The sequence below is a fragment of the Pipistrellus kuhlii genome, unplaced genomic scaffold (genome assembly GCF_014108245.1).
Source record: "Pipistrellus kuhlii isolate mPipKuh1 unplaced genomic scaffold, mPipKuh1.p scaffold_m20_p_33, whole genome shotgun sequence".
Lineage (NCBI taxonomy): Eukaryota > Metazoa > Chordata > Mammalia > Chiroptera > Vespertilionidae > Pipistrellus > Pipistrellus kuhlii.
The window spans coordinates 4,090,425-4,234,603 of NW_023425533.1; positions in this window are offsets into that span (position 1 = coordinate 4,090,425).

Below are 144,179 nucleotides of genomic sequence, written 5' to 3' on the forward strand. Positions count from 1 at the left end.
TGCATTTCTAAGTCTCCTCTACTCCCCCCGCAGAACATCGGTGAAAATTGTCCAAGCAGTCACGGGGGGTTAAATCATATAAATAATTGTTTTCACACAATTCTAAATAAATTATAAACCTTTGTGATGAAGTCTACTTAAATCTATAAAGTAGATACACATGACTAAAAACAAAAATGATTCCCAAAGTTTAAACAAAATACAAGATGCAGGTACAAGCCCAAATTCAACAACAATGGCATATGAGAAAAGCAAAACAAAACAAATCAAATATAAAAGTTTCATATGTTACATTAAACATTACTTTAGAAAAACTGACTTAAAAAAATACTGCATCACTGACTTAAAATAATTTTTTAAGTGTAAGCATTACATACTTTTTCATCTGACAAATGAGAATAAATCAATCCTTGAGATCTTTGATCATTACTGCTTATTCTTAACATATATAATACAGTTTAGCCTGCCATATTCTAGGCATCTAGTTACTGCAATTAACTTTTCCTAATTCAACTTATACTTTGAACTTTTAAAGCTGGCAAGTCAAATAAATTTGGCATTTCTTAGATTAATAACATTACATTTTTAATATATCCTACTTAGGGTAAAGTTTCAGCAACAGATCTAATCATACAGTTTTTTCAGATCTCAAAAATTTTTTTCTGAAGTTCAAACAACGCACTGAATAATCTCTTTGTAGGAAAGCTAATAGTCTTGCGCTCTCCGGCCTCCCCTAGACCTCTTCACACCAGAGGCAGTTTACTAGGATTTAAGACAATGTCAGAAAATCATAGGTCAATCACAATTCATACTTAAGTAGCTATATGACTCTGCTTAGCTGATACCAATGACAAGGAAGACTAACCATTGTGGGCTGCTTCACCACCAATCACCTGCCACTCCTGAAGCTGGAGCAGCATTCAAATGCAAATGAACACATTCTTTACCTAAAGACTCCTGGCCATTCACGGCCATTCACCACCATTACCATCTAGTTTCCGCCTCATGGCGGGGAATTTCAAAAGCTGCTTACAATGACTTGGGAAACCAGTTTTAATTTATCTCCACCACTTTTAAAACTTATTCTGTACCCAGAAAAGTGTTTTTAAGCACAGCCCAAAACTATGCGCACTCGTTTTGAACCGGCCTTTTCTCTTTACTGAGCACAGAGATTTGCCCTTGAGCTCTTCTCCGGTACCTGATGTCTCCAGGGACCAATGTCTCTACGCTGGCCCAGGCCCCTAGGGCCCAGGCCCCTGGGGCGAGGCTGCTTTGGCCACCCTAGCCACACTACTCAGGCAGCCCCCAAGGAGAAAGCGCGGGTCGCCCCAGCGGCTTCCCGGCTCCACTTCCGCTTCTCCAGGCAGCCAGCAAATTAACCCAGGTGCCTGCTCCCCGAGCGAGGCCACCACTGCCCAGCCGCGCTCCAACGCGCAGACTGAGCCCCGCGGGAGCCTCCCCTCCGATCCAACGCCGCCAGGGGGCCCCGAACCACCATGCCGGCCACACTTCTCCGGCTCCATCCTGGGGCACCATGTCGCCCACAGCTACCAAACTCAGACCTGGGAAAGGCTCACTTTCCGCAGGTGAGGCAACGGCTCACGCCATTCCTCTCCCCATACGAGGGTCCCTCTCGGGCCCTCCCGGGAGGTCAGAACGTCTTCTGATCCTCCTGCCCGTGGCCTTCATGGTGCGTCCACCAGGCGTTTTCGGGCACCAATTCCACAAGGGGTTTTACTTCCCTCCAGAACGCCCACACAAAAACACAGACACACACACACCTACCGCGGCCAGTCAGACTCTCCGGACCGGGTTTTCCCTAATGGTCCGGGGGATCCCGGACGAGCCCCCATCTGTTATGCCCAGACTTCGTGATCCCCAAGGACCACCAGGGAGCCGAGTCCGATGCAATAAACAAAAGAGCCTGTACCATGCTAGCAATGGGCTCCTCCCACTCATGCCGGCAGCATGGCGGAAGAGAGCGAATTTCTCCCAGTGCAGGGGTTTTGAGGGCTAGGGATAACTCCGCCCTACGGGGCAGAGTTGGGAGCTCATCCTCGCCCCGCCCTGCCCTTTCACTTTAAGCATACAAACCAGAATTCTATAATAAAATTTACTTTATATTTATAACCTAATTCTTCCCCATTAGCCTGACTGAAAAAGACCTACCCTACTTACAGTTCGCGACTCTGCAGCTGGCCGTGGGCTTTGAGTGCGGTGAATTTCCCTCACCTTTTTTCCGGTGATTTTCCCACACCTTTTTTAGGTGTAATTTTTTCCTTCCTTCGCTCTTAGGCGAAAACTACCTTCTCCTCCAAAAGTACGGTGTTGAAGGCGCCAGATATAGGACTCTCTTTCACGGCCCACGTAGAAAGAGTTCCATTTCAGGGTTCAGTTTCTGGGGAAGCACCACACACAAATGAAAAGAGACTTGAAGAAATTCAATTTGGCGATATGGAGGGCCAGGCGGTATTCCAACTTTAGTGGGAGAACTACTCCTGCTCTGGCCCTGCCATCCCCTTTTATTGAGGCTTTGGGGAAAACATCTTAGGCAACATAAACAGAAATTTACATGGGACAAACAAGGTAGATTCTGCTTCAGCTAACAATATCTCAACTAAAGGTTAGAACAATTAAGGTTGTTGACCAGCCTTCCTGGCTTCCTGTCAACATCTCTCTTTTAGTGAAACCGATATGTTTTCTAGCAGCAGGAAATACCTCTGGATTAATAGAGAGAAGTAGAACTTGAAGATAGAAGGGTTCTCCTTAAAAGAGTATTTCTTAGGTTTGAGTAAAGAATTGTACTCCATTTTAAGTATTATTTATACATGACCCTTGCCTCTGTTAAAGCATATTAAGCTTGTAGATGAGCTCAAATAACTAGTCCTCACTCAAATGATTTGCCTTAACATGAAGATGCTGAAAGAATTTAATCTATTTTTTGAGATATTTTTATAATGCTATAAATATTTCAAAAAATGTTTATTGGATACTTACTGTGTGCCTAACACTGTATTGAGTGATATAACAAATAGAAATAAATACATGTTAAAATACAGTTTCAAGATTATAGTACAATAAGGGAGGGGCAGTAGAGGAGGAACTGACTTGGCATCCATGAAAAGTTAACATTGCAATGTTACAAAAGCAATTTATGATTTAATGCCAAAATAGTGATACAGACAAAAATTAGTTTAAAAATGGAGAAATATTTGTGAATTGGACTAGTCAGGAAATTTTTGGAGGAAAGGTGAGAAATTAAATGAGGTCTTAATAAGCAAAGGATCTTTTGTTTTTGCTTATTTTGTGTGTTTGAGAAGTTTTTTTTTTTTTTTCTTTTTTAGGGAGAAATCAACCTTTAATTATGAATTGGATTACTCTGTAGGACTAAGTTATAAGTGGTGGTCACTGGATTAATATAGGACAAAATTATAAAGTAAAATATTGTCTTTCCTGCCTTGTCATTCTACCCTATCCTTAGGCAGTATTCTAATGCTTCTGAAGTTACCTAGGACATAAGGAGTAGCATCCAAGTTGCTGTCTTCTACTTAGTCCAACTTACCTGTCCTATGTCACATTTCTCTCAAGATCCACCTTCTCCTTGGAAACCAATTAAAACTAACATAGTAATTACTCATAATGGTTTAGTAGGATACTCTTTCCAAATAGTATTTTAAAGAACAAATATTGCTAAGTTTCTCTACTAGCTTGTACTTTAATTTTCATAACAACCTAGTATAGTAAGTTGTATTTGTTCTATTTATCAGATGAGAAAACTGAGGCCAGATAGACGTTTCACATAACAGATAAAACAACTTGGATATGAGTACAGTGTGAGCAGCATAAAGTAAAAACAAAGAAAATAAACAGTGCCTCAAAAACCTGTGGAACACTATCAAGAGTGCCATTTTTTTCTTTTTCCTTTTTAAAAAAATATATTTTATTGATTTTCCACAGAAAGGAAGGAAGAGGGATAGAGAGCTAGAAACGTCGATGAGAAACATCAACCAGCTGCCTCTTGCACACCCCCTACCGGCAATGTGCCTGCAACCAATGTACACGCCATTGACCAGAATCTAACCTGGGACCTTTTAGTCCGCAGACCGACGCTCTATCCACTGAGCCAAACTGGTTTTGGCTCTTTTTCCTTTTTATTGGTTTTTAGAGAGAGGAGAGAGAGAAAAAAATGTGATAGGGAAATACCAGGCTGCCTCCTGAACACTGGCCCCTGACCGAGGATACAGCCCACAACTGGGCACATGCCCTGACCAGAAATGAAATGGGCAACCTTTCAATGCACAGGACAATACCCAACAACTGTGCCACATAGGCTAGGGCTTAAGTGTAACCATTATACATACAGTGTTCCTGAAGGAGATGGGGGAGGGTGCACAGAAAGAATATTTGAAGAATGATAGCCAAAATATCCCCAATACAATGAAATATATGAATCTATATGTCTAATAAGCTTAAGAACTCCCAGAAAGATAAATTCAGAGATAGAAACAAAGATATGTTATAATACAACTATCAAAAGACAAAGATAATTTAGAAAGAAGCAAAAGAAAAGCAACTCACATACAAGGATCTAGTATCTAGAATACACAGAACTCATAACTGAACTAAAAAAAAATACAAATAACTAAGTTCAAAAGAACTAGGTGCACATTTCTTCAAAGAAAATATACTATAATAATAGCCAATAAACACATGACATCATTAGTTATTAATATTAGGGAAATGAAAATCAAAAGCAAAACCACAATGCAATACCATTTCACACCCATTAGGGTGGCTATAATTTACAAAACAGATAACAAATGCTGGTGAAGATGTGGAGAAATTGGAAGACTCATACATTGCTCGTGGGAATTCAAAATGGGTCAGCCATTGTGGAAGCCACATATCAAAAAGTTAAACAGAATTACCACATGACCCAGCAATTCTTCTGTTAAAGTATATACCTAAGGGAAACAAAAACATATGTCCACACAGAAACTTGTACGTACGTGTTCATATCAGCATGATTTTAATATCCAAAAGTGTAAACACTCAAATATCCATCAATTATAGCTAAAAATGTTCATACAGTGGAATATTACTTAGACATGTAAAGAAATGAAATACTGTTACATGCTACAATATTGATGAACCTCAAAACCATTATGCTAAATGAAAGAAACCAGACACAAAAAAATCATGTATGATTTTATTTATATGCAATTTCTAAGATGGGCAAATTCATAGAGACTGAAAGCAGATTGTTGGGTGCCAGGGGCTGGGGGGAGGGGAAAAAAGCGACTGCTTTATGGTAAGGGATTCTTTACAAGGTGCTCAGAATGTTCTGTAATTATATAGTGGTGATGGTCACACAACATTGTAAATGTATTAAAAGCCACTGAAATGTACACTTTAGTATGGTTAAAATGGAGAATTTTATGTTATGTGAATTTTACCTCAATAAAAATGGAAAGGTTCAGATAATACTTATTGTCTTACAGTCATGATAGTAGATTTATTGCCCTGGCCAGATGGTTCAGTTGGTTGGAGCATCTTTCCATACACCAAAAGACTGTGGGTCAATTCTCAGTCAGGGCAAACCTTCGGTTGTGGGTTTGATCCCTGGTTAAGGCACACATGGGAAGCTATCAATAGATATTTCTTTCTCACATCAATGTTTCTCTTTCTCTCTCTCTAAAAATCAGTAAATGTCTTCGGGCAAGGATAACAAAAAATATTTTAAAAAGATATTAGACTTCTGGGAAACCTTACAAAATACAGAAAAGGTGGATCATCAGCCCAATGGTATGTTGATAATCTGGGACTGAAGTTGGCAATCTATAATACACAGGTCAAATCTGGGCAGTAGCCTATTTTGTAAGGCCTGTGAACTCAGAATTTTTTAAGGGTGATTAAAAGCAACAATAACAATATGCAACAGCCTTTTGTGGGCACAAAACCTAAAATATTAACTACCTGCTTCTTTATTTTAAAAAATTATTGACCCTGATCTATGGTGATGATAAATGAAAATTTCTTATATTTATAAAGTGCATTTCAGTTTACAAGGCACATCCATTTTCTCTCAGCAGAGTTTCAAAACAACTTTGTGAGGTAGATGAGGTGTTTACTCCTTTTGATAGAGTGGTGAAACTGAGATTTGGAGAGGTTAAGCTACCCATTTCCTTGCTCTCTCTTGATAGAACTCAGGTGGTCGGAATATAATTCAGGGTTCTATCCCTATAACCCACTGTCTCTCTGAACACATTTGAAGAATAACTAAAGGCTTTGTGAAAATACAATCAATTCAGACTTGACAGATCAACCCAAGGTTGAGAAAAAGGCCAACAGAGCTCTGTTTGTAAGCTCTCTTTCTCTCTCAGCTTTATCACTCTTCTGGCAAGGGTCATATATTTTTCTAAATGAAATGCCACCCATATTAAAGGGATCAGGAACTGTCAGGCCAAAATCTTTTAAGTGTCATAGTGTTGGACAGTTTGCCATATTTCAAGCACATTAGGTCAAACAATATAATAAAAATTGACTCCTTTGTGATATGTCCTTTAATAGGAGCTGTGACATTCAGTCCTTTCCCTTATGTTCTACATCCAACTTGCAGCTTCAGCTGTCTACTGGACCACAAATCATTCAGTTCCCATTCTCTATTTCCACAAACATCAGATGTCATATTTCATAGTCTAAAGGAGCTCTGCAATATCTTGGGAAGAAGGGGCAGGCTGCAATTAATATAAATACATCTTAACAGGCCCTTGGCACATGAGTGGCCAATAAGCGGTTTCAAAGATGGGTTCCCCACCTTGAGGTCACTGTTTTCTCCCTTTAACTTTCATCTCATACATTTCTGGCTTAGTACAATTTCATGCACTTCTAATGTATGATCTGTAGTCTCCAGTCAATTTTGGATGATAGTCTCATATGGAACAGGAAGGAGCACTGCATGCACTGTTGATTCAGGTGCTCAAGGGTTATGAAGTAAATGGCTGCCCCTACTGGAATCACTGTAATAGAATTGTGGGGGGTTTATAATTATATGACTCCATACAAGTCAGTTAATTAATCAGCCCTTCCCACACACTTCCATTAGGTTCCTCTCAGTAGGTAGGCCATTTTACTCACAGCATGTAGCTCCTTTATACAATTCTCTTTCTGCCCTCTTGTTGGGACTCTTTTGCATAGAGATACCAGCATAGCCTCTCACCAGGTACTAATTTTAAAAATTTTAGGTCCTTCCCTTCTTTGGTACCCCTAGATAGATGTTAGATTTCTGGTTAAGGTTTTTGTGTTTTGAACTTAATCTATATAGTCAAACTCCCCTGATGTTTTAGAAGCAATTTCAATTCTGTCATTGCATCCATGGCCTGGATGCTACCTTAATTTTTGTATACCCATTAGGGGAAACCATTTTAAACACTTTCCTCACTTTCACTGCAGGTAACAGATCCCATTGCCTATAACACCCTGGATATAAATATCCTTTAGAGACCAAAAATATCAGTAGCCTCATTCTTCTACCTGGGAAGTCCTAATGCCTTGGACTTTTTGTTTTCTTCTTTCTCATGCAAAGACCTTGTCTTATCAGCATCACTAGTACATCTGGCTATACATTGCCTTAAATTCTTGCCAATTTTCAGCATCCATCTGAAGAAAGAAGTTGAAAATAGGACCAAGCTGCTTTGTGGTTTCTCTACAGTGATTTATCAAGAAGGGAAAGTAGCTGTTCTGTTACTTCCGGCTTAGGCCTTTTCTCTTCTAATACCTAAACTTTAGTTAGGGAGTTGAGTTGAGGTTTTCAGCATAGGTTATTAACCACTAGAAGTGGGTGAAAGCTATTTATACCGTAATGATGAATTAGGCCAGTGGACCAAAGAATCTTCTCTCCAGCCTATTCTGCCCTATTTTGTTGATTAAGTATCCAGCTAGAAGGGATTCTGCATTCTTTAGTTTCAAAGTATTTTTATCAACAGAGTACTGGAAGTCCTAGCCATAGTATACAGACAATAAGAAGAAATAGAAGTCATTATAATTGGAAAAGAAGAAGTAAAACTGTCATTATTTGTAGATGACATGATTCAATATATAGAGAACCCTTAATATTCCACTAAAAACCTATTGGAACCAATAAATAAATTCAGTAAAGTAATAGTATAAAAATAAATATCCAGAAACCAATTGCATTTTTATATATCAATAATGAACTATCAAAAAGGGAAACTAATATAATAATCCATTTACTATTGCAACAAAAAATAAGGTACCTAGGAAAAATTTAACCAAGGAGGTAAAAGACCTGTGCTTGAAAATTATGAGACTGAAGAAAAAAATTAAAAAGAATACAAATAGGTGGAAGTATATACCATGTTCATAGATAAGGAGAATCACAGCATTAAAAGGTCCATACTGCCGGGACCAGTTTGGCTCAGTGGTAGAGCATTGGTCTGCGGACTGAAAGGTCCCAGGTTCGATTCTGGTCAAGGGCATGTACCTTGGCTGCAGGTGCATCCCCAGTAGGGGGTGTGCAAGAGGCAGCTGATCGATGGTTCTCTCTCATCAATGTTTCTAACTCTCTATCCCTCTCTCTTCCTCTCTGTGAAAAATCAATAAAATACATTTAAAAGGTCCATACTAACCCAAAGCAATTTATAGATCCAACACAATTCCTATCAAGATGGCAATGGTGTATTTCACAGAACTAGAAAAAATATTTTAAAAATTTATAAGAAACCATAAAAGACTCTGAATAACAATAGCAATCTTGAGAAAGAAGAGCAAAGTTAAACAAATCATACTACCTGATATAAAAATATACCACAAGACCATTATAATAAAAACAGCATTAGTACTGGCATAAAAACCAACATATAATCAATGAACAGAATAGAGAACCCAGAAATGAACCCACACCTCTATGGTCAATTAATATAAAAAATAAAAATTAAAAAAAAATCTCTGGGACAGTTACATGATGGAATACTATACAGCTGTAAAAAAGGGTGATCTCTTACCCTTTGGGACAGCATGGATGAACCTGGAAAATATTATGCTAAGTGAAATAAGCTAATCTGAGAAAGACAAATATAACATGATATTACTTATTTGTGGAATCTAATGAACAGAATGAATTGGCCAACAAAATGAGACCCAAAGCAGGGAGGCATGGAACAGATTGACGTCCTTCGATGTGGAGTTGAAGGGACAAGAAGAGATAAACCAAATAACTTACATACTTACAGGCATAGCCCATTGACACAGGCAATAGAATAATGAAGACATGGAAAGAGAGAAGAGGATGGGAGTAAAAGGGGGAGATGGGAAATACTATCAACGATAAAAAAATTTGCTTTAAAAAAAGCAAGATAGATATTCCCATTCACTGACAATTTTTAATTTTGTACTAAAGTAGAATTTAATATATAAAGTCAAAGCATTGAAAGAAAGAAAGAAAGAAAGAAAGAAAGAAAGAAAGAAAGAAAGAAAGAAAGAAAGAAAGAGTTTTAGGAAAATTGGACAGATAGGTGCAAAAAAAAATCTAGACCACCTTTTTACACCATATTCAAGAATAAACTCAAAATGAATTAAATTAAACACTTAAACGTTATATTCAAAACCATAAAAATACTAGAAGAAATCATGGGCAGTAAAATCTCAGATATTTCTCATAACAGTATTTTTTCTGATATATCCCTTGGGTAATGGAAACAAAAGAAAATAAATGGGACTATATCAAACTAAAAAGTTTTGCACTGCAAAAAAAATCATCAACAAAATGAAAAGACAACCTACTGCTTGGTGAAACATATTCACCAATGATACATCTGATAAAAGGTTAATATCCAAAATGTATAAAGAACTTATAAAACTCAACACCAAAAAAGCAATCTGATTGAAAGTGGATAAAGAACCTCAATGGACACTTCTCTCAAAGAGGACAAACAAATGGCCAATAGACATATGAAAAGATGCTCAACTAATCATTAGGGAAATGTAAATTAAAACCACAATGAGATGCTACCTCAATGTCAGTATGGCTACATCAATAAATCAAAAAACAGTAAGTGTTGGCAAAGATGTGGGAAAAGAGAACCCTCTTGCACTGTTGATGGGCATATAGACTGGTCCGACCATTGTGGAAACCAGTATGAAATTACCTCAAAGAATTAGAAATGTCAGAGCTGCCCCTCAGAACACCGAACTGGGAGGAGCTGGTGTCATGACTTTCAAGCCAATATTTTCCTCAGAAAGTTCCAGGTCTTCGAAACAGAAATGCCCAGGTGAAGCCTGCAGCGTGTTACCTGAGGCTGCGGAGCCAGGAGGCCACACCGACTCACAGCCGCCACCTCCAGAGCAGGAGCCCAGCGCCCGCAGCCTGCCAGAGTGAAAGTTTTTGGAGTGGAAGTCCTAGATTAACCCCTCAAGATCTGCAGGAGAAGGAACACCACATAACCAGACATCCTGAAAAGAGAGGCCATGGGGAGACAAAAACATAGTCCGCACGTGAAAGAAAAGCAGGCATCACCAGAAAAGGAAGTAAACGAGTCAGAGGCAAGCAGCCTACCAGAGCAAGAATTCAGAGTAATGATCATAGGATGGCTAAAAAGAATGGAAGAGAAATTTGACAATAGCCAAGAAGAAATGAGGAAGAACCATGAGGAACTGAAGAAAAGCCATGAGGAACTGAAGAAGAACCAAGAAGAAATGAAAAATGACATCGCTACCATGAAGAACTCAATAGAAAGCATCAAGAGTAGACTAGATGAAGCAGAGGACCGCATCAGTGAGCTAGAAGATAAGATGGAAAAAAATATCCAAGTAGAGCAACTTCTAGAAAAAAAGATTAAAAAGCAGGAGGAGAGCCTACGGGAGCTTTGGGACAATACAAAACAAAATAATATTCGAATAATAGGGTTTCCAGAAGGAAAGGAAACTGAGGTAGACATGGAAAAAGTATTTCAAGAAATAATGACAGAAAACTTTCCTGAAATAGAGAAGAAAAAAACCACACAAATCCAAGATGCTTACAGAGTCCCAAGCAAAATGAATCCCAGAAGACAGACTCCAAAGCACATTATAATTAAATTGGAAAACAACATCGAAAAAGTAAGAATCTTAAAAGCAGCCAGAGAGAGACAAAAAGTTACATACAAAGGAACCCCCATCAGACTAGCAACTGATTTCTCAACAGAAACTTATCAGGCCAGAAGAGAATGGGATGAAATATACAAAGTCATGCAAAGGAAGGGTCTGAATCCAAGAATACTGTACCCAGCAAGGCTATCAATCAAAATTAAAGGGGAAATCAGGAGCTTCACAGACAAAAAAAGACTGAAGGAATTTATCTCCACCAAACCAGCAATGCAAGAAATGCTAAAGGGTCTACTGTAAAAATAAAGAAATAAGAAGTGAAGAAGGAACACGGGTATAGAATAAAAATGGCGTCAAATGAGTACCTATCAATAATAACCTTAAATGTAAATGGATTAAATGCTCCAACCAAAAGACATAGGGTAACAGATTGGATAAGAAAACAAGACCCATACATCTGTTATCTACAAGAAACCCACCTCAGAAAAAGAGATGCACACAGACTGAGGGTGAAGGGATGGAAAAAGGTTTTCCAGGCAAATGGAAATGAAAAAAAAGCTGGGATAGCAATACTTATATCTGAGAAATTAGATCTCAGAATGAAGGACATAATAAGAGATAATGAAGGCCACTTCATAATACTAAAGGGAACAATCCAACAAGAAGAAATAACCCTGGTAAATATATATGCACCCAACACAGGAGCAACCAAATACATTAAAAAACTGCTGGAGGACATTAAGAGAGAGATTAATAGCATAACAATCATAGTAGGAGATTTTAATACCCCACTGTCACCCTTCGACAAATCATCTAAACAAAAAATCAGCAAAGAAATATCAATCCTAAATGACTCACTAGACCAGATGGAATTAATTGACATCTTCAGAACACTGCACCCCAAAGCCACAGAATATACATTCTTCTCAAGTGCACATGGGACATTCTCAAAGATAGACCACATTTTGGGACATAGGCAAAGTCTCTTCAAATTCAAGAAGATAGAAATCATATCAAGTATCTTCTCAGACCATAATGGCATAAAACTGGAAATTAACTACAATAAAAATAATCCAAAGAAATCAAACACATGGATACTAAACAGCATGCTATTAAACAAGGACTGGGTTACCAGAGAAATCAAGGAAGAAATTAAAAACATCCTAGAAACAAATGACAATGAAAACACAACAATCCAAAATCTATAGGACACAGCAAAAGCAGTTTTGAGAGGGAAGTTCATATCCTTATAAGCCTATTGCAAAAAACTAGAAAAAAGGGTAACAGATGATCTAACTCTACAACTCAAGGAGTTAGAAAAAGAGCAACAAGAACAGCCCAGTGTAAGCAGAAGGAAGGAAATAACAAAAATCAGAGCACAGATAAACGACATAGAGACCAAAAAAAAACAATACATAAGATCAACAAAACCAAGAGCTGGTTCTTTGAAAGAATAAACAAGATAGATGGACCTCTAGCCAGTCTAACCAAGAAACAAAGAGAGAGGACCCAAATAAACAAAATCAGAAATGAAAGAGGTGAAATATTGTAACAACAGACCCCACCGAAATACAACAGATTGTTACAAAATACCAAGAACAACTCTATGCCAACAAACTGAACAACCTGGAGGAAATGGATATATTCCTAGAAAAATACAAACTTCCAAAACTCAATCAGGAAGAATCTAAAAATCTCAATAGACCAGTGTCTTAGGAAGAAATTGAAACAGTCATCAAAAAGCTTCCAGCAAACAAAAGCCCAGGCCCAGATGGCTTCACAGGAGAGTTTTACCAAACATTCAAGGAAGAACTAAAACCTATCCTCCTCAGACTATTCCAAAAAATCCAAGAGGAAGGAACACTTCCAAACTCCTTCTATGAAGCCAGCATCACCCTAATACCAAAACCAGATAAAGACAACTCAATGAAAGAGAATTACAGGCCAATATCCCTCATGAACATAGATGCCAAAATCCTCAACAAAATTCTAGCAAATCGACTCCAGAAGAACATCAGAAAGATCATACACCATGACCAAGTAGGATTTATTCCGGGAATGCAAGGATGGTACAATATCTGCAAATCAATAAATGTGATACATCACATAAACAAATTGGAAGATAAAAATCATATAGTCATATCAATTGATGCAGAAAAAGCATTTGATAAAATCCAACGCCCTTTCATGATTAAAACTCTCAACAAGGTGGGAGTACAAGGATCATACCTCAACATAATAAAAGCCATATATGATAATCCCACAGCCAACATTATACTCAATGGGCAAAAACTAAAACCATTCCCTCTAAGAACAGGAACAAGACAGGGATGCCCACTCTCGCCACTCCTGTTTGACATAGTACTGTAAGTACTAGCCATTGCAATTAGACAAGAGGAGGAAATAAAAGGCATCCAAATTGGAAAAGAAGAAATAAAGTTATCCTTATTTGCAGATGACATGATATTGTACATAAAAAAACCAAAAGACTCCATTAAAAAACTAATTGACTTAATAAATGAACTTGGCAATGTAGCAGGATACAAAATTAATGCTAAGAAATCCATGGCATTTCTATACACCAACAGTGAAACTACAGAAACAGAGACTAAAAAAGCAATTACATTTACCATTGCACCAAAAAAATTAAGATACCTAGGAATAAATTTAACTAAGGAAGTAAAGGACCTATTTGTGGAAAACTACACGACACTGAAAAAAGAGATAGAGGAAGATGTAAGGAGATGGAAGAACATACCATGTTCATGGATTTGTAGAATCAATATCATCAAAATGTCTATACTTTCTAAAGCAATCTATAGGTTCAATGCACTCCCCATTAAAATACCAACGGCATATTTCACTGACCTAGAAAGAACTCTCCAAAAGTTCATTTGGAACAATAAAAGACCCCGAATAGCCACAGCAATCCTGAGAAAGAAGGGCAAAGTAGGAGGGATCTCAATACCAGACTTCAAACTGTATTACAAAGCCACTGTTCTCAAAACAGCCTGGTACTGGCACAAGAACAGACATATAGATCAATGGAATAGAATTGAGAACCCAGATATCAACCCAAATCACTATGCTCAATTAATATTTGACAAAGGAGGCACAAATATAGAATGGAGTCAAGACAGTTTCTTCAATAAATGGTGTTGGGAAAATTGGGCAGACACATGCAAAAGAATGAAACTAGATCACCAACTTACACCGTACACAAAAATAAACTCAAAATGGATGCAGGACTTAAACATCAGACGGGAAACCATAAAAATACTAGAAGCATCCACAGGCTGCAAAATCTCAGACATATGCCAAAAGAACTTCTTCACTGATACTGCCCCTAGGGCAATGGAAGCTAAAGAGAAAATAAACAAATGGGACTACATCAAAATAAAAAGCTTTTTTACAGCAAAAGGAACCATCAACAAAACAACAAGAAAGCCCACGGTGTGGGAGAACATATTTGCAAATAACATCACTGATAAATGTTTAATCTCCAACATCTACAGACAGCTGATACAACTAAATAAAAGGAAGGTGAATGATCCAATTAAAAAATGGGCAATGGACCTAAATAGAATATTTTCAAAAGAAGACAGAAGGAAGGCCAAAAGGCACATGAAAACATGCTCAAAGTCACTAATTATCCAAGAGATGCAAATCCAAACAACAATGTGGTACCATCTCACACCTGTCAGAATGGCCAACATCAACAAATCAACAAACGACAAGTGTTGGCGAGGTTGTGGAGAAAAAGGAACCCTCGTGCACTGCTGGTGGGAATGCAGACTGGTGCAACCACTGTGGAGAACAGTGTGGAATTTCCTCAAAAAACTGAAAATGGAACTCCCATTTGATCCAGTAATCCCACTCCTAGGAATATATCCCAAGAAACTAGAAACACCAATCAGAAAGGATATATGCACCCCTATGTTCATAGCAGCACAATCTACAATAGCTGGAATCTGGAAAGAGCCTAGGTGCCCGTCAGCAGATGATTGGATCCAAAAACAATGGTACATCTACACAATGGAATACTATGCTGCCATAAAAAAGAAGGAATTCTCATCATTTGCAGCAACCTGGATGGAATTGGAGAACATCATGCTGAGTGAAATAAGCCAATCAATGAAAGAGAAACACCACATGACCTCACTCATTTGTGGATAATAAAGATCATTATAAACTGATGAACCAAAAGATAGATACAGAGACAGTAAAGCAACAAGCAGATTTTCAAATTTCAGCGGGCTGGGGAGGAGGATCAGGGGGAGATAATAGATCAACTGAAGGACTTGTATCCATGCATATAAGTACAAACAATGGACATAAAACTCTGGGGAGGGAGGGGATGTGTGGGAGGGAGGGAGGGAGGGGGGGAAAATCAATAAAATATGTAAAAATAAATAAATAAATAAATGTTTTTTTAAAAAAGAATTAGAAATGTATCTACCCAGTGGTTCCATTTCTAGGAATTTATCCAAAGAAACCTGAAACTCTAATTTCAAAGAATATATGCACCACTATATTTATTGTAGTGTTTTTTATAGTAACCAAGATTTGGAAGCAGCCTGTTGTAGAGTGAACACGAGTGAATGAGCAGTGGAGTCCAGACCAAAATAAAATTTAGGGAGCCTTTATTAGCTGGCTGGCCGAACAACCAGCCAGCCAGCTGGCAACTGCTCTGCCTTTCTCCATGCAGGGAGTCCAGAGAGCAGCAGTGACCCTTTGTGTAGGACTACTTTTAAGCACACTAATTACATCCTGTTTTTGCAGAACAAGTAACCCAAGATAGTTTTTCCCAAGCAACTTCAGAGTCATGCCATTGATGACCATGTTATTCACAGGATCATCCTGTTCTTCAAAAAGATAATAGTGTTGTATGAAAGAAGGTCTATATGCTGGAAAGGGGTCATGAGACCCTATCTCAAGGCCTGTCCTGGTGTCAGCACTAACAACTCTATCTGGGACATAGTCCACAGCCTCTCTGGAAGCATGCTCAAAAATTTCCACTCTCCAACACAGCCCAAGTGCCCATCAGCAGATGAGTGGATAGAAAAGTGGTGGTACATTTACAAAATGAAATAGTACTCAGCCATAAAAAGGAAGAAAATATTACCCTTATGACAGCATGGATGGACCTGGAGATTATTATGCTAAGTTAAATAAGCCAATCAGAGAAAGACAAGTACCATATGATTTTACTCATATGTGGAATCTAAAAAGCCAACAAACAGAAATAAAAACAGACTCATAGGTAGAGAACAGACTGATAGCACTCAGAGGGGAAAGGGAATATGAAGCTGGATGAAGGGATTAAGAAAAGAAAAGAAAAAAAAAGCCAAATTCATAGAAACAGACAACAGCATGGTGATTACCAGAGGGTCAGGGGGTGGGTTGGTAGAAGAGAGTATGGGGGGTGGGGTAATAAATGGGACTGTGACACAATGAAATATACAGATAATGTATTATAGAAATATATACCTGAAACCTATATAACTAGAGGCCCAGTGCACAAAATTCATGCATGGCGGGGGGGCATATCCCTCAGCCTGGCCTGCACCCTCTCACAATCTGGGACTGCTGGTTCCTAACTGCTCACCTGCCTGCCTGCCTGATCGCCCCCTAACCGCTCCCCTGCCAGCCTGATTGATGCCTAACTGCTCCCCTGCCAGCTTGATTTGCCCCCAATTGCCCACCTCTGCTGGCCCGACTGATTCCAACTGCCCTCTTCTGTTGGCCTAATCTCACCCCCAACTGCCCTCCCCTGCCAGCCTGGTCTCCATTAACAGCCCTCCCCTGCAGGCCTGGTCCTCTCCCAACTGCCCTCCCCTGCTGGCCTGTTCACCCCGAACTGCCCTCCCCTGCTGGTCATCTTGTGGTGACCATCTTGTGGTGGCCATATTGTGATGATGTGAGGGTGGCCATCTTGTGGTGGCCATCTTGTGACAGCATCATGGCAGCCATCTTGTGAAGATGTTGTGCGATTCCACCTAGGCTTTTATTAAATAGGATGTCACCCCAATATACTTAATAAAAACACACTAATCAACAATTAAATTTTTAAAAAATACAATTAATTTTCATGTATTGATCTTATATCCTGCAACTTTACTGAATTAATTTATTAGCTTTAATAGTGTGTGTGTGCATGTATGTGTGCATGTGTATGTGTGTGTGTTTAGGGCTTCCTATATGTGAGATCATGCAATCAGCAAATAGAGGTACTTTTTACCTCTTCCTTTCTTATCTAAATACCTTTTATTTTTGTTTCTTGTTTAATTGCCCTAAGCATAACCTCCAGGAAAATGTTGAATAGAAGTGATGAGAGGTAGACATCCTTGCCTTGTTCCTCATCTTAGGGGAAAAGCATTAGTCTTTCACCAGTAAGTATTATATTAAACCAACCTTACATTTCTGAAGTAAATCACATGGTATCTAGTTATTTTTAACATTTTACTAGATTTGGTTTGCTGGTACTTTCTTGAATAATTCTTGCATCCATATTAGGAATACATATTGACCTCAATAGTTTTCTTGTATTGTTTTTGTCTGGTTTTGATATTACGTATTGCTGGCCTCATAGATGGAGTTGGGTAATGCTCCCTCCTCTTCTGTTTTTGGCAGAGTGTTAATTCTTATGTAAATGTTTGAAAGAATTCACCAGTGAAATTATCTTATATTGGGCATTCCTTTGTGGATAGTTTTGAATTACTAATTCAATCTTTCAAATCACTTCAGTTGTTAAAGTCTAGTCAGACTCTTCTTGAGTCACTTGCAATTGTTTGTGTTTGATGAAAAAAATTGTCTATTTCTTTAAAATTATCTAATTTATTGGCATACAATTGTTAATAGCATTCCTCATAATACTTTCTAGTTCTTTAAAGTCAGTAGTATGGGGGAATCACACTTGAAAACATGGCTTTACAAGCTGTGCTGAATAGACTTGAAGACCTCTGGTCCTGGGAAGACTTTCCCAAAGGCAGGCACTAAACCTAGAGGAGATTCTAGCTCAGTGATACTGGGCCTTCGGCAGAGTCCAACAACCACTCCTGGGGTGCCTACTCTGGATGAAGAGACTGGTTATACCTGGGACTTCCTGTCAAAGGCCCACTCTCAAAAGAACAAAGTCATCAAACATCTGCTGTCATACCTCCCTCTTTCTGGATGAATGAAAGAACCAATAAACCACTGGGCACGTGGCCCAAATGTTATAACCCTGTGCTATAGAGCAGAGGTAGTTTATCAAACTGAGCTTTCTTCTGGGGCAGGGATATTTAGTAAATCCAGATTGCTTGGCCCACCCCCAAAGCTTCTGGTCAGTAGGTCTGGGATGGTGGAGGCTGACGCTGTATGTTTCCAACAAGTTCCCAGGTGATGCTGACTGATGCTTCTTGGTCAAGGGAATAAAAATGCTTCTGTGTTCTTAAGTTCTTAGGACTGAGGCAGAAATGCCTTGGCTGCTGAGAGAGACACAGACCAGGGAGCAGCCTGAACAAAGACTGGGAATTTATTTGGCACTAGTCTAACATTTCTGAGTGACTTGATATATTTTTAGTTAAATATTAGTAAGAAAATACCAAATTATGTACAGCACTTATTTATTCTAAATATTTACCAAAAATATTTATTATAAATATGTACCATTGGATGGTATTTAGGTTCAGTTATTTCAACAAAGGGAAGAGGGAAGAGAACCAACTTTTACTGAGCTCTGTTAAGCTTCACACTAGACCTTTGACATATGTTTCCTTATTTGCTTCCCACAACAACAATATACAAATTTCTTAAACGACATCCCCATCCTTAGAGAACTTAAGTGACCTGCTTAATGTAACAAAGCTCATAAGAGGTGAACATGGGCTTTCATCCCAAGTCTGGTTCTGAAGTCCTTTTCATTATGCACTGCTCATGAATGCCTAAAGAACACACACACACACACACACACACACACACACACACACACACACACATATTATAAAACTCTAATATGCAAATAGACTGAATGGCTCAGCAACCAAACAACCAGCTGCTATTACATGTGTTGACTACCAGGGGAAACACGCAGAACATGGCAGGCATTGGCAGCAGACAGCAAGCACAGAACATTGTGGTGAACATCAGCTGTGGTGGGATGGTGGAGCAGGTGAGTGAGGGCGCCAGACCAAGGCAGGGTGCTGGTTGCTATCATGCAGATGAGCCTCTGGTGGTTACTGAATATTCTTTACCCCCACCAGGGTCCCACTGGGTGCTCACACCTGCTGCTGGCATCAGCTCCACTCAAACCTGCTGCTGATGTCAAGCTCCAGCCCTAATCGCTCGTCGCTGTCAGAGGGTGCGAGTGGCAGCTGCCAGCCCCAATCACCCCTGAGGGCTTCTCCATCTCCCCCTGCTCCTGAGGAGTGATCAGGGCCAGCAGCCACCACTCACACCCATTGCTGGTGCCAGCCCTAATCACTCCATGCCATCAGCAGGTGCAAGTGGAGCCGGCACCAGCAGCATGTGGCATCAGCAGTGGCAGGAGCACGGTTGCCAGCAGACAGGGGACCAGAGGATATGGTGGGAGGGGTCAGGCAGGGGCACAGAAGGTGGGCCAAGGCCTGCCACTGTGCCTACAGCAGCCTCGTGGCCTACAGTTCCTTTCAAGGTGCATGAATTTGTGCATTGAGCCCCTCATCCTTATTGACAGAACAGAGGAAAGGAGGGAGAGTATTTTTAGGGAAAACATGCTGAAAACAAATGTTGGCCATGGAGAGTAAGTAATGAGGAATGAAACTGCAAGGATAGGACAGAACTCCATTGTGCAGGGCTCTATAAGTCACTTAAGGAATTTGTACTTTATCATAGTCAATGAGAAGTCACTACAAAACATTAAAAGTGGTGGAAGGTTAAATTAAGTGTAGCCTAAGAAAAAGGGAGGTGATAGTAAAAGCAGAGGGGTGGGCTGGTGGAAGCTAGAAGGGATCCTAGAGCTCATCCTCACCACACATTTGAAAGATGAGAAAACTGGGGCCAGGAGAGGGCAAAAAGCTTGCTGAGAGGATGCTGTGGAGCACTGCCCAGATCCTCCTCCCCTTTAGTGCTAAAGCCCTGGTATCCCCATCTGTAGGGAGTATTGGTGATGAACAGTGTACTGAGTCCGTCACCAGGAATGGCCTTTGGCTGAAGAAAGCCACCATGCCCAAGGTTGTGCACCCATCCCAGAGGACTGGACAGTGCAGGAGCACAAAGTCCTGGTCCCTTCACCACAATTTAAGACAACTCTGAGGAGCCACACTGGCTCCAGAGCTCCCTGTGGGGGAGCCTTTGTTGTGGCTGCATCACAGTTCAACTTCCTTCTCTGACAAATCCAGCTTTCTTCACCACTCCTCCCCCACAGCAGGTGTTGATCCTAAGTGTGCTCCTCAAGAATCCTCCTGTTCACTTAGCTCTGTCTCACACTGTTTCCCCGGGAACATGGCTTGTGACACTTCCCTGAGGTCACAGGCCAATTCAATTGAGACAGGTGCCCATTTCTTATGACCCTCAACCTCTGTCACATCCATCTGAGAACTTGGAACAAGTGGCCTTTGAGACTGAACCACAAGGTGCTAGGAGAAACCCCTCTCCTCCCACGGGGAGCACCCTGCATGGTAATGAATATATGTGTGTTGAAAATTCCAACAGGAGGAGATGTCAGGTGCCTCTGTGGCTGTTCCCAGCTCCTCCATTTGCCTGGGACAGTGGCTAGAGGGGCTCAGCCTGAGCCAGCTGAAATGAAAAAGATCATACAGATGGCTCAAGGCTTGGGACCCAAGGACATGCTCCAAGACAGAGAGTGGATTATTAGGGAATCTAAGAGACACCCCTGCCCCACCACACACACACACACACACACACACACACACACACACACACACACACACACTGAAGCACCTCCCTACTCCTCTTGAAGTAAGACCCAGGGTTTCACAACTGGCATCCATGCTGTGCTCACTGACAGACTCTGTTCCCTGGAGTCCTCCCTCACAACATGCCAGCTGCTGCTGCCCTGTTTGGTGGTGAAGTACAGGGAACCTTGTGTTGCCTTTTTACAGCCCTGTGGAGCCACTGTGATGGGATTTGTATGCAGTCATTTGCTGCTTTTGTTTACTGGTGCACAGCTGCTGCAAGGCCTGAAGGAGGCCAAACCTTAGACTTCAAGCAGCTCCCTCGGGATTGCCTCTCTGTCTTGGGAAGCTGGAGAGGTGCTGAGAGGAGGCCTCTGACCCTAGATTCCAATCAGGAGGCCAAATTCTTGGGATGAAAGAAAGCTTTTGTTTATACACCAAGACCCTCAAGTAGCAAACACACCAATACTGAGAAAAGTTTCCCAGTTCGCCAAAGCACATGAGACAGATAAACCAGACACCTTAAAAGAAGGCAGTAAATGGGAAGTTTTAGAACTTCCAAGTTTTGAGGCAAATAAGAACAAAGCCAAACACTCTCAAAATATACTTTGTCTAGACTAGAGCAATGGTTCTCAACCTTTTTAATGCTGCAACCCTTCAATACAGTTCTTCATGTTGTGGTGACCCCTAACCATAAAATTATTTTCGTTGCTACTTCGTAACTGTAATTTTGCTACTGTTATGAATCATTATGTAAATATCTGTGTTTTCAATTGGTCTTAGGCGATGTTGCTAGCAGTTTTCAATCTGTGGGTCTTGACCCACAGGTTGAAAACCGCTGCTGTAGAGCTTAAGACAATCAGAAAACACTGATATTTACCTTATGATTCATTAACGGTAGCAAAATTACAGTTATGAAGTAGCCACGAAAATAATTTTATGGTTGGGGGTCACCACAACATGAGGAACTGTATTAAAAGGTCGAGGCATTAAAAAGTTGAGAACCACTTGTCTAGAGGAACACATGGCTATGAGTCACTCTGCTAGAAAATTTATGAATGCTTAACCCAAACATAAGGCTTCTGGTTAAACATCACCAGAACGGACATTTATTTTTCCATACTTCTATGTCCTGATTAATGCATTTTCTTCAGCTGGAAAAACCACTCTATCTCTTATTAAAATATTTATCATAAACTATCCAGATATACAAAATATATACTATAGTATAATGAACACACAGTTATTCACCACTGTGTTTAAAAATAAAAATAAAACCTTTTAAATTATAATTTGCAACTCCTATTTGCCCCATTACCATTCACTTCCCCTTTTAAGAAATAGCATCCTGCCCTAACCGGTTTGGCTCAGTGGATAGAGTGTAGGTCTGCAGACTGAAGGGTCCCAGTTTCAATTCCAGTCAAGGGCACGTACCTTGGTTGTGGGCACATCCCCAGTAGGGGGTGTTCAGAGGCAGCTGATCGATGTTTCTCTCTCATTGATGTTTCTAACTCTCTATCCCTCTCCCTTCCTCTCTGTAAAAAGTCAATAAACTATATTTTTTAAAAAAAGAAATAGCACCCTGATTTTGGAGTTTATCATTCCCATGTATGTGAAAGCCCTTTCTTTGATCTCGATTAATCTGTATTCATTCGTAATTTTAAACCCTAGCACAAAACTCACCTCCTCTGCAAATCATCCCTAATTTATCTCACTTTGTTTAAATCTCTTTAATATTTCCTCTCAGCCTACATCTTCCACTTTTTACTCTATTCCCTTTCACTTCTGGATTCACTTTTTTATGATAGTACCCTACCTTCATGTGCTCCTTGATCTGTCCAGCTTGCCCTGCTTTCTGTTTTGAAGAGAAATATAGTTGGTTTTTAAACAAAAACATAATTTAAATGGTGATTCTTTCACTTACTAGCTCTTGACCTTAAGCAATTATCTTCTTTCTCTGGGCATCTAGTTCCTCATGTATGAGGCAGGGGTCATACAAAGTTTTCTGTAAAGATCAAGTGAGATAGTATAATTGGGGTTTATCATCCCCATACATGCGAATGTCTTCATCATATTGAAATCCACAGTCCTCATCAATTTCAAACTTGTGAGAATCAATTTGGGTGGTCTCAATCATTTTATTCATCTATTGGTTACACATAGTCTTCTGAAAAGCTATAATTGTTCTATGTACATAAATAAGGCTTGTCTACCCAGAAAAGCTGTATGCTCGTGCAAAGCAGGGATGGAGTCACACAGAATGATAATGTAATTTATTATCCAAACCAGGGCACTTTTGAGAGCGGTGGTGGTAGGCCTATTAATAATTGTACTGGGTCCCAGTATAAATCTGGACTGTCCCAGGAGAACCATGACATATGGCCATCCTAGTCATAGATCTCTTTAGAATCTCCCTCAACCTTGAGCCCAGTGCTAGGTTGGGGACAGGTGCTTGCTCATTCAATACTGGACAGTGGAATTGAAGGACTTGCAGCCTTGGAAGTTAGCAAACATGGCTAGTCATGTATAGCTCATCCCTTACTCCCTCTGTCTCTTGCACACCCTTCTCCTTATTCAGCACTAATGTCACCCCCAAATGGCACATGCATCATCCCAAATTAGCCATTATTAAAGCCATCCATTTGCAGGGCATCAGCTAAAATAAATTGTGTTATTCCAGTTATAGCAATGAATGTCTGACCATCAAAAGCTATTTTGATTTTTGTAGCAAGAAAGCAATCAATTATTGTGTCCCACTGGCTTGTCCAAAGCAGTCTCCTGATTTTTGTTGGTGAGTACAAGCCTCTGTCCTTACCCAGTCTTATACCCACACTGCCTTAGGCCTCCCCTCATGATGCTTGAGAGCTCAGGAAAAAAAAAGAACATATTTCTTCTATGTTACAGAATTTACCAGGCGACCGAAAAATACACAGGAGTACCAGAGGCATGGGAAAACCCCACTTATTTTCAGATGTTTCATCTGTACTAGTGCAGGACTCAGGGGAGACTGTTTCTCTCTGAATCCTGAGCAAACCAATATGGAGGAAGCTTTCCCTTTATACCCTTTGGTTTCTTTGTCCCCAAAATATGGATTATACTTCCAGATCTTTTGCAGGCTTGCAAAAAGCCCCATGCGTTGGGGTGAGGGCTATGAGACCACCTAAAGGCCTGGCCTGGTACAAGAGCTAATAACTCCATCTGGGAGTTGTGTATTGTTCATGGCCTCTGTAAAATAGGAGTAGTACTTAGTTAAACAAGTCTTGCAAGATCAGATAATTAAAAAAGGGGCAGTGACTAGACTATAGGATAATAAGAATGTGTATGAGGTTATTGGCACAGATTCAGATTGCTAGTCCCCCCAAAATGTCTCATTTTCCCTATCACTACCAGTCTGAATCAACTTGCCCTATCAAAACTTGTGATGTTCTTGGTTTTGAGGCTGAGGTATGAGTCTCGTCCTGGCTTCTGTGGCTTTCCTCTCTCCCCTATCCTGATCCATACAGATGTGGGTAGGAAGCCAGCCTTCGGTGAGGTCATGGTTCAATCCCATCCACTGCCCTGCTTACTTAGACTATGGTGGCTGGACCTGTCAAGGTTGCCTCTGACAAGACAGAGGTAGTAACCTTTCCGGCCCTTTCTTCTTCTTAATCCTAACATGAGGATTTTTTTTTTCATTGGTTTTTAAAGAGAGTGAAAGGGAGGTGGAGAGACAGAGAAAGAGAAATATCACTGTGAGAGAGACAAATCGATTGGTTGCCTCCCACACTTGCCCTGACCAGGGTCAGGAATTGTGCCTGCAACCGAGGTATGTGCCCTTGCCTGGAATTGAACCTGGGACCCTTCAGTCCATGGGCTGATGCTCTGTCTGCTAAGCCAAACCAGCTAGGACTGGTTCTTTCTTCTTCAGTTTCTGGACCACCACCCCAGCTATCCATTGATTAATGATAAAGGCTTGAGAAAGATCATGGTCCAGAAAACATCTGCATCTTAATAGTGTCTTCACTGCTCTACCTCAAGGGAATAAGCTAAGCTCTCATGGTAGGACAGTGAAAGTTGGCATGTGGTGAGAGTGGAAACCTTGCCTGGATAGAGTATTGACCACAGGCCCTTTCTATGGTTGGAATAGTGACAATGGTGATGAGAGAATAAGAGCAGGTACTGGGTTTTGAGAGTATACTGTGCAAGACATGAACTAAGCAGTCCAGGTTCATCCTAACCCTACTGCCCACAACCTTGAGCTGTTGAAAAGATTAAATGAACTAAGTTATTACAACCCTTCAGTGCATATATCCTGAGGACTACACTGAGTGAGGTGCTGTGAGCTCTTCTATTTTTCATCACATCATAGTACATATCTGATATCTGCAGCCAGAGATCCTCATTGACAGCCCTGTCTCCCTGTCACCCCACTTTGCTTTACAAATCAGGCCCGGGAGTAAGACTTAGCAGGAATGTGTAAGGTGAAGCAAATTTCCCAGGACCTACTCCCCATCAGCAGGTAGTGAGGAGCTGGGGCCACATTAATTTGTCTAAATTATAGAATTCATCTGACTGTGCCCAGTAACAGAAATTACACAGTCCTGGAATTTCCCCTAAGTCTAAGAAACAACTTTGTTCGCATACACAACTCTCTCTCTCTCTCTCTCTCTCTCTCTCTCTCTCTCTCTCTCTCTCTCTCAACTTTCTGGTGAGATCCTCCTAAGAAATTGCCTGCGAGGATAGAAACAGACCTCAGGCATCAGTCCCAAAATAGTAACCAGCATATATATGGACTATTGATCTATATTTGCATTATGAATTGGAACACAAGCAAGACTGTGAAATATATGACCAATGTTTTGTTTATGTTTTTAACCACATTTCTGCCATTACTATGAAGAGAAAGGGAAGAGGTATTTTCTCCATTTACAGGCAAGAAAAAAAAATTGTGTGACAAATCAAAAACTGGACTGAAATGACAAATGTAGCCTCAAAGTTTCTGATTTGTTGCCTCACCTTTAAGTTGTCTCTAAATTGAGGATACTTGTTTATATTTGTTCTGTTGGGCCAGGAAGATCCAAAGATTATTAAGGTCTGCCAAGTATCCATCTGATTCAGACTCAAATTTGTCCTTCTCTGGTCCAACCTTTTATCTCCCAATAGGGAGTAACAACCTTCAACATACAAAGAGTTTTAAACACCTATGATTTTTCACAATTTAGCAGTAAAACAGGCTTATTTCAGACATTTAGGAAATGAAAATAAGCAAAATTATACACAATCTGCAGTTCCGCTACCCAGATTTAACTGCTGTAAGCATTTTGGTCTGTTTCTTTTTTATTTATTTATTTTTTTATTTTCTGTGTGTGTGTGTGTGTGTGTGTGTGTGTGTGTGTGTGTGTGTATAATATATACATATTTCATGTCATATTTTCTGCATTCTAAGACAAACATTTTTCATTTCTGAAACCAGGATCCATGTTATAATGGATGCCAAAAATGACTTGCAAGTGGCTAGGCAGAGAAATCCACTGGATATTGTTGTCATTGTTTATGTATGTGCAGACTTAGCTGACCATAGAGGATATTTGTTCATCTGATTGTTACTTCAATTGAGTTATTTGCAATTGTAGCACCACTCATGGTTAAATTTGTCACTTAATTTTGGCTTTCTCCCTAATTGTCACTTAAAATGTCTTCTAAAAATTACACTATGATGCATCACTGGAATGAAAAATTATTGTGTCTGCAGAAGATTGCCTGTCACATGCCAGACAATGCAATTAAAGGCAGTAGAAACTGCCAAATCTCTTGGAATAGATCATGCAATTTTCAAAGCTAGGAAAGGTTGGTGTGACCATTTCATGCATTGTGAGGGACTATTACTCAGGCATTGAACATCTATCTGTAAAAAGCTTCTGAGTGGCTTTCAAGAGAAACTGATTAATCTCTAGCTAATGTAATTGAATTGAAAAAAAAAGAAATAAAGAAGCTATGAGTTTAACCAAGTAGAAAAGACAGAAAAACTGGGATTCTTCTACATGCTCTGATATAATCTTGTTACAGCACCACAAGCCAGAGTTATAAAAAGCAGCCCCATGACACCAAAATATGTGCATCACTGCCAATGGCCAAACATAACTCAGAAGTATCTTTAAAGTCTGAAATGTAAAGAAAGTTTAGACTCTACTTTTGATGGTATACCTGAAGAAAAAAGTGGTATATAATTATATGGCTATATATACATTACTTACTGTCAACATAACAGAATGTGGGTATATTATTGTTCCTTTCTCCCAAAACAATTTATAAACCAATGTCTTACCATAGATAACTCTGAATTAGAAAAATAATTGGGATCATGATGCATGTAGTTTTGGATTATGCTTTTTAACTTGATATTATATCATGAGCATTTTCTTTTTTTTAATTCTTTTTCCCCCCCAAGTATTACATAGGTCCCCTTTCCCCCCCATTAACCTCTCTCTGGCCACACCTATGCCCCACCACATTTTCCAACTTCCTCAGTTTCTGTGTCCATTGGTTATGCTTATATGCATACATACAAATCCTTTGGTTGATCTCTTCACCCCATCCCATCCCAACCCGCCCCTGCCTTCCCTCCATAATTTGATGTTTTCTTTGATGCTTCTGTCTCTGAATCTGTTTTTGTTCATAAGATTATGTTGCTCCTTATATTCCACAAATGAGTGAGATCGTGTGATATTTATCTTTCTCTGACTGGCTTATTTCGCTTAGCACAATGTTCTCCAGGTCCATCCATGCTGTTGCAAATGGTAAGAATTCCTTCCTTTTTATAGCAGTGTAGTATTTCATTGTGTAGATGTACCACTGTTTTTAAATCCACTAAACTGTTGATGGGCACTTAGGCTGTTTCCAAATCTTAGCAATTGTAAATTGTGCTGCTATGAACATAGGGGTGCATATATCCTTTCTGATTGGGGTTTCTGATATCTTGGGATATATATATATTCCTAGAAGTGGGATTACTGCTTCAAATGGGAGTTCAATTTTTAATTCTTAAGGAACCTCCCCATACTATCTTCCACAGTGGCTGCACCAGTCTGCATTCCCACAAGCTTTGAAAGAGGGTTCCTTTTTCTCCACATCCTTGCCAGCACTTGTCATTTGTTGATTTGTTGATGATAGCCATTCTGACAGGTATGAGATGATATCTCATTGTTGTTTTTATTTGTATCTCTCAAATGATTAGTGACTCTGAGCATGTTTTCATATGTCTCTTGGCCTTTCTTATGTCCTCTTTCAAAAAGTGTCTAAGTCTTTTGCCCATTTTTTTGGATTGTTTATCTTTCTTTTGTTAAGTTGTGTGAGTTCCCTGTAAATTTTGGAGATTAAACATTATTGGATGTAACATGTGCAATCATGTTCTCCCATGTAGTGGATTCTCTTGTTGTTTTGTTGATGGTTTCCTTTGCTGTGCAGAAGCTTTTTATTTTGATGTAGTTCCATTTGTTTATTTACTCATTAGTTTCCATTTGCTAGGAGACGTGCTGGTAAAGATATTGCTATGAGTATGTCTGATATTTTGCTGCCTATGTATTCTTCTAAGATTTTTATGATTTCCCACCTTACATTTAAGTCTTTTATTGAAGAGACTATCTTGACTCCGTTGTATGCTCTTGGCTCCTTTGTCAAATATTAATTGAGCATACTGGATTGTGTTGATCTCTGGGTTCTCTGTTCCATTCCACTGATCTATATGTCCGTTCTTGTGCCAGTACTATGCAGTTTTGAGAACAGTGGCTTTGTAATATAGCTTGATATCTGGTATTGTGATCCCTCCAACTTTGTTCTTCTTTCTCAGGATTTCTGTGACTAGTCAGGGTCTTTTATTATTCCATGTGAATTTTTGAAGAGTTTGTTCTATGTCTGTGAAATATGCTGTTGCTATTTTATTGTGGATTGTATTGAATATATACATTGTTTTGACATTTTAATGATGTTGATTCTACCAATCCATGGATGTGGTATATTCTTCCATTTCTTTATGTCTTCCTTACTCTTTTTTCAACATCCTATAGTTTTCTGAATACAGATCTTTTACCTCCTTAGTTAAGTTTAAGCTTAGGCATCTTAATTTTTTTGTTGCAATGGTAAATGCGTGTGTGTGTTGTTGTTTTTTTAAGTTTGTCTTTCTGTGAGCTCATTATCCTATCTATTGTAATAAAAGAGTAATATGCAAAATAACCATTACTCTACAACAAAAATGGTGGCACCCATAGACACAAGATGGCAGTGCCCAGTCCTCTCAGGCCCACCAGAGTCCCCCAGACCCAGGGAGGGCTGCCGCTGAGAGAAGGCAGCATGCACCCTAGGCCGTTGGCCTTGGAGATGCCTGTTTACCCCTGGCACGATTTGCTCCCAGCTGCGACCTGGACAGTGGACTGGGTGGCAGCGCGCACCCCCTTCCACACACACACACACACACACACACACACACACCTATAGCCTTGGAATTTCCCTTGCCCCCAGCCGAGTGATTGGATATGGGGTTGATATCTGGGTGATGCTGCCCAGCAAACCTCTCCCATTGGGTAGAAAATTCTGACCAGGTTAGGGAGGTAGATTTTGTTTAAAATCTTTAGAAATCGCCGAAACCAGTTTGGCTCAGTGGTAGAGCGTCGGTCTGCAGACTGAAAGGTCCCAGGTTCAATTCCGGTCAAGCGCATGTACATTGGTTGAGGGCACATCCTTGGTGGGGGTGTGCAGGAGGCAGCTGGTCGATGTTTCTCTCTCATCGATGTTTCTATCTCTCTATCTCTCTCCCTTCCTCTCTGTAAAAAATCAATAAAATATATTAAAATAAATAAATAAAATCTTTAGAAACCGCAAAGGAAATGTCTGAGGTAGGGTTTCACGTCGAAAGTAACTTACAACTAATTTCTGAAGGCAAACTGGGGCACTGGAGTTACATTACTGGAGAGTATCCCGAGGTCCAGAGGTTGTCTCTGCAAGGGCAGTGGCGGGTGCTCCCAGCACCTCGGCAGGGCTTGTGGCCATCCAGGAAGGCCTTTTCCCCTATAGTTTTCACCAAGGCAGGGAGGTTTTATAGACATGAATAAGAAGTGCCCACATACAAGTCCTGAAGATGCCAGGGCTGGCAGAAATGACAAACAAAACCAGGAAAAGAACAAAACCAGAAACACCACTGATCCCAACATAGATCATCTTTTTCTTCAGATGGCTATGTGTTTCCCTCTTCTTCGTCTTCTGGAAGCGAAACAGATTCAAGTACTGATGATTCTACCAACAGAAAAGTTAAGAGAAAGAGAGGACAGAAAAGGAATAAAAGGAGGGGGGGAAAAAGGACAAAAGATGAAACATCAAAAAAGAAATAGAAGGAAAAAAGAAAGAGACAATCATATGATATCATTTTTCCAAGGTCTCATGAAATTCCTGTTTAAGAAGTTTATTTTATGACACTTTTAGTTTGGGTTTACATTTTTACTGGTTTGTCAAGACCACACGGCAGATACACTATCCAATATGTTAAAGAAAACCCCTATCTAATAAAGAGAGAATATGCAGGGGAGGGCAGTTGAGGATGACCGGGCTGGCAGGGGAACAATTAGATGTCAATCAGACTGGCAGGGGAGTGCTTACGGGGTGATCAGACTGGCAGGCAGAAGTGGTTGGGGCAATAGGGCAGGCAGGCAAGCAGTTGGCAGCCAGCAGTCCCAAATAGTGAAAGGGATGTTGGACATCTCCTGAGGGTTCCCAAATTGGAGAAGGTGCTGGTTGGGCTAAGGGACAACCCCTTCCAGTGCACAAATTTTGTGCACCTGGCCTCTAGTTGGTGTATAAAAAAAGCTGTAGATTTCTGGGTGTTAATTTTTTATTCTGCCACATTACTAAATTCAGTTATTAAGTCTAGTAGTTTTTTTATGGAGTCTTTCTATGTACAATATCCTGTCATCTGTGAATAATAACAGTTTTACTTCATTTCCAAATTGGATGCTTTTTATTTCTTCTTCTTATCTGATCACTATGGCCAGAACTTCCAGTACTATTTCGAACAGGAGTGGTGAAAGTGTCTTATTCCTGTTCTTGGGTGAAATGGTTTTAGTTTTTGCCCATTGAGTATGGTGTTGGCTGTAGGTTTGTCATATAAGGCTTTTATTATGTTGTGGTATGCTCCCTTTATTCCCATTTTGCTGATAGTTTTTCTCAAAGCATTTTGTCAAATGCTTTGTCTGTATCAATTGGTATAATTATGTGATGTTTGTCTCTCAATTTGTTTATGTGATGTATCACATTTATTGGTCTGCGGATACTATACCATCCTTGCATTCCCTAAATAAATCCCACTTGGTCATGGTGTATGATCTTTCTAATGTAATGCTTAATCAGATTTGCTAGAATTTTGTTGAGGAATTTAGCATCTATCTTATTCAGGATATTGGCCTGTAATTTTCTTTGTGGTGTCTTTATCTGATTATGGGATTAAAGTGATGCTGGCTTCACAGAATGAGCTTGGAAGTGTTCCTTCCTCTTGAATTTTTTGGAATAGTCTGAGGAGGATAGGTTTTAGTTCTTATTTGAATTTTTGATAAAACTCCCCTGAGAAGCCAAGGCGTTTGTTTGCTGGAAGTTTTTGGTTACTGCTTCAATTTCCTCTATAGTTATCTGCCTATTCAGGTTTTCTGATTCTTCCTTATTGTGTTTTGGAAGATTGTATTTGTCCATTTCTTCTAAGTTGTTCAATTTGTTGGAATAGAGTTGTTTATGGGTTTTTGTGTTTTTTTCAATCCTTTGTTTTTCTGTGAGGTCAGTTGTTACTTCACATACCATGTTTCCCCGAAAATAAGACATCCCCTGAAAATAAGACCTAGCGCAACTTTGGGGAAAAAAATTAATATAAGACATTGTCTTATTTTCGGGGTTATGGCTTTCCTGATCTCTTATCATGGCCTTTACATTGAGTTCTGGTTTTTCAGATATAATTATTGCTACTCCATATTTTTTTCATTTCCATTTTCTTGAAAATTTTTTTCCATCCCTTCTCTTTCAGTATGTGTGAGTCCCTTGTTCTGAGGTGGGTCCCTTGTAGAACACATATATATGGGTCATACTTTCTTATCCATTTAGCCACCTGTGGTCCTTCTTACCTTTATATTTCTTCTTTTTTTTTTTTTTTTTTTTTTTTTTTTTTTTTTTTTTTTTTTTTACAACAACCCCTTTAGTGTTTCTTGCACTGCTGGCTTGGTAGTAATAAACTCCCTTAGCCTTTTTTTTTTTTTTTTTTTTTGTCAGCAAAGCTCCTGATTCCCCTTCAATTTTGAATGATAGTCTTGCTGGATTGAATATTCTTGGATTCAATTCCTAGCCTTGCATTACTTTGTATACTTCATTCTATTCCTCTCTGGCCTGATGTGTTTCTGTTGAGAAATCATTTTGTATTCTAATGGGAGATCCCTTGTAGGTGGCTCTTTGTTTCTCTTTTGAAGCCCTTAGGATTTTCTCTTTGTCATTTAACATTTGCCATTGTAATTATGGCATGTCTCGGTGTGGATTTTTTTGGTTCATCTTGTTTGTGACTCTATATGCCTATGTGACATTTTTCTTTCCCAAGTCATGAAAGTTTTCTGTCATTATTTCTTCAATTAGGTTTTCTAATCCTGATGCTCTTCTTCTTCTTTTTTTTTGGGGGGGGGGGCACTGCTATACAGATGTTGCTTCATTACATATCCCAAAGCTCCCTTAAGCTCTCCTCCATATTTCTATTTTTTTTCTCTCTAATTGCTTTCCTGACTGGGTGCTTTTCCTACCCTATCTTCTAGCTCACTTGATTTGGTCCTATGCTTCTGCTAGTCTAGTGTTGAAACCTTCCATTGTGTTCTTTATTGTAGCTATATAATTCTTCATTTCCTCTTGATTCTTACATATGCTGGTAATTTTATCATCCAACTGATTTAGGAACTATAGGACTCTTACTCTGAATTCTTTCTCTGACATATTGCTTGCCTTGATTTCATTTAGTTCCCTTTCTAGCGATTCCTCCTTTTCTTTCCTTGGGGAGTTGTTTCTTTGTCTCCCCATTTTAGTTTTCTCTTTCTGGCCTTGGGCTCCCTGCTTGGGGTCTGAGGGGTTGAAGCCCCTAGTAGTTCAATGATCTAGATCACTAGACCAGATTCTGAATCTGCCTTGAGTTTCACAACTTTGTTGTCTCTGCTCTGAGCTGTACCTCCTTCTCCCATGATTCTGCTCCCTCAGTTGTCCACTTCAGATTCTTCGGGTCAGAGGGTTCATATGCATGGTTCCTCTAGTATGTGACTCCCTGGGAGGGCCCAGAGCCCTCTGGCATGCAATTCACTGTGCATCTTTGGTACCCAAGACACGATGGTGCCATTGGACCCTCTGGGTTGGGCACACCAGGTGGCCCCAGCACCTCTGACCTGGGCTAGGGGAATGGAGCATCCACCAGCCAGAAGGTTCTGTCTGAGCAGGGGGACAAAGCCCACACCAGTCCTAAAGCTTTGTACTGGGATGGGGGCTGAGCACGCACTAGTCTGTGGCTCTGTATTGGGATGGTGCAGGGACTTGTAGCATGGGATCCTGGGATGCTGGGTTTGAGCGCCAGCTCAAGAGGTCTCTATGGCTTGCACTCACTGCAGAAGTATGGGACCCACAGTATGGTACTGTGCTGCTTACTGCCATAGTGTGGTGGTGGTTCAACATGGGTCATGGCTGCAAGCAGTTCCTGGCACAGGTCCTGGTGTGGTGTCCAAGGTTGGTCTGGGTATTGGTGTGGCTGCACTTCTGGCCTCTGTTGCTCCCCTCTACAAGATGGTGTGTGTTCCACACTAAAATCACACTGGCCTGTGTGTACCCACAGTGGTAGCAGGAGCTTCCTGTCCAAAAGAGCCCAATCTGCAATCCCCAGAACTTCTGCAATGTCTGTCTCTCACTCCCCCCTCCCCCATACATCACACACATACACACACACCCTGCTCACTCCTTTACTCACTAACACTTTTTCCCTCCCTGCCATCCTGTCAGCCACTATGTTCAAATCTCCATGAGCATTTCCAATAGCACTGAATACTTTAAAACATGTTTTGTTGCTTGCTATTTTAAAATTATTTGCCTATATCATAATTTTCTTAACCATTCCCCTATTATTGAACATTTCATGTGACAAATAACAGATCAATAGCCTTATCTTTTATCATTAATTAGTTAAAAAACAAAAATTATTAAGGCTGATGCATATTGCAAAAATGCTTCTCAAAAAAGTGCACAAATTTATAATCCCACATGCAGTAAATGAGAATGTACCTTCATCAATAGATATGTTTTAAAAAACTGAAGGGAAAAAAAGCCTGGCTGGCATTGCTCTGTGGTTGAGCATCAATCTATAAACCAGGAGTTCATAGTTTGATTCCTGGTCAGGGCATATAACTGGGTTGTGGGCTTGATCCCCACTGTGGAGCATGCAGGAGGCAGCCAATCAATGATTCTCTCTCATCATTTAAGTTTCTATCTCTCTCTTTTTTTTTTTTTGTCACAAGGAAATTCAAATTTATTTTTTTTGTTTTTATTTTATTTTATTTATTTTATTTTATTTTTATATATTTTATTGATTTTTTTTATTTTTTTTGCCCCGCTCCCTCCCTCACATACATACCCTTCCTCCCCATAGTTTTATGTCCATTGGTTGTACTTATATGCATGTATACAAGTCCTTCGGTTGATCTATTATCTCCCCCAGATCTACCTCCCCTCCCCACTGTAATTTGACAGTCTGCTTGTTGCTTTACTGTCTCTAAATCTATCTTTTGGTTCATCAGTTTATAATGTTCTTTATTATCCATAAATGAGTGAGGTCATGTGGTGTTTCTCTTTCATTGATTGGCTTATGTTCTCCAATTCCATCCAGGTTGCTGCAAATGAAGAGAATTCCTTCTTTTTTATGGCAGCATAGTATTCCATTGTGTAGATGTACCATGGTTTTTTGATCTAATCATCTGCTGATGGGCACCTAGGCTGTTTCCAAATTCTGGCTATTGTAGATTGTGCTGCTATGAACATAGGGGTGCATATATCCTTTCTGATTGGTGTTTCTAGTTTCTTGGGATATATTCCTAGAAGTGGGATTACTGGATCAAATGGGAGTTCCATTTTCAGTTTTTTGAGGAAACTCCACACTGTTCTCCACAGTGGTTGCACCAGTCTGCATTCCCACCAGCAGTGCACGAGGGTTCCTTTTTCTCCGCAACCTCGCCAACACTTGTCTTTTGTTGATTTGTTGATGTTGGCCATTCTGACAGGTGTGTGATGGTACTGCATTGTTGTTTTGATTTGCATCTCTCGAACAATTAGTGACTTTGAGCATGTTTTCATGTGCCTTTTGGCCTTCCTTCTGTCTTCTTTTGAAAATATTCTATTTAGGTCCATTGCCCATTTTTTAATTGGATCATTCATCTTCCTTTTATTTAGTTGTATAAGCTGTCTGTAAATGTTGGAGATTAAAACTTTATCAGTGGTATTATTTGCAAATATGTTCTCCTACACAGTGGGCTTACTGGTTGTTTTGTTGATGGTTTCCTTTGCTGTAAAAAAGCTTTTTATTTTGATGTAGTCCCATTTGTTTATTTTCTCTTTAGCTTCCATTGCCCTAGGGGCAGTATCAGTGAAGACGTTCTATTGGCATAGGTCTCAGATTTTGCTGCCCATAGATGCTTCTAGTATTTTTAGGGTTTCCTGTCTGATGTTTAAGTCCTGTATCCATTTTGAGTTTATTTTTGTGTATGGTGTAAGTTGGTGATCTAGTTTCATTCTTTTGCATGTGTCTGTCCAATTTTCCCAACACCATTTATTGAAGAGACTATCTTGACTCCATTGTATACTCGTGCCTCCTTTGTCAAATATTAATTGAACATAGTGATTTGGGTTGATATCTGGGTTCTTGATTCTATTCCATTGATCTATATGTCTGTTCTTGTGCCAGTACCAGGCTGTTTTGAGAACAGTGGCTTGAAGTTTGGTATTGAGATCCCTCCTACTTTACTCTTCTTTCTCAGGATTGCTGTGGCTATTCGGGGTCTTTTATTGTTCCAAATGAACTTTTGAAGAGTTCTTTCTAAGTCAGTGAAATATGTCATTGGTATTTTAATAGGGAGTGCATTGAACCTATAGATTGCTTTTGGAAGTATGGACATTTTGATGATATTGATTCTACCAATCCATGAACATGGTATGTTCTTCCATCTCTTTACATCTTCCTTTATCTCTTTTTTCAGTGTCGTGTAGTTTTCCGCATATAGGTCCTTTACTTCCTTAGTTAAATTTATTCCTAGGTATATTAATTTTTTTGGTGCGATTGTAAATTGAATTGCTTTTTTAGTCTCTGTTTCTGTAGTTTCACTGTTGGTGTATAGAAATGCCATAGATTTCTTCGCATTAATTTTGTATCCTGCTACATTACCAAATTCATTTATTAAGTCAATTAGTTTTTTAATGGAGTCTTTTGGGTTTTTTTTTTATGTACAATATCATGTCATCTGTAAATAAGGATAACTTTACTTCTTCTTTTCCAATTTGGATGCCTTGTATATCCTCCTCTTGTCTAATTGAAATGGCTAGTACTTCCAGTACTATGTCAAACAGGAGTGGCGAGAGTGGGCATCCCTGTCTTATGCCTGTTCTTAGAGGGAATGTTTTTAGTTTTTGCCCATTGAATATAATGTTGGCTGTGGGTTTATCATATATAGCTTTTATTATGTTGAGGTATGATCCTTTTACTCCCACCTTGTTAAGAGTTTTTATCAGGAAGGGGTGTTGGATTTTATCAAATGCTTTTTTCTGCATCAATTGATATGACTATATGATTTTTATCTTTCAATTTGTTTATGTGATGTATCACGTTTATTGATCTGCGGATATTGTACCATCCTTGCATTCCTGGAATAAATACTACTTGGTCATGGTGTATGATCTTTCTGATGTACTGCTGGAGCTGATTTGCTAGAATATTGTTGAGGATTTTGGCATCTATGTTCATGAGGGATATTGGCCTGTAATTCTCTTTCATTGAGTTGTCTTTATCTGGTTTTGGTATTAGGGTGATGCTGACTTCATAGAAGGAGTTTGGAAGTGATCCTTCCTCTTGGATTTTTTGGAATAGTCTAAGGAGGATAGGTTTTAGTTCTTCCTTGAATGTTTGGTAAAACTCTCCTGTGAAGCCATCTGGGCCTGGGCTTTTGTTTGCTGGAAGCTTTTTGATGACTGTTTCAATTTCTTCCCAAGTCACTGGTCTATTGAGATTTTTAGATCCTTCCTGATTGAGTTTTGGAAGTTTGTATTTCTCTAGGAATATGTCCATTTCCTCCAGGTTGTTCAGTTTGTTGGAATAGAGTTGTTCGTAGTATTTCATAACAATCGTTTGTATTTTGGCGGGGGCTGTTTTTATTTCACCTCTTTCATTTTTTATTTTGTTTATTTGGATCCTCTCTCTTTGTTTCTTGTTTAGCCTGGCTAGAGGTTAATCAATCTTGTTTATCCTTTCAAAGAACCAGCTCTTAGTTTTGTTGATCTTATGTATTGTTTCTTTGGTCTCTATGCATTTATCTCTGCTCTGATTTTTGTTATTTCTTTCCTTCTGCTTACACTGGGCTTTTCTTGTTGCTCTTTTTTCCAACTCTTTGAGTTGTAGAGTTGTATAATTTGTTACCATTTTTTCTTGTTTTTTTTGCAATAGGCTTGTAGGGATATGAACTTCCCTCTCAAAACTGCTTTTGCTGTGTCCCACAGATTTTGGATTGTTGTGTTTTCATTGTCATTTGTTGCCAGGATGTTTTTAATTTCTTCCTTGATTTCTCTGGTCACCCAGTCCTTGTTTAATAGCATGCTGTTTAGTATCCATGTGTTTGATTTCTTTGGATTATTTTTATTGTAGTTAATTTCCAGTTAATATCATTATGATCTGAGAAGATGCTTGATATGATTTCTATCTTCTTGAATTTGAAGAGACTTTGCCTATGTCCCAAAATGTGGTCTATCTTTGAGAATGTCCCATGTGCACTTGAGAAGAATGTATATTCTGTGGCTTTGGGGTGGAATGTTCTGAAGATGTCAATTAATTCCATCTGGTCTAGTGAGTCATTTAGGATTGATGTTTCCTTGCTGATTTTTTGTTTAGATGATTTGTCGAAGGGTGACAGTGGGGTATTAAAATCTCCTACTATGATTGTATTGCTATTAATCTCTCCCTTAATGTCCTTCAGCAGTTTTCTTTTATGTATTTTGGTGCTCCTCTATTGGGTGCATATATATTTACCAGGGTTATTTCTTCTTGTTGGATTGTTCCCTTTAGTATTATGAAGTGGCCTTCATTATCTCTTGTTATGTCCATGACTCTCAGATCTAATTTGTCAGATATAAGTATTCCTACCCCAGCTTCTTTTTCATTTCCATTTGCCTGGAAAACTTTTTTCCATCCCTTCACCCTCAGTCTGTGTGCATCCTTTTTTCTGAGGTGGGTTTCTTGTAGACAACAGATGTATGGGCCTTGTTTCTTTATCCAATCTGACACCCTATGTCTTTTGATTGGAGCATTTAATCCATTTATATTTAAGGTTATTATTGATAGGTACTCATTTGACGCCATTTTTATTCTATACCCGTGTTCCTTCTTCACTTCCTATTTCTTTATTTTTACAGTAGACCCTTTAGCATTTCTTGCATTGCTGGTTTGGTGGAGATAAATTCCTTCAGTCTTTTTTTGTCTGTGAAGCTCCTGATTTCCCCTTCTATTTTGATTGATAGCCTTGCTGGGTACAGAATTCTTGGATTCAGATACTTCCTTTGCATGACTTCATATATTTCATCCCATTCCCTTCTGGCCTGATATGTTTCTATTGAGAAATCAGTTGCTAGTCTGATGGGGGTTCCTTTGTATGTAACTTTCTGTCATTTTCTGCCTGCTTTTAAGATTCTTATTTTGTCATTGTTGTTTGCAAATTTAATTATAATGTGCCTTGGCTTCTGTCTTCTGGGATTTATTTTGCTTCAGACTCTGCGAGCATCTTGGATTTTTGAGGGATTTTCTTCTCTATCTCAGGAAAATTTTCTGTCATTATTTCTTGAAATACGTTTTCCATGACTACCTCAGTTTCCTTTCCTTCTGGAACCGCTATTATTTGAATATTATTTTGTTTTGTATTGTCCCAAAGCTCCCGTAGGCTCTCCTCCTGCTTTTTAATCTTTTTTTCTAGAAGCTGCTCTAATTGGGTATTTTTTTCCATCGTGTCTTCTAGCTCACTGATGCGGTCCTCTGCTTCATCTAGTCTACTCTTGATGCTTTCTATTGAGTTTTTCATGGTAGTGTGTCATTTTTGATTTCTTCTTGGTTCTTCTTCAATTCCTCTTGGTTCTTCTTCAATTCCTTTGGTTCTTCTTCAATTCCTCATGGTTCTTCTTCAATTTCTCATGGTTCTTCTTCAATTCCTCATGGTTCTTCCTCATTTCTTTTTGGTTATTATCAAATTTCTCTTCCATTCTTTTTAGCCATCCTATGATCATTACTTTGAATTCTTGCTCTGGTAGGCTGCTTGCCTCTGACTTGTTTACTTCCTTTTCTGGTGATGCCTGCTTTTCTTTCATGTTCGAGCTTTTTCTCTGTCTCCCCATGGTCTCTCTTTTCAGGATGTCTGGTTATGTGGTGTTCCTTCTCCTGCCTTGATTTAAAGGTACAAAATACAACACTACCAGGTACAACGCAAGAGGCACTTAACAGGAATTTATTTACAATATTAATAACCTCTAATATAGGTAACCGCTAGGGAATGGCAAGTTAGGGGATAGGAGAGAAGGAAGAAGGGTAAAAATAAAATAAAGAAAAAATTTTAAAAAAATAAATAAGTAAATAAAAAAGAGGGATATAGACATAGAAAAAGATGAAAAAAAAGTAATGACAAAATGAAGTTGGAAAACAGGGAAAAAAGAAAAGAGAGAGAGAGAGAGAGAGAGAGAGAGAGAGAGAGAGAGAGAGAGAGAAGAGCAGACCAAAAGAGAAATGGGAAACAAACTATACATATATATATGCGGGGAAAATTCCCATAGAACCACTACTAAACCCAGCTAATGCCAGTAACAATACTTGGAGATTAACACAAACTACAATATCCACTATTATTAACTAAGGCTATGATATACAGAAGTAAAAAAACAAATAAAAACAGAGGAATTTTTTTTTTTAAAAAATGCAAAGCAACAATAACAACACAGGAATAAGCATAACCATTTCAGGAAAAAGCATAAAAATTCACAATAATCAATATTCACACAAACAATGAGAAAAAGAGAGAACAGTTTTTTTTTTAACTAGTTAATATAGTGCAGAGAGTGGTATTTATACACTTGGATCAGGGGTTGGAACTTAGGTCTATAAGTATAGTGAGAGCTTTAGCAGGGGGTATACAGAAAGAATAGATGAAAAACTAAAGCCAGAAAGGGATAGGATAAACAGGAGACTAAAAGGGTCAGGTTGAGATAGGGTTGAATGATGCTATAGTAGAGATTAGAATAGAATGAAGATTGCTCCCAATGTAAAAAAAAAAAAAAAAAAATAGATAAAAGGAAACAAAAGTTGCAAAATAGCAGTAGTAATAGTGATGATAGAGATTGAAAAATGTAATAATTGAAAAGGTAAAATCAAGTAAGGAAAAAAGAAAAAAATTCGTTTCTTAAGTAAAAGATGTAAAAAATGAAAATTAAAGATGTAAAAATGAAAATAAAATAAAGAATAGTAAAATTAGCATAAAAATGTCCAGTAGTGGTCATTCACTTCCTCTGTTATTGTATTTGGCAAGCCTGATTCTCGGACCAGACAGTCTTGCAGTTCCCAGCATTCCACTGCACCTCAGTTTTATAAGGCAGTCCTTAATTTTAAGTAGGCTATATGTTAATTATTTGTGTCCATTTATTTTTGATTAATTAATAGTAAAAAAAAAAAAAAAAAAGGCAGTTTGTAGTTCAGCCCCTAGGTTATAGTGTTTCTGGTTTGACCTCCCAGTCTTTTGGTTGCTCTGGCCTTCTTTCTCTATGGCTCTAGCTGGCAGTGCCAACTGGCTCCCAGACTATCTCTTCTGGCTCCGATCCCTTGTTTCCAGGAAGGCAATTTCCCCCTGCAATTTCCCAGGATATGCCCAACTGGGCAGTCCTTCCCTAGTTTTCAGGAGCAAGGGGGTGAAGGGGATCAGGCACCAAGATGTCCAGATGTTCCGCCCTTGGCGGGATAGCTGTGATTCTTAACAATCTGTCCCGTGTCCCCTGGCGTTTTAAAAAAGTCCCGCTTCTGGGGAAGATTACGCCAAACCCAGCACTGGGTGTCGCCGGGCAGGATTCTCACTGCTGCCTTCTTTGGGCGCAGCTCTGGCATGGGCTACTGTGGTGCTCTGGGGCTACAGTGGAGGCAGGGCCTCGCGGGAGCTCCGAGGCTACTGTGGCTGCGTGCGCTGCGGGACCCAGAACCCTCAGGCTATCTCCGCAAACTCTGACCTTTCCGTGGGTGATTGAAGAACTCCCTTGAATTCACGTGTTCGTGCCGATTGGGGCGTCCCAGCTGCTTGATGGACTCCTCCGTTGTGGGTTTTCCATGCCTCAGAGAAGATCCTCCTTTCCTGGTAAGATGGCACAGCCTTCCCTCCAAGCCCGTAGCTTCAGGAGAGGTCGCCGCCGCTGCAGTGCTGGCTGCTTGGTCAGGAAATCCTGTCCAGCAGACCCTTCCTTACCTTCCTTGAGAGTTCCGCTGTCCCTCAGCTGCCAATCAACATTCCCTGAGCTACTCAGACCCTGCTTTTATCTGTTCTGGGACCGGGGTCAGAACATGTCCGTCTGTTCGGTCGCCATCTTTAAGCTCCACCAAAAAATCAAGGCAAGGCCTGCTTAAAAATAAGGACTGGATTACAACACTGAGGAGCAATGAAATGCAGGGAACTACAATACCATGAAAAACAGAAAGATAGAGGAAGTGAACGACCTTTACTACTGCACATTTTATTTAATTAAAAAAATTTTAATTTTTGTTTTTATTTTCATTATTTGCGACATTTACTCAAGAAACTATTTTTTCTTTATTTTTTCCTCACTTGATTTTACCCTTTTAATTATTACATTTTTATTTGTAATCAGAAATATGTTACCTTTTTTTAATCTTTTTACTTTTATTTCTTTATTATTATTTTTTTTAGTGTCATATTATTTGCTCTTTATTTTACTTTGAAATTAGTATTCTACAGTCTATTTTCAACTTTCCTTCACCAACGCTTTATTCTATCTCAACTCTACCTTTATGCCATCACTCTCTTCCTATCCTTTCCTTGTTTGATATCCTATTTATCTTAAACATTGCCTGCTCTAGATTTTCCCAATTCTTTCAGTTTACCCCTACTAAAATTTCACCCTTCTTATGTATATCAAATTTCCAACCCCCTCTCCAAGTCCATACACACCTCCCTTTTTGCTGTCAAAAACAAAAACAAAAACAAAACAAAAAAACCCACCTTTTTCTCTCTATCCTTTTGTAGTTGAATGTTGAATGTTAACTATATAGAAGTTTTATACTTTTTTGTGAGATTGTTTTGCTTATTCTTTTTAGTTGTTTGTATGTTTTTGATATCAATAGCTGTGTATTAGTTAGATTTTTATTCTGCTTTCCCTTTTCTCGATTGCTATTAGTTGGGGTTGTAGGTCATATTAATCTACAGATCCTTGTTGCTTGCAGTTGCTGTGATACATGGTTGTTCTATTGGAGTTTCCTCCCCATATATATAGTTAGTTCCTCGTATCTCTCTTACTTTCAGTCTAGTCTCTCTCTCTCTCTCTCTCTCTCTCTCTCTCTCTCTCTCTCTCTCCCTCTTTGCTCCTTTTCCCAATTTCATTTTGACACTTTTTTTTCTTTCTTTTTACTCTTCTATCTCTCCTACCCCCTAATTTGCCTTTCTCTAATGGTCACCTTTATTGGAGGTTATTAATATCGCAAATACATTTCTGTTCAGTGCCTTGTGTGTTATACCTGGTTGTGTTGTATTTTGTGCCTTTAAATCAATGCAGGAGAGAGAGAACTACATAACCAGACATCCTGAAAAGAGAGACCATGGGGAGACAAAGGAACAGCCGCATATGAAAGAAAAGCAAGCATCACCAGAAAAGGAAGTAAATGAGTTAGAGGCAAGCAACCTATCAGAGCAAGAATTCAGAGAAATGATCATAAGATGGATAAAAATAATAGAAGACAAATTTGACAATATGAATAAGAACCAAGAGGAAATGAAGAAGAACCAAGAAGAAATGAAAATTGACATTGCTACTGTAAAGAACTCAAAAGGATGCATCAAGAGTAGACTAGAAGTAGCAGAGGACCACATCAGTGAGGTAGAAGACAAGATGAAAAAAATGCCCAATTAGAGAAGCTTCTAGAAAAAAAATTAAAAAACAGGAGGAGAGTCTAAGGGAACTTTGGGACATTACAAAACAAAACAGTATTCAAAAAATAGGGGTTCCAGAAGAAAAGGAAACTGAGTAAGGCATATTAAACCTGTTTCAAGAAATAATGACAAAACTTTCCTGAGATAGAGAAGAAAAAAACCACATAAATCCAAGAAGCTCACAGAGTCCCAAGAAAAATGAATCCCAAAAAGACCGGTGCGAAGGCACATGATAATTAAATTGCCAAACACAAACTACAAAGTAAGAATCTTAAAAGCAGCCAGGGAGAGACAGAAAGTTACATGTAAAGGAACCCACATCAGAATAGCAACTGATTTCTCAACAGAAACCCATCAGGCCAGAAGGGAATGGAATGAAATAAACAAAGTCATTTCATTGGAAGGGTCAGAATCCAAGAATACTGTACCCAGCAAGGATGTCAATCAAAATTGAAGGTGAAATCAGGAGCTTCACGGACAAACAAGGACTAAGGGAATTTATCACCACCAAACCAGCAATGCAAGAAATGCTAAAGGGTCTGCTGTAAACAAAAAAAAAAAGAAATAGGAAGCGAAGAAGGAACACAGGGGTATAGAATAAAAATGGCAAGAAATAAGTACCTATCAATAATAACTTTAAATGTAAATGGATTAAATGCCCCAATCAAAAGACATAGGGTAATTGATTAGATAAGGAAACAAGACCCATATGTCTGCGGTCTACAAGAAACTCATTTCAGAAAAAAAGACGCACACAGTCTGAGGGTGAAGGGATGGAAAAAGGTTTTCCAAGCGAATGGAAATGAAAAAAAAAAGGCAGGGCTAGAGACACTTATATCTGACAAATTAGATCTCAAAGTGAAGGACATAACAAGAGATAAGGAATGCCACTTCATAATACTAAAGGGAACAATCCAACAAGAAGAAATAACCCAGGTAAACATATATGCACCCAATACAGGAGCACCCAAATACATAAAAAAAAAAATTACTGAAGGACCTGAAGGGAGAGATTAATAGCAATACAATCATAGTAGGAGATTTTAATACCCCACTATCACCTTTGGACAAATCATCTAAACAAAAAATCAGGAAAGAAACATCAATCCTAAATGACTCACTAGACCAGATGGAATTAATTGACATCTTCAGAACATTTCACCCCAAAGCCAAAGAACATACATTCTTCTCAAGTGCACATGGGTCATTTTCAAAGATGTTGGGACATATGCAAAGTCTCTTCAAATTCAAGAAGATAGAAATCATATCAAGCATCTTCTCAGATCATAGTGGCATAAAACTAGAAATCAACTACAATAAAAATAATCCAAATAATTCAAACACATGGAGACTAAACAGCATGCTATTAAATAAGGACTGGGTTACCAGAGAGATCAAGGAAGAAATTAAAAAGATCCTGGCAACAAATGACAATGAAAACACAACAATCTAAAATCTATGGGACACAGCAGAAGCAGTCTTGAGAGGGAAATTCATAGTTCTACAAGCCTACTGCAAAAAAATAAAAAAATAAAAATGATAACAAATTATTTAACTCTACAACTCAAAGAGTTAGAAAAATAGCAACACAAAAAGACCAGTGTAAGCAGAAGGAAAGAAATAATAAAAATCAGAGAGGAGATAAATGACATAGAGAGCAAAGAAACAATACAAAAGATCAACAAAACCAAGAGCTGGTTCTTTGACAGGATAAACAAGATTGATGAACCTCTAGCCAGGCTCACCAAGAAGCAAAGAGAGAGGTCCCAAATAAACAAAATCAGAAATGAAAGAGGTGAAATAACAACAACAGACCCCACCAAAATACAAAGTATTGTTACAAAATACTGTGAACAACTCTATTCCAACAAACTGGACAACCTGGAGGAAATGGACATATTCCTAGAAAAATACAACCTTCCAAAATTCAATCAGATAGAATCTTAAAATCTTAATAGATCAGTGACTTTGGAAGATATTCAAACAGACATCAAATGTTTTCAGCAAACAAAAGCCCAAGGCCAGATGGCTTCAAAGGGAAATTTTACCAAACATTCAAGAAAGAACTAAAACCTATCCTCCTTAGACTATTCCAAAGAATTCAAGAGGAAGGAACACTTCCAAACTCCTTCTATGAAGCCAACATCACCTTAATACCAAAACTAGATAGACAACACAATGAAAGAGAATTACAGGCCAAGATCCCTCATGAATATAGATGCCAAAATCCTCAACTAAATTCTAGAAAACTGGCTACAGCAGCACATTAGAAAGATCATACACCATGACCAAGTAGGATTTATTACAGGAATGCAAGAATGGTGCAATATCCATAAATTAATAAATATGATACATCACATAAACAAATTGAGAGATAAAAATAATATAGTCATATCAATTGATGCAGAAAAAGCATTTGATAAAATCCAACACCCTTTTCTGATAAAAACTTTCAACAAGGTGGGAATAGGAGGATCATACCTCAACATAATAAAAGCTATATATGATAAACCCACAGCCAACATTATACTCAATGGGCAAAAACTGAAATCATTCCCTCTAAGAACAGGAAGAAGACAGGAATGCCAACTCTCACCACACCTCTTCAACATAGTACTGGAAGTATTAGCCATTACAATTAGAAAAGAAGAAGAAGAAAAGGCATCCAAATTGGAAAAGAAGACATAAAGTTGTCCTTATTTGCAGATGACATGATATTGACATGATAAAAAACCCAAAAGACTCCATCATAAATCTGATAGACTTAATAAATTAATTTGGCAATGTAGCTAGATACAAAATTAATGCCAAGAAATCTATGGCATTTCTATACACCAATAGTGAACTTACAGAAATAGAGACTAAAAAAGCAATCCCATTTAGCATCACACCAAAAAAAATTAAGATACCTAAATTTAACTAAGGAGGTAAAAGACCTGTATGTGGAAAACTACACGACACTGAAAAAAGTGACAGAGGAAGATGTAAACAAAAGGAAGAACATACCATGTTCATGGATTGGTAGAATCAACATCATCAAAATGTCCATACTACCCAAAGCAATTTATAGGTTCAATGCACTCCCCATTTAAATACAAATGGCATATTTCACAGACCTAGGAAAAACTCTCCAAAAATTTATCTGGAACACAAAAAGACCCCAAATAGCCACAGCAATCCTGGAAAAGAAGAATAAAATAGTTTTGGGGATAAAAATAACAAGCATAATTTTCTAAAATTAACCTAAAATAAGGGTCGTGAATATCATGGAACAATTCATTCTTAAAAAATATACTTTAGGAGAAACCAAGATGGTAGCATAGGTAAACAACTGAACTTGCTGCCTCATACAACCACTTCCAAACTACAACTAAAAGACAAAACGGATATCATCCAGAACCACAGGCAGGCTGGCTGAGTGGAATTTATACAACTAAAAGGAAAGAAAACGCATACTGAGACTGGGAGGAGGTTTGGAGGTGCGAAAGTGTAGTGCAGAGGTATGGAGGCGAGCATGGAAAAGGGCTGGAAACTGGGTATGCAGTTGTCTTTTTCACTTGGGATGGAATTACACGTTCCTGATTGCTCTGAACTGTGTGTCCAGGCAAGACTCTGGGGACCCAGACTCATATGGGGAGAAACTGGAACACGAGGATGGCTTTCTCTCAGAGGTTCTTGCATTGATCATTGTTCCTGCATGGCGCCACGGGACACAGAGAACCAGTGACCTCTTCTGGGCAGGGCTGACAGGCAGCCATTGCTGTTTGCTCTACCATGGTGATTCCCTGAGATCTCGCCCCACCCAATTTACAATCCCACTCAAGCTGTGCACAGAGACTTTTGCATATGAATGACCTGGCCTTTTGCAATCTAAAATTACCTAACAAACTGCAGCTGGGTTACAGAGCCCCAGAACCTCACATTAGGGCCTCATCTGGGCACCTCCAAACCCCAAACAAAAAGGAGGAATCTGCATATATCTCTGTAGCTCTTGCTGGGTGCCTCAGGCATGGGTGACTTTGCACCTCCTTGGAGATCCAAGAGCCAGTGTACCCAGTGGAGTGGGACCATCCAGATTACAATTCTTCGCATCCATAAGAGACACACTAAGGGAGTAGACTCAGTGAGCATCAAAGCCCTACTGAAGCAAGTCTTGCCCTATAAGGGTGTCTCCAGCACAGAAGTTCTCCCATTGTAATCACAACTGGTCCTCACAGCCAATTGGCCTCCCAGTGATACAAACAACAATCAAGGCTTAACTACAACAAGACTGTGCACACAGCGCACAAAGGGGTGCACTGAGAATGTCCACCTCAGGTAATTAGGGAGGCTGAACCACTGGACCCTATAGGACACCTAGCACACAAAGCCACTGTATCAACACAGGGAAGCAGCCAAAACGCGAAGACAAAGAAACAGGTCACAAATGAAAGAAATGGAAGAAAGCAAACTACTGGATATAGAGTTCAACACCACAGTTATAAGGTTTTTCAACAATTTTCTAGAAAAGGCCAATACATTTAGTGAGACCCTCGGGGATATGAAAAAGAACCAACTAGAAATTAAGCATAACTCACTGAAATAAAGAATAGTGTACAGAGACCCAACAGCAGACTAGAGAATTCCAAGAATCAAGTCAAAGATTTGAAATATGGAGAAGCAAAAAAAACCCAACTGGAAAAGCAAAAAGATAAAAGAATCCATAAATATGAATATAGTGTAAGAAGCCTCTGGACAACTTCAAGCATACCAACATCAGAATTATGGAGGTGCCAGAGGAAGAGAGATAGCAAGATATTGAAAACATATTTGAAGAAATAATGACTGAAAAATTCCCCTACCTGGTGAAAGAAATAGACTTACAAGTCCAGGAAGTGCAGAGAACCCCCAAAAAAGGAATCCAAACAGGACCACACCAAGACACATCATAATTAAAATGCCCAGGGCTAAAGACAAAGAGAGAATATTAAAAGGAGCAAGAGAAAAACAGTTAGTTACTTACAAGGGAGTACCCATACGATTGTCAGCTGATTTCTCAACAGAAACTGTGCAGGCCAGATGGGAGTGGCAAGAAATATTCAAAGTGATGAATATCAAGAACCTACAACCAAGATTACTCTACCCAGCAAAGCTATCTTTCCGAGTTGAAAGTCACATAAAGAGCCTCATAGATAAGAAAAAGCTAAAGGAGTTCATCACCGCCAAACCAATATTATATGAAATGCTGAAAGATATTCTTTAAGAAGAGGGGAAAAAGCTATTCTTTAAGAAGAAAAAGTTTTATGATAATAATTATGAACAACAAAGTGACAACAAATACATATCTATCAACATGTGAATCTAAAAATCAAGTGAATAAAAAATCCGATGAACAGAATAATCTGGTGAATATAATAGAACCAGTGGCATAGAAAGGGAGTGGACTGACAATTATCGGAGGGAAGGGCATTTGGGGGTGTGGGAAGAGACTGGACAAAAATCATACACCTATGGATGAGGACAGTGGGCGGGGAGGGGAGGTAACAGCAGAGGGTGTGGTGGGAACTGGGCGGAGGAAAAAAGAGAAACAACTAATCTGAACAATAAAGATTTATTTTTTAAAAATGAAGCTTTAAAGGGAATTCAGTCAGTACTGCAGAAATTCTTAAAATAGAAACACACCTATGAATTGAGATTTTTCTAAAACTGACCTTAATTCTATATGGAAGATAAGCACTCTTGGTATGATCTTACTCCCTTAAGTTTTTCTATATCCCATCCTCAAATACCTATGTGAAGGTACTCATTATGGAAGGGATGCTTTAATGAACCTCATAAAATCACATTTGAAGGGCCCTCATTCACAAAGGACCATTCAGAAGATTATCCAAGCCTGTTAGATATTTGCCAAAAATAATCCTCAGACAACATGCCCAAACAATAAAGGGAGTATAATATTAAAGGATATGCCCATTTGAGGGCTAGCAAGTTAATTTTATACGTATGTTTAAAACCACAGGAAACTATTTTAGTAGTTTTTGTGGAGACCATTTCTGGATTGGTAGAGGCATAACCACTAGAACTGAGAAGAAAACTGAGGTAGCAAAACTTCTACTCAAAGAAAGAATCCCTCCCTGGCCAGTGTGGCTCCATTGTTTGAGCGTGTGTCCTCCTATGCTCTGAAGGTCACCTGTACTATTCCAGGTCAGGACACATGCCCAGGTTGCAGGCTCAATCCCCAGTCGTGGTGAATGTTGGAGACAGCTTATCAATATTTCTCTCTCACATTGATATTTCTCTCTCTCTCTCTCTCTCTCTCTCTCTCTCTCTTTCTCTCTCTCTCTCTCTCTCTCTCTCTCTCTCTCTCTCTCTCTCTCTCTCTTTCTCTCTCTCTCTCTCTCTCTCTCTCTCAAAAAAGAAATCAATAAAAACATTTTTTTTAAGTTGGAAAAGTGATTTTAAAAAAAGGAAGAGTCCCTAGTTTTGGACTTCCTTACAACATTCAAAGAGACAATGAACTGCTGTTCATTTCAGAAATCTCCCAAAAGATAGGACAGGCACTACAGATTCAATGGAAACTATATGCACCATAGAGACCCTAATTTACAGGGAAGGCTGAGAAAATTAACCATACAGTAAAGAAGTTCCCAACAAAAATATGCCAAGAAGCACATTTGAAATGGGATCTGGACTCCATATTGCCTTGCTCTGGAAGACCGTAACTCCCCAAAGAGGGCTTAAATTAAGCCCTTTTGAAATAGTTTATTTTGAAAACCCAAATTTCTATTTTAGGAACACCCTATTTAGATTTGGAACATGAATTAAAAAATCAAACAATATGTATAACATTTAGGGCAAACAGCAACTACTCTGCACAAGTTTGCTCATTGCATATCTATCTACCCATCTGATGAGCCCTTACACCGATTCCAGTTAGGAGACTGAGACTTACTAAAGACTCAATGTCCTGTGCAGCCGTTAGCCAAGTAATGGACTGGTCTCTTTGACATCTTTCTTACAACACACTCTTCCCTAAAACTCACAGAAATCAAACCTTGCATCCACCACACAGACAAAGTGGGCACTGTCTGAGGAAGTCTTGGATCTTTCTGCTACTAAGCTGCAAAGAAAAGCTGGATCTATACATCTGAAAAAGATTTAAAATTCCTCTTTTGGAAAGGGACAGTGCCTCCCAAAGCTAAGTGACAAGTGAATTATTATCTTTGACAATTGCTTTACTTTATGCCCATGCTTAGACCAATAATGCCTTTGTCTATATTTCCCAGTTGGTGGCTTCCTCAGCAAACTTTTCCTGCTGTTGGGTGTGCCACTCAAAGCTCTTCTCAGGAACAGATCATGGGGACTCTTTATTCTCTCCAGTTTCTGATTTCATATAATTTAACCTGTACTCTAAGCATGCCTATAACTAAATACTTGATTTCTTGTCTACACAATAGGTCTCAGTTTGAAAGCCCATCTGCAACACTTCCTCTTGAAATATGAAGCAGTATACTAGCTTTACTTGTTCAGCAGTGCCATCCTCTAGAAACTGTGTATGCCACCTTATGAAGACAAGCAATCCTTCTCTCTCATGTAAAAACTTCCCTCAATTCTTGACCCCTTTCTTCCTTTAGTAGATAGCAAATATCTCTGGATCCAGGGGTAGATAAGACTACACCCCATGACAGCAGGAAGAAACTACAGAAGATGAAACCGCCATCCATTTACCCTTGTAAGATTACTAGGGTCCAGAATTTTGAGGGGGAAATTGTTACTATAGTCAGTTGGAGTGCGGATGGCCAGTGGCAGTGTGAGCATGGACCTGGCTGGCAACTTTGGAGGAGCAGGTCAAAAAGGGCCTATGCAGAAGACACAGGTTTTCTGGGATCCAGGGATGCCCTGTGGACTCCAACTAGCTCCTCCAAATGTGTGGGTGCTATGTCCAATGTCAAGAGGCAGGATGAGATCTGTAGCATGTCCAAGCTTTCTGATGGTGGGTCCTACAACCCCTTCCTCCTGACACTGATACTGTAGACAGGGATCACTGGGAAGTTCCTCCATTGGTGATTATGACATAGGGAAAGGTTCTTACACTCAGTGCACCAAAAGCTGGAAAGATGTTTGGATAGGGACCAAGCATGCCAAAAACTAACAAGGTAATTGGATAGAAACAAAATCCCTCTCATCCATATCCCTATATGAACCATGGGCTTGCGCAGAAAGGGGGGATGGCCTTTGAGACAGGAGTCCACCATTCTCCCAGGTCACAGCACCTGTATAAACTTCTTTTCTTTTTTAAAAAAATATATTTCATTGGTTTTTAACAGAAAGGAAGGAGAGCGATAGAGAGCTAGAAACATCGATGAGAGAAAAACATCAACCAGCTGCCTCCTGCACACTCCCCACCAGGGATATGCCCACAACCAATGTACATGCCCTTGACCGGAATCGAACCTGGGACCTTTCAGTCCGCAGTCCGACGCTCTATCCACTGAGCCAAATCGGTTTTGGCTAAACCTCTTTTCTTTTTTACTAGCACCTGTGTCATGAGTTTGGCTTTCATTGCAGCAGGTAGCCAAAACTGTATTTCAGTTACACTATCAGCCATTTTGAATAGGACCCATGGTGGTCTGACTTGATTTAGATTTGATACTTATTTCTTCAATAGCTTTTTGCTACTGATAAAAGCTTCAACACACAAAACAGAATGTTTGGAATATAATATTAATAAGCATTTTGAACAGAGATTTAGTTTCATTACAGCCATTGACATGGTGTGTTTTACAGCTCTAATTTCATTTCCAATTTTGAAGACTCAGAGGAAGTAAACAGATTTCAGAAAATAAAGACAATAAAAAGTGTGGGGTAGGGGAGAGATATGCTCCCCAAGTGGCAAATCCAGGCCAAAGAGCTAAATTAGCCAGGCAATTTTATAGGAAGGGGAACAGGGGAATGCAGGAAATATAATTAAGCTTTGGATCATTCACCAGGAAAGGAGGGGACTGGGGAACAGTAGATCTGTCTATGGGCTGAGTAGGAGAGACCTTGGATGGAAGGGAGCTTTGTGGGAAAAAAAAAAAAAAAAAAAAAAAAAAAAGCTTAGGGGACCTATCAAGCACTCAGGCTTAAGGGCCAACAACTACAGGACATCTCTTTCCTTCCAAAAGGCTTGCAGGGAGAGGAGTTGGCTATCACCCTGTGTACCTGACAATCTGAGAGAGATGGCAGGAACAAAGTGTCAAGTAAAACTCCTAGTCTCCCTCCCAGTGCTCAAACCAGGCCTACAAGGAGCTCACTCCCTTTTCCCAACTTGTCTCCAATTCAATACCAGGCATAAGGCGTTCCAAGAGAAAGCCACTCTCCCTTCTGGGCTTCATTGGCTAAATGGATTTCCTCCTTCTTTCTGTTCCAAGGCTCTTATTAGGAGCCTCAGTGGATCTGTCAGGGACTGAAACCATGGTCAGCACAGAGCATGTCTGCTCCGTGATTTCTGTTTTCCCACTGTGACAATTCTGAATAGTCAGCTCCCTCTTGTTTCTATCTGACAAGAATCCCAGAGCATCTCAGGGGGGGAGGAGACGAATTTCCAGTTACCTAGAGTTTTGGGAAGGGAGACGGGTGATAGGCACTCTAGAGTAGGCAGAAGTGTACTATTAGCTCATCAAAAGCTGACTTCTGAAGAGTGCTCTTCATGCCAGTTGTAGATGAGGTCAATCTTCAGCTGTGAGTCAGGGACATGTGTTTCCTAAACTTCAGAAGGAAGAAGGCACATATGCACAAAGGACTGGATGAGTAGCTTGTTAACTCACCCAGGTAGGGCTAGTCCAAATGTGTGTGGATGAGAGGGAAGGCACTTATATGACAGGATCTGAGGGTGCTTCGGACTAACCCAAAATGCTAGTCCAAAATAGTCCAAAATTCCCACCACTGGAATCTATCTTTTGGATTAAGATATTGAGAACTTCTCTTGAAGTGCACTGTTATCTGTGAGAAGTAACAATTATTTCCCAAACTTCTCAACAAGAATTTGTAAATTAGGTTAGTGGGTAAGTCCCCCCTACCCCATAATGGGATAGAACCTTTAAAGAGCTCATCTACATAAACACATTCTTGAGATAAAAGAAAGACTTAAGAAGCTTTCTTCTGGGGAGTACACCCATGCCTTTCTCTTTCCATTCCTCCTCTCTGTCCCAGGCATGTTACCATTGACTTCCTCACTTCCAAGACCCAAGGGCCCTTCCTTCACCTTTATAATTTGTTTCCTAAGCCCATTCTTCTAAGAATTACTTCTTCTACCTCTGTGATTTACCAAATAAATGTTCTCTTACAGTTTATATCCGGACTCTGAATTCTTTCCTAGCCAGAACCCAAGTACTGAGATTGCTGAACCCAGATTTGGTCTGACCCCACAGGTCATACACCTGGTACCATTCCCGTCACTTACAACAATACAATTCAGCAAATGAAGTAACTAATCTACCTGAAGAACCTCAAGAATGTTGGGAGCCCTTGCCAGTTTGGCTCAGTGGATAGAGTGTCGGCCTGCAGACTGAAAAGTCCCAGGTTCAATCCCAGCCAAAGGGCATGTGAGTTGGTTGGGGGCACATCCCCAGCAGGAGGTGTGCAGGAGGCAGCTGATAGATGTTTCTCTCTCATCGATGTTTCTAACCTTTCTATCCCTCTCCCTTCCTCTCTGTAAAAAATCAATAAAATTTTTTTAAAAAGTATATGGGGAGCTTCCAAAGATACCTGAAAAATAAGAACATCCATTAACTTAATTCCCTTTTGGGCATAAAAAGAATCCAAGATTCAATGAAAATTCAAAAGTGACAACTCCTAGATGCAAAGAGGATCATTAATGGCATAAGTCTACCTATGGGAAATGGTAATCCCCAGTTTAACCATCTGGAAATTTTAAATTGTATGATGCAAGAATAATCCTGGAATGTTCTGTTGAAACACAAGTCTAGTAATCATTTAAATTACTAAAAAATAAAGAAAAAGAAAGGCTTGGTGTGGATGAGGGGATGTGGCTTAGAAGAGGTAGCTATGGAATGGGGAGATAAAGCAGAAAGCTCTCAGGGGTGGATGTAAGGAGTGTTGTGCCCCCAAGGCAGAAAACATGGACAAGGGAGCAGACAGTTAAGTTGTTCAAAGGAAGTGAAATAAGCTAGTCAGTGAAAAAAATACTTTCTGATCTCACTCATTTATTGACAATAAGGAACATTATAAACTGATGAGCAAAAATAGATACAGAGGCAAAGAAGCATCAAACAGACTGTCAAACTACAGCAGGAAGGTTGGGAAGGTTGGGGGTTGGGGAGAGGTAAGAGATCAACCGAAGGACTTGTATGAATGCATATAAGCATAACCAATGGACTCAAGACACTGGGGGGTGGGGGTGGAGTGAGAGATGTGCCAGGGGGTAGGAGAGGCCAGAGGAAGGTCAATTGGGGGGAGGGAGATATGTACTACTATTTGTAATACTTTAAACTATAAAATTAAATTAAAAAACAAAATGAAAAGAAAAAATAAATAAAACAAAGGAAAGGAAAGCCTTTCTTCATGGTAGAGTGGAATGAGCTTCAACCAGGTCTCAGAGGGCCTGAATCGTAGCCTGGCTGCTCTACCTAAGTAGTCTTTGCATTGAGTTAACTTAACTATTCTGGGCTTTAACTGTTCAACTTCCAGAAGAGAATGATAGTCCCTCTTCTACTTGCTTTATGGGGTTGTTTTGTGGCTCAGATGAGAAAGAGAGAGAGAGAGAGAGAGAGAGAGAGAGAGAGAGAGAGAGAGAGAGAGAGAGAGAGAAACTTTATGTAAACTACACTTACAGCATGAATGAAAGGACTATGATTATTTTCTTTCACAGTCTTTCCAATGGCTTTTTCTTATTGGAAGTGGGTTTACAAATGTGAGCAACTCCAGATTTTAAAATATGAGACTAAGTGTAAATTTCTTGCCTGGTTTCTGGTACAGATGAACCATGTCTATTAATGCTCCTGGGTCTAATGTTCCACCATTCTCTAGCTTTGCCTCTCCATTCTCCAGGCCCCAGCACAGTTTCCAGGTCTGGGGCAATATATATATATATATATTCCCAGTGGAGAGCTCAACTCAATCTTTGCAAGAACCTAAGATCACAGTGTAAATGGTTTCCCCGGATTTGTGCAACATAATTGCCCTGATTGCAGTTACCTAGTCACCACCTTACCCAAGCTTGTACCCCTCTTTACCTCACTAACTCCTACTTCTTCAGAATTGAGCTCTTCATCCTCTCCTCCTTCAGAAAGCCTTATCTGGCTCCTAAGTGAGATGTACTTCTCCACTTGCACAGTTTCCTGTGCCTCCCTCTGCAAGAGCACTGATTACTATACTAAATTGTCTGACTACTTGGTCTTTATCCATCACTAGACTGCATGTTACTTAAGGGTAAGAATTATGCTTCCTTCTCTGTCTACTCCAAGCTGGTCCTTCAGGCTTAATCAATGATAAGCATTGAGTATATAGTTGCTAAATAAACTAGCACTCTGGGATGTTGAGAATTATACAGCTGGAGAACTTTGGAACTGCAGCTATGACTTCCCTAATTAACCCCCAAAGGGCATTATGCTTATTTAATTACTTGTGTTGGGGGTGTGAGTTCAAACAGATGTTATAACAGCTCACTTAGCAAAGGACAGTGGCTAGGGTTTTATTTTATTAACTGAACAACAGCACCCTAGTGAAATATTGAAAGGCAGATGGCACAACTTGCATTTTGTGTATATCAGGAAGGGAAGCACTGGAGTGTCAGCATTGTCCAATCTCAATCTGAAAAGATACTCTCTACCTGCTTCTGGGTCAAGACAAATTAAGTCACACAGGCCTAAGCTCTCAGGGGTAGGTGAGCAAGAGACCCTGTGTGACTCAATGCATTTGCCTCCACTCCACACCCATTTCCCTCCTATTCTAGTTTGGGAAAAGCCTAGGGTAAGATGGAAAATGAGATCTGTTATGGACTGGGTTGTATCACCCACTAAAATTCCTTGAAGCCCTAACCCCTAATGCTTCAGAAAATGACTATATGTAGAAAGGGCCTTTAAAGAGGTAATTAAGTTAAAATGAGGTCATTACATTGGGGCCTAATCCAATTGGAGTAATGTCCTTATAAGAAGAGGAAATTTTCAACACATAAAGGAGACACCAGCGGCATGCATGCATAGAGGAATGATCATGTGAAAAGGCATCAAGAGGTCAGCCATCTATAAGTCAATGAGAGAGTTCTCAGAGGAGTCCAACCGTGTTGGCACACTGATCTTATATTTCTAGACTTCAGAACTATGAGAAAATAACTTTCTGTTGCTTTAGTCAACCAGTTTTTGGTATTTTGTTATGGCATTCCTTAGCAAACTAAGGTTCCAAGCATCAGCAAACCCTGGGTTCCAATTAAATTTGGGGATGCTAGGGTAACCTCAGACCCATCTCTGAACCTGGATAATCTCTGCCTCTGATGTGGAGCTTAACCAGAGTTGTACTCCTCATCTAACCCACATCTCAGACCCAATGCCCATTTCTTCATAATTGAACTCATTTACCTTTATACTCCTTCATTCACTTACTTCTTTACTTATTCTCTTGCTCACTCAAAAGTTACTGAGGTGCTATAAGTAATATAACACCTTGCCCTCAAGGAACTTTAATGTCTTATAAAGGATATTTTTCTACCTTGTAAGATTAGATATAAACTTGGCATGTGGCACCACTTTTACCTTGGGTGATTGGACTGGTTAGTGGAGAAGGAAGAACATTAGTTTGTGGACAAAAGGAATTAAGACTTATGGTGTAACAGTTAAGAACTTAAATTCTGAAGCCATTTTGATCTAGGTGTTAAACCTAAGAGGATAGACTCTATAGCTAACCTATCTGAGTTCAGATATGGTATTTACTAGCTATATAACCTTGACAAATTATTAAACTTCTATTCCTCAGTTCCTTACTTGTAAAATGAGACTATATAACAATACCTATCTCATAGGTTTATATTAAGATTAGATAAGTCAATACACACAAAACTATTAGAATAGTGCATGGTACCTAATAATCATCATATAAAATTTACTGTTGTAGAATTTTGGGGCAGAAGACCTGGCTTGCAGTCTGCCAGTTGCTTTTTATGTATTCTAGGGCTAATAAGTTCTGAGTCAACTGGATATCTTTCTACCTGATAAGGTGCTTCTGAGGAGCAAGTGAGAATATCAACATTTAGTGGGGTTGGAATCTGTGGAAGGTATTAATGTTGTTGTTGTTGAGTTATGCCTTGAAAGATGGTGAAAATTTACTATGAAAACTATCATTCAATGAGCACTTAAGCATATACCAGGAGCTAGGCTATGCATATATAAAGGAAATAAAGGAGGTAAATATTTCATTTTCTAGCTCCCTGCTTCCTAGAGCACCGCCACATGGCATACTCTTGGTCAAACTTATGTTCCCACCCAGGACTCTGAATCTAAGGGAGTGTCAGAAAGACAGAAAGAGGTCAGATGTCCAAGAGTAGTGCCAGTGGCAACATATTATTTAGCTAGACTGACTGTGAAATGTGAGATAGTTAGGAGTTGCCCTGCTCAGCCTCTCCTTGTCCCTGACCATTTTCTGAACTGGATACCAGTCTTTCAGTTGACTCTGTGAGCAACCTGAAATTCCTTCAATAAATCCTCTTCTGAACATAACTAGAGTTGTTATTTTTGTTTATTTTTTTTATTGATTAAGGTATTACATATGTGTCTTTATTCCCCCATGACTCCCCACCTCCCATTCATGTTCCCACCTCCCTGTTGTCTGTGCCCATTGATTAGGCTTATATGCATGCATATAAATCCTTTGGTTGATCTTTCCCCTTTACCCCACCATAAAGTTAGTTTTTATTGTTTGCAATAAGAAGCACTGACTAATACTTTTTTTTTTAAGTATGTATTTTCCCAACAGCCCTGAGTGGTATTATTTTTATCCTGATGAATTAATGAGACAACTGAAACTTAGGGTGGAAGCATAATTTGCCCAATATCACACTGATGGTAAATGACAAGGGCTATACTTGACTCTGTGGACTTAGCAGTACTTACCACTGCAATGCTCTTGCGGGAAAGATTAGTAAAGAGCATTCCACATGGGAGGAATCCAAGTCAAACCTAGATGTAGGACAGCATAAAGGGGTGAAGTTTAGAGAAATAATTATGAGTTTCTAGATTGCCCAGAATAAAATGTTCATGCTGGAGATGGTAAGAAAGAAAATTAGAAAGAGAGCTTGAGATCAGCTGTGTGAATTCCATTTGTTGGACATTGTGGAGCCACTAAAGATTTGACCTTTAGAAGGCAACTATGTTATGTGTTAGCCTGAGTGTGAGGTAATAGGAACTTAACTGGGAAAGGGTAGAAAGAAATTCTATAGAAAGATTAATCAAGTCTTGACTAATTAATGATTAATTATTGCATAATATCCTGGTGACTAAGAGCCTATTGGAAAGCCTGATGTGAGGTGACAGAAAAATAGATGAACTGTATGTTCAGGGGAAGGGCCTTCTTTCTGCTTGTACTGGGATGGGCCTTTTTTGAGTCCAATCCACACTGCCATAATTTTTAGCCTTTCAGCCTCTTATTTCACAGCCCTTGCTATTTTCCTTTTCTGTATGTGGTTTAAAAGCCAAGACCCCTAGGATTCTTTGATAAAAATCTAGCTTCATTTTGGGAATGACAATATTATCCACAGATATGTAAAGCAACAGCTTATTAGAAAAGTGGAATCCTAGCCAGTTGGAGGCTATCACCTCACTGGGCCCACATGGCCTAGTTATCATCCTATCTAATAAAAGAATAATATGCAAATTGACCACACCTCCGCTACACTCACAAGCAATGCCCACCAGTCACACCCACCAGCCAATCAGGAGTGAATATGCAAATAAACCCAACCAAGATGGCTGTGGCCACAGAGAGCAGGAGGGAGGCTTTGGTTTCCCTGGCAATGGAGGAAGCCAAGCTTTCCATCTGCCCTTGCCAGCCTAGGCCCCCACTCAATGCTACAAAATTTCGATGATAGAAGATAAATAAATCACAACAAAAATGGCGGCAGTCATGGAGCTGGAGAGAGCAGGAGGCTAGGGTTACCCCCAGCAATGGAGGAAGCTAAACTTCTGCAGCCCTGCCTGGCCTACACCTCCACTGCAGACTACAAAGTTTCAATTATAGAAGATAAATAAACCCCAACATAAATGGCTGCTGCCACAGAGCGAGCAATAGGCTTGGCTCTGCTCCAGGCTACAAAGTTTCAATTGTAAGAGATAAATAAATCCCAGATACCAGGGCCTCACCTTGGGTCACTGGGAGGTGTGGCCAGCCTCTAAACCACCACAGGCCCCTCTTCCAGGCTGCCCCACACCCCAAGGGTACTGCCACCCTGATCTGGACACCCTTCAGTGCAAACCAGCTGGCCCCCACCCATGCACCAGGCCTCTATCCTGTTTAATAAAAGAGTAATATGCAGACTGACAATCACTCCAACCCACAAGGTCAAAGATCCTTCCCCCATGTTGACACAAGATGGCCACCACAAGATGGCCAGAAGGGGAGGGCAGTTGGAAGGGTCCAGGCCTGCAAGGGAGGGAAGTTGGGGGCAATCGAGCCTACAGGGAAGGGCAATTGGGCGGCGGGGGGGTGGGGGGGAGGCCTGCAGGGGAGAGCAGTTAGGAGGGACCAGGCCTGCAGGGGAGGGCAATTAGAGGAAAACAGGCTGGCAGGGGAGCAGTTAGGAGGTGATCAGGCTGGCAGGCAGAAGTGGTTAGGAGCAATCAGGCAGGCAGGCAGGTGAGCAGTTTGGAGCCAGCAGTCCTGGATTGTGAGAGGGATGTCTGACTGCCTGTTCAGTCGGACATCCCTTGAGGGGTCCCAGATTGGAGAGGGTGCAGGCTGAGCTGAACCACACACCCTCCCCAGTGCACAAATTTCATGCACTGGGCCTCTAGTTATTAATAACTGATGGCTCTCCAATTCCTATTTCTAGCAGCCCAGTGGGACCTCATCCTCTTACAGTCTTATTCTCTCTTGTTGCAGCTGTCAGTAGTGACCCAGCTGACACAGTTCTTTTGCCTGTAGAGTGGTAGGAGAGGCACAGTCCTTTAGCCTGTATTTATGATTATCTCCTGGGCTTCTTGTGTCCAGCCCTTGCCTGAATATAACTTTATCAGCTTTTGTGATTCTAGGAGATGGATTTTGGATGATTTAGGTCCCAGTCCTCTGGCTGGTTTCTCTGAATTAGGTCACAGTAAAGTTGATTTTAACCCAGTATCCATTCATATTCTCTCTCTCTCTCTCTCTCTCTCTCTCTCTCTCTCTCTCTCTCCCTCTCTCTCTCTCTTTCTCTCTCTCTATCTTTCTCTTCCTCCCTCCTCTCCCTCCCTCCATCCCTTCCCTCCCATGTTCTCTATCTTTAATCATTTTTATTTCTTCTCCTCCCTCCCCTTTGTATTCACTGGCCTGCCTTATTAGTACCTCAGTTGGGTTTCCCCCTCCTTTTTCATGCATTCAACAAAAATTAAACCCCTACTGACTGCCAGGACCTATGCTACCTATTGTAAATATAGATATGAATAAGACATAGGATCTACCCTTTAAAGAGAAACAATGGGAAGATACGCAATGATAAAAATAGGACCAAGACATAATGAGGACCCACAGGGCTGATTTATTCAGATTGGAAATGGGAGAGTAGCCAGGAAAAGTTTCCTGGAAGAGGTTACACCTGTATAGAATCTGAATTATACTGGCAGAGGTCTTGTGGAGGAAGAAATTGCAGGAGGATAATCCAAGCAGAGGACTTCAGCAGAAGAAGAGGCATAGAGGTGAGAAACAACATGCTGTGTGGAGTGAATAAGTAATGTGGTTATGCTCAGATGTAAAATCAAAGGTAAATTGTGAAAGCAGATGGGCTTGAGCAGAAAAAAAGAGCAGCAGTTTGCATGTTATTTACAGAGCTTATTCTTTATCCAGTGGACAGAGAATCACTGGAATATCTAAACCAGGGAAGTAGAATGACATGCATAAATTTGAAAATATAAATCACTCTATCAGCAGTATGAGAGATGGGTTACAGAAGAATAGGACCATAAAGGAGGAACCCAGTTGGGAGACTGTTGCTGCCATCCAAATGAAAGATAATGCCCTAACCGGTTTGACTCAGTGGATCGAGCATCGGCCTGTGGACTGAAAGGTCCCAGGTTTGATTCTGGTCAAGGGCATGTATCTGGGTTGCAGGCACATCCCCAATAGGAGGTGTGCAAGAGGCAACTGATGGATGTTTTGCTCTCATTGATGTTTCTAACACTCTATCCCTCTCTCTTACTCTCTGTAAAAAAATCAATAAAATATATATCTATTTTAATTTTACTTACTTAATTAATTAATTAATTTTTAATTTTTTAAATTATTTCAATCTTCATTGTTCAGATCATTACAGTTGTTCCTCTTTCCCCCCTCCCATAGCTCCCCTCCACCCAGTTCCTACCTCACCCCATGCCCTTACCGCCCCACACACTGTCCTCATCCATAGGTGTTCGATTTTTGTCCAGTCTTTTCCCGCACCCCCCACACTCCTTCCCCCCCAAGAATTGTCAGTCCACTCTCTTTCTATGCCACTGATTCTATTATATTCACCAGATTATTCTGTTCATCAGATTTTTATTCACTTGATTTTTAGATTCACTTGTTTATAGATATGTATTTGTTGTTCATAATTTGGAAACAGCCTAAGTGCCCATCAGCAGATGAGTGGATTTAAAAAACTGTGGTACATCTACACAATGGAATACTATGCTGTGGTAAAAAAAAAAAAAAAAAAAAAAAAAAAAAAAAAAAAAGGAGCTCTTACCATTTGCAACAACATGGATGCATGGATGGAGATGGAGAACATTATGCATAATTTTTATCTTTACCTTTTTCTTCTTCCTCTTCTTAAAGAATACTTTTCAGCATTTCATATAATACTGGTGTGGCAGTGATGAACTCCTTTAGCTTTTTCTTATCTGTGAAGCTCTTGATCTGACCTTCAATTCTGAATGATAGCTTTGCTGGGTAATCTTGGTCATAGGTTCTTGATATTCATCACTTCAAATATTTCTTGCCACTCCCATCTGGCCTGCATAGTTTCTGATGAGAAATCAGCTGACAGTCATATGGGTGCTCCCTTGTAGGTAACTAGCTGTTTTTCTCTTGCTGCTTTTAATATTCTCTTTGTCTTTTGCCCTGGGCATTTTAATTATGATGTGTCTTGGTGTGCACCTCTTTGGATTCCTTGTTTGGGGTTCACTTCACTTCCTGGATTTGTAAGTTTATTTCTTTCACCAGGTAGGGGAAGTTTTCTGTCATTATTTCTTCAAATAGGTTTTCAGTATCTTGCTCTCTCTCTTCTGGCACTCTCATAATTCTGATGTTAGTATGCTTGAAGTTGTCCCAGAGGCTCCTTACACTATCTTCATATTTATGGCTTCTTTTATCTTTCTTCTTTTCCAGTTGGTGTTTTTTGCTTCTTCATATTTCAAATCTTTGACTTGATTCTTACAGTCCTCTAGCCTGCTGTTGGATCTCTCTCTCTCTCTCTCTCTCTCTCTCTCTCTCTCTCTCTCTCTCTATATATATATATATATATATATATATATATATATAGTCTATATATATATAGTATATATATATATTATATATATTTATTATTATTATTATTATTATTATTATTATTTCAGTCAGTGCATGCTTGATTTCTAGTTGGTCCTTTTTTGATTGTGATCCTTTGGAGTCATCAGGGGAATGGACGAGGCCAAGGTGTACAATTATGTAAGATGAAAGAGCAAATCACATTTGATGGGGAAATATGATTCTGGCTATATGTGCAGCTATGATTGAAAAAAGCCATAATGTATGGAGAATTAAGACTGTTGGTTGGCCCTAGTGAAAACCCCAGGTAACCATGGCAAGGGGAGGTTTGGTACAAACTCCACACTGTAATGTAAAGAGTGAATTCAATAAAGACCTAAATTTTATGTTCAGTAAAATTTTATCAGTTTTCACACTGTGTAAAATATATAGGTGGTCAAAATAAGAAATTCTCAAGTTTTTAAATTCAGGTTTATAAATATCCCTGGATAATGTGATTTCAAAAGTATAGAGTAAGGCTGAATATTATTTTTAAACTCTCCTGGTGAATAGAAAGCTTAATCGTGGTCCTAATGATACTGAAATACTTATCTGACACTTAATATTTTGTATATCTTTTATAGTTATATTACTACAGCTTGTTTTGCCCTAACCCCTGTAAATCCATAATTCAGTGAGCTCAAATTTATCCTTCCATCCTCATTTCCCATGGCTTGAACATGAAGTATGGCTTTGCCTGCTTCAACTTCTGGGTAGCACCTCTAAGAAGACAGGCTGCTCTCATAGTAGAGCTACCATATTATATGGTAATTATGCTACCAATCCATAAGCCTCAATGGAGTGTGGCCTCTTCAGGAATCTTCAAATTTTATGCTTTCTTTGAGATGTAACAATATTCAAATAATTAAAAATATTTTTTTATTTTGAATATGTTTTCTAATTTAAATACCCCCCTGCTTAGCTACTAAGTTATAAAAACAAATTTTTATATATATTGTCTACAAATATCTTTAAATCTAACAGTGAAGGTATGAAGATTAATGTGTGGTCATCTGTATGGATATTTTTTCATATAGTATTTATCATCTTTATTGTTGTTTTAAAAATGATTCATGTTTGTTAGGAATAATATATAATGAGGATGGAATAATAAATGTGTAATTCTTCTGCAAAGATAATATTTTTGGAATTTTGTATCTAAAATACCACTTATTAAAAGAAAAAAACGAGTGTTATGTATTTGTGTTTCTATTTACTCAATGAACTGGTCTCAAGTTATATTTTTCAGTATGGACATGTTTACACATTTTGCTGAAATAATAACATACAATATTTGGATCCTTTCTTTTGCTAATATGTCTATGTGCCACTCCCTTTGTCTGTCCCAACTCATACCCCATTCTCTATTTCTGTTTTGTGGTATGCTTTTACTTGGGGAATTCTTTTATTTTGGAAATTTTGTTTTCATATAATTGCTCCTTTTCTTAGATAGGCATACATGCTATATTCCATTTGGTTTGTGAATTTATCTGCAAAGCATTTTGTGTGTATCTTTTGCCTACAGTTTCTCAGAGGTCCCTTTGAGATATCAAATTGATTATATCAATTTAACATTTTACCTAACACAAAGCTTCAAATACAGGTCATCTGCTGAATTTTGCTTTGACATAAATTGAAATGTTTGCTGAACATGGACTGGTTGAAAGATATTTTCTTTCTTAAATGTTACATTGCCTTTTTTAAATATCCAAAAACTAACATTTACTTTCAGTGTCTTGGGCAGTGGTCTCTTTTCAGGTAAAACAGGTTTTGTCATCCAGCTTTGCATGTCAACATTGAACAACATGATAATAGTAGCATGAGCCTCACATGCTCACTGGACTGAAAAGTGCTGCTATGACCAACCTCCACATTCTGAAGCTGATTCTTCTGAAAGCTACTATATTAATTGATTATAAATTGAAGTTGTGTTTGTATAACTTCAATTCATTGATAATTGGAATATAATCTACAATGCATTTGCTATCATGTTTACTCATTTTTGCATGCTAAGTCATTTGTAAATAAAGTTATTGTTCTTCAAAAAGAATTTCAGAGTGAAGGTACATTGAGTGCCAGCTAGGATTCTGTACCAGTGGCTTCATTAATACACACACACACACACACACACACACACACACACACTGAGTAGCCAGATTATTATGATAGCTGAATGCATAATAGTCTGGCCACTCAGTATACATCCTATATAATAAAAGGCTAATATGCAAATGTCCCCTCAACCAGGAGTTTGAGCAGCAGGCAGGCGAGCCAACTGCCCATGTCCCCTCCCCCTGGCCAGGCTGGCAGAACACTACCCATGCACAAATACATGCACCATGCCTCTAATATCTATATCTGTATCTATATCTATATCTATATCTATATAATTTTTTGAGTGGCCATATTATTATGTATTCAGAAATCATAATAATCTGTCCATTTAGTGTATATTTGGGTACTAGAGTGTGCTTCACCCAATTTTATCACAAAAACTTTTTTGACAAAATTGACATAAAATCTCTAAATCATATAGTGTCTGCATTCAGTTATCACCCCAGTTATAAATATTTTATCTTAAATTGGCTGTTTCCTTTGTAGAACTTCTTGTTTGTGCAATGAAAGGAAAATTTATAGAGAACAATAAATTCAAGGAAAAAAAGAATAATATACAGGAATTCAGCAGTAGACTAGAGGATCCCGATAATCAAGTAAGTGATTTTAAATATGAGGAAGCCAAAAACACCCAACCAAAGAGCAAAAAGGAAAAAAATCCAAAAATATGAAGATAGTGTAAGGAGCCTCTGGGACAACTTCAAGCATACCAATATTCACATTATGGAGGTGCTAGAAGAAGAGAGAAAAATATATTTAAAACCTATTTGAAGAAATAATGGCAGAAAACTTACCCTACCTGGTGAAAGAAATAGATTTACAAGTCCAAGAAGCACAAAGAACTGGAAACAAAAGAAATCCAAGAGGACCATACCATGACACATCATAATTAAAATGCCAAGGGCAAAAGACAAAGAGAGAATATTAAAAGGAGCAAGAGAAAAACAGTTAGTTACTTACAAGGGAGTACCCATACTATTGTCAGCTGATTTCTCAATAGAAACTATGCAGACCAGATGGGAGTGGCAAGAAATATTCAAAGTGATGAATAGCAAGTGAGATTACTCTACCCAGCAAAGCTTATCATTTATAATTGAAGGTCAGATAAAGAGCTTCAAGATAAGAAAAAGGTAAAGGTGTTCACCACTACCAAACCAGTATTATATGAAATACTGAAGGGTATTTTTTAAAAAGAAGAAGAAAAAGGTAAAGATAAAAAATGTGTACAACAAAGTGACATCAAATACATATCTATCAAAAATTGCATCTAAAAATCAAATGAATAAAAAATCTGATGAACAGAATAAACTGGTGAATGGAATAGAATCAGGGGCCTAGGAGTATGAAAATGGAACAGACTGAGAATTCTCAGAGGGAAGTGGGTATGGAGGGTGTGGGAAGAAATTAGACAAAGATCTTATATGCATGTATGCATGACCTATGGACACAGGGCCCAGAGTTGGGTGGGAACCAGGTGGAGGGGAACTAAGGGGTGAAAAAAGAGGGACATCTGTTATAATCTCAACAATAAAGATTAATTTTTTAAAGTAAGTTTAAATGGGATCATTAAGGTGAGCCCTAATCCAATAAGACTTGTGTCCTTCAAAGAAGAATAAATTAGAAAAGACAGAGACACTAGTCATGTGCATGCACAGAAAAATGACCATGTGAACACATAGGCAGAAAGTGGCAGTTGCAAGCCAAGGATAAAGGCCTCAGAAGAAATCAACCCTACAGACACCTTGATTTCAGACTTCTAGCCTCCATAAATGTGAGAAAATACATTTCTGTTGTTTAAGCCACACAAACCATGATATCCTCTCTAATAAAATAGAAACATACAGCCAAAACTGATTTGGCTCAGTGGATAGAGCAGAATGAAGGGTCCCAGGTTCAATTCCGGTCAAGGGCATGTACCTTGGTTGCAGGCACATCCCCAGTACAAGGTGTGCAGGAGGCAGCTGATGGATGCCTCTCTCATTGATGTTTCTGGCTCTCTATCCCTCTCTCTTCCTCTCTGTAAAAAATCAATAATATATATATTTTTTTAAAAAGAGAAACATGCAAATTGACTGTACCTTTGCTACACCCACAAGCCACTCCCACCAGCCAATCAGGGCGAATATGCAAATTAACCCAACCAAGATAGTGATTAATTTGCATATCTAGGCTAGAGGGAAGACTGAAGATGGCATAGAAAGAAGACAAGCACTGCAGAAGGGAGCAAAGCTGCGGAGAAGCAAGCAAGCGGGGCTGCGGAGAAGGAAAGGAAACAGATAGGGCAGGGGAGAAATGAGAGAAGCAGGTGAGGGTGGGGCTGCGGAGAAGGCAGGGAAGCAGGCTGGGTGTGAAGGAAGAGAAGCAGGTGGGGCAGCAGAGACTGCAGCAGGAAGCCCTACTGCAGGAATCTTCCTGCAAGGGGTATCTAGTTTTGTTATAGAAGCCCTAGCTAACTATTGTACAACACATATTGGTGTGGCATGTAGTAAGATTTAAATAAAACCACATGTAACTCTTTACTTATACCTGTTAAATCTGGGAGGGTGAGTAATATAGTTTTTTTTCCCCCCAGAAAGCCTTTCTATCACCAATCAGAATTAAATATGGAGATCAAAGTAGTTATAGGAAGATGGCTGCTGATAGGAAGGCAGACTATAAGATAAGTGAGGGAAAAAAAAGATAGTGTGTGGTCACATGGGGAGTGTTTGTTGGTGAGTTGAGGGAAAGCTATACTCCAGAAGAAGATGGAGGACTGCTGGACAGGGCTCCTCTGACCCGGTAGCCCCCACTGCTGCTAGGTTCCCTCCCAAGCGACCTACTTGGACTTGGAGACTAGGCCATCTTGAAGGGGAAGGTGGATGTTATTGGAAGCCTGAAAATCCCAGGGAATCTACAACTATGGCACACACCGAACAGCTTGGAACCCCAGAACACCTGTCCCCAAGTGGAGCAAGCACGTGGATTCAGAGGAGCTCTACACTCCACCACAGAAAGGTCAGATTTCACCTGGGATAAGGTGAGGACTGTGGTCAGGGAACGAGACAGAAACATCCACAGCAAGAGCTGGATAACCTGGGGAACCCAAGAAAAATCTGTAGTTGTTTGGGCTGGAGTGATCCATGAATGTGGAAGGGGGTCCACAGAGCTACTAACAGAAGAGAACTCTAAAAAGCAACCCATTTAGATCTGGGTGCAAAAGGACAGCCTAAAAGTTTTAAAAGTGGGCCGGCTGCTTAGACCCAAGGAGAAAAAAGGGACTGTCCAGACTTGCTTGCAGCTCCAGAGTTGACACACTTGCGCTTTTTCCTCTTCAAATCCTTGCTTCTGATTACTAAGCCCAATACATAGGATAACCCAATTGGGGACTCTCTAAGACACTACAGGGAAAAATTGTTTTTCTGGAACCTGGGGATCAGAGTGGGGAATAACCATCAGAGAACCAGCTCTGGGGCAACCCACTCCCCAAAACCAGTATAAAGTGCTACTAGGAAAACAATCTAAGCACTAGCTAGAGAGAATCTATAGACGCAGAGGTCAATCCAGAAACACTGCTACCCATGGGTTGAATCACAAATTGACTCTTGTATAAACACAAATAAAGGAATATAAGAAAAAAGAGAGGGAGGATCCAAGATGGCTGCTCAGGTAGACACCTAACCGCAGCAGGAGACAACAATTTCAATGGAATACAACTAAAATGTACATTGCCCAGAGCTACAGGTAGTTGACTGACTGAAAATTCTACAACAAGAAGGAAAGAGAAAACCAGAAGGAAAATCAGAGGAGCTGAAAAATCCTAAGGTACGGAGACATGCTGCGCGCATGCACGCATGCGCGGAGAGGACGCAGCCAGAGAGGAGGAGAAGTCTGGGTGCCTGCATGGCGTTCCCTAGCAGGAAGGAAATAAAACCCCCGGCCTGGGCTGAACCACAGAACCGGCAGCGCTGAGCCCCAGTTATGGGCCAGACCCTGGGGACTCAGGCTCGGGCAGGGGGAGACGGGGCTGTGAGGCGGAATCTCAGGGGAGCGGTGAAAAGCAGAACCCCAGGAGTTGCTCACATTGCGCGCAGGACAAAATGTTGACCCTGATGCTGAATTGCCCTGACGGGAAGAAACAAAACCTCTGGCGGTGCTAAGCCCCACTCCTGACGGCTCTGAACCCCAGTTCTAGGCCAATCCCTGGGGACCCAGGCTCAAGCAGAGGGAGACGGGGCTGTGAGGTGGAGCCCTGGGGGAGTGGCGAAAAGCGAGCCCACGGAGTCATGCACATTGAGCGCAGAGGACAGTCTGTTGACTCTGATGCTAGACTCCCCTAGTGGGAAGGAGAAAAAAAGCCCCAGATTGGAGGAACACGATGAGGAGCAGGATCCCCTGCCGGACACCGGCCAGCTGGGCTCCAGCAAGGAGCCGGGCAACAGGGCTCCCAGAGGGGGGGGTGCCCCTGGGCCTTCGACCGCTGAGTGCAGGCCACGGAGCTGAGGCTGGGGGCTGTTTCCTGGGCGGTGCCGACCCCTGCAACAGGCTGAAGCAGCACAGGAGCCCGCGGAAAACAAAGGGGTGCCACAGGCCAACCTGCTGAGCTTCCAGGACAAGGAGGAAGAAACCGAAGAAGTTCTCAACATTAAGAAATCAAGTGAGAGCAAAAGATAGTAAAATTACTTAAGAAAGAATACAAAAAAGATCTTGAAAAATCGAAGACTAAATCAGAACTCAACTCAGCAGCCAACATTGCAACATAAATGCGTTTAAAAAAAAAAAAAAAAAAAAAAGGACAGAATGTTGGAACAGTGGCAGCCAGGCCTAGAGTGTCCAGGCACAAGGCAGTGGCAGCCGGGCCTGGAGCAGCAGCAGTCAGAACCAGAGCAGCAACAGCCAGGCCTCGAGCAGCCAGACCTGGGGCAGTGGCAGCCAGGCCTGAGGCGGAGGTGGCCAAGCCCAGGGTGGCCAGTCCAGGAACACCCAGACCCGGAGTGGCCAGGCCCTGAGAAGCTGGGCCCAGAGTAGCCGGGTCGGGAGCAGCCAGACCCAGAACATCAGCAGCCAAGCCAGGAGCATCCAGGCCGAGAGCTGCCAGGCTCGGAGCGGCCGGGCCCAGGGAAGCCAGGCCCAGAGCAGCCAGGTTGGGAGCAGCCAGGCACAGAGCAGCAGCAACCATGCTTGGAGCAGCCAGGTCGGGAGCGGCCAGGCCCAGAGCAGCAGCAGCCAGGCTGGGAACGGCCAGGCCCGGAGCGGCCGGATCGGGGGTGGCCAGGCCCAGAGCAGCAGCAGCCAAGCCCGGAGCAGCCAGGTCGGGAGCGGCAGTGCCCAGACCCGGAGCAGCAGGTTGTGGAATGAACCAGAGCAACAGAGGCCAGGCCCAGAGCAGCCAGGCCCGGAACAGCTCGCTTCTCACCTGCCTCCGCCCCAAGGCGCCTCTCAGGCATGGCTGGAAACTTTTGGGGGAACTTGAGGGTCTGCTGAATCAAATGAGGAAGGCTTAGATCTGGATGTGTTGAGTTAGTACATCGCTGGGGTGTTGATCTGTGAGTGCCTTGTGTGGGGCCTGGATGAGGTTGGTTGATCTATTTGGAAATGTCTTTTGTGTGAAGTGTATCCTTGGGCATGTGGAGGTATTATTGATTTCAGAAAATGCTAAGTAACTGATTTACTATCTGAAGAATTTAAAGTTCTGAAAGTTTAAGGTCTCTTGCCAAAAAGAGGTTTTAAAGCTAACACCTTAATTTTAATGGAGAAAGGGAATGACAAGCCCTTCCAGAACAGGTAATCCAATTCCAACCAGCAGCTATCTTTAAACAATGTGTCTATTTACACTTGAATGGCTACACCTCTTAATAGCCTAAGGGCAACTTTACATGTAAACAAGTTTGCTCTCAATTCCCAGGGCAGAAAAAAAAAAAAGGTTTAAAATTATTAGATTTTAAAATTTATTCTTAGAAGTGTAAGAGTTTATTAATTAAAAACAACAACAACAACAACAACAAAAGGAGATTGAAAAACCGATGAACAATAATAGCGGTTCATTGTAGTAGAGTCAGTGATATGGGAGGGGAGTGGATTGACTGTTCTGGGGCGGGGCCGGGGGAGGAAGGGAGGAAGAGACTAAACATAAACTGTGCACCTATGGATGAGGACAATGGGGGGTGGGGAGGGGCGGAGGGTGGGGTGGGAACCTGGTGGAAGAGGGAAGAAATGAGGAACCTTTGTAATAATATGAACAATAAAGATTGATTTAAAAAAAAAAAAGTGGGATTTGAGCCAAGATAGAAACAAATAGATACCATTTTAAGATTAGATTTGGCCCCATTTAGCAATGCTAAAGCATTATTTGTTTTAAGTCTTCTCTGTGTAGCACATTTAATTTTCAGGTTAAGTGAAATTTATACAAAGTTTTGAATAATCTGTTAGGGTTATAGGAAATTAGTTAATCAAAAAGCATTGTTTTTTTGTGTGTGTGTGTGTGTGTGTTTTTTTTTTTTACCAATAAACATTCTTTTTTTATGTAAAAAAAAAAAAAAGAAAAAAGAAAAAGAAAAAAGACATACTGCCTGCTTAAAAATCAGGACTGGCTTACAACACTGAAAAGCAATGGAAGGCAGAGAACTTCAATACTGTCCTGACTAGGAAATAGGCTTGCCAAAGAGAACAGTAGAGGAAGTGAATGACCTTGACTATTGCATTTGTTTTCATCTTTTAATTAAGAAACTAATTTTTTTCTCATTTGATTTTACCTTTTTAATTATTACATTTTTTTCTTTTTTCTTTTTAATTTATTGATTGATTGTGGTTTGACATATGTGTCCTTATTCCCCCAATCCCCCCATTTATGTCCTTACCACCCTGTTGTCTTTGTCCATTGATTAAGCTTATATGCATGCATATAAGTTCTTTGGTTGATCTCTCCCTGTTACCGCATCCTCCCCTACCTTCTCTGATGTTTGAGGTTCTGATCGATGTTTCTGTGCCTCTGGATCAGTTTGTGTTCATCAGTTTATGTTGTTCATTATATTCCATAAATGAAAGAGATAATGTGATATTTATCTTTCTCTGCCTGGCTTATTTCACTTAGCATAATGCTCTCCAGCTCCATCCATGTTGTTGCAAATGGTAAGAACTCCTTTTTTAAGGCAGCATAGTATTCCATTGTGTAGATGTACCACAGTTTTTTTAATCCACTCATCTGCTGATGAGCACTTAGGCTGTTTCCAAATCTAAGCTATGGTGAACTGTGCTGCTATAAACATAGGGGTGCATATATCTTTTCTGATTCGTGTTTCTAGTTTCTTGGGATATATTTCTAGAAGTGGGATCACTGGATCAAATGGGAGTTCCATTTCTAGTTTTTTGAGGAAACTCCATACTGTTCTCCACAGTGGCTGCACCAGTCTGCATTCCCACCAGCAATGCATGAGGGTTCCTTTTTCTCCACATCCTTTCCAGCACTTGTCATTTGTTGATTTGTTGATGATACCCTATCTGACAGGTGTGAGATGGTACCATACTCTCATTTTGATTTGCATCTCTCGGATGATTAGTGACTTTGAGCAGAGTTTCATATGTCTCTTGGCCTTCCTTTTGTCTTCCATCAAAAAGTATCTATGTCAGTAGCCCATTTTTTATTGGGTTATTTAACTTCCTTTTATTAAGTTGTATGAGTTCCCTGTAAATGTTGGAAGTTAAATCCTTATCATTGATATCATTAGCAAATATGTTCTCCCATGCAGTGGGCTTTCTTATTTTTTGGTTGATGGTTTCCTTTGCTGTTCAAAAGCTTTTTATTTTGATGTAGTCCCATTTGTTTATTTTCTCTTTAGTTTCCATTGCCTTAGGAGCAATATCAGTGAAGAACCTGCTTTGGCATATGTCTGAGATTTTTCTTCCTATAGATTCCTTTAGTATTTTTTTTAAATATATATTTTATTGATTTTGTACAGAGAGGAAGGGAGAGAGATAGAGAGTTAGAAACATCGATGAGAGAGAGTCATCGATCAGCTGCTTCTTGCACACCCCCTACCAGGGATGTGCCCGCAACCAAGGTACATGCCCTTGACCGGAATCGAACCTGGGACCCTTCAGTCCCCAAGCCGACGCTCTATCCATTGAGCCAAACCGGTCTCGGCTCCTCTAGTATTTTTATGGTTTCCTGTCTTATGTTTAAGTCCTTTATCTATTTTGAGTTTATTTTTGTGTATGGTGTAATTTGGTGGTCTAGTCTCATTTCTTTTGCATCTATATGTCCAATTTTCCCATTTATTAAAAAGACTCTTTGACTCCATTGTATGTTCATGCCTCCTTTGTCAAATATTTGAGCATAGTGGTTTGGGTCAATATCTGGATTCTCTAATCTATTCCATTGGTCTATATGTCAGTTCTTATGCCAGTCCCAGGCTGTTTTGAGAACAGTGGCTTTGTAATACATATTAATATCTATTCCCCCTACTTTGTTTTTTCCCCTTCAGGGTTGCTGCAGCTATTCAGGGTCTTTTTTTTATTCCAGATTAATTTTTGGAGAGTTATTTCTAGATCTGTGAAATATGCCATTGGTATTTTAATGGGGAGTGCATTGAATATATAGATTGCTTTGGGTAGTATGGACATTTTGATGAAGTGATTCTACCAATCTATGAACACAGTATGTTCTTTCATCTGTTATGCCTTCCTCTATTTCTTTTTCCAGTGTCCTGTAGTTTTCTGAGTACAGGTCTTTTACTTCCTTAGTTAAATTTATTCCTAGGTATTTTAATTTTTTTGGTGTGATGGTAAATGGGATTGCTTTTTTAGTCTCTCATTCTGTAAGTTCATTATTGGTGTATAGGAATGCTATAGATTTCTTGGTGTTAATTTTGTATCCTGGTACATTGCCGAATTCATTTATTAAGTCTAATAATTTTTGATGGAGTGTTTAGGGTTTTCTATGTACAATATTATGTCATCTGCAAACAAGGACAGTTTTACTTCTTTTTTCCCCCCAATTTGGATGCCTTTTATTTCTTCTTATACCATCACAATGACTAGTATTTACAGTACCATGTTGAACAGGAAATGGTGAGGGTGGGCATCCCTGTCTTGTTCCTGTTCTTAGGGAAAATTTTTTTAGTTTCTGCCCATTGAGTATGATTGTGGCTGTGGGTTTGTCATATATGGCTTTTATTATGTTGCGTTATTATTCTTCTATTCCCACCTTGCTGAGAGTTTTTCTCAAGAAAGGTTGTTGGATTTTGCCAAATGCTTTTTTTGCATCAATTGATATGACTATGTGATTTTTACCTCTCAGTTTGTTTATGTGATGTATCACATTTATTGATTTGCAAATATAGTACCATCCTTGCATCCCTTGGATAAATCCTACTTGGTCATTGTGTATGATCTTTCTGATGTACTTCTGGATTCAATTTGCTAGAATTTTGTTGAGGATTTTGGCATCTATGTTCATGAGGGATAATGGCCTGTAATTGTCTTTCTTTGGGTTGTCTATATCTGGTTTTGGTATTAGGGTAATGCTGGCTTCATAGAATGAGCTTGGAAGTGTTCCTTTCTCTTGAATTTTCTGGAATAGTCTGAGGAGGATAGGTTTTAGTTCTTCCTTGAATGTTTAGTAAAACTCCCCCTTTGAAGCCATCTGGCCCTGGGATTTTGTTTGCTGGAAGCTTTTTGATGACTGCTTCAATTTCTTCATAGTTATCAGCCTATTGAGATTTTTAGTATCTTCCTGAGTAAGTTTTGGAAGATTGTATTTTTCTCAGAATATGTTCATTTTCTTGAGGTTACCTAGTTTGTTAGAATAGAGTTTTTCATAGTATTTTTTATCATCTTTTGTGTTTCTGTTTTGTCTGTTGATATTTCTCCTCTTTTATTTCTGATTTTGTTTATTTGGGTCCTCTCTCTTTGCTTCTTGGTGAGCCTGGCTAGAGGTTCATCAATCTTGTTTACCCTTGCAAAGAACCAGCTCTTGGTTGTATTGATCTTTGATATTGTTTTTTTGGTCTCTATGTCATTAATTTCTGCTCTGATCTTTATTATTTCATTCCCTCTGCTCATTGTGGGCTTTTCTTGTTGCTCTCTTTCTAATTCTTTGAGTTGTAGAGTTAGATGATTTATTACCATTTTTTCTTGTTTTTTGAGATAGGCCTGTAGAGCTATAAACTTTCCTCTCAAGACTGCTTTCATTGTGTCCCATAATATTTGCATTGTTGTGTTTTTATTGTCATTAGTCTCCAGGATGTTTTTAATTTCTTCTTTGATCTCATTGTTAACCCAATCATTGTTTAATAGCATGCTATTCAGCTTCCAAGTGTTTGAAATTTTGGAATATTTTTATTGTAGTTTATTTATAATATTATGCTATTGTGGTATGAGAAAATGCTTGATATGATTTCACCCTTTTTGAATTTGGGGAGACTTTCCACAGGGGATTTTTACCAAACATTTAAAGGAGAATTAATACCTATACTACTCAAAGTGTTCCGCAAAAAATCCAAGAGGAAGGAGCACTTCCAAGCTCTTATTACAATGCCATCATTATCCTAATTTTAAACTAGATAAAGATACTACAAAGATAGAGAATTATAGGCCAATATCCCTGATGAAAATAGATGCTAAAATCCTCAACAAAATATTAGCAAACCGGTTCCAACAATAAATTAAAAATATCATACACCATGGCCAAGTGGGATTTATTACAGGGATGGATGGCTGGTAAAATATTCACAAATCAATAAATGTGACACATTACATAAACAAATTGAATGACAAAAATTACATGATCATATCAATACATGGAGAAACTGCATTTGACAAAATCCCACACCCATTTTTTATAAAAGTTCTAAGTAAAATGGGAATAGAGGGAGCATACCTCAACATAAAAAAGGCCATGAATGACAAACCTACAGCCAACAGCATACTTATTGGTGTTTCAGGCTTCTTAAGATATATCTCTAGAGTAATATAAACTGTCATTATTCACAGATGACATGATATTGTATATAGAAAACCCTAAAGACTCCACCAAAAAACTAACAAATTTAATAAATGAATTTGGCAATGTTACAGGATACAAAATTAAGACACAGAAAATAATGGAATATTTATATACTAATAATAAACTCTCAGAAAGAGAAACTAAAAACCAAACAAAGAAATAAAACAAAAATTCCATTTGCTATTGCAACAACAACAAAAAATTAAGAGACTTAGGAATAAACTTAACCAAAGGGGAAAAGCCTATACTGGGAAAACTATAGGACATTGAATAAAGAGATATAGGAAGATATGAACAAGTGGAAGAATATAGTGTGTTAATGGATTTCTAGAATTAGCATAATTAAAATGTTCATACTACCCAAATCATTCTACAGATTCAATTCAATTACTATTAAAATACCAATGGAATATTTCACAGATGTAGAAGAAATACTCCAAAAATTTATAAGGAACCAAAAAAGACCCTGAGCAGCCAATACCAAATATCAAGTTATACTACAAAGCCACCATAATCAGAACAGCCTGGAACTGGCACAAAAACAGGCATATAGGTCAATGGTACAGAAAAGAGAACCCAGAAATTGACCCAATTCATTACACTTAATTAATATTTGGCTATGTGGTAAAGATAGTCCCTTCAATAAATGGTGTTGGGAAAGTATACAGGTACATGCAAAAATTAAACTATACCACCAATGTACGCAATATACAAGAATAAACTAGAAATGTATAAAAGACATAAATGTAAATCGTGAAACTGTAAAAATGTTAAAAAATATATAGACAAAAAAATCTCATACATCTCTCATATCCATATATTTGCTGATACATGTCCTAGGGCAAGAGCAACAAAGAAGAAAATAAACAAATGGAACTACATAAAAATAAAAAGATCTGCACAGCAAAAGAAACCAGCATCAAAATGAAAAGGGAGCCCACTGTATTGGAGAACATATTTGCAAATGATACTTCTGATAAGGGGTTAATTTCCAAAATATATAAAGTACTCATATAACTCAACAAAAGAAAAACAAACAATCCAATTAAAAATGGTCAAAGGAGGTGTCTAAATCCCCTCTTAGTGATTAATATGGGAAGAGTAAAGCACTATAGAAGCAGTAAAGTTGGTTGGCTTCAGCAAGGTTTCCAATCCAAGGCTAGAACAACAGTTGGAATCCTGAAAGGACAGCAAGAGGAAATCCTATGCATACACATTTGAGCCAAGATCTTGAGAAAGAATGGAACCACTCCATGGCAAAAAGAAGATTGTAAAACAGGACAGAGTCAAGAGTGAGAGGCAAAATGGCAACCCATTTGGAAGAGGAATAAGTACACTAAGAAATGAGAAGGATCCTAGACAACTCTCAAGAACATTACTTGAACCCTAGCTGGTTTGGCTCGGTAGATAGAGCACCAACCTGCGGATTGAAGGGTCCCAGGTTCAATTGTGGTCAAGGACACGTGCCTGGGGTTGTGGGTTCAATCCCCAGTATGGGACATGTAGGAGGCAGCCGATCAATGATTCTCTCTCATCATTGATGTTTCTATATCTCTCTCTCTCACTCTCTCTTCTCCTCTGAAATCAATAAAAATAAAAAATTTTAAAAGGAATCCAGAGAAATATTTTTTAAAAAAAGAATATTACTTGAGAGAGAGAGAAAGGTTGTTGCCCTACAATAAGCAAAAAAATTAAAAAGTAGATTAGATTGACTTTGAGTGGAGGCTTTTAGGACAGGTACACTTCAAGAACAAGTATTGAAGGGATAAGAGAGCTGGTAAAGTAGAATATTATAGTCTAAGAATGAAAATTGGAGTTTAAGGTTTCAGAGATAGAGCAGTTCTGGGTGATGATGAGATCCACCATGTGGCTTAAGGCAATGGCTAAAATGGAGCAAAGCTAAAGATAACCTAAACGTAGGAAATCAAGAAGCAAAGTTGGTCCTTCTATTTAGGGCTCTCAGGCTAATGACAGAATTTGGGGTATAAGGGCATGCCAGGATTTTCCATGGATCTGGGATAGTAACTAGAATGCCAATAAATGTTAATAGTGAGGACGCATACCAGGAAAAGGTAAATGGTGTGAGGGTCAAAGAAGGAAGGAATGCTGCATGAGGGTAAAAGAAGGGCACTAGGAAATGCTGGCTTTCAGGCTTTGGGAGAAAGAAAATTCATTTCAGAGGAAATATTTTAGTCTGGATTGTCCCCAAAGCAGACTCTGAGATAAATATTCAAACATAAGTAGTTTTTTTGGGAAAATGATGATCACGGGAAATACACATAAAGTCATTAGAGGGTGAGATAAGGGAGGGAAGAAAGCCAATAAGGAGGCATGTGTTTCAATTGGTTGCCTCCTGCAGGAGTGACTGACCAGGGCTAGGGCCAGGGCCAGGGCAAGGGCCAGGGAGGAGTCTGCAACCAAATTAAACCTGGGACTCTTTGATCTCCAGGCTGACGCTCTATCCAGTGAGTCAAACCATCTAGAGATAAAGGGGCATGTTTTTTTGTTTGTTTGTTTGTTTGTTTGTTTGTTTTTAAATGTGTTTTTGATTTTTTAGTAGAGAGGAAGAGAGATGGAGAGAGATAGAAACATCGGTGAGAGAGATACATTGGTTGGCTGCCTCCTGCATCCCCTCTACTGGGGATTCAGCCTGCAACCCAGGCATGTGTCCTGACCGGGAATCGAACCATGACTTCCTGTTTCATAAGTTAACATTCAACCACTAAGCCATGCCAGCCAGGCTAAAGAGGCATATTTTAATGAAAATTACCACTTGTGGGTAACTGAAGCTTAATCATTCTGGAGAATTTTAGGAAGTAGTGTTGAACATGCAATTCAGAGTTATTCCACCTGAAGGACAACTTACTCCTGTCAGTAATTCAGAGCTGTTCCAAGGAGATTATTCATCTGTTGGCTCTTCTGGCTTCTTCTGTATACAGGCAAAGAGGTCTCTGGGAGCAAGAGGAAAACCTCTAGGCAAAGGAATGCAGGGGTGGACAGTTGGAAGTCAGGCTGGCACAGACAGAAATGGGAGATGGGTGGAGCACCAACAGTACCTACTACAAGAAGCAACATGTAAGCAGGGACTCAGGATTCCATCAGGACAAAGAAATAGAAAGACCATTCTATAACTAGAAAGAGAGTGATAGACCTAACTTACTTTAAAATAGGCATTTTAAAAATAATTGTATTTATTCTTTATTTCAGTGTGCAAAATTGTAACACCTCATAATGCTCAAAGCGTATTTAAATTTCCTCCAATTATTCAAGAAATGCTCTTAACAACTTGTTTATCCAAATCAGTGAAGTTCATATCCCTACAAGCCTATTGCAAAAAAACAAGAAAAAATGGTAACAAATTATCTAACTCTACAACTCAAAGAGTTAGAAAAAGAGCAACAAGAAAAGCCCAGTGTAAGCAGAAGGAAGGAAATAACAAAAATCAGAGTGGAGATAAACGACATAGAGACCAAAGAAACAATACATAAGCTCAATAAAACCAAGAGCTGGTTCTTTGAAAGGATAAACAAAATAGATGAACCTCTAGCCTGGCTAACCAAGAAACAAAGAGAGATCACTCAAATAAACAAAATCAGAAAAGAAATAAGTGAAATAACAACAGACACCGCTGAAATACAAAGGATTGTTACAAAATATTATGAACAACTCTATTCCAACAAACTGAACAACCTGGAGGAAATGGACATATTCCTAGAAAAATACAAACTTCCAAAACTCAATCAAGAAGAATCTAAAAATCTCAATAGACCAGTGACTTGGGAAGAAATTGAAACAGTCATCAAAAAGCTTCAAGCAAACAAAAACCCAGTGCCAGATGGCTTCACAGGAGAGTTTTACCAAACATTCAAGGAAGAACTAAAACCTATCCTCCTCAGACTATTCCAAAAAATTCAAGAGGAAGGAACACTTCCAAACTCCTTCTATGAAGCCAGCATCACCCTGATACCAAAACCAGATAAGGACAATTCCATGAAAGAGAATTACAAGCCAATATCATTCATGAACATAGATGCCAAAATCCTCAACAAAATTCTAGCAAATCGGCTCCAGCAGAACATCACAAAAATCATACACCATGACCAAGTAGGATTTATTCCAGGAATGCAAGGATGTTACAATATCCGCAAATCTATAAACGTGATACATCACATAAACAAAATGAAAGATAAAAATCATATAGTCATATCAATTGATGCAGAAAAAGCATTTGAAAAATCCAACACCCTTTCCTGATAAAAACTCTCAACAAGGTGGAAGTACAAGGATCATAGCTCAACATAAGAAAAGCTATATATATGATAAACCCACAGCCAACATCATACTCAATGTTGAAAACTAAAACCATTCCCTCTAATAACAGGAACAAGACAGGGATGCCCACTATTGCCACTCCTGTTTGACATAGTACTGGAAGTACAGGCCATTGCTATTTGACAAGAAGAGCAAATAAAAGGCATCCAAAATGGAAAAGAAGAAGTAAAGTTATCCTTATTTGCAAATGAAATGATATTGTACATAAAAAAAACCAAAAGACTCCATTAAAAAATTAATTGACTTAATAAATGAATTTGGCAATGTAGCAGGATACAAAATTAATGCCAAGAAATCTATGGCATTTCTACACACCAACAGTGAAATTACAGAAACAGAGACTAAAAAAGCAATTCCATTTACCATTGCACCAAAAAAATTAAGATACCTAGGAATAAACTTAACTAAGGAAGTAAAGGACCTATATGCGGAAAACTACATGACACTGAAAAAAGAGATAGAGGAAGATGCACACAGATGGAAGAACATACCATGTTCACGGATTGGTAGAATCAACATCATCAAAATGTCCATACTTCCTAAAGCAATCTATAGGTTCAATGCACTCCCCATTAAAATACCAATGGCTTATTTCACTGACCTAGAAAGAACTCTCCAAAAGTTCATTTGGAACAGTAAAAGTCCCCGAATAGCCATAGCAATCTTGAGAAAGAAGAGTAAAGTAGGAGGGACCTCAATACCAGACTTCAAGCTGTATTACAAAGCCACTGTTCTCAAAACAGCCTGGTACTGGCACAAGAACATACATATAGATCAATGGAATAGAATCGAGAACCCAGATATCAACCCAAATCACTATGCTCAATTAATATTTGACAAAGGAGGCACAAATATACAATGGAGTCAAGACAGTCTCTTTAATAAATGCTGTTGGGAAAATTGGACAGATACATGCAGAAGAATGAAACTAGATCACCAACTTACACCATACACAAAAATAAACTCAAAATGGATGCAGGACTTAAACATAAGATGGGAAACCATAAAAATATTAGAAGCTTCCACAGGCAGCCAAAAGAACTTCTTCACTGATACTGCCCCTAGGGCAATGGAAGCTAAAGAGAAAATAAACAAATGGGACTACATCAAAATAAAAAGCTTTTGTACAGCAAAAGAAATCATCAACAAAACAACAAGAAAGCCCACTATGTGGGAGAACATATTTGCAAATGTTACTACTGATAAAGGGTTAATCTCCAACATCTACAGACAGCTTATACAACTAAATAAAAGGAAGATGAATGATCCAATTAAAAAATGGGCAATGGACCTAAATAGAATATTTTCAAAAGAAGACAGAGGGAGGCCAAAAGGCACATGAAAACATGCTCAAAGTCACTAATTATTCGAGAGATGCAAATCAAAACAACAATGTGGTACCATCTCACACCTGTCAGAATGGCCAACATCAACAAATCAACAAACGACAAGTGTTGGCGAGGTTGTGGAGAAAAAGGAACCCTCGTGCACTGCTGGTGGGAATGCAGACTGGTGCAACCACTGTGGAGAACAGTGTGGAGTTTCCTCAAAAAACTGAAAATGGAACTCCCATTTGACCCAGTAATCCCACTCCTAGGAATATATCCCAAGAAACTAGAAGCACCAATCAGAAAGGATATGTGCACCCCTATGTTCATAGTAGCACAATCTACAATAGCTAGAACTTGGAAAGAGCCTAGGTGCCCGTCAGCAGATGATTGGATCCAAAAACAATGGTACATCTACACAATGGAATACTATGCTGCCATAAAAAAGAAGGAATTCTCATCATTTGCAGCAACCTGGATGGAATTGGAGAACATCATGCTGAGTGGAATAAGCCAGTCAATGAAAGAGAAACATCACATGACTTCACTCATTTATGGATAATAAAGAACATTATAAACTGATGAACCAAAAGATAGATATAGGGACAGTAAAGCAACAAGCAGACTGTCATATTACAGCAGAGAGGGTAGGGAGTTCTGGGGGAGATAATAGATCAACCGAAGGACTTGTATACATGCATATAAGTACAACCAATAGACACAAAACTCTGGGGAGGGAGGGTATGTATGGGCTGGGTGAGGGGGAGCAATGTTAAAATATGTACACAGATAATAATTTAATTAAAAATGTAAAAAATAAAAAAAAAATAAAAATAATCCTGAATAATCAATTGAAGACTAGCTAGAGAAAATCCTGATAATAAAGGACCAAAAGTGGAGACTGCATAGAGAATGGTAGGAAGGGGGAAAGCACAAATGGGCTGGCCAGGCTCTCATAGACAGCAGTCGAAGTTCTGAAGAGATATCTCAGCTGTGGGGGCTTCCCTCTGAGAACTCTGAGGTCTAAACCCCAAGCTAGCCACCCGCAGTAGAGAGCACCAGAACTGAAAAAGGTGTCTACATAACATCTGGCTGTGAAAAGCAGTAGGGTTGCTCTCTGTCAGGGAGACAGCTGGAAATATAGGCATACTCTTAAAAGGGTAATGCAAAAAATTTTGTGTGTAGGCACCTACCTTGAGCTCCAGCAGAGGGATGGCAGAGTGGATTGGAGCTGCATGAGCAGAAGACAAGATTGGTGATTCTGGGATTAGAGCTCAGAAGACAGATATCCCAATCTCCTGTGATAATTTACTCCCTTACACTGTGGAGGACATCTTTTTCAGGTAGACCCCTGCTATCCAGGTGGTTTTTGCCTGGGGTAAAGACAGTTGCCCCACCCTATGGAGTTTCTGAGATCCATTATGAGACTAACAGTTAGCTTCAAGGCAGAGGAAATTGACCTACCCTGATGAAAAACCTTTCACCCCAACAGTGAACAATTGCCTGAGGCTACTCAACACTGAATCCAATCCGTCTACAGGCAGAAGCAGATTTTTTAAGGCTTTGAGTATTTGCATGACCTAATTAGTCAGAAACAGCATTTGACACTATCCTGCACTAGAGATTTGGAGGGATAGCATTTCTACCTAATACATAGTCACAAGCACAAACAGGCAGCTAAAATGGGGAGATAAAAAAACACCCCCAAATGAAAATAAAAGAGAATTCTCCAGAAGAAGAGCTAAATGAAATGGAAATAGGAAATTTATCAGACACAGAGTTGACAATAAGGATGGCAAAGATGCTCAATAACATGAGAAAAGACATAGTAACTGTGAAGAATAGCATAGCATTAATAAAGAACACAGTGGAAGGAATATACAGAAGATTAGGGGAAGCCAAAGATCATATGTGTGAATGAAAAGACAAGGCAGAAAAAAAGTCTCTCAAGAATCAAAAAGAAAAAATTAAAAAACAGGAGGACAGCTTTTAGGAGCTGTGGGACAACATGAAATATAACAATCCTATCTAATAAAAGAGTAATATGCAAATTAACCATCACTCCGTGACAAAAATAGCGGCACCCATAGCCACAAGATGGTGGCGCCCAGTCCTCTTAGCCCCGCCAGAGTCCCCAAGTCTGCCCAGCGGTGGCAGTCCAAGGTGTCCAGCTGGGAGGTGCCAGCACCTTGCGTGATCCCAGGCCAGCAGTGGAAACCTGTGCTGGGATCTCAGGCAGGCAGGACCTTGCAGCTAAGCTGCAGGATCCCCTGGCCACAGCAGCAGCCTGGGCTGGGGTCTCAGGCCAGCAGGGCCCACACCCTCACCACGAGATCTTCAGGCCAGTGGTAGCAGCCTGGGCTGGGGCTGAGCACCAGCACCACGCAATCCCTGGGCCTCAGCAACAGCTTGGGCTGGGGTCTCAGACCATCAGGGCCTCGCACCCAAGCTGCACGATCTCCTGGTCATGGAGACAGCTTGGGCTGGGGTCTCTGGCCAGCAGGGCCACACACCCCTGCCATGCAATCTTCAGGACAGCACTGGCAGCCTGGGCTAGGCCCGCACACCCCCACCTCAAGATCCCCGACCAGGCTGAGATGGCTGCCTGGGCTGGGGTCTCAGCCTGGCCAGGGCGCGATCCCCTTCCAGCAGTGGCAGCCTGGGGTCTCAACCATTGAGTCACACCAGCCAGGCAGATATAGAGAAATCTTAAATGTTTCTTTTTTAAAATATATATTTTATTGATTTTCTTTTACAGAGAGGAAGGGAAAAGGATAGAGAGCTAGAAACATCTGTGAGATGTTTCTTACACACTCCCCACTGGGTATGTGTTCCCAACCAAGGTACATGCCGTTGACCAGAATCGAAACTGGGACCCTTGAGTCTGCAGGCCAATGCTCCATCCACTGAGCCAAACCAGTTAGGATTGTCCAATATGCTAAAGAAAAAACCCTATCTAATAAAGAGGGAGGGCATTTGGGGGTGACCGGGGTGTCAGGGAAGGGTAGTTGGGGATGATCTGGCTGGCAGGAGAGCAGTTAGGCATCAATCAGGCTGACAGGGGAATAGTTAGGGGATGATCAGGCTGGCAGGCAGAAGGGGTTAGGGGCAATCAGGAATTCAGGCAGGCGAGTGGTTGGGAGCCAACAGTCCTAGATTGTGAAAAGGATGTCTGACTGCCTATTTGTCCATGGGATTGGGCCTACACAGGTAGACGTAGATTCCCCAAGGAGTCCCAGATTGGAGAGGGTGCAGGTTGGGCTGAGGGACACCCTGAGCCTACACCCCCCCCCCCCCGGTGCATGAATTTCATGCACCAGGCCTCTAGTATTTACATAATAGGTGTGCCAGAAGGAGAAGAAAGTGAGAAAGAGCTAGAGAATGTGTTTGAAGAAATAATGGCAGAAAACTTCCCTAACATGGTGAAGGAAAAAGTCAAGGAAGTATAGGAGACACAGAGAATCCCAGACAAGAAGAACCCAAACAAGCCCACACCCAAACAGATCATAATTAAATGGCCAAATATAAAAACAGAGAATCTTAAAAGCAGCAAGAGAAAATCAATTTATTAGCTACAGAGAAGCTCCCATAAGGCTGTCAGTTGATTTTTCATCAGAAACTGCATAGGCCAGAAAAGAATAGCACAAAGTACACAAGGTAATTAAAAGTAGGGATCTAAAACTAAAATAAATATATCCAACAAGGCTATTATTCAAAATAGAGCTTCTGGGATGGGGATGGGGGTGGGGGGGAAAGAAAGGCTGGTCCTCACAGCCGATTGGCCTGGAGGTCAATTCCTCCCAATGACACCAACAGCAATAAAGACTCAGCTACAATAAGACTATTCTCACACCCCACATAGAGTTTCACTTAGAGTCCCCAGCTCAGATGACTGGGGAGGCTGAGCCTCTGAGCCCTATAGGACACCTACTACACAAGGTCACTCTACCAACTCATGGAGACATAGCAGCTCTACCCAATATGTAGAAACAAACACAGGGAAGCAGCCAAAATGTGGAGACAAAAAAAAATTTCACAAATGAAAAAAAAAAATGTAATAAAGCAAGCTACTGGATACAGAGTTCAAAACCACAGTTATAAGGTTACTTAAGAATCTTCTAGAACAGCAGTTGCAAACCCATGGTCTACAGACCACTGGTTGTCCATGAGGTCTGAAATGCTGGCAACCACTGGTTTAAGGCAACTTTTGGAGTAGCGGTTGCCAACTGGAGGTTCATGGACCACTGGAGGTCTGAAAGTTTAGTAACTGTTGTTCTAGAAACCTCCAAGGAACTTAGTGAGACTTTCAAAGATCTTAATGAAAATGCCACAAAAATGGAAAAGGATGAGTCAGAAATTAAGCATACATTGACTGAAATAGAGAATAATTTACAGTGATTCAACAATAGAATAGAGGATTCCAAGAATCAAATCAACTATTTGAAATATGGGGAAGCAAAAATTCCCATCCAGAGAGCAAACATAAAAAAGAATCCAAAAATATGAATATAGTATAAGGAGTCTCTGGGACAACTTCAAATGTACCAATATTCACATTATGGGGGTTCCAGAAGAAGAGAGAGAGCAAGATATTGAAAACCTACTTGAAGAAATAATGACAGAAAACTTACCCTACCTGGTGATAGAAATAGACTTACAAGTCCAGGAAGCACAGAGAGTCCCAAACAAGAGGAACCCAAAGAGGCCCACACCAAGACACACCATAATTAAAGTGCCAAGGATTAAAGACAAAAAATCTTAAAAATATAGCAAGAGAAAAGAAGTTAGTTAGCTACAAGGGAGTGACCATATGACTGTCAGCTGATTTCTCAACAGAAACTATGCAAGCCAGAAGAGAGTGGCAAGGAATATTCAAATTGATGAACAGCAAGGACCTACAACCAAGATTACTCTACCCAGAAAAGCTCTCATGTAGAATTGAAGGTCAGATAAAGAGCTTCATAGATAAGGAAAAGGTAAAGGAGTTCATTAACACCAAACCAGTATTATAGGAAATGTTGAAGAGTAATCATTAAGAAGAGGAATAAGAAAAAAATAAAAGATATGAACAATAAAATGACAACAAATACATACCTATCAACAATTGAATATAAAAATCAAAATAAACAAATACAAAATCAGAGACACCAAGATGGCAGCATAGGGTAGACACCTGAATGCAGCCTACCACAACAAATTTGAAGTTAGAACTGAAAAACAGGGGAAGCATTGCCCTGAAGTGCCGGACGGCTAGCTGAGAGGAGGCTCTGCCAACTGGGAAGGAGAAAGAAGGCATACTGAACCTCAGGAACTGTGAAGGTACGGAGAACTGTGTGCGCAAAAAGGCGCTGGCTTACTCCCGGCGCAGGGAGAGGAAGGGCCAGACAGAGATTGCTGCTGGCTTACTCCCTGCACGCAGAGAGGGCGGGCCGGGCTGAGTTCGCTACTGGCTTACTCCCGGTGCGCGGAGAGGGAGAACAGCTAACGTGCAACTGGCTTTCTTGTTCAAGAGGAAAACAGAATCAGCCTATTGCTTTGATAGACGGCCCCAGACAGGGAGAGGCCAGACTGTCAGGCAGTGGGCAGAGATCTCTCAGAGGTGTGTGAAGCCAGAGGCCATTACTGCGGGACTTGGGGAGGAGCCCAAGGGAAAACAGTTTGTCTGCACCAACCTAAGACTCCGCCCAATCTCTGGCTGAGCACAGAAGCTCTCCCAGAGGCTGGCTTTCTCTAAGAAGGGAATGGCTGGAATCCAAAGCTTGCCTGTGCCTTTACCAAAGAGGTGTGCGCGCCTGCAACCAATCTTCCAAAACTCTCTGAGAACAGGTCTTTTCTAAGGCGAGACTGACAGGGAACCAAAGATTGTCTGTGCCACCCCGAGACCCCGCCCTATCAAAGCAGAGTACAGAAGCCCTCCTAGCTGAGACTCTGCTGATCCTCACAGCCAATTGGCTTGGAGATCAAAGCTTCCCAGTGATACCAACAATAAGTAAGGCTTAACAACAAGACTGCACACACAGCCCACAAAGGGCTACACCAAGACTGTCCACCGCAGGTAACTGGGAAGGCTGTGCTACTGGGCTCTACCAGAACATCTAGAACACAAAGCAATTCCATCAAATCAGGGAAACAACTAAAATGCAGACAAGAGGAAGGAGACAAAGGAAGGAGATGGAGGAAAAGAAAAGATTGGACATTGAGTTCAAAACTACAGTTATAAGGTTATTCAACAATATCCTAAAAAAGGCCGATAAAATAAATGAGACCTATGAGGATATGAAAAGGGAGCAACTAGAAATAATAAGGGATCAACAAGAAATGAAGAAAACATTGTCTGAAATAAAAAATATTATACAAAGTCCTAAAAACAGACTGGAAGATCTGGGAGTAAGCCAGCACCTTTTCGCACACACAGTTCTCCGTACCTTCACAGTCTGTTTTTAGGACTTTGAATCAAGACAAAGATTTAGAACACGAAGAGCCAGAGGACACTCCTCTGCAGAAGGGAGAAGATAAGAGAATCCAGAAAGTTGAAGATAGTGTAAGAAACCTCTGGGACAATTTCAAGCGAAACAACATCAGAATTATGAGGATTCCAGAAGAAGAGAGAGAGAAAGATACAGAAAAAATACTGAAAGAAATAGTGACAGAAAACTTCCCTCACCTGGGGAAAGAAATAGACTTACAAGTCCAGGAAGCCCGCAGAACCCCAAACAAAAGGAATCCAAGGAGGACCACACCAAGACACATCATAATTAAAATTCCAAGAGCAAAAGACAAAGAGAGAATATTAAAAGCAGCAAGAGAAAAGCAGGTAGTTACCTATAAAGGAGCACCCATACGATTGTCAGCTGATTTCTCAACAGAAACCATGCAGGCCAGACGGGAATGGCAAGAAGTATTCAAGGTGATGAATAGCAAGAACCTACAGCCAAAATTAATCTACCCAGCAAAGCTATCACTCAGAATCAAAGGACAGTTAAAGAGCTTCACAAATAAAAAAAAGCTAAAAGAGTTCATCACTGCCTAACCAGAATTATATGAATTGCTGAAGGAGGTTATTTAGGAAGAGGAAGAAGATAAAGATAAAAATTATGATCAACAAATACGTAACTATCAACAAGTGAATCTAAAAACCAAGGGAATTAAAAAATCTAATGAACAATATTAACTGGTGAATATAATAGAATCAGAGGTATGGAAGGGGAGTGAATTGGCGATTCTCGGGGAAAAGGGGAGTGGGGGTGTGGGAAGAGACTGAACAAAAACTGTGCACCTATGGATGAGGACAATGGGGGATGGGGAAAGGACAGAGGGTGGGGTGGGAACCTGGTGAAGGGGAGCAATTGAGGGGGGGAAGAGGATCACATTTGTAGTAATCTGAACAATAAAGATTTATTTTAAAAAAACTGTGGTATATCTACACAATGGAATACTATGTTGTGGTAAAAAAAAAAAAAAAAAAAAAAAAAAAGAAGGAATTCTTATCTTATGATTTGCAATAGCATGGATGGAGCTGGAGAGCATTATGCTAAGTGAAATAAGCCAGTCAGAGAAAGATAAATATCACATGATCTCACTCATTTGTGGAATATAATGAACAACATAAACTGATGAACAAAAGCAGATCCAAAGACAGAGAAGCATGGTTCAAAGGGAAGGTGGGTGGTGGTGGTGGTGGGGGGGGGAGTAAGTAGGAGAGATCAACCAAAGGACTTGTATGCATGCATATAAGTATAACCAATGGACACAGACACTAGGGGGGTGAGGGCATGAGTGGGGGAGAAGGGGAATGTGGGGGGATAAGGACACATATGTAATACCTTAATAAAGAGAGAGAGAAAAAAACAAATACAAAATCTATTGAACATAATAAACTGGTGAACAGAATAGAATTAGAAGCAAGGAAATGGAACAGACTGATAATTTTCAGAGGAAAGGAGGGTGGGGGCTGGAAGAGCTTAAACAAAGACCTTATATGCATATACGCATTACATAAGGAGACAGACAATAGGATGGTGATGTCCTGGGGTAGGGTGGGAACTGGGTGGAGGGGGACAATGGACCAGAAACAAAATACACTGTAATAACATCAACAATAAAGGTAAAAAAGGAAAAGAATTAGAGAAAAACAAGAAAAGCTCAAAGTGAGTAGAAGGAAAGAAATAATAAAAATTAGAGCAGAAATAAGTGACATAGTGACAAAAACAAACAAACAAACAAACAAACAAAAAAGCACACACAATGAAACCAAGAGCTGGTTCTTTGAAAAGATAAACAAGATTGATAAATCATTAGCCAGACTCATCAAGAAACAGAGAGGACATAAATACATAAACTCAGAAACTAAAGCAGTGAAGTAACATGTGACACCACAGAAATATAAAATTTTTAAGAAAATATCATGAACAACTATATGCCACCAGGCTGGATAATGTGGATGAAATGGACAAATTCCTAGAAAAATACCATCTTCAAAACTGAATCAGGAAGAATCAGAAAACATGAATAGGCCAATAACTATTAAGTAAATAGAAGCAATAATAAAAAATAATAATAAATAAATAAAAAACTCCCAGCATACTCTGGTTTCTCTTCTAATCACATAAGTCTTTACCTTTTACTAATGATTCCCGTGGAAAGGAACAAACAACAAAAAGCTCCCAGAAAACAAAAGCCCTGGTCCAGATTAATTCACAGGGGAGTGTTACCAAACATTCAAAGAATCACTAAAACCTATACTCCTCAATGTATTGCAAAAAATTCAAGAGGAAGGAACATTTCCAAGCTCTTTTTATGGGGCTAACATTATCCTAATTACAAAACTAGATAAAGACACTATAAGGAAAGAGAATTACAGACCAATAGCCCTGATGAATATAGATGCTAAAATCCTCAATAAAATATTAGCAAATCAGATTCAGCAATATATCATACACCATGACCAAGTGGGATTTATTTCAAGGATGCAAGGATGTTACAATATTTGCAAATCAAACAATGTGATACATAATATAAACAAATTGAAAGACAAAAATCACATGATCATATCATACATTCAGAAAAAGCATTTGACAAAATCCAACACCCTGCCTTGATAGAAATTCTCGGTAAAGTGATAAAATCAGAGTAAAAAAAGTATTTCCTGAATCAGAACAGCTAGGTAGGTCCATACCATAGCTCTGCCATAGTAAGTCAAGGAATCCCAGAACTAGGACCCATCTTCCCTCTGCCCTGTTTTTTTTTTTGTTTTTGTTTTTTTTTTGTTTTTTTTTTTGTTTTTTTTAGAATATGTTATTTTATTTTATTTTTATTTTTTAATTAATTAATTTATTTTTTATTGATTATGGTCTCACATAATTGTCCTTATTCCCCCATTCCCATCCCAAACCCCTCCCTAAATATGCCCCACCCCCACCCCCCGTTGTCCATGGCCACTGGCTAGGCCCATATGTATGCACACAAGTCCTTTGGTTGATTTTTTTTAAAGAATCTTTATTGTTGAAAGATTACATATGTCCACTTTCTGCCACCCCATCCCCCATTGACCCCTTCTAGCCCGCCCTTGTCTCCTGCCCCAGGCCTTCACCACACTACTGTCTGTGTCTATGGGTTATGTATATATCCATACAAGTTCTTTGGTTGCTCACTCCCAACCCACCCACCCTCCCCCAACTCCCCTCTAAGATCCTGCAGTATGTTCTATACTTTCGTGTCTCTGGATCTATTTTGTTCATCGGTTTATTTTGTTCTTTAGATTCCACTTGAGTGGCTTCATGTGATAATTGTCTTTCTTGACTGGCTTATTTCGCTCAGCATAACACTTGGAAGTCCTTCTGTGCTGTCTCAAAGGGTAAGAGATATTCTTTTTTATTGCTACATAATATTCCAGGGTGTAAATATACCACCGCTTTTTTTTTTATCCACTTATCAACTGACAGGCAGTTCAACTGTTTCCAGATCTTAGCTCTTGTAAATTTCACTGATATTAATATAAGGGAAGCATGTTTCAGTCTTGGACCCCTCACTCCTTACCACCTGCCTGCTCGCTCTTCCTTACCTCTCGGCTTGCTGTTCCTTAGTGCTGCTGTGGAGGCAGGAGAGACTCTCACTTCCACTGCTGAATTCACCAGCCATGAGCCTGGCTTCTGGCTGAGCAGCGCTTCCCCTCTGGGAGCACATTGACCACTAGGGGACAGCTCCTGCATTGAGCAGCTGCCCCCTGGTGGTCAGTACACATCATAGAGACCAGTCATTCTGGTTGTTCTGCCATAACAGTCACTTAGGCTTTTCTTATATAGACTAGAGGCCCAGTGCACAAAATTCATGCATGGGAGGGAGGGGGTTAGGAGTGTCCCTCAGCCCAGCCTGTACCCTCTCCAATCTGGTACCCCTCAGGGGATCAGGCCTAAACCAGCCGTCAGACATTCCTCTCTTAATCCAGGACTGCTGGCACCTAACCACTTGCCTGCCTGCCTGCCTGATTGCTTCTAACCACTTCTGCCTGCCAGCCTGATCACCTCCTAACCACTCCCCTGCTGGCCTGATTGATGCCTAACTTCTCCCCTGCCAGCCCAATTGCCTCCAACTGCCCTCCCCTGTCAGCCTGGTTACACCCAACTGCCCTCCCCTGCAGGCCTGGTTGCCCCCAACTGCCCTGCCCTGCTGGCCTATTCGTCCCCAACTACCTTCCCAGGCCGGCCTGATTGCCCATAACTATTATATACTCCCCTGCTGGCCATCTTGTGATGACCATCATGTGGCAGCCATCTTGTGGTGGCCATCTTGTGATACATCACGATGGTCTGCTTGTGCCAACATTATGCAACGCCATCTAGGCTTTTATTATATAGGACTAGAGGCCTAGTGCATGAAATTTGTGCACCGGAGGGGGGGTCCCTCAGTGTGGCCTGCAACCTTTCCAATCTGGGACCCCTTGGGGAATGTCTGACTGGTGAGATAGGGCCTAAACTAGTAGTTGGACATCCTTCTCACAATCCAGGACTGCTTTCTCCTAACCACTCATCTACCTGTCTTCCTAATCTCCCCTAATCACTCTGCCTGCCTGCTGATCTCTCCTAACCCTTCTGCCTGCCTGCCCGATCACCCCTAACCACCTCTGCCAGCCTGCCTGATCTTACCTAATCACCTCTGCCTGCCTGATCACCCCTAACCACCTCTGCCTGTCTGCCTGATTGCCCCTAACCACCTCTGCCTCCTGTCGACGCTCCTAACTGTTCCCCTGCCAGTCCAATCACCCCTAACTGCTCTCCTCTACCAGCCTGATCGCTCCTAACTGTTCTCCACTGCTGGCCTGATTGCTCCTAACCACCTCGGCCTTTTCCCTTACCACCATGTCTTTGTCCAGAAGGATGTCCAAAAGATGTCCAGTCTATCCGGTCTAATGTTTATTGCAGTTTTATTCCTAATTGGCAAAGATTTGAAGCAAATAAGGTATATTTTAATAATAAATAGATAAGCTGTGGTACATTGTACAATATAATATTATACAGCAATGAAAAGAAATGAGCACTCAAGCCACAAAAGGACATGGATATCAGTTAAATGCATATCTCTAATTGAAAGAAGCCAGTCTGAAAAGGCTATATACAAAATTGCAATGATATTAGAAAAGGCAAAATCACATGAATAGAAAGATTAATGGTTGCCAGGGTCTGGGAGGTGAGGGGAAGGCATGAATAAGTGTAGGACAGGGTGTGTGTGTATGTGTGTGTGTGTGTGTGTGTGTGTGTGTGTGTGTGTGTGTTAGGACAGTGAAACTATCTATATAATCCTGTAATTATGGATACATGTCATACATTTGTCAAAAGCCATAGAACCATATAGTACAAGGAGTGAACACTGATATAAACTATGGACTTTAATTAATAATAATGTATCATAATTGCTTCATCAATTGTAACTAATTTACCACACTAATTCAAGATGTTAATAATAGAGGCAACTGTGTGAACTGTGTGCAGAGGAAGAGGGGGTAGAATTCTCTGCACTCTCCGTTCAATATTTTTGTAAATCTAAAACTGTTCTAAAAATAGTCTGTTAAGTTTTTAAAAGTGTAGGGAATGTGTGAGCAACAGTTTTGGAAGGTGCAAGTGAGGAAACAGAAACTCCTGATATTGCATGGGATATAGAAGTTGATGTTTAAAGGGACAGTTGATTCCAAAAGAGCTGCAAAAAATTTCTTCCTACTAAAACCTATAGCCTGTGCTGGGCTCCAGTACTGGTCTTCACCCCCATATGCATTTCAGGCTTTACAAGCAACTGAATCCCATTTGGGGCAATCTCAGATAGGCACAGGAACCCCTCTGCCTCTCACAACCTCTTCTCTCTTTACCACTAAAGTCCCACTGAGCTGTTATATAACAGTTTGATTCTATTGAAGGAATGTCCCTCATGATAATTCCATTTTTACTGCCCTCCCAAATGGAAGGGGGAGAAGGAAGGAAGGAAGGAAGGAAGGAAGGAAGGAAGGAAGGGAGGGAGGGAGGGAGGGAGGGAGGGAGGGAGGGAGGGAGGGAGGGAGGAAGGAAGAGAGGGAGGGAGGAAGGAAAATAACTAATGTAAAACTAGAATTCGTTTTACAACTACCTTTGGTGAAATGCATCCATTCCATTAAAGTGTGGGATATTTGCATGTCTCTTCATTGATATACCCTTCTGTCTCATTGGAAAAAGATATGGGAAATACAGTTTCAATGACTGACACCATGTGTTCTCCCTATCAGAGCTATTTGTAGTTACCTTGGGATCTTGGAGTCACATGTTAGGAAGAAATTAGACTCATGGGAGACTTCCAGGCACTAGTGAATGATGTGACTAATGGAGAAAATTTCCCCCTGGCTTCTTTATTTTAACCCTCACCAGAGGATATATTAATTGATTTGATAGGAAGGGGGAGAGAGAGAGAGAGAGAGAGAGAGAGAGAGAGAGAGAGAGAGAGAGAGAGAGAGATCAATGTGAGAGAAAAACATTGTTCAGTTGCCTTCCACATGTGTTCCAACTGAATATCAAACCCACAACTAGGTATGTGTTCTGACCTGGAATCAATCCTGCAGCCTTTTGGTGTAGGCTCCAACCAACTGAGCTACATTGCCAGGACTCCCCAGGTTTTTTGCTCAATCTCATGTTCTGGGCCTTAGGAAACTGAGGAGCAATAGAAGAAAGAGCATGGACAGGCTCAATTTCAAGATTTTCTGTTGTGCTTAATTGGTCATAATTCGGGGGGGGGGGAGCCAATTTGAGCATGCTACATACTACAAAAGTTGCATAGAGTAGAGAGGAGGGGATGAGACTTAGTTCTGGTCCCACAGCTCTTAGAAAATTATAAGAGGAGAAAGCTGACTGCTCTTGGCTGCCGAGGCCTTGCAAAAATTGAGGAGGTGACTGGACTGGAAAAACTGGAAGGCTTTCCTAGGAGCAAGTCAGCTAAGTGAGCTTTATATTGAACGGGCACTAAAAATGAAGTTTGACCCCTTATTTGAGAACTTCCAGTAGTGTGAATGAAGCTGATTTTTTTTTCAAATAAAACTTAATCGCTGTACTATTTATTTAATAGTTATATAATAACATCGTATGTTCATGAACTGTTTTATAGCCAGAAGGAGAATCACCACACCACTTTACAGACTTCAAAATATGAAAGAAACTAGACAGGGCCTGTGTCTCCAATCACTGAGATGCCATCACCCCAGGGGCTGGGGGCTAGGGTGGGGAGGAATTGGTTCAGACAGTAGAGTGGCTTTATAACAACGATTCTTTCTGGATTAACTTCTTTAGCCCAGGATTCTTGTCCCTAATGGGTGGGGCTATCTTGTAGGGTTTGGAAGTTTGTTCAATGCATTACAACCAGTTAAGGAAGCCAGCGAGAGCTGAAGTTGAACTCAAGATCTACTTGCCAAACTGAGCACCCTGTGAAAGTCTGCATCTAGGGGAAGAGATACCTTTTTTTCATTTATCAAAAGAAGTATTTCTAATTCTAATTAATGAAGCATCTAATTATAATGTATGTTGGCTAGCTGTGACCCTGATGTGTTGTGAGAGGACCAGGCTGCCTTTGATAACCCAACTTCCATGTCAAGGTAGTGTGGTAAAGGCAAACTAAAGACTCACTCTGATGTGAAATAGCTATGCAACCCAAGTAGTGGGGGAGTCATGGCAGCTAATTTTTGAGGAGGGCTGCTGAGATGCACAACTCCAGGGGGCACCATTTACAATGTTTTGGAAGAACCTTGAGCTTTAAACTGACTGTATAGACCTGACTGATGATAGGACTAACTGTTCCCCTTTTGGTGTATTTAAGCCAAATGCTGCCACTTACTTTAGGTTCTCTCACATATGGAGGCCAGTTTGCCCTGCTCCACCCTGCACAGTATACCCTGGTGGGCTGTACACAAACGTGTAAGATTTTATTAGTTTTATGTCCCTTATTAGTTTAGGATCTCTCCAAAGGCAAAATAGGCTCTTTTTATCTATCTTTGTATATCCACCCTCTGCCCAGTCTCCCACACTCCTGTACACACAAGTCTACATAGCTCCTCTAGCTAATTAGAGGTTTTTAAGCCTGCTTAATCTCTCTCTCCATCTCTAAAAACTTAACTTTAAGAAAAAGATGGGTGGGGTGGGGTAGGGGTGGGATTATCTGGAAGACCACTAAGAAGCACTCATTTCCCATCTAGTCCCCTCTTTGTAGTTATGATGCTCCTCACTGCAGAGGTTGGGGGAGGGGCTGGAGGGATAAAGATTAGCTGATCTTTAAAGTCTCATCTGTTTTCAGCTTCCTATGAAAACATCTTAGTTGCCCTTAGTAACCAACTATGCATAAATTTATGAATGTATCTAGTCCTTTTGAAAAGGTATTTATACATCCTTTCAGCTTACACTAACTCTCAAGGATAATGAATTCCATACATTGTTTCCCCTTGCATAATATCACATTTACTTGTGTTTTTCTAAATGGACCTCTTTCAAAGCCTCAAGTGGGCTCTGATAAAATCTCCTAGATTTTGTGACCACATCTACATTCACTATCTCTGTGGACCTCCCCCAGTTCTGCTGTGTCTCCCTACATACAGAATTCAGAGGCAGGTGTTATTTGTGCAAGGGGAGGAGCAGGTCTTTCCAGAATAAGGCCAGTATTTGGTTGCCTGCATTGACCACAGAGGTAGATGGCTATCTGACTTTTTTAAAAAGTCCTTTATGAAAGAGTTTTTTTCAGCCTTTTCTACTCATCCCTCCCATTTTTTTGAAAAATGAGAAATATACTGCAAACAAGCAGTATATTTCTCATTTTTGGCTGCATTCCAACAGCTCCCAACTTTTGGGATCCTAGAGAAACATGGAGCCTGGGGGGAGGGATGTGTGTGTAACAATATCATCCACTATTTATAAAAGGTTCCACATTAGAATATGTAGAATTGTTAAAACTGCTACAAAGAAAAGAGAGAGCCCTGAAGAATAGAGAACCAGTCTAATCATACAGAGGACTTGAACCTACTGCTGAGCAGCACTGTTAGATTGCTAAGTGGATATTACCTCAGTTTTTTTCATCTGTCCAATAGAAAAGTATGAGGATAAATAATACAGCCAAAATAAATAGCTATTTATAACCCAAGCCTCCTTTTCAAGAGGGTGGCTACTGGTACATGGAAGAAAGGTTCTTAATTCTGTTGAGTTCTTGATGGGATGACCTATTAGATTCTTTAATAGAGAGAAAAGAAATTGCGGGACAGGTAGGAACACAATCTAGGAGGGAGGTGAGTAAAAAGAGCAGAGAAGGAAAGAGAAGAATGCCAGGGAGTTAGTGGAAGGCTCTGTGTCGTGACCCCCTCCTTAGAACGCTCTTCCCTAAATCAGTAAAGTCTCACTAGACATAATGAACACTAGATATGATTAGATTTTTTTAGAAATAAAAGAAAGGACTGAAGTTTTACCTAGAGTCCAAAGGGAAGCAAAAACAGCATATGTAGCTGCATAACCAGAAGTAGAGTGGTGAGGAAAGGAAAAGAAGCCCTCCAGAATGGCTGATTCCCCTTTCATTGCACTGAACTACTGCTGTGGTTCTGTGGTGTCCCTCCCTGCCAGGAGACTGCTGTTAAACCTGTCTACTTTGTCAGATTTCCCTAATCTGAAAACTAGTAAGAGAGCCTGGGGTCCCATTATTTTTTCTTTCATCGGGCCCCTCTCCTCCAACACACACACACCTGGTTTCCCGCTTAAAGAAGGGGGACTGGTGAGGCATCAGGCCAAAGATTGTGTAGCAATATCCTTTCTTTTGCACAAAGGTGCACAATGGCCTTAATTTACTTAGCTAACAGGAGCCACTTAAGGGATTTTTTGCCATAATAAAATAAAACAAAATCAAAATCTGCCAAAACCAGTTTGGCACAGTGGTAGAGCATCGGTCTGCGGACTGAAGGGTCCCGGGTTCGATTCCGGTCAAAGGCATGTACCTTGGTTGCAGGCACATCTCCAGTGGGGGGTGTGCAAGAGGCAGCTGATCGATGACTCTCATCGATGTTTCTGACTCTATCCCTCTCTCTTCCTCTCTGTAAAAAATCAATAAAATATATTTAAATATATATATATAATAAAACAAAATCAAAATCAAATAAATGAAAATATGTGAGCTAAAGTGACATGCAGATTTGGCTCCAATAATTTTTAAATTGCCATCACAAGCCTCCAAACCTCTCAAAAAAACCTGTGCAGTTTTCTGGTTTTGAGGCACCTCTCCCCTGGGTCTATCTTTTCACCTATAGATTTGTTTATTGCAGTGAGGGCGGGATAGATAGATCAATATTTATGAGGAGACCCCCCCATCTTGCTCCCAAGAACAAACAAGCTCCAAAGCATCAGAATCTGCACAGCACTCAAGATCTGGACACAGTGGTCCTTCTGGTTTCTCATTTCTTGTGAGCTGTGAATTAGTTATCCTGGTGGCATTTCATATTGCAAAGTTTGAGATTTTAAAATAATATAGTGTGGGCCATTCCTGTTATGGAAATCAAAAGGGAAGGATAATTTCAAGCAGGAAAAACACAGCAGCCTCAGCGGCCTGCTCACCCCCTCCTGTCTTCCACTTTCCATCTGTCTCTCCATCCACCTCCATAAGCTTTCCTAGAATCCTGGCCTCTGACAACCCAGTGTTTCCCTACCTAAGCTGCCCAATTGTGGACAAATCCCTCAGTTCAGCAGAGATAAGGTTGGAATTAGAAATCAAATGCAAACACATAGAAATGGAAGGGTTGGCAACACTGGCATCTTTGGCCAAAGCTACAAAAACCCATCTAAAGCTTAAAAGCCACCCAGCCCTTGTTCCTTTTCCTCACTAAAACCTTACTTTGCGTAAAGGGTGGATGCTTGGCCAAACCACTCAGACTTGCAGCCCAAAAGACTTTCAAATTTGTGTAGCAGTAATTGCATGGAGGAGAGAGAGGCACACACAGAAAAGAGATATGGACACACACACACACACACACACACACACACTTTATATGATCACTAAACAAACGTATGAATAACAACTATAAATGAGCCATAGTACCTTGGGATCTTTTTTTTTAAATATATTTTATTGATTTTTTACAGAGAGGAAGAGAGAGGGACAGAGAGTCAGAAACATCGATGAGAGAGAGTCATCAATCAGCTGCCTCTTGCACACTCCCCACCGGGGATGTGCCCGCAACCAAGGTACATGCCCTTGACCAGAATCTAACCCGGGACCTTTCAGTTCCCAGGCCGACGCTCTATCCACTGAGCCAAACCGGTCTCGGCTACCTTGGGATCTTAATGCCATCAGTTGAAGTGAGAAATATTTTTTTTATTCTGACAGTTAAGGGCCCAGTTGACTCCACTGATTTGATTCTGTCTCCTATTCTATATGCTGTCTAATTCACCCTTGAATTTGCTGATGGATTTGACATCATCATAGCTACTGGGCCAGTTTTTAGTTTTGAGCTTTACCTCTGTGACAGAAGATTTAATCTAGTCACAGAATGTTTGTTTTTGGCTTTGAAATAACCACATTCTTCTTCTCTGAGAATTATGAATTGGGTGCTTCAAAAAAATCTCCTATTGGATCTGGACTTCAGCCACTCCTGAAACTGTTTATTTCAGCTGGTCTGTGACTCTGCTTGCTGCCACCTACACATACAGGAAATATTGCCTGGAACTGAAATTTATGGGCTTCTGTCCATCATCCAAAGTGCTAGATCTTAAGTTCTGGAAGCTGATGTCTACTAATAATCATAATGTTGAGGCCTGCACACAAAATCTATAAATGCTGTTGGCCTACTGAAAATAGCCTAAATCTTTGGAATGATATGAGCATAAAGAAGGTAATGGTTGTAACCTGACTATACCAAGGAAATCCAAAATATAGCCTTGGCTCAAAATGAGCCATATAAAGCTAAGCAATATTGCCACATTTTAATATGTAAACAACCCATGATCATTGAGTAAGAAGGAAATCAAAGTAAGTTTCAGTGTGTCTCCTACAAAACCAGCAGACAGATGTGGCTCTAAAATATCCCTTGAACACCTCATGTGAATCATGCAATGGCATAAGTGACCAGCAGGGAAGACAGTGTCATAGTATAGATAGAAGCTTGTGCTTGCTATAAAACTGCCTGACTTCAAAAACCCCTTGCAACACTAACCACAATTTATTTTGGAAATTAAAGAAGGAAGTAAAGTTGTGTCTCTCTTAATTAACTTGATAAAACTCTTTGAGTCTCCATCTTCTCATTCAAAAATTGTCATAGCAATAACACCTGCTAGCCATTTCAAATAAAGAAAAAGACAATGTAAATTTTAGCATAGTTCCTGGTGCACCAATGACAGTTGAGTAAATTATTGTTTATGGGGCTCAGGGGACCCATGAATCCATGGCAGATTTTGAGCCCTGTTTCTAATTACAAAGAGTGTGATTCTTTAGGCTTGCAAAATCTTAATATAAACTAATATCTCCTGCCATGTCACTGAGAGAATGGATTTTCAAATCAGATCTGGGATCATATTAGTTAGAGTTCTCCAGAGAAATGGCACCAGTAAGATAGAGATATAGAGATACAGATCTAGATAAAGACATATATAAGATAGTGATAGAGATAGACATAGACATAGAGATAAAAATTTAGTATGAGAAATTGACTCATGCAGTTATGGAAGCTGAGAAGTCCCAAAATTTACATTCAGCAAGCTGGAGACTCAGGAGTGCCAATTGTGTAGTTTCCTTCTGAATCCAAAGATCTGAGAACCAAGAAAGTTGATGGTGTAAGTTTCAGTTCAAAACAAAGCAGACTTGAGACGCAAGAAAAGCCAATTTTCAATTTGGGTCCAAAGACAGGAAAAGATGGATGTCCAAGCTCACCAGTCAGACAGTAAGTTTCCTCTTACTGAACCTCTTTATCCCATTCAAATCTTCAGTTGATTGGATGAGGCCCACCCACATTGGGGAGGGCAATCTGCTTTGCTTAGTCTAAGTATTTGAATGTTACTCTCATCCAGAAATACCCCTAGAGACACACCCAAAATAATGTTTGACCAAATATCTGAGCACTCTGTGGCTCAGTCATAAAATTAATTATTATAGGGGACATAAACTAAACTCACACTAGCCAAAGTGTTATCTGTGGATCAACAACACTGCCACCTTCAGGAAGTCGGTTGGAAATGCGGAACCCTACCTGCCAAATCAGAATCTACATTTTAACAAAATCCTCAGATGATTTATATACACATTAAAACTTGAGAAGTGCTGAGCTAACACATTAAAATCTGTGGTTCTCAAAGTGTGGTCCTTGAAGAACCAGTAGCATTGGCAAGACCTATGAGCATTTCATAAATTCTGATTCACAGGCACTTCCTCAACAAAACTAAATAAGAGTCTATGGGAACAAGGCCTAGGAAATCGACTTTTAACAAACAAGTTAACATTTGAGAACCACTGAGTTACAAGTAGGTTTTCTTCTTCAAAATGGTCAAATGATCTGAGGTCTGAACAATAGAACATTCGTTCAGACCAATAACTTGATTCTCTTAAGCTGATATATATGACTCTATCATTTTTCTCCTCTCTTAGCTCTTTCATACTTTCAACCTTTTTGTTAGTCACTAGTTTAGTGGGGATACTGTCATGAGATGTTGTTTGATCTCACAGGTAGTCCAAATTGCCATCAGCTTTAAGCTCTGCAGCCACCTTTTTTACCTTCCAGAAATGACCGGTTTTCACAAGAGATTTCTGACCTGCCCAAGGAAGGATATTGCATTCAGTGCTGGAGGCCTGTGCCCTTTTCAATACGGAACCCTTTGAGGGATGTTTGACTGCGGGATCAGGCCTATACCAACAGTTGGACATCCCTCTCAAAATCCGGGACCACTGGCTCCTAACCACTCACCTACCTGCCTGCCTGATCACCCCTAACCACTCTTCCTTCCTGTCTAATTGCCCCTAACCTCTCTGCCTGCCTGCCTGATCACCCCTTACTGCCTTTGCCTGCCTACCTAATGCCCCTAATTGCTTGCCTGCGACCTGATGGCCCCTAACTGCTCTCCCCTGTCAGCCTGATCGCCCCTAACCGCCTCTGCCTTGGCTCTGCCACCATGGCTTTGTCCAGAAGGACATCCAATCCAGGTCTATCTGATCTAATTAGCATATTACCCTTTTAATAGTATAGATTATCAATCACTCATATCTCAGACTTGGTCCATATAAATCCATTCTTCAACAAATTGTTTTTCGCTCTGTGCCATGCACAAGGTTAAAGACAAGTTGGAAATTCAAGGAGAATAATTAATAGAGAATCCCAAAGAAGATTTGGAATAAGGATAATGCAGGTTTGAGTTCCTAGGTTCCTTCTTGCCTGGAAATCTCATGTATTTACTCATTCAAATATTTTTTCTAATACAATAGTCCCCCCTTATCTGTGGTTTTCCTTTCTGTGGCTTCAGTTACCTGTGTTCAACCATGATCTGAAAATATTAAATGAAGAATTCCAGAACTAGGGAACTTGGGAAGATGGTGGAAGAATAGATGAGCGGATTCTGAGCCCTGTCCCAAAGCAGAAAGAGAGAGCAACTGATGGTCTTGATCTGTGAGTGTTTATTAGCAATCTGGGAGACAGCGAACACCAGAAGAAACTGCTGGGGGGTCGCTGACGGAGGTACCCCTCACAGGGAAGCACCCACGTGGGCTACGTCCCTGCCTGAAGCTACTTACCCGCTTGGACAGGGGAACCTCGCCATCTTGAGAGGAAGATAGGATTGTGTCAGAGGCCTGAATATCCACAGCCACAGCGACCACCAGGCAGCTGTGACCCCCAGAATGCGGATCCCAGGTGGCATGAACACCTGGCCTCACTGGAGTGCCCCACTGCTCCACGAAAAGGTCAGATTTCACGGGGAGAGGGTGGAGAGTGCTTGCGGCGAAGACAAAAGCCTTCGCGCACAGAGGACGAAGAAGCTGGAGGACAAGGGCGGTGATTACAAGTAGAAGCCCCAGCTGTTGGGCGGGTGTCACCCATGAAAGTGGACAGGGCTCCTAACGGGAGATATCTAAAGAGAAACCCATTTGGATCTGGCTCGGAGGGATATCAGAGAGTTGTGGGAGATTGCAGTTGCTTGGACTTGCCCCCTCCCCACCTCCAGAGTTCCTGCTACAGAGGGGGGGGGGGGAAGCTGGAGAGGCTTTAGAGTCTGGGAAGTCAACCTAGAAACACTGCCACCCAGAGGCTAATTCACAAATTAACTCTAGTGTCATAAAAACAAAGCAAAACCTGCCTAAAAATCAGGACTGGATCATAACAATGCAGGAAGCAAATGACTTTCATTACTGCAAATTTTATTTAAATTTTTTAATTTTTTTTTAATTTTTAAATTTTTGTTTTTTATTTTTGTTTTCGTTATTTGCAACGTTTACTCAAGAAACTAATTTTTTTCTTTTTCCTCACTTGATTTTGTCTTTATAATTATTACATTGTATATGTAATCAACATTATTACTACTACTAATTTACCTTTTTCATCTTATTTTCTTTTGTTTATTTTTATTATTATTTTTATTTCATTTTATTATATATATATATTTATTTCAGGATTACTGTTCTACAGTCTTTATCTATCTTTCCTTCTCTAACGCTTTATTCTATCTCAACCCTACCTTTATGCCTTCACTCTCTTTCCGACCTTCTACTTTGGTACCCCGTTTATCTTAACCCTTTCCTGCTCTAGATTTTCCCCATTCCTTCTGTCTACCCCCTCCTAAAATTTCACCCTACTTGTGTATATCTAATTTCCAACTCCCTGCACCAAGCCCATTCACACCTCCCTTGCAGTTGTCCTAAAAACAAAACAAACAAAAAAGTAGTCTTTCTCGCTAACTCTTTGAAGTTGTATGTTGAATGTTAACTATACTGAGGCTGTATGCTTTTTTTTTATAAGATTGATTTGCCTATTCTTTTTGTTTGAGTGTATGTTTTTGTTAGCTGGGATCTAGTCACCTTTATTGGTGGTTATTAATATCGCAAACATATTTCTATTCAGTGCCTTGTGTGGTACCTGGTTGTGTTGTATTTTGTGCCTTTAAATCAAAGCAGAAGAGAGAGAACTTCACAACCAGACATCCTAAAAAGAGAGATCATGGGGAGACCAAAAAACAGCCCGCATATGAAAGAAAAGCAGGCTTCACCAGAAAAGGAAGTAAACGAGATAGAGGCAAGCAACCTACCAGAGCAAGAATTCAGAGTAATGATCAAAAGATGGCTAAAAAGAATGGAAGACAAATTTCACAATATGAGTAAGAACCAAGAGGAAATGAAGAAGAACCAAGAAGAAATGAAAAATGACATCGCTACTGTAAGGAACTCAATAGAAAGCATCAAGAGTAGATTAGAAGAAGCAGAGGACTGCATCAGTGAGCTAGAAGACAAGATGGAAAAAATACCCAATTAGAACAGCTTCTGGAAAAAAAAAATTAAAAAACAGGAGGAAAGTCTAAGGGAACTTTGGGACAATACAAAACAAAACAATATTAGAATAATAGAGGTTCCAGAAGGAAAGGGAATTGAGGAAGACATGGAAAACGTATTTCAAGAAATAATGACAGAAAACTTTCCTGAGATAGAGAAGAAAAAACCCACAAAAATCCAAGATGTTCGCAGAGTCCGAAGCAAAATAAATCCCAGAAGACAGAAGCCAAGGCACATTATAATTAAATTGGCAAACAACAACGACAAAAAAAGAATTTTAAAAGCAGCTTGAGAGAGACAGAAAGTTACATATAAAGGAAACCCCATCAGACTAGCGACTGATTTCTCCACAGAAACTTATCAGGCCAGAAGGGAATGGGATGAAATATACAAAGTCATGCAAAGGAAGGGTCTGAATCCAAGAATACTGTACCCAGCAAGGCTGTCAATCAAAAGTGAAGGTGAAATCAGGAGCTTCACAGACAAAAACAGACTAAGGGAATTTATCTCCACCAAACCAGCAATGCAAGAAATGCTAAAGGGTCTATTGTAAAATTAAAGAAATAGAAATCAAAGAAGGAACACAGGGGTATAGAATAAAAATGGCGTCAAATAAGTATCTATCAATAATAACTTTAAATGTAAATGGACTAAATGCTCCAATCAAAAGACATAGGGTAACGGATTGGAAAAGAAAACAAGACCCATATATCTGTTGTCTACAAGAAACCCACCTCAGAAAAAAAGATGCACACAGACTGAGGGTAAAGGGATGAAAAAAGGTTTTCCAGGCAAATGGAAATGAAAAAAAAAGCTGGTGTAGCAATACTTATATCTGACAAATTAGATCTCAGAGTGAAGGACATAACAAGAGATAATGAAGGCCACTTCATAATACTAAAGGGAGCAATCCAACAAGAAGAAATAAACCTGGTAAATATATATGCACCCAAAACAGGAGCACCCAAATACATTAAAAAAAACTTCTGGAGAACATTAAGGTAGAGATTAATAGCAATACAATCATAGTAGGAGATTTTAATACCCCACTGTCACCCTTTGACAAATCATCTAAACAAAAAATCAGCAAAGAAATATCAATCCTAAATGACTCGCTCGACCAGATGGAATTAATCAACATCTTCAGAACATTCCACCTCAAACACACAGAATATACATTCTTCTCAAGCACACATGGGACATTCTCAAAGATAGACCATATTTTGGGACATAGGCAAAGTGTCTTCAAACTCAAGAAGATAGAAATCATATCAAGCATCTTCTCAGATCATAGTGGCATAAAACTGGAAATTAACTACAATGAAAAAATTCCAAAGAAATAAAGCACATGGAGACTAAACAGCATGCTATTAAACAAGGACTGGGTTACCGAAGAAATTAAAAACATCCTGGAAACAAATGACAATGAAAACACAACTATCCAAAATCTATGGGACACAGCAAAAGCAGTTTTGAGAGGGAAGTTCATATCCCTACAAGCCTATTGCAAAAAAAGTAGAAAAAATTGTAACAAATGATCTAACTCTACAACTCAAAGAGTTAGAAAAAGAGCAACAAGAAAAGCCCATTGGGGCCGAGACCGGTTTGTCTCAATGGATAGAGCGTCGGCTTGGGGACTGAAAGGTCCCGGGTTCGATTCCGGTCAAGGGCATGTACCTTGGTTGCTGGCATATCCCCAGTAGGGGGTGTGCAAGAGGCAGCTGATCGATGACTCTCTCTCTCATCGATGTTTCTAACTCTCTATCTCTCTCCCTTCCTCTCTGTACAAAATCAATAAAATATGTTTAAAAAAAAAAGAAAAAGAAAAGCCCAGTGTAAGCAGAAGGAAGGAAATAACAAAAATTAGAGCGGAGATAAACAACATAGAGACCAAAGAAACAATACATAAGATCAACAAAACCAAGAGCTGGTTCTTTGAAAGAATAAACAAGATAGATGAACCTCTAGCCAGGCTAACCAAAAAACAAAGAGAGAGGACCCAAATAAACAAAATCAGAAACGAAAGAGGTGAAATAATAACAGACCCCACCGAAATACAACAGATTGTTACAAAATACTACGAAGAACTCTATTCCAACAAACTGAACAACCTGGAGGAAATGGACATATTCCTAGAAAAATACAAACTTCCAAAACTCATTCAGGAAGAATCTAAAAATCTCAATAGACCAGTAACTTGGGAAGAAATTGAAACAGTCATCAAAAAGCTTTCAGGAAACAAAAGCCCAGTGCCAGATGGCTTCACAGGAGAGTTTTACCAAACATTCAAAGAAGAACTAAAACCTATCCTTCTCAGACTATTCCAAAAAATTCAAGAGGAAGGAACACTTCCAAACTCCTTCTATGAAGCCAGCATCACCCTAATACCAAAACCAGATAAAGACAACTCAATAAAAGAGAATTACAGGCCCATATCCCTCATGAACATAGATGCCAAAATCCTCAACAAAATTCTAGCAAATCGGCTCCAGCAGAGCATCACAAAGATCATACACCATGACCAAGTAGGATTTATTCCAGGAATGCAAGGTTGGTACAATATCCGCAAATCAATAAACGTGATACCTCACATAAACAAAATGAAAGATAAAAATCATATAGTCATATCAATTGATGCAGAAAAAGCGTTTGATAAAATCCAACACCCTTTCCTGATAAAAACTCTCAACCAGGTGAGAGTACAAGGAACATACCTCAACATAATAGAAGCTATATATGATAAACCCACAGTCATCATCATACTCAATGGGCAAAAACTAAAACCATTCCCTCTAAGAACAGGAAAAAGACAGGGATGCCCACTATCGCCACTCCTCTTTGACATAGTACTGGAAGTACTAGCCATTGCAATTCAACAAGAAGAGATAATAAAAGGCATCCAAATTGGAAAAGAAGAAGTAAAGTTATCTTTATTTGCAGATGACATGATATTGTACATAAAAAAACCAAAAGACTCCATTAAAAATCTAATTGACTTAATGAATTTGGCAATGTAGCAGGATACAAAATTAACACCAAGAAATCCATGGCATTTCTATACACCAACAGTGAAACTGCAGAAACAGAGACTAAAAAAGCAATTCCATTTACCATCGCACCAAAAAAATTAAGATACCTAGGAATAAACTTAACTAAGAAAGTAAAGGACCTATACGCGGAAAACTACACGACACTGAAAAAAGAGATAGAGGAAGATGCACACAGATGGAAGAACATACCATGTTCATGGATTGGTAGAGTCAACATCATCAAAATGTCCATATTTCCTAAAGCAATCTATAGGTTCAATGCACTCCCCATTCAAATACCAATGGCATATTTCACTGACCTAGAAAGAACTCTCCAAAAGTTCATTTGGAACAATAAAAGTCCCCGAATAGCCACAGCAATCCTGAGAAAGAAGAGTAAAGTAGGAGGGATCTCAATACCAGACTTCAAACTGTATTACAAAGCCACTGTTCTCAAAACAGCCTGGTAGTAGCACAAGAACAGACATATAAATCATAGATCAATGGAATAGAATCGGGAACCCAGATATCAACCCAAATCACTATGCTCAATTAATATTTGACAAAGGAGGCACGAATATACAATGGAGTCAAGATAGTCTCTTCAATAAATGGTGTTGGGAAAATTGGACAGATACATGCAAAAGACTGAAACTAGATCACCAACTTACACCATACACAAAAATAAACTCAAAATGGATACAGGACTTGAACATCAGACAGGAAACCATAAAAACACTAGAAGCATCCAGAGGCAGCAAAATCTCAGACATATGCCAAAAGAACTTCTTCACTGATACTGCCCCTAGGGCAATGGAAGCTAAAAAGAAAATAAACAAATGGGACTACATCAAAATAAAAAACTTTTTTACAGCAAAAGAAACCATCAACAAAACAACAAGAAAGCCCACGGTGTGGGAGAACATATTTGCAAATGATACCACTGATAAAGGTTTAATCTCCAACATCTACAGACAGCTTATACAACTAAATAAAAAGATGAATGATCCAATTAAAAAATGGGCAATGGACCTAAATAGAATATTTTCAAAAGAAGACAGAAGAAAGGCCAAAAGGCACATGAAAACATGCTCAAAGTCACTAATTATCCGAGTGATGCAAATCCAAACAACAATGTGGTACCATCTCACACCTGTCAGAATGGCCAACATCAACAAATCAACAAACGACAAGTGTTGGCGAGGTTGTGGAGAAAAAGGAACCCTCGTGCACTGCTGGTGGGAATGCAGACTGGTGCAACCACTTTGGAGAACAGTGTGGAATTTCCTCAAAAAACTGAAAATGGAACTCCCATTTGACCCAGTAATCCCACTCCTAGGAATATATCCCAAGAAACTAGAAACACCAATCAGAAAGGATATATGCACCCCTATGTTCATAGCAGCACAATCTACAATAGCTGGAATCTGGAAAGAGCCTAGGTGCCCGTCAGCAGATGATTGGATCCAAAAACAATGGTACATCTACACAATGGAATACTATGCTGCCATAAAAAAGAAGTAATTCTCATCATTTGCAGCAACCTGGATAGAACTAGGGAACATCATGCTGAGTGAAATAAGCCAGTCAATGAAAGAGAAAAACCACATGGCCTCACTTATTCATTGATATTAAGGAACATTATAAACTGACAAACCAAAAGTCAGATATAAAGTCAGTAAAACAACAAGCAGACTGTAAAATTACAGCAGGGAGAGTAGGGAGATCTGGGTGAGATAAGAGATCAACCGAAGGACTTGTATACATGCAATATAAGTACAACCAATGGACAGAAAACTCTGGGGAGGGAGTGTATGTATGGGGGGGGAGCAATGTTAAAATATGTACACAGATAATAATTTAATAAAAAAAAATAAAAATAAAAAAGGAAGAATTCCAGAACGAAACAATTTATGTTTTGAATTGTGCACTGTTCCAAATAGTGTGATGAAACCTCATGATATCTGGCTCCTTCCCACTGGAGATATGAATTATCCAGTGTGTCCATGCTGTATAAACTCCCTGCTCATTAGTCACTTAATAGTCCTCTTGGTAATCAGATCAACTGTGGCAGTACTTCAGTGTTTGTGTTCAAGTAACCCTGATTTTACTTAATAAAGGCCCCAAAGTACAAGAGTAGTGAGTGATGCTGACAATTTTGATATTCCAAAGAGAAGCCATAAAGTGCTTTCTTTAAGTGAAAAGATAAGGTTGCTATGATCTATAGTAAGAATGAATCTTCTATCCATGAAATTAAAAAAAAAAAAAAAAACAGAAAAAATAATTGTTTGCTAATTAGTAGAGAGAGGGGTGGTGGAAAGAGACCACAATCACATAACTTTTATTGTAATATCTCTATATGCAAATAGACCAAATGACTGAACAACTGAACAACCAGTCGCTATGACATGCACTGACCACCAGGGGGTGCACGCGGAACATGGCCAGCACCAGCAGTAGGTGGCAGAGCATGGAACATGGCAGACATTGGCAGCAACAAGATGGTAGAGCAGGTGAGAGGCAATGCCAGACCAAGGCAGGATGCCAGTCGTTATCGTTGTGGCAGGTCTCTGGTGGTTACTGAAAATTCTTTGCTCCCACACACCACAGTCCCACCCAGCACTTGCACCAGCTGCTGGCATCCAGTGCTGGTCCAGATCACTCTGTACTGTCAGTGAGTGCAAGAAGTGACTGCTAGCTCCAATCGCCCCTCATGGCTTTTCCACCTTCTCCTGCTCCTGAGGGGCAATTGGGGCTGGCAGGCACCTCTTGCACCTGCTGCCAGCATTGGCCCCACTCATACCCACAGCCAGCGTCACCACTCGCACCCGCTGCCAGCGCCCACTGACTGTCCCTATCACTGGCACCGTCAGTGGGTGTAAGCACTGACTGCCAGCCCTGATAGCCCCTGAGGAATTCTCAACCTCCCCCTGCTCCTGAGGGGCAATCGGACAGCAGCCGTGCTCACACCTACTGAAAGCACTGGCCCCACTTGCATCGACTGCTGGCAATGGCCTCAATTCACTTGTAGCCTTAAGTGGATGCAAGCCTGGCCGGTGCTGTCAGATTGTAGGAGTGTCAGAGGCGGGGGGAGCAGGACTGTTGGCAGACAGGGGACCAAGGCCATGGTGGGAGGAGCTGGCAGGGACATGGAGGATGGGATGAAACCTGCTCCTGTGCCCACTGCAGCTTCATGGCCCACAGTTTCTTTCAAGGTGCACGAATTTGTGCACTGGGCCCCTGGTATTGTTATAATTATTCTATTTATTATAATTTACTAGAGGCCTGGTGCATGAAATTCATGCATGGGGGTCCCCCCGGCCCAGCCTGCACTCTCTCCAATATGGAATCCCTCTGGGGATATCTGTGGGATTGGGCCTAAACCAGCAGTCAGACATCCCTCTCACAATCCAGGACCCCTGGCTCCTAACCACTCGCCTGCCTACTTGCCTGATTGCCCCTAATTGTCTCTGCTTGCCAGCCTGATTGCCCCTAACTGCACCCCATGCCAGCCTGGTCACCCCCAGCTGTTCCCCACCCACTGGCTTGGTTGCCCAGTACTGCCCCCCTGCTGGCCTGGTTACCCCCAATTTTCCTCTTCCCACTGGCCTGGTCACCCCTCACTGTCCTTACTGCCGACCTGGGCACTCCTCACTGCTCCCCCTGCCAACCTGGTCACCCCACGCAGCCTTCTCTTCAGTTATTTGGTCATCCCTCACTAACCCCTCTGCTGGCTTTGTTGCCCCATAGAGTGTGCTGTTCGGTCATTACTGTGACTGCATCCTGACCAATTTGCATATTACCCTTTTATTAGTACAGATTATTGTTCATCTCTTACTGTGCTTAATTTATAAATTAAACTTCATCATAGTTATGCATGCATAGGAAAAAACATAGTTCTGTACTAATCCCAGCTTCAGGCATTTAGTAGGGGTCTTGAAATGTTTCTCTGTGGGTAAGGGAAGATGACTGTACATGCTATTTGTGAAACACTAGTCACTAGATAAAGAACAATGAATAAGAACAAAACAGACAAAATTCCTTGTCCTTATGAAACTTACATGATAGTGGACAAAGACAGGCCATAAAGTAGTGAGGAATATACAGGGTCAGAGGAAAGTAGGGTTACAGTTGAGTACATGTAACACAAAGTTTATTCTTATATTATTTTTTTTTCTGTTCATCAGATTTTTTATTCATTTGATTTTTAGATTCACTTGTTTTTTTAATTTCTTTATTGATTAAGGTATTACTTATGTGTCCTTATCCCCTCATTGCCCCTCCTTGTATTATTCTTTTTTTCTTTCTTTTTTCTCTTTTTTTTTATAGCAAAGATGGAGATTTATTGAAGAATGAGTACAGACTCCCACATAGGGAGAGGGAAGAGAGCCGTAGAATTGACTCCCATGTGGGGGAGGGGGAAAGAGTCCCCTGTATTATTCTTTACAAACAACTGTAAACCTACTTTTGCCTGAATATGTATATAGTATAATAGATTGCCATTAACAGTATGAAAAAAATTAAGCAGGATATTGGGAATAGAGATGTCAGGAGTTGTAATTCTAAATGGGAAAAAGATAGAGGAGGACTCACTAAGAATGCAGCATTTGAGTTAAGAATCAAAGACAACAAGAGAGTGAGCTATGTGAGTAACTTCAAAGGTAGAGGGAAATATCAAGGGCAAAAGTTGTGAGGTGGGGGACTCTGGCTGGCACATCTATGAAACAGTGTGGAAGCCAGTGTGACTGGAGCAGAGTGAGTGAGGGAAAGAAAGGCAGGAGATGAGATTGGAAAGCTAATGGCAGAGCTACAGGTCAGATCATGAGGACCTTGCAGACCACTGGAATGACTTAGGCTTTTTATTCAGAACTAGAGGCCTGGTGCATGAAATTCATGCATGGGGGGAGGGTCCCCTCAACCCAGTCTGCACCCTTTCCAATCCAGGACCCCTTGGGGAATGTCAGACAGCAGTTGGATATCCCTCTCACAATCTGGGACCACTGGTTCCTAACTGCTCACCTGCCTGCCTGCCTGCCTGATCACTTCCAACTGTCCCCCCCTGCTGGCCTGGTCACCTGTAACTGCCACTCCCTACCCCCGCCAGGCTGGTTTCCCCCTAGTGCCCCTCACTGCCTGCCTTGCCGGCCTGGTCTCCCCATGCAGCCTGCTGGCAGTCATTTGGTCGTCCCTCCCTAAACCCTCAGTAACTCCCCTGCCAGCCTGGTTGCTTCATGCAGCTTGCTGGTGAGTTGTTTGGTCATCCCTCGCTAAACCTTGTGCCAGCCTTGTCGCCCCATGCAGCCTGCTGTTAAGTTGTTACTGTGAGGGCATCATGACCAATTTGAATATTACCCTTTTATTAGTATCGATTATTAGTATAGATCAGGTGGGAATACATTAGAGGATTATGAAGAGTGACAGGATCAGATCAGATCATTTCTTTACATTTAAAATGCTGGCATATATGTACATGATGGAAAAAAAACAAACTGTGCATAAAAGTATGAAATGAAAACCAAAACTCTCCCTTTCTTCTTTCCATCTATCTCCACCAGACGTTTTCTCTAAAGAAAAACACTATTTATAGGATCTTGAATAACCTTTAAGAAGAAAAATACACACATACATATGTGTATGTCTATAGAGATACATAATTCCTTTTTATTTATAAAAATGTAATTATATGAATTATGCATTTTATTCAGCCCATAGCTTAGAGATTTTTTTTGATATTGATCCATAGAGATGTATATCATCTCATTCTTACTAATATTAGGCTGCATAGTACTACACTGTCTATCATAATTTATCAAACCAATTACTTATTGATGGCTATTTAGGTATTTTTAGAATGTTTTTTTTACTATTATAAACAATACTGCAATAAATACACTAATAAATGCTTCTTTAGACACAATAATAATAATGATAGCTAGCATTTATTGTGTGCTTACTATGAACTAGGGACTGTGCTAAGCATTTTATATGCCCTCTCTCATTTTATACCTACAACAACTCTATGAGGTAAGTACTTGCTATAGATTGAATGTTTGTGTGCCCCCAAAATTCATATGTTGAAAACCTAATGCCCATATGCCCTAATGTCATTACAGGTAAAAGAAAGTGAGGACTTTGGGAGGTGGTTAGGTCATTAGAGCAAAACCTTTATAAATGGGATGTGTCCTTACAAAAGAAGCCTGAGAGACCTTCATGCCTCTTCAATCATATCAACTTAGAGCAAGAAGAAGGCTTCCTGCAACCTGGAAGTCCTTTCCTAGAACCTGACCATGTTGGCACCTTCACCTTGGACTTCCAAGACTCTAGAACTGAAAAATTAATTTCTGTCATTTGTTTATAAGCTACTCAGCCTGTGGTATTTAGTTATAACAGCCCAAGCAGATTAAGACAATACTATTATTATCCCCATTTTGCAGATAAGGAAATAGGTTTAATGATGTTGAGGAACTTTCCCAAGATTGCAAAGTTAAGTTGTATATCTAGAATTTGAACATAGGTAGCCTGACTCCAGAACCTGTGCTCTTAATTACTATGCTATATACATGAAATTGCTAGGTCAGAGGATATGTACATTAAAAATTATACAATTGACCCTTAAACAATATGGGTTTGAACTGTGTACATTCACTTACATGTGGATTTTTTCAATAAGTATACAGTTCACTCTCCATATCTCCAGGTTTCACATCCACAGATTCAACCAGCTGTGGATCAAAAACAGCATTTTTGATCCAAAGTTGTGAATCCATGGATGCTAAGAGCAAACTTACATTACATGTGGATTTCCAACTTTTCATGGGGGTTGGCACCTTTAACCCCTACATTGTTCAAGGGTCAACTGTAATAGCTAAATTGCCTGTTTCCATACACCCTCGTCAACACTGGATATTATAAGTCTTTTAAAATGTTTGCCAGTTTGGTAGGTGAAAGGGGCATCTTGCTGTTTTGATTTACATTCTTTTGTTTAGGAGCAAGGGTGAATATTTTTTATATGTGTATTTCCCATTTGTACTTCATTTTTGGTGAATTGCCTATTCATATCATTTGCTTGTTTGCCTCTGAGTTGTTGGCATTTTTCTTATTGATTTATTTGAGCTCTTTGGAAATTAGTCCTTTGTCATGAGTGTTGCAAATACCTTGTTGTGGTTTGTCATTTGTCTTTTGACTTTGTTTATGTAATTTTGCTGTGCAGTAGTTTTAAATTTTTACCTAGTCACATTTATCAATTTTTAAATGGTTTCTGGATTTTTCACCTGCTTACCAAAGGCATTCCCCTTTCAAGATATGTGTATTTAAATTCTCTCATATTTTTAGTACTTTTAGGGTTTCATTTTTCACATTAAAATCTTGGTTTCATCTAGAATTAATTTTGATGAAAAGAATAAGTTTGAGAATTCAGCTAGCCCATTATGCAAATATGCTTTTTGAGTAATCCATATTTTTCTCCTATTGATTTGATATGCCATCTTTAAAATATTCTAATTTCTCACACGTATTGAAGATTGTGAATAGACATTGATTTTTTTCTTAAGAACCCAACTGTTTTTTTCTATATTCTTTTAAAAAAATTTATTGTTGACATTACTATAGATGTCCTCTGTAGAGGGCCAAATGGGAAGACACCTGGACATTCTTTACATTGTTGTAGACTGGGCCTAGGATATTGGCAAAATCATGTCAGTTGCACTCCCGCCCTTGGAGTGCAGAGATGTTCTTAGTTCCTGGCTTGTTTGTCCAGGAGGAAGGAGTGGGTGGAACCTGGGCCCTCCCAGGCTCCTTGTTTTCCTGTGAAACTCCTTGGTGGATTGGAATATAAATAGATGTGCTGCTTGGCTTAGGAGGTCATCAGTCAGTCTCTCCAGCAGAGGAGGTCTGCGGCCCTCCCAGCTTAAAATCTATCTCTGTGTCTTCTCTCTTTATTTCTAATATTTCTCAATCCCTGGGCACCTCCACTTAGAACCGGTTCGTTCATCTCTCTTTCCGCGCGGGATGCGTAAAAGGGAGATCCCGCCAGATCAGGCCCCTGCAGTCCTACATTCTCAACCCACCCCCAACCCCATTTACTCACCTCCACCCAGCTCCTGCATCACCTCTGGTCATCACCACACTATTGTCTGTGTCCATTGGCTATGCATATGTGATATGTAGACAAACTTTTCACCTTTTCTCATCCAGTCCCCCCACCCCAGCCCTGTCCTCTGTCAGTTTGTTCCATGTGTCCATGCCTCTGGTTCTAGTTTGTTCATCAGTTTATTTTGTTCATTAGCTTACACATATAAGTGAATTCATATGGTACTTGTTTTTCTCTGGCTGGCTTATTTTGCTTAGCATAATAATTTCCAGGTTCATTTATGCTGTGGCAAAGGGTAAAAGTTCCTTCTTTTTATGACCAAATAGTATACCATTGTGTAAATGTACCATAGCTTTATTTTACATTTTTTATTGTTTAAAAATTACATATATTAGTACATATATCTCCTTTTTTTCCCTATTGACCTTCCCCCAGCCTCCCCTAACCCCTGTCACATGCCCTCATCCCACTCCCACTCCCATTGTTTTGTGCCCATTAGTGTGCTTATATGCATACATTCAAGTCCTTTGGTTGATCTATTTCCCTCCCAACCCAACACTCCCCAGCCTTACCACTGTAATTTGACAATCTGTTCAGTGCTTTAGTGCCCCTGTACCTACTTTTTTATTCATCAGGTTATAATGTTGTTTTTATTGTCATCCATGCTGCTGCAAATGGTAAGAATTCCTTCTTTTTAATAGCAGCATAGTATTCCATTGAGATGATGTACCATAGGTTTCTAATCCACTCATCTGCTGATGGGCATTTAGGCTGTTTCCAAATGTTAGCTATTATGAATTGTGCTGCTATGAACATAGGGGTGCATATATCCTTTCTGATTGGTCTTTCTAGTTTCTTGGGATATATTCCTAGGAGTGAGATTACTGGGTCAAATGGGAGTATCATTTTTAGTTTTTAGAGGAAATTCCATACTGTTCTCCACAGTGGCTGTACCAGTTTGCATTCCCACCAGCAGTGCACAATGGTTCCCTTTTTCTCCGGATCCTCACTAGCACTTGTAGTTTGTTGATATTTGATGATAGCCATTAGGACAGGTGTGAGTTGGTACCACAGTGACATTTTGCTTTGCATCTCTCGGATGATTAGTGACTTTGAGCATTTTTTCATATGTCTCTTGCTTTCCTTCTATCTTCTTTCAAAAAGATTCTATTTAGGTTTGTTGCTCATTTTTTTTATTGGATCATTTATCTTCCTTTTATTAAGTTGTATAAGTTCCTTATAGATGTTGGAGATTAAACCTTTATCAGTGATAACATTTGCAAATATATTCTTCCATACATTGGGCTTTCTTGTTGTTTTGTTGATGATTTCTTTTGCTATGCCAAAGATTTTTATTTTGACATAGTCCCATTTGTTTATTTTCTCTTTAGCTTCCATTGTCCTAGGAGTGGTATCGGTGCAGAAATTGATTTAGCATATGTCTGATATTTCTCTACCTGTGGACTCCTCTAGTATTTTTATGGTTTCCCATCATATGTTTAAGTCCTGTATCCGTTTTTTAGTTTATTTTTGTGTATGGAGTAAGTTGGTTGTCTAGTTTCATTTTTTTTGCATCTATCTGTCCAATTTTCCCAAGACCAATTATTAAAGAGACTGTCTTGACTCCATTGTATATTCGTGCCTCCTTTGTCAAATATTAATTGAGCATAGTGGTTTGGGTCAATATCTGGATTCTCTATTTTATTCCATTGGTCTATATGTCTGTTCTTGTGCCAGGACCAGGCTGTTTTGAGAACAGTGGCTTTGTAGTACACATTGAAATCTGGTATTGAGATCCCACCTGCCTTGTTCTTCTTTTTCAGTATTTCTGTGGCTATTCAGGGTCTTTTTTTATTCCAGATGAAATTTTGGAGAGTTCTTCTGTCTGTGAAAAATGGGGAGTATATTGAATCTATAGATTGCTTTGGGTAGTATGAACATTTTAATGATGTTGAATCTATCAATCCATGAACATGGTATGTTCTTCCATTTATTTACATCTTCCTCTATCCCTTTTTTCGGTGTTCTGTAGTTTTCCGTGTATAGGTCTTTTACCTCCTTAGTTCAGTTTATTTCTAGGAATCTTAAGTTTTTTTGTGTGTGTGCAATGGTAAATGGGATTAATTTTTTAGTCTCTCTTTCTATAAGTTCACAATTGGCATATAGAAATGCCATAGATTTCTTGGTGTTAATTTTGTATCCTGCTACATTGAGAATTTATTTATTTAGTCTGTTAGTTTTTTAATGGAGTCTTTTGGGGTTTTATTTATAATATCATATCACCTGCAAATAAGAACAATTTTACTTCTTTTCCAATTTGGATGCCTTTTATTTCTTCTTATTGTCTATTGCAATGGCTAATACTTCTAGTATTATGTTGAACAGGAGTGGTGAGAGTGGGCATTCCTGTCTTATTCCTTTTCTTAGGGGAAATGATTTTAGTTTTTGTCCATTGAGGACGATGTTAGCTGTGGATGTATCATATATGGCTTTTATTATGTTGAAGTATGATCCTTCTATTCCTACCTTGTTGAGTTTTTATCAAGAAAGGGTGTTGGATTTTATCAAATGCATTTTCTGCATCAATTGATATGACTATAAGATTTTTATCTCTCAATTTGTTTATGTGATGTATCACATTTATTAATTTATGTATATTGCACCATCCTTGCATTCCTGGGATAAGTCCTACTTGGTCATGGTGTATGATATTTCTGATGTGCTGCTGGAGCCGATTTGCTAGAATTTTGTTGAGGATTTTATCATCTATATTCATAAGGGATCTTGGCCTGTAATTCTCTTTCATTGTGTTGTCTTTATCTGGTTTTGGTATTAGGGTGATGCTGGCTTCATAGAAGAAGCTTGGAAGTGTTCCTTCCACTTGAATTTTTTAGAATAGTCTGAGGAGGATAGGTTTTAGTTCTTCCTTGAATGTTTGGTAAAACTCCCCTGTGAAGCCATCTGGCCCCGGACTTTTGTTTGCTGGAAGCTTTTTTATGTCTGCTTCAATTTCTTCCACAGTTATCGGCCTGTTGAGGTTGAGATGTTTAGATTCTTCCTGATTGAGTTATGGAAGGTTATATTTTTCTAAGAATATGTCCATTTCCTCCAGGTTGTCCAGTTTGTTGGAATAGAATTGTTTGCAGTATTTTTTAACAATCCTTTGTATTTTGGTGGGGTCTGTTGTTATTTAGCCTCTTTCTTTTCTGATTTTGTATATTTAGGTCCTCTCTCTTTGCTTCTTGGTGACCCTGACTAGAGGTTCATCAATCTTGTTTACCCTTTCAAAGAACCAGCTCTTGGTTTTGTTGACCTTTTGTATTTTTTTTTTGTCTCAATGTCATTTATCTCCACTCTGATCTTTATTATTTTCTTCCTCGATTTACACTGGGCTTTCCTTATTGCTCTCTTTCTAACCCTTTGAGTTGTAGGGTTAGGTAATTTATTACCATTGCCTCTTGTTTTTTGCATTAGGCTTGTAGAGCTATGAACTTCCATCTCAAGACTTCTTTCACTGTGTCCTAAAGATTTTGGATTGTTGTGTGTGTGTGTGTGTGTGTGTGTGTGTGTGTGTGTTTTCATTTTCATTTGTTGCCATGATGTTTTTTATTTCTTCTTTGATCTATCTGGTAACTCAGTCATTGTTTAATAACATGCTGTTTAATCTCCATGTGTTTGATTTCTTTGAATTGTTTTTATTGTAGATTTCCATTTTTATGCCACTGTGATCTGAGAAGATGCTTTATATGATTTCTACCTTCTTGAATTTGAAGAGACTGCCTATGACTCAATATATGGTCTATCTTTAAAAATGACCCATGTGCACTTGAGAAGAATGTATATTCTGTGCATTTGGGGTGGAATGTTCTGAAAATGTCGATTAATTCCATCTGGTCTAGTGAGTCATTTAGGATTGATGTTTCTTTGCCAATTTTTTGTTTAGAGGATTTGTCCAATAGTAATAGTTGGGTATAAAAGTCTCCTACTATGATTGTTTTGCAGTCAATCTTTCCCTTAATATCCTCCAGGTTTATGTATTTGGGTAATCCTGTATTGGGTGTGTATATGCTTACTAGATTTATTCCTTCTTGTTGGATTGCTCCCTTTAGTATTTTGAAGTAGCCTTTCTTATCTCTTGTTATGTTCTTCACTTTGAGATCTAATTTGTCAAATATTTTACTTTTGCTACCCCAGCATTTTTTTTTTTTTTAATTTCCATTAGCCTGAAAAACTTTTTTCCATCCCTTCACCCTCATTCTGGTGTATCGTTTTTTCTGAGGTTGGTTTCTTGTAGACAGCAGACATATGGGTCTTGTTTCTTATCCAATCTGTTACCCTATGTCTTCTGATTGGGGCATTTAATTCATTTACATTTAAAGTTATTATTGATAGGTGCTTATTTGTAGCCATTTTTATTCTTTCCTTCTTCACTTCCTATTTCTTTCCTTTTCTTTCTTTCTTTCTTTCTTTCTTTCTTTCTTTCTTTCTTTCTTTCTTTCTTTCTTTCTTTCTTTCTTTTTAAGCATACCCTTTAGCATTTCTTGGATTGCTGAATTGATGGTAATAAATTCCCTTACTCCTTTTTTGTTTGTGAAGCTCCTGCTTTCACCTTCAATTTTGATTGATAGCCTTGCTGGTATGGTATTCTTGTATTCAGCCCTTCCTTTGCATGACTTTGTATATTTCATCCCATTCCCTTCTGACCTGATTAGTTTCTGTTGAGAAATCAGTTGCTAGTCTGATGGAGGTTCTTTTGTAGGTAACATTCTGTCTATCTCTGGCTGCTTTTAAGATTCTTACTTTGTCATTGGTGTGTGCCAATTTAATTATAATGTGTCTTGGTGTTGATCTTTTGGGGTTCATTTTGCTTGGGACTCTGTGAGCTTCTTGGATTTGTGTGGGTCTTTTCTTCCCTATAAAATGGAAGTTTTCTGTCATTATTTCTTCTAACAGGTTTTCTATTCCTTGCTCAGTTTTCTTTCCTTCTGGCACCCCTATTATGAGGATGTTGTTTTGTTTCATGTTGTCCCAAAGTTCCCCTAGGCTCTTCTTCTGCTTTTCAAATTTTTTTCCCCTAGAAGCTGCTCTACTTCGGTATTTTTTCTCACCTTCTAGCTCACTGATGTGATCCTCTGATTCTTTTAGTCTATTCTTGATGCTTTCTATTGAGTTCTTTACAGCAGCGATGTCATTTTTCATTTCTTCTTGTTTCTTCTTCATTTCCTCTTGGTGCTTACACATATTATTGAATTTGTCTTCCGTTCTTGTCAGCCACCTTATGGCCATTTTCTGAATTATTTCTCTGGCAGGTTGCTTGCTTCCATTTCATTTAATTCCTTTTCTGCTAATGCCTGCTTTTCTTTCATATGTGGGCTGTTTCTTTGTCTTCCCATGGTCTCTCTTCCCTGGGTGTCTGGTTATGTAGTTCTCTCTCTCTTCTGTGTTGATTTAAAGGCACAAAATATAACACAACCTAGGCACTGAACAGAAAATGTATTCATGATATTAATAACCCCAAATAAAGGTGACCACCAGGGAAAGGCAAATTAGAGGATAAAAGAGAAAGAAGAAGAGAAAAGAAATAAAAGAAAGAAAGGAGTGCAAAAATGAATTTGGGAAAAGAAAAAACAAGTAAGAGAGAAAAGGAAGAGAATATGAAAGAAGAGAAGAATTATATATATATATATATATATATATATATATATATATATATATATATATATATATGGCAAAAACTCCAATAGAACAATCACTAATCCCAACAAATGCCAGCAACTAGTACCTGGAGATAAATACAAACTACAAACAACAGTTAATATCAAGCAAGGCAAGGAAAAACAGAAGCAAAAAAACAAAACAAACAAGCAAAAAAAAAAGAACAAGCAAAATAATCTCATAAACAAGCATAAAAAATCAATATAATTAACAATCAAGCAAACAAAAACAAAAGGACAGAGAAAAAAACAATTTTTTTGATAGTGTAGACAGAGAAGAGAGAGGTGTGTATGGACTTGGAGCAGGGGATTTGAAATTAGATATATAAGTAGGGTGAAATTTTAACAGGGGGTAAAAAGAAAGAACAGGTAATATCTAAAGCAGAAAAAGGGTAAGAGAAATAGGACAACAAAAGGGGAAAAATTAGGAAGAGAGTGATAGCATAAAGGTAAAGTTGAGAAAGAGTAAAATGTTGCTAAAGGGAAGATGAAAATATAATGTGGAACATTGATCCCAAAGTAAAATAAAGAGAAAATAAAATGATACTTAAAAAAGTAAAATATTAGTAGTAATAATAATGATTGAAAATAAAAATGTAATAATTAAAAAGGTAAAATCAAGTGAGGAAAAAAATAGTTTCTTGAGTAAAAGATGAAAAAAAAATTTTAATTAAAAAAAATGTGCAGTAATGGAGGTCATTCACTTCCTCTACTGTTCTGTTTGGCATGCCTGTTTCCTAGTCAGGAAAGTATTGCAGTGCCCTGCATTCCACTGCTCCTAAGTGTTCTAAGCCAGTCCTGATTTTAAAGCAGGCATTGTGTCTTAATTTCATGTATTCCTTTATTTGTGTTTACACAAAAGTCAATTTGTGATTTAACCCCTGAATGGTAGTGTTTCTGGATTGACCTCCGTGTCTATAGGTCCTCTTTAGCCAGTGATTAGATCCTTCTTTCCCCGTGGCATTTAATACTGGTTTGTGGAAGTGGGTTGCCCCAGAACTGGTTCTCTGATGGTTATTTTCTGCTCTGATCCCCAGGTTCCAGAAAAACAATTTTCCCTTGCAGTCTCTTAGGGTGTCCCCAATTGGGTGATCCTATATATTGGGCTTAGTCATCAGAAGCAAGGATTTAAAGGAAAAAAGAAAAAAACAAACAAACAAACAAACAAAAAGAGTCAGTGTGAATGTGCGAACTCCAGAACTGTATGCAAGTCTTGCAGTCTTTTTTCCCTCTTTGGGTCTAAGCAGCCAGTACACTTTTAAAATTTTTAGGCTATCCTTTTGGGTCAGATCAAAATGGGTTTAAGTGTTCCTTTCTGTTAGCAACTCTGAGGACTCCCTTCCACGTTCACGGATCACGCCAGCCCCAACAGCCACGGATTTTTCTAGGTGCAGACTTCCCCTGGTCCTCCAGCTCCTGTACGCATTTTTCTCTCCTCCTGGGAGCAGAGACCTCACCTTATCCTAGGCAAAATCTGACCTTTCTGTGGTGGAGGGTAGATCTCCTCTGAATCCGTGTGTATGGGCCAATTGGGGACTGGTGCTCTGGGGTTTGCAGCTGGTTGGTGGGTGTTGCAGTTGTAGATTTTCAGGCTTCAGATAATGTCCACTTTCCCCTTCAAGATGGTGCAGTCTCTGTGTCCAAGCCATTTGCTCCAGGAGAGAACCCAGGAGCAGTGGGGGCTGCCTGGTCAGAGGAGCTCCGTCCAGCAGTCCTCCACTGTCTCCTGGAGTACAGCTGTCCTTCAACTCACCAACAAACACTCCCTGTGCAACCCTCAGCTGTTCTTTCACTTTGTTTCTGGACAAGGCTCGGGACACATCTGTCTATTCTGCTACCATTTTTTCCTTTATCCATTCTACCGTGGCTTTTTTATCCACTCACCTACTGATAGGCATTTGGGCTGCTTCCAAATCTTGGCTATTGTAAATTATACTTCAATGGATATAGTGGTGCATATATTCTTTTGAATGTATGTTTTGGGTTTCTTTAGATTAATTCCCAAAAGTGGAATCACTGGGTCATAAGGCAGTTTCATTTTTATTTTCCACAGTGGCTGCACCAGTCTGCATTTCCACCAACAGTGTACAAGGGTTCTCTTTTCTCCACATTCTCACCAGCACTTGTTACTTGTTGATTGTTTTATAATAGTCATCCTTGCAGGTGTGAGATAATATATAGTTTCAATTTGCTTTTCTCTGATGATTAGTAATGTTGGGCTTCTTTTCATGTGTCTATTGGCCATCCGTATGGCCTCCTTGGAGAAGTGTCTATTCAGGTCATTTGTCCATTTTTAAATTGATTGTTGTTGTTGTTTTTTGTTTGTTTGTTTGTTTGTATTATTTGGGGTTTGATTTTTGGTGTTGAATGTTATAACTTCTTTATAAATTTTGGATATTAACCCCTTATCAGATGTATCCTTGGTAAATATGTTATCCCATTCAGTGGGTTAGTGTTTTGTTTTTTTCCCCCCATTTTGTTGATATTTTTCTTTCCTGTGCAGAAATTGTTTATTTTGATGTAGTACCATTTGTTTATTTTTAATATAGTTTTCCATGCCCAAGGAAAAATATAAAAAGAAATACTGCTATGAGAAATATCTGAGATTTTAGTGCCTATGTTTTCTTCTAGGATTATTATGGTTTTTTGTCTAACATTTAAGTTTTTAATACAATTTTTAGTTTATTATTGTGTATGGTGTAACAGTCTAGTTTCACTTTTTTACATATATCTGTCCAATTTTTCCAATACCATTTATTTAAGACATCTTTACTCCATTGTATGTTCTTGCCTCCTTTGTCTAATGTTAGTTAATTAACTATAGAGATGTCAGTTGATTTCTGGTCTCTGTTATAATCCATCTACACTAATAAAAGAGAAAGATGCAAATCGACCATACCTCCGCAATGCCTACCAGTCAATCAGAGCAAATATGCAAATTGGCCCAACAAAGATGGCAGCAGCCACAGAGCTGGAGCGAGCTGGAGGCACGGGTTTCCCCTGGCAATGGAGAAATCCAAGCTTCCTGCTTGCCCTGGCTTGCCCTGGCCTCCACTCAAGGATGCAAAGTTTCAATTATAGGAGATAAATAAATCCCAGATAGCTGCTTTCAGCTGGCCCTGGCCTCTCCTCAAGAAGTCACTGAAAAAGAAAAAGAAAAAAGAAAAAAAAAAAAGGAGTAGCTGGGACCCTGGGTCATGGGGGGAGAAGGGAGAGGCGGGGTGTATGGCCAGCCTGAAAATGGCCTTTACCCCCTTACCCAGACTGGCCACACCCCCATGATGTGAGGGTCCCTGCTGGGGGTCTTGGGCAGGCTGCAAACAGTCCTCAACCCTCACCTAGGCTGGCCAGGCATCCCAGCAGGACACCCCACCCTGAAGGGGCTGTGGCCAGCCTGAAAACAGCCCTCAGCCCATTACCCAGGCTGGCCACACCCCCATAGAGTAAGAGTCCCCTCTGGGGGGTGTGGCCAGCCTGAAAACAGCCACTAGCCCCTCACCAGGCTGGCCACGCCTCCCCAGCAGGTCCCTCAGCCCATGGGGGCTTGTCCAGCCTGCAAACCACCACAAGCCCATCGCCCAGGCTTCCCCACACCCCAAGGGATCCCCACCCTGATCAGGGACACCCTTCAGGGCAAACCAACTGGCCCCACCCATGCACCAGGCCTCTATACTAATAAAAGGGTAATATGCTTATTAGACTGGGAAACCTTCCAGGAGACCTTCTGGATATTCTTCTGGACAAAGCCATGGTGGCGGGGCTAAGGTAGAGGCAATTAGAGGCCAAGAGGGGAGGGCAGCTGTGGGTGATCAGGCTAGGATGGGACAGCAGTTGTGGGTGATCAGGCTGGTGTGGGGCAGGGCCATTGGGGGTAAGCAGACAAGCATGGGGGCCAGTTTGGGTCAAGCAGGCCATCAGTGGGGGTCAGTTTGAGGTGATCAGGACAGTGGTAGGGGGGTAGTTTGGAGTGAGCAAGCCAGCATGGGAGCAGTTGGGGGCAAACATGTCAGTGGGGAAGGAGGGTGGGGGTGAGCAGGCCATCAGGGGGGGCAGTTAGGGAGATCAGGCCGGCAGGGTGGGTAGTTGGGGAAGAGCACACTGGCATGAGGGGCAGTTGGGGGTAATCAGGCTGGTAGGGGCGGGCATTTGGGGGTGAGCAGGCCAGTAGCACGGGGCAGTTGCAGGCAAGCAGGCCAACAGGCAGAGTAGTTAGGGGCAATCAGGCAGGCAGGCAGGCAGGTAGGTGAGTGGTTAGGAGCCATCAGTTCTGGATTGTGAGAGGGATGTCTGACTACCAGTTTAAGTCTGATCCCTGTAAACTGGCAATAGAATATCCTTCGAGGGGGTCCCAAATTGGAGAGGGTATAGGCCAGGCTGAAAGACAACGACTTTTGTGCACTGGGCCACTAGTTGATGTATATGTCTGTTCTTATGCCAGTACCAGGCTATTTTGATTACAGTGGCCTTGTAATATGGTTTGATATTCAATATTGTGATTTCCTCCAACATTGTTCTTCTTTCTCAAGATTGCTGAGGTTATTAGAGATCTTATTTTGGTTCCATATAAATTTTTGGAATATTTCTTCTAGATTTGTGAAGTATGCCATTGGTATTTTAATGGGAATTGTGTTGAATCTATAGAATGCTCTGGGTAAGCTGGATATTTTAATGATGTTAATTCTTCCATGAAGATAGTATTTATGCCTTCACTTATTTGTATCTCCTTCAATTTCTTTCTTCAATGTCCTATAGTTTTCCAAGTACAGGTCTCTTATCTCCTTGGTAAAATTTATTCCTAAGTACGTTTTTATTGGTGGTGGTGTTGTATTAGTAAATGGGATTACTTTCTTGATTTATCTTTCTGATAGTTCATTATTGGTGTATAAAAATGCCACTGATGTCTGAATATTAATTTTGTATCCTGCCACTTTGCTGAATGTATTTATTAGCTCTAGTCATTTTTATGGAATCTCTAGGATTTTCCATATACAATATCATGTCATCTGTGAATAATGTTTTACTTCTTCCTTTCCAAATTGGATGCCTTTTATTTTTTCTTCTTGTCTGATCACTGTGGCTAGAACTTCCAGTACTATGTTGAGTAAAAGTGGTGAAAGCAGAAATCCATGAGTTAGAACTCAATTGGTTTTTAAAAATATTTTTAATTATTTCAGAGAGGAAGAGAGAGATGGAAACATCAATGATAAGAGAGAATTATTGATTCAATGCCTCCTGCATGCCCCACACTGGGGATCAAGCCTGCAACCCAGGCATATGCCCCAACCAGAAATTAAACCATGAACTCCTGATTCATAGGTTGGTGGTCAACCACTAAGCCACGACAGCTGGGCCCAAAACTCAACTGTTTTAAGGTAGCATCATACCATGTTTTAATCTGATAGACCTTATCCCTCCTCAAATGTGCTTTTTCCCCAGAATTTTTCTGATTTTTTATTTATCCTTTTACAGTTGATTTTCAGTTTTCCCTTTTGCAAAGAACATCAGTTATTCCCTTAGCTTATCAACACCATCTGGATGTTGTTCATTCATTCAACAAATATTTACTGAGTATTGGTGATTGACAGATATTGTGTTAGGGACTAGAGCTGTAACAATTCATAATTATACAGTCTTTGCCCTCATGAAACACAAACTCACAGTCTATTGGGAGATACAGATAAGAAAACAAGTAATTATAAGACAATATGATTGGCACATTTCTTGAGAGATGCCTAAGTACTGTGGTTGCCTGGCAAAAAAGTAACTAACCTAGACTCAGGAAGAGGGAAGGGGTCAAGGAAGACTTGGAGTAGTTAACACATGAACTGACCCTTAAAAGCCTAAGAGGATCAAACTTTGTAGAATGTAAAGAAATTGGAGTGGGTCCCAGGGATAACAAGCCTCTAGTGCAAAAAATCAGAAACATGAGTTTGACAAATCACAAGGAGCAGTTAGTTTTGGTCAGAGTGTAATATGAGTGGGAATGTGACATACCTGGATATGTAGAAGCTGGGACCTGTCTGGAGAGTTTTGAAAGCTGTGCTAAGTAGGGCTGGACTCTACCCAGCAAGCAGCAGAACTCCATTGGAATGTTTTAATCAGAGGGGTCATGTGATCACCTCCTTTTAGAGTGCTCACCCTGGCTGCAGGGTGGAGAATGGGGGGTCAGGGGGGAGAAGGGTAAAAATGGAAGCAGGAAGATGCGTTAGAAGACTTATGCAGTAAAGTAACCCATATGAGAAGGGATGCTTGTCTTGACTAGGGTAATGGCTATGGAGGTGAAGAGAAGTAGATGGCTTTGAAAGATGTTAAAATTTAAAATTGATATGAATTGAGGGAAACCAAGATGGCAGTTTAAGTAAATGCCTATATTCACTGCCTCTGACAACCACATCAAAATTACAACTAAAATACAGAACAACTATTGCCGGGGTTCTTTCCCCAGCCTTACAAAGGGTTCAGCATTCTGGAGAAAGGGGCTGCATGTAGATGATTAAGAAGGAGTCCAAAGATGAAAGATAATTTTGAAAGGCATTGGGGGTCAGAGGACCTTCAGCAAAAGGAGCTAAAGACTCTCTTCCTTCACTCAGGATCTTGCTTTTATTAACACAATTTATCCTAAGGCAAGGTGAAGATAATAAACTTCAAAGGGTAAGATATCAAAGGATATTGTCAGATTGGGTAATAGCCTACAGCTGTTCAGGTGTTTGGCCTACAGAAGGCAATAAAATGCCCTGAGGTGTCTGGCAGCAAACTATTATCCTACTCAGGTTTGGAGAAAGGGCCATTTAATTATGTGGCTCACCCTTGTTGAGCCCACCAAGTCCTACCAAACTTTTGATGGAACATGCTGGAATTGGTTTCCAGCAAACCATCATTCAGAACTGCCAGAAGCCTGGCTGAATGGAAGTCATACAACTAGGGAAGTAAAGAAGACTGGTAAGACTGGTAGGAGATGTGGAAGCACGGAACAGGCTGGTCCAGTACCCATGTATGCCACTTTTTTAATCTGGAGGGATATCATTACTGTGGAGGCCACCCAAAGGAGAAAGGGGTCCAAGCCCCACACCAGACCCCCAAGCCCAGGATCTTAGATCTAAGAAAGAAATCCCTGTAACTACTGGCTGTAAAAATCAGTGTGGATTTGGGCTCAGTGACACAGAGGCTGCTGGAGACCCAGGTGTTCCTCTTTAAAGGCCAGCACCACAAACTGAGCTCACAAGGTCCAACTTCCTCTGAACTCCAGTGCCAGGGTGAGGCTCTGGGGCACAGACTCATACAAGGAGAAACTGAATTGTCTGGCATCAGGGCAGGAACTCGGGGGTGGCTTTCTCCCAGATGGAGATGCTCATAGAAATCATTGTTCTAATGCTGGGACCTTCTTGGTGGCAGGGCTGACTGGCAGCCATTTCTGTTGGCTGATTCCCTAAGACCCCACCCCATCCAATTTGCAGCCCCACCCAACCTGTGTGCAGCAGATTTTTGCATACAGCTAATATCTGGGTCAGGGAGCCCCAAACCTACCAATAAAAGGCCCAAGACTTGGCACCAGCAATAGCCTGCCTTGCTTCACAGCTGGGCCTCATCTGGGCACTTCAAAACCCAATACAAAGAGCAGGAATCTGAAGAATTCTCTGTAACTCCTATTGGGTGGCCCCAGGAAGTGGCTGACTTTGAACCTCTCTGGAGACCCAAGAACCAGTGTACCCAATGGTCAGTGTCAGACCATACCAGATTACAACTCTACACATCCATAAGTGACACACTTAAGGGGCAGACTCACTGAGCACCAAAGCCCCACTGAAGCAAGTCCTGCTCCATAGGGTTGTCTTCTGCAGAGCAGCTCTCCCATTGTAGTTGCAGCTGATCATCACAACCAATTGGCCTGGAGGCCAATTCCTCCCAGTGACACCAACAGCAATCAAGTCTCAGCTATAGTAAGACTGCTCATAGCCCACAAGGGGTGTACTTAGAGCTCCCAGCTCAGGTGACTGTGGAGGCTGAGCCATTGGGCCCTATAGAACACCTACTATACAAAGCCACTCTACCAACTCAAGGAGACATAGCAACTCTACCCAATACATAGAAACAAACACAGGGAAGCAGCCAAAATGTGGAGTCAAAGAAACGTAACAAATGAAAGAAATGTAAGAAAGCAAACTACTGGACAGAGTTCAAAACCATGGTTATAAGGATACTCAAGAATCTACTAGAAACCTCCAAGAAAATGGAAAAGGACCAGTCAGAAATTAAGCAGCACTGACTGAAATAAATAATAATATACAGGGATTTGACAGTGGAATATTTGATTCTGAGAATCAAATCAACAATTTGAAATACGAGGAAGCAAAAACACCCAACCAAAGAGCAAAAAGAAAAAAGGATAAAAATTTTGAAGATAGTGTAAGAAGCCTCTGGGACAACTTCAAGCATACCAACATTTGCATTATAGGGGTGACAGAGGAAGAGAGAGAGCAAGATATTGAAAACCTATTTGAAGAAATAATGACAGAAAACTTTCAGGCAAGCCAGAAGGGAGTGGCAAGAAATATTCAAAATGATAAAAAGCAAGGACCTACATCCAAGATTACTCTACTCACCAAAGCTATTATTTAGAATTGAAGGTCAGATAAAGAGCCTCACAGACAAGAAAAAGCTAAAAGAGTTCTTTTCCACCAAACCATATTATATGAAATGTTTGTGAAGAGGAAGTAGAAGAAAAAGAAAAAGATAAAAAATATGAACAACAAAATGGCAACAAATACATGTCTATCAGCAATGGAACCTAAAAATAAAAATAAATGAATAAGAAATCTGATGAATAACCCTGGCCAGTTTTGCTCAATGGATAGAGGGTTGGCCTGGGGACCAAAGGGTCCCAGGTTCGATTCTGGTCAAGGGCACGTACCTTGGTTGCAGGCTCCTACTTGGCCTGGGCCCTGATTGGGCCTCCTGAAGGAGGCAACCAATTGATGTGTTTCTCTCACATCACTGTTTCTCTCTGTCTTTCCCTCTCTCTTCTACTTTCCATAGAAAATCAATAGAAAAATATCCTCAGGTGAGGATTAAAAAAAGAGAAATCTAATGAACAGAATAAACTGGTGAATAAAATAGAATCAGAGGCATGGAAATGGAATAGACTAATGATTCTCAGAAGGAAGGGGGATAGATGAAACAAAGATCTTATATGCATATATGCATTACCTATAGACACAGACAATAAGGTGGCAAAGTCCTGTGGGAAGGCGGGAACTGGGTGGAGGAGGGCAATGGGGAAATAAAGTGGGACATCTGTTATAATCTCAACAATAAAGATTTTTTTTAAGTTATAAAATAAAAAGTGAAAGTTGAAAAAAATTGATATGAATTAGTGATTAGAGTGGTGAGAGGGAGGTATCAAGAACATCTTCCTACAACTGACCTACAACATACTAAAAGGAATAGGCTTGGGAGGAATATGTAAAGCCAGTGAGTACTGAGGAGTGCCCAGTGTTATGAAGCTATTCCTTCCCCTTCCTGCATCAAAATCTATCTATCCTATGACCTTGTACTCCAATAGTTCTTTCCTCCGTTCTTAACTTACATTAGGATGTTACAAGTTAGTTATTATTATATTGCAAGCATGTCAAACTCACAGCTGGGAACATTTTTATTTGACAGCACTTTATTTATTTATTTATTTATTTATATTTGTTTATCCTCACCAGAGGATATTTTGTCCATTGATTCTTTTAAAAAATATTTTATTGATTTTTTTACAGAGAGGAAGAAAGAGGGATAGAGTTAGAAACATCAATGAGAAAGAATCATCGATCAGCTGCCTCTTGCACACCCCCTTCTGGGGCTGTGCCTGCAACCAAGGTACATGTCCTTGACCGGAATCGAACCCGGAACCCTTCAGTCTGCAGGCTGACGGTCTATCTACTGAGCCAAACCAGTTTTGGCTGTCCATTGATTCTTAGACACAGTGAAAGGGAGGGGGAGAGGCACAGAGAGAGAAACTTCCATGTGAAAGAGACTCATCAATTGGTTCCCTCCCACACAGTGATTGAGCCTGCATCTGAGGTACATAGCCCTGACCAGAGTTGAACCAAGGACCCTTCAGTCCATGGACTGATGTTCCAACCACTGAGCCAAATCAGCTAGGGCTAACAGCACTTTTAAAAATATATTTTTATTGATTTCAGAGAGGAAGAGAGAGGGAGAGAGAGCTAGAAACATCAATGAGGAGAGAGAATCATTGATTGACTGCCTCCTGCACCCCCCCCCCTCTCCCACTGAGGATCCAGCCTGCAACCTGGGCATGTGCCCTGGCTGGAGATCAAACTGTGACCTCCTGGTTCATAGCTCAACACTCAAACACTGGACAACATCAGCCAGGCTGGCAACACTTTTAAACCTTTCATTTATAAAAATGATTCTATCCTGCACCCTCTCTAATCTGGGACATCCCTCTCATAATCCAGGACTGCTGGCTCCCAACTGCTTGCCTGCCTGCCTTCCTGATTGCAGCTAACTGCTTCTGCCTGCCAGCCTGCTCACTCCCTAACCACCCCCCTACCAGCCTGATTGATGCCTAACTGCTCCCCTGCCAGCCTGGTTACCCCTAACTGCCCTCCCCTGCAGGCTTGGTCACCCCCAACTGCCCTCCCTTGCAGGCCTTGTCCCTCCCAACTGCCCTCCCCTACTGGCCATCTTGTGGCAGCCATCTCGTGTTTTGGAGTGATGGTCAATTTGCATATTACTCTTTTGTTAGATAAAATAAATATATACATACATATATATATGTGTGTGTGTATATATATATATAATATATACATATATATAATATTTTTAAATTATTCTAATAATGGCAGTTTTAGTCAAAACAACTGGGAAAAATATTTTTGGCAGGTGGGCTTCAAATTACAGTTTACCCTTAAACAATATAGGGTTTAGAGGCACTGACCTCCACACAGCCAAATATCCACCTATAACTTTTGACTCCCTGAAAACTTAACTACTAATAGCCTTACTAATAATATAAAGAGTCAATTAACACATATTTCATATCTATAATAATAAAATCATAATATGCTAATTAGACAGGATGTTCTTCTGAGGGAAATCTGGGTCCCAGGTGCTTGCCAGCAGCCAGAGGGAAGCCCAGGTCCTGGGTGCCAGAGGGAAGCAGGTGCTGGCAGCCAGGGGAAGGAAGGCCTGCCTACTCTTGCATGAAGGCCTACTCGGGCCTCTAGTGTTTATATAATATGTACTATATTTTCACAATAAAGTAAACTAGAGGGAAAAATGTCATTAAGAAAATCATAAGGAATATAAACTATATAGGCAGTATTTATTGAAAATAATCTCCATATAAGTGGACCCATGCATTTCAAACCCATGTTGTTCAGGAGTCAACTGTATATTATAGCCCCATAGTCTGCTCTCCAAAACCATTCTTCATTCTACATTACCTTAAAAGCAGATCTGACGTCGCATAGCATGAACAAGTATAAAGTGGGGCTGTGATAGGTGTAGACTTTCGACTGGTCAGAGATGGTCCAGATGTGAGCAGAAATGGGTCATATACCTGACTGAAACTATCTGTCCTGGTCTAGCCTGCCAAATGTCAGGCTCACTCTTCCCCAAAAGAAGTGTGACCACAGGGTTCTGGAACAAATAGTCCTGCAAGACAGGAGTTACCGTATTTTCCGGCGTATAAGACGATCTCCCAATTTTACAGTTAAAACATAGGTTTAGGCCTATATTTGCTGTATAAGACTACCCCCCACTTCCGAGGCAACACCAGTTCTTTTTTTAATAGACCGCCTCTCTGACTCTGGCCAATCTGAGCAGGCTTTTTTTCGTTTCAAAAGTCGTCTTATACGCCAGAAAATACGGTATTAGATAAGCCCATAATTTTAGCCCTTGACACTAAGCACAGCATTTACTTTAGAAAGAAAATTAGCATTCTGGATTCCAAAGGAGGGGTTTGGCCTGACATCAGATGAGGAAGAGAGATTTGGGGGGGGGTGGGGGGGAAGAGAGAGAGAGAGAGAGAGAGAGAGAGAGAGAGAGAGAGAGAGATTTGTGTTGTCATGGTAACCATAAGAGTTATACTGTATTGTTTGTACCCATAATTTAAGAGATTTTCCTTGGGCTAAAAAAAGGAAAGTGTCATTCCTTTCATTTCAACATCACCATCTCAGGACACCCACCACTTTCCTGTGAGAAATTTTTGTTTATTTGTTATATGTCACTTGGATATGTATTGATTTACTAATCTTCCTTCCTCCATTGTTTTCCCCTTTTCTTCCTTACCTGCATCTGACCAGCACAGCCAAAAGGGACTGATTGTTTTCCTGCAGATGGTGCCAGTAAATCAAACTTCTGACCGGTGGAAACTGGATGTCTTTCCCATGCCTACGGGCTACTTCTGGTTGGTCATGGGAGAAATCTGGGGAGAAGGGAGATCCTCTGGGAGAGAGCTCTCTGTCCAAAACAGTGACAGAAAATCAGGTATTTATAGAACCCTGCAGAGATCATTTTCTCAGCTCAAACCTGTATTGGGTTAGTAGGTAAATTGGCATCTTCCCTCCTGAGATGACATAGTCTCAGTCTATAACCACTAGACAGGGAGGATTTACACCCTTATAAGTGTCACAGCAGGATCAGGGACTTGGTAAATGTGGAAAGACCTTTTATGAACTTTTACACAAGCAGGTAGGCATTTCCTCATCACCAGGTATTTCTTCCCATGTGACAGGAGGGTAAACTGAGACAGGAAAGATATATGTAGGCTAAGCTTTAAAAGAGTAAATCAAAGAAGGATCTGGGAACAAAACAGTACTTATTAATTCCCTGGCTCTATTTTACCCCTCTTCCCATTGATAACACTCACATCACCTAGCTTTTTAATTCCAAGGCTTAATTGGCATTCTGTTTATTAAGCTTTAAAAATCATTTTCTTTCTTTCCTCTCCCTGGCTCAGTAATTCTCATTTTGGAAATCTCTGGAGATTTTAATTTCCCAAAGAGTCTCCTGTCACCTTTTACAGTAAGTCTTTTCATTTCAACTCGTTTAAGTATATTGGCTGGTTTAGGGGCTTAATTTCGATGAAGAAGATTAAGTCCAAATTCAATAAGCATTAAGAATAGAACAACATCCTTTATTTCCTCTGGCTTCAGTAATTATTGCCTTTGTTTTTTACTTGAGTGGAAATTTTCAGATGACCCAAACTGGGAGAAGGAGTGAACTAAAGAGAAGGACAAGGATATGTTTAGCTGGCTTTTCCTAAAATCTGTGGTAGTTGCTGCAGTGGCAGCAGACTAATGGTTAGAGGATGATGGATCTCAAAATGATCTGGGAAGAATGCAAGATGAAGCAGGCATTGAGGGAGGAAAGAGTGACTTCAAGCTCTTCTCTGATTTCAAATGAGTTCTTTATTTCATCTGCAAGATTGGCTTCCAGAACACTCTAGGATTTCCAAGTCTCTTGGCATGGGTGTAGACAAATCTTTTTTCCTGTTAGTAATAATTTTTTTAAAAAAATTAACTAGAATATCAAGGGAAACACAAAACTAAAAAAGGAAAGTATAAATGCATAGAAATGAACACAGAGTCTCAGATAAAGTCGAGTCCTAGATGTGCTCAACTGGCATAATCTACCATGAAAACAGGTGTGCACACATACACATATAAACATGCACATATATGCATGCATGCACATGCACACCTTCCTTTCTCCTCTTCAGTGCTATTTGTGGAATCCTGCTTCAAAAGGCACCCTTTCAGGCATTGGGTGTTTCTCTTATGCATTGTATTATTGGCTCTCTCCTCTATTACATCATTTATACCTCTACTTTCTGATGATCTCAATTCATATTTGTCTCTTCCTAGTGGAGTGTAAAGCACTGCAAAGACAAAGACTAATCATTATCATCTTTGTACCCACAGTGTCTGGCATAAAAAACAATCAATAAATGATTGTGGAACTGAAGTGCACCAAATCAGATCCTAGCAACCTAGTACCATATCTATCCTTAGAAAGTAGCTCCTCTAAAAGCCAGGTTCTCAGAGAAAACAAAGCTTTTACATTGTAAGTTTAAGTCTGTTTGACTGCCTATAAACACACTTTTGACAATTCACAAAAAATAGTACTGCCTCATAATTTTATAGGACTGTATTTTTCAAAACATGTTTGACACAATATTCCAGTTCACTTCTTAACAACCTTGTAAGCAAATGAAACTTAGACTAAATAGCTGCCCAAAGTTACAGAGCTCTATAATAATAAAGTTAGAACTAGATCCCAGTCTTCTGATTCTTTATCCAGTGATCATCCCAATTTGGTATGTTACATACCAAAAGAGACCATTTTTGGTCAGGTCATTAGTAAACTCAGAGCATAATTTTAAGGCTTGTCTTCCAGCATCCTCTCTGTCTTCCACCCACCCAGTATAGCACTAGCCCAGGGAGAGAGCTCAGTGATCATTTGGGGCCAAGCAAATAGCAAATCCTTGATGAATCAGAACCTTATGCCATGAGACCTGGCAATCCTATTTCTAGGAATGTCTTAACAAATCATCCATATTCAAAATAACCTTTTTATTTAAAAGAACAGAAACTATACTATACAAACAAAACACAAGTGTAAGCAGAAATCAGCCAGTGGTTGACAGTTTGCTTCCTCTGAAAAACACTAGATAGGTATATAAAATGTAAGCATAATGATATTCATGATAGCTATGTTACAATGAAAAAACATTGGAAACTACCTACTGTATAACAATACAGGAAGGGGTAAAAAATGAGGTCATATCTATATCATAGATTGTCTAAAAGTCAATAAAACCAATGATGTGACATGAATTTATATTTATTTACATTGAAATATGTCTATGACACTGTGAAGCATTTTTAAAAGCAAGATTCTTTATTTCATCAGAAAAATTGGCTTCCAGAACACTCTAGGTTTTCCAAGTCTCTTGGCATGGGTGTAGACAAATCTTTTTTCCTATTTGTACTAGTTCTTTTAAAAATTAACTAGAATATGAAAGGAAACACAAAACTAAAAAAAGAAAGTATTATCATATAACATCATTTATGTAAACAGTATCAACATTATTATATATCATCATTTGTGTAAATAGTCAGGAAAGATATTTTTAAATGTTAACAATAGTAGCATATGTGACTTTGAGAATGAAGATAGAAGGATATGTGATCATCATTTTTTCTCACATATATTTTTCTGCAATGAACATATATTACTTTTACTTAAATATATATATACACTAGAGGTCTGGTGCACAAAATTTGTGCACTCAGGGGGGTTCTCTCAGTCCAGCCCGTGCCCTCTCGCAATCTGGGAGCCCTAGGAGGATGTCCAACTGAAGGCTTAGGCCCACTCTCTTGGGACATCTTTAGCACTGCCACAGAGGCACTCACCAGCTGTGATTCTAGATTTTGGGCTTCTGACTGAGAAGTGCTTCCCCCATGGGAGCTCATGGACCACCAGAGGGTAGCTCCTGCATTGTGTGTCTGCCCCCTCACGGTCAGTGCACATCATAGCTACCAGTTGTTCCACCATTTGGTCAATTTGCATATTAGCCTTTTATTATATAGGATATATCAAATTATTTTACTTGTGTGTGTGTTTTTTTGTTTTGTTTTATTTTTTAGTCTTTTTTCCCCATTTTTTAAAATTAAGGTATTATATGTGTACATATCTTACCATTGCCCTCCCACTCCCATACACGCCCTGACCCCCCAGTGTTTTGCGTCCATTGGTTATACTTATATGCATGCATACAAGTCCTTTGGTTGATCTCTTATCTCCTCCTCCTCTCCCTAACCTTCTGCTGTAATTTGACAGTCTGTTTGATGCTTTACTGCCTCTGTATCTATCTTTTTGTTCATCAGTTTATAATGTTCTTTATTTTCCACAAATGAGTGAGATCATGTGGTATTTTTCTTTCATTGACTGGCTTATTACACTTAACATAATGTTCTCCAGTTCCATCCAGGTTGCTACAAATATTATAGTAAGAATTCCTTCTTTTTTATAGCAGCATAGTATTCCATTGTGTAGATGTACCATAGTTGTCTGATTCAGTCATCTGCTGATGGGCATTTAGGCTGTTTCCAAATCTTAGCTATGGTAAATTGTGCTGCTGTAAACATAGGGGTGCATATATCCTTTCTGAATCAGAACCTAATGCCATGAGACCCAGCAATCCTATTTCTAGAAATGTGTCTTAACAAATCATCCAAATTCAAAATAACCTTTTTATTTAAAATAAATAAACTTTTATAGTCTTAGTTCAGTTTCTTAGGATATATTCCTAGGAGTGGAATTACTGGGTCAAATGGGAGTTCCATTTTTAGTTTTTTGAGGAAACTCCATACTGTACTCCACAGTGGCTGCACAAGTCTGTATTTCCACCAGCAGTGTATGAGGGTTCCTTTTTCTCCGCATCCTCACTAACCCTTGTCGTTTGTTGATTTGTTAATGATAGCCATTCTGACAGTTTTGAGATGGTACTGCATTGTTGTTTTGATTTGCATCTCTCGGATAATTAGTGACTTTATAAAATTATTTTAAAAGAAAAATCTGAATTCCAACCCTGCCATTTATAATCAAATTATTTTTGACAACGGTATCAATACATTTCATTGGTTCAAGAATAATCATTTCAATAAATGGTGCTGGAACAAGCAGATATTCATATGCAAAAGAATGACCACTACCTCACACCATATACAAAAATTAACTTAAAACAAACCCAAGATCAAAATATAAGAACTAAAACTATAAAAGTTTATTTATTTTAAATAAAAAGGTTATTTTTAATTTGGATGATTTGTTAAGACACATTTCTAGAAATAGGATTGCTGGGTCTCATGGCAATAGGTTCTGATTCAGCAAGACTTTGTTACTTGCTTGGCCCCAAATATAATAGGTATAAATCTTTAATCCTTTGAGCTTGAGTATTGTTTTGCCTTTCAGTGATTTTGTTCAAAAACATGAATATCTTCAGGGTGGTGTGTAAATCAATATTTTTAGACCCTGGTCTATGATAAGCAATAATGTGTGTGTGTGTGTGTGTGTGTGTGTGTGTGTGTGTGTGTGTTCTGACTCTGTGTCTGTGATTGCATGTGTATGTGTCTGTGCCTGTGTTTGTGTGTACTGGGAATAGATATGCACAAAGGAAAAAAGAGACTCCACCATCAGCCTTTTTATACTATGGCCATTAACAAAGTCCCATTTTTGTGGATTTGGTGGGCCAGGAGTTTATTTTCATAAGGAAACAGAAATGAGTGGTAACCTAAATTAGATGCCTAAGGCAGGGCCGAGCTGAAATCTGCTGCTGAGCAGAGGTGAAATCTTTCTCAGCTTATGCCATTAAAAGCACAGCCTTCTGTGGGCCAGTGTGACTAAGTGGTTGAGCATCGACCTATGAACCAATAGGTCACGGTTTGATTCCCTGTCAGGGCACATGCCCGAATTGCAGGTTCAATCCTCAGTATGTGGCAGTCGATCAATGATTCTCATCATTGATGTTCCTACCCCTTTCCCTTCCTCTCTGAAATCAATAAAAATATATTTAAAAAATGAAAGCACAGCCTTCTCAACTTTCCAATCTGTTCCCTGATCTGTAACCATCTTGGTTTTCTCATGGATAGAGTTGTTCTACTCCCTCCACCTCACCCTAATATTAATACTGGTCTCTTTGTATTACAATGAAGTGTTGCCTCTTCCTCCTTCACTTTTCCAGATAGGCACATTTATAGTTTATTATCCTAGACCAGGTTTCCTGGAAACAGACTCTAATGCAGATTGGCATACAGGAAGATTATTAGGGAGTACACTTGGGACCAATGCTTGTGAGAAAGTCAGGTAAAGAGGATTAAGAGGATGGAGAAGTTGAACTGGAAAGCCACACCTGTTCTGATGGTGAACTCTAAAACTATATGTCTTCAGAGTTGTCCAAAATTAATGTAAGGTGTGTGAGCCTTTCTACTTTCATTGGATATGTGCTACTTACTGCACCCTACCCTGCCTAAGAAGACATAACCTTGGGCAAGGCTACATTTGGCTAAGAGCATTACCAAGAGAGGGGCATAATTGTGATCCTTCAGCCACCAACACTTCCAGTAGCTGGGTAGGATAAGGATGGTGCTCTAGAACATCCACTATAGTTATTTATTTGGCCAGATCTCAGAGAAAGCTTCAAAACAGGTTTCTGTCAATCTTTTTACTTTCACCTATCTTCTCACATTCTTTCATGGCTAGAATGGACAATTAGAAAGAGAAGTAGAGGATTCCCAGATTTGGGGCCTGAATAACTGGGGAATACAAGAAATTTCCAAGGCTTGAACAAATGGATGGGCGTTGGTGCTGTTTAATGAGATGGTTAAGCGAAAGATTTGGGTCAAGGAGAAATCGAGATTTTAATCTTAAATAAGTTAAGTTTGAGATGTTTGTGAAGCATTCAAATGGAGGTGTAAATTAGGTGATTGAATATATGGATATGATATAATTTGGGAGTTAATATATACTAGTATATTATGTTGAAAACCATAGGAATGCACGAGCTCACTTAAGGAGACAGTGTAGAAAAAGAAGAGAAAACCTAAAGTTCAGCATTCAGGAAACCTTCAATATTTAATGGATGAATAGAGGAAGATGAGGAAAGAGATGGAATAGTAAGAGAGCTAGGAAGAATACTGTAATAGCATGATATAACAAAAATCCTTGGAAAGAGAATATATTTTTAGGTGAAGACAGCAAATTTTACATTCAAATTGACAACATGGAAGACTGTTGCTGATCTTTGTGGATCTGTTTTAGGAGAATTATGGGAACAGCAGACCATATTGGAATGGGTTGAGGAATGAGTGAAATGTGAGGAAATAGCGGAAGTATAGAAAAACTCAAGAAGTTGGCTGTAATGAGGAAAAGAAAAAAGATAAAGTGAAGTTAGCTGAAAGGGTATGTGAGTTTGGGGAGAATATAGGGTGGAATTGCTTGTTTCTTTGTTTTTGATATTTTAATAGAAGTATAAAATACATATTGAAAAACACAAAACAGGTGTACAGCTTAATGAATTCCCACAATCTGAACACACCCATGTAACCAGCATCCGATTTTTTTTAAGAGAGAACACCAAAAGGCTACATACTTTATGAATCCAACTATAAGACATTTTGGAAAATGCCAAACTATGGAGACAGTAAAAAGATCAGTAGTTGCCAGGAATAAGTGGGGAGGAGAGGATGAACAGAGGATTTTAAATAATATTTTTTATTGATTTCAGAGGGATGGAAGATGGAGGAAGGTATAGAAACATTAATGCTGAGAGAGAATCATTGATTGGCTGTCTCCTGAATGCTCCCTCACTGGTGATTGAGCCTAAAACCCGAGCATGTGCCCTAACCAAGAATCAAACTGTGGCCTCTTGGTTCAGAGGTCTATACTCAACCTCTGAGCCACAATGGCCAAGCTGAATAGAGGATTCCTAAGGCAGTGAAACTACTCTGTGTACTACTATAATGGTCAATACATATCATTATACATTTGTCCAAACCCATAAAATATACAGCACCAAGGAGAGAAACCAAAATGGCAGCATAGGTAAATACCTAAACTGCTGCCTCGCACAACAATTTCAAAACTACAGCTAAAAGACAAAATGGACATCATCCAGAACCACAGTAAGGCTAGCTGAATGGAAATTCTACAACTAGAAGGAAAGGGAAAAGCACACTGAAACTCAAAGGAGCTGTAGGAGGCAGAGGTACTGAGGTCCATGCACGGAGAAGGCTGGCAACTGAGTGCACAGCTGGCTTTCTCAAGTGGGAGGGAAACAAAAGCTCCCAACTGCACTGAACTCCAGTTCCAGGAAAGACTCTGGGGACCCAGACTCATATGGGGTGAAAATGGACTGTCAGGAAAGAGAAAAGCACAGTGAGACTCAGAGGAACTGCGGAAGGCAGAGGTACCCACAGCGCTGAGAGAGCAAGCAACTGAGTATGCTTCTGGCTTTCTCAAGTGGGAGGGAGACAAAAGCTCCCAACTTCACTGAACTCCAGTTCCAGGCAAGAGTCTGGGACCAAGACTCATTTGTGTAGAAACTGAACTGTCTGACAGTGGACAGAACTTGAGAGTGGCTTTCCCTCAGACGTGCTTACAGTGATTATCACAGGACACTGAGACACAGGGGCCTATTAGGGCAGGACTGATGGGAAACCAATGCTGTCTGCTCTGCCCTGAGACTCCACCCCATCCAAGCGGAGCACAGGGGCCCTTGCAAGTCTTGTCTCCTAATGGTGTCTCCAGCACAGAAGTTCTCCCAGTGTAGACACAGCTGATCCTCATAGCCAATTGGCCTGGAAGTCAATTCCTCCCAGTGATACAAACAACAATCAAGGCTTAACTACAAGACTGTGCACACAGCCCACAAAATGGTGCACCAAGAGTGTACACCTCACATAACTAGAAAGGCTGTGCTACAGGACACCTAGCACACAAAGCCACTCTATCAACTCAGGGAAACAGAGCAAATGCGAAGATAAAGAAAGAGATCACAAATGAAAGAAATGGAGGATAGCACAAGACACTATCGAGTTCAAAACCACAGTTATAAGGTTTTTCAAAATTTTTCTAGAAAAGTCCAATAAATTTAGTGAGACCCTCTGGGATATAAAAAAGGACCAACTAGAAATTAAGCATACAGTGACTGAAATAAAGAATAATATACATATTCAACAACAGACTAGAGGATTCCAAGAATCAAGTCAAAGATTTGAAATACAAACAAGCAAAAAACACTCAACCAGAAAAGCAAAAAGAAAAAAGAACCCAAAAATATGAAGATAGTGTAAGGAGCCTCTGGGACAACTTCAAGCGTATCAACATCCAAATTATGGGGGTACCAGAAGAGAGAGAGCAAGATACTGAAAACCTATTTGAAGAAATAATGACTGAAAACTTCCCCCACCTGGTGAAAGAAATAGACTTACAAGTCCAAGAAGCACAGAGAACCCCAAACAGAAGGAATTCAAAGAGAAACACACCAAGACATATCATAATTAAAATGCCAAGAGCAAAAGACTAAGAGACATTATTAAAAGCAGCAAGAGAAAAAGTTAGTTACCTACAAGAGAGCATCCATACAGTTGTCAACTGATTTCTCAACAGAAACTATGCAGGCCAGAAGGGAGTGGCAAAAAATATTCGAAGTGATGAATAGCAAGAACCTACAGCCATGATTAGTCTATCCAGCAAAGCTATCATTCAGAATTGAAGGTCAGGAAAGAGCTTCACAGACAAGAAAAAGCTAAAGGAGTTCATCACCACCAATCCAGTATTATATGAAATACTGAAAGGTATTCTTTAAGAAATGGAGGAAGAAGAAAAAGGTAAAGATAAAAATTATGAACAACAAATACATATCTACGAACAAGTGAATCTAAAAATCAAGTGAATAAAAATAATTATGAACAGAATAAACTGGTGAATATAATAGAATCAGGGGTATAGAATGGGAGTGGACTGACAATTCTCGGGGGGAAAGGGGTGTGGGGGTGAGGGAAGAGACTGGACAAAAATTGTACACCTATGGATGAGGACAGTTGGAGGGGGTAAGGGCATAGGGTGGGAACCAGGTGGAGGAGAGCTATGGGGGGAAAGAGAGGAACAATTGTAATAATCTGAACAGTAAAGATTTATTAAATTAAAATTATATATATATATATATATATATATATATATATATATATATATACACACACACACACACACACACACACACACACACAGCACCAAGAGTGAACTTTAATGTAAATTAAAGACTTTGGGTGATTATGATGTGTCACTGTAGCCTCATTGATTGTAACCAACGTAACATTCTGGTGGGGGATGTTGATAATAAGTGAGATTTTGTATGTGTGTGGCAGAGGGTTTATGGGAAATCTCTGTACCTTCTGTTCAATAATGCTGTGAACCTAAAACTGCTCTTAAAATTTAAATATCTTCTTTTTAAAAAGAGGGAGGGAGAACGCATTCTGACATATTTTAGTAACTAGCCCCTACAGAGGTAACCATTATCCTAACTTTTAACATTATGGAATAATTTTCCTTATACAAGTATGAGCTCTTTAGTGTGTGGCTTTTATCACTACACATTGCCTATGAGATGCATCCATATTGTTGTGTGTAGTAGCAGTGTATTCAGTCTAATGGCAGTATATTATTTCATTGTGTTAATTTTTCCATTCTACTATTAAAGGACATTAAGTTAATTTCCATTTTGGAGCTATTATAAACTTGTGTGTGTATCTTTTTAAATATTCATATGATATTTAATGTGTTTCAAAAATCACTTTTCAAACAACACTCAAACATTTTAAAAGATAACTTTGTAAAAAAATGCAAATCTTAAAAATAAACCCTGAAGCTTAAAAATAAGATCTATGATCTAATTATACAAAGTTAACTTCATG